At 40.8% G+C, this 130,507-nt stretch overlaps 3 protein-coding genes and 2 long non-coding RNA genes across 7 annotated transcripts; all 5 read left to right on the forward strand.

The window, feature by feature from the left end:
• Positions 1-1,396: 1,396 nt before the first annotated feature.
• On the forward strand, positions 1,397-32,994 carry mxi1 (max interactor 1, dimerization protein). Of its 2 annotated transcripts, none has more exons than XM_044345921.1 (6): positions 1,397-2,178; positions 4,731-4,833; positions 9,501-9,530; positions 28,183-28,297; positions 29,793-29,991; positions 30,645-32,994. In XM_044345921.1, exons 1-6 carry the CDS (start codon positions 1,950-1,952, stop codon positions 30,806-30,808), a joined length of 840 nt encoding a protein of 279 aa, XP_044201856.1. In that variant the 5' UTR covers positions 1,397-1,949; the 3' UTR covers positions 30,809-32,994. The 2 variants fall into 2 exon arrangements, with proteins under 2 accessions (XP_044201856.1, XP_044201857.1); XM_044345922.1 differs by lacking the exon at positions 1,397-2,178 and adding an exon at positions 3,895-4,432.
• Positions 32,995-44,800: 11,806 nt separating this feature from the next.
• Positions 44,801-47,914, forward strand: LOC122979000. 2 transcript variants are annotated; one of them, XR_006402783.1, is made up of 4 exons: positions 44,801-45,061; positions 45,524-45,615; positions 46,864-46,931; positions 47,069-47,914. It is a non-coding gene; the product is annotated as an uncharacterized LOC122979000 (long non-coding RNA). The 2 variants fall into 2 exon arrangements; XR_006402782.1 differs by having other exon boundaries at positions 46,864-47,914.
• Positions 47,915-82,981: 35,067 nt separating this feature from the next.
• On the forward strand, positions 82,982-88,232 carry dusp5 (dual specificity phosphatase 5). The gene is made up of 4 exons (XM_044346655.1): positions 82,982-83,455; positions 84,319-84,458; positions 85,155-85,374; positions 87,803-88,232. Exons 1-4 carry the CDS (start codon positions 83,092-83,094, stop codon positions 88,207-88,209), a joined length of 1,131 nt encoding a protein of 376 aa, XP_044202590.1. The 5' UTR covers positions 82,982-83,091; the 3' UTR covers positions 88,210-88,232.
• Positions 88,233-89,373: 1,141 nt separating this feature from the next.
• smc3 (structural maintenance of chromosomes 3) lies at positions 89,374-116,747 on the forward strand. Its single transcript, XM_044345924.1, has 29 exons — positions 89,374-89,574; positions 90,096-90,171; positions 90,695-90,733; positions 90,822-90,889; positions 91,129-91,200; positions 92,036-92,115; positions 92,222-92,300; positions 92,584-92,701; positions 93,048-93,223; positions 93,810-93,890; positions 94,438-94,602; positions 96,827-96,948; positions 97,360-97,573; positions 97,869-97,972; positions 99,123-99,222; positions 100,322-100,482; positions 102,293-102,434; positions 102,853-103,003; positions 103,319-103,471; positions 105,795-105,946; positions 106,083-106,241; positions 108,549-108,656; positions 108,905-109,013; positions 110,332-110,579; positions 113,224-113,436; positions 113,897-114,088; positions 114,176-114,353; positions 114,514-114,620; positions 115,574-116,747. The coding sequence occupies exons 1-29, from the start codon at positions 89,560-89,562 to the stop codon at positions 115,643-115,645; spliced, it is 3,654 nt and encodes a 1,217-aa protein (XP_044201859.1). The 5' UTR covers positions 89,374-89,559; the 3' UTR covers positions 115,646-116,747.
• A 5,232-nt stretch (positions 116,748-121,979) lies between these two features.
• On the forward strand, positions 121,980-125,909 carry LOC122978877. Its single transcript, XR_006402764.1, has 3 exons — positions 121,980-122,088; positions 122,327-122,406; positions 125,372-125,909. It is a non-coding gene; the product is annotated as an uncharacterized LOC122978877 (long non-coding RNA).
• Positions 125,910-130,507: the final 4,598 nt, after the last annotated feature.

Below are 130,507 nucleotides of genomic sequence, written 5' to 3' on the forward strand. Positions count from 1 at the left end.
TAAAATCCTAAAGAGGATGTGGCCGAGTGCTTTTTAAATCCACTTATTTTGTCAATGTGCTGGCGGTGGCACCTTTCAAACTCCAAACAGGACTGCCGCTCTCAAATGGGTTTCCTTCCTCTACAGCCACCCCTCACTGAGGGTGGAGAGGTGGAGCAGGGGCGGCAGGGACCTTCAGAGATTCCCCTGTGTGTTGGACTTGAAAGTTTCTGTCTCTGTGAACTTTACATCAAACGATCATGGGCTGTTGCTGGCTCTTTGAAGTGGCAGAGGAGGGGGGTATCAGAGCTGAGTACAGGCCTCTGCCTCGACATGTTCCGGTTGAAAACGGACTCAGCTGCAGTATAAAAACAGCTCAGCTAAAGGTCTACTGAGAATGGCACAAGATCAAGGCTAAGGACTTATCTCTAAGTTACCATTCCAGTCACATACAGGAGGATCTATAGATGCATGATAGTGTTTTACTACACACGGTTATGTACTGTACGTTCTTTCTGTCCTCCTGAATAGAGTTTTATAGAAAGTCATCTTGGGTTTCAGATCTCAAAGGCCTGAAATGTCAAAAAAACAAACACTCAACTACAACAACCAATGCTGCTACTTGAACAACTTGTATTGCCTTTACTGCTACTGCTGATATACTACAGCTACCACACCAATAATAATGCTATTACTGCCGAGTATAGAGGTTGAAGTATCATAAGCACTGTAAACAGGACAACTGTGAAAGGTATTCACAGTGAATGTTCAGTTAGTAATAAAGACTATCAGTGGCTTCACGACACTAATGTCATTTCTACATTTTCCACTTAAAACAATCTAGTTTGAATTCTGTCCACTCATCCCTCTGACATGATAGAGATCACATCATTTATTGTTACATTTTATTTCACTACTGCACTACTTCCTGTGAGCAGTTGGGATTATAATATATAGCCACACAATATACCATATCAATAAACAATAAAAAAAAATAAAAAATAAAAATTTTTTTTTCTAATGGGTAACATGAAAGCATTCACTCATTATTACATGTTACATTTCAAGGCAACCTTTGAGAATTTCTTTTAAATTTTAAAGCAGCTTTTGAGGGATATTTTAACGTTTTAAAGCTTCTTTGTGCAAGATTTTCTCATGTAGATTCTTACATAAGTAAAATAGCAGTACAGTATATTGAAAAAAATACTACTATAACAGCTAGTCAGAATCAGGACCAGGTTTATTGTCAAGTGGGTTTGCACATACAAGGAATTTGCCTTGGTGTTGTGGTGCATCACAGTCAAAACAAATATACACAAAACTGAGTAATCCTAAATTATATAAAAAGAGAAAGAAATTTACAATAAAACATATGTAAAATTAATCTAAGTGAGAAGAGCTGCTACATGTTTAAATTTTAAATTACAGAGAAATATAATGTAAAACATATTGACCAGGAATGAGCAAATGCACATAGTGTAAACAGTATATACAGTGTGCAGTTAATAGTAGCATTGACTAGCATCTCTACTACTGCTATGCTATTGTTATCTCTATTAGTAGTATACTTAGTAGTACATTACAACTGCTTACTTCTCATTATTTTGATTCTTCTGACTTGTACTAATCAGTCACGACAATATATAAAATAACACATTACATCCTGTGATTACAATGTAATGTTGACATGATATTGATACCGTATATCTCAATGGGCTAAGGAGCGGCAGGCACAAGGACCATGCGGAGCTCCTCAGACAGACAAGGGGGGGAAGGAGGGCGGGCTTTCGTTTTCGCACCACCATCCACTGACATTGGCCACTGCTCCACATTAAACACCCCGCATTCATAAAAAAGAAAAAAGAAAAGAGGAACCATCTGACAAGAGCAGCGTCCACTGGTAGTTCACTGCTCTCTGTTCCCTGCGCTCAGCACTTCCCCGGCAGAAGCCACGCAAACTGAGAGGAAAAATGGCCAAAAGTGAGAGGCAAAGAAGAAGTTTGAAGAGTGAGGAGTTCTTTTTTGATTCCGAGGCATCTCTCTTGGATCAGCAAGATTTCGAGATGTCTAGTTGCCCTTTCAATGACGTCTTCAACTCCAAAGACTCCCACATGGAGCAGATCAACACTTTTCTGAAAAATGTACAAGTTTTGCTGGAGGCTGCTAGGTTTCTTGAGAGCGCCGACAGGAAGGACGGAAGTGAGTTTATTTGTGCTGCGTTTGATCCTTTTTTCATTTGCCTCTGAATTTCAGGAAAACAGGACTTCATTGTCAACAGACTCAGACAACAAAGGACTGAGTTCATTCAACTAAGCACCACTGCCTGCTATAAGCACAGCCTATGCCTGGACACCAGACTAGTATGAGTGGTATAGTCAGTGCAGATATAGGAAAGTGTAAACATACATGCTTTCATCATATTGTGGATCATTTTCATCCGCATTATCTGCATGTGGGGCGCTTGTGCATCGCTTTGCGCCTGCACAACTCTCAACCCACGAATCTGCTATTTTTTCCCTTCAGTATAGATATAGATATAGCAATATGACATAATGATTGGGTGTGTGTGTGGGTGTGCATGCTGGCTACCACTCGGATAGGATAAATCTGACCATTGCAGCGCCCTCCAACTCAGTTTAGGATGATGTCATTGTGCCCCCGCAGACTCAGTCGAAAAAACGTAAAACTTTATAGATAAAACGCAGAGGACATACCTGAATGGACATTCGGACATTTTTAAATGAGGAATGTCTGGCCTGGCTGTTTTATATATTAGTTTATCATTTCTAGCCTTTAGGAAATCAAGCAACTAGACAGGGTTGATCGAAGGAAGCAGATCTCAAAGTGCGAGTGGTCTAAATCTTATTTCCTTGCAGGACATTTTTTTAAAAGATATATTAAAGCCGATTGGTTATTATTCTTGATGTCCTCTTCATTTTGTCAACTCATGATTAAAAGCGAGGCGAAAACCGCCTGTTTTCCGAGGCTTCCGTAAGCATCTGTCCGTGCAGGGCTGTTTAGTGCGACTACAATATATATTGGCTCATGCGCGTTGCAAAAGTCCTTCGAATATTATTATAATATGAGTAATATAGTAGGAATTTTTGCAGCAGTCGATCGCAGAGGCTCTCTCTCTTTCTCTCTCTCTCGATTGTTTGCTTCCTGCTATTTGTGGGCGTGCCGCAGAGGTTTCCACATGGCGCAGAGTCTCTCTGTGGTTGGTCAGGTGCGAGCTCAACCCTCGACGCCTGTCAAAGCCGCCTGCCAATCAGACTCCAGGTCGTTGGCGACGTCACGTGTTGCTGGGCCTGGCTTCAGCCGGCAAGTACACGCCCATGGTTCTGGTGAATCATGGGACTTGTAGGTTTTTTTCGCAAAGAGAGGAGGCTGTATTAGCAAGAATGACTGTGAGAGAAAATGATGACACGCTATGTGTATCTGTGTTTAATCAGTAACATATCAAATAACCACCACAATCGATGTATTTTATTGCAGACACAAATCAGTCAAGATTGGCTTTTTTGTTTTGGCAAAAGATGTCCTATTCTCATTCACTATTATAGGCTTGTGATCCAAAAAATAATGTTGAAAATCCCAATATTGTTACATATTTCAACACTTTTTCTTTATTGTCATCAGTAGCAGCAATCTCATCATTTATGAATATTTTGTGTAGACCTTCAGACTTGAATTCACATGAAATGTATATTTATCAAAATTTACTGATTTGTCATTATTACAGTTATTTCATAAAGTAGCCACAGAGTATGGTTTACTTGTTAAAACACAGTATAAGGCAGGTTTAACTGTGAGAATGATCAATTTTGTGCATGTTTTCATAAATGCACCAAGAGACTCAGTTTCCCAGAGTGCATCGCGCCAGATCAGACTCTCCCCCGTTGTGTGCCCGCCCCTCAGCTGTGCAGCTAGGTAAACAAACAGGAGAGCAGAGGAAACGAGCAGCAGCAGGCACTTTGCTGGCTCTGGGCTCACTCTGGGATATTTTATATTGTTTATATCCATTTTTGTAAAAACAAAAATTTAATATCGGGTTTCCTAGAAACTTTTATTACTTTCATACACTGGTTTTGAGATTTTATAACAACGAAACCTGGCAAGGATTGGCTGTAGCTTGCTAGCTTTGGAAACACTGGATTTTTTCCCCCCTTCTCCTATCGACAAAGGCTGTTAATGAGCCAGCGAAGACCTCGAGCAAGATAAATTATACGACGTTTTTTAAATATCGTACAGCGTAGTAATAGCCGATGCACTGTCTTCCCTGTGTTTTAAAGCGGCCGGCCGTTTCTGCTGTTTGCAAAGCTAACGTTAAACGCAGAAGAGAGCATAGCTAACGTTAACGGCAGCCAGCCTCAGGAAAGAATGACGGCTGTTCAGCTGATAAATATCCAACGGTTATTGGAAGCAGCGGAATACCTAGAAAGGAGAGAAAGAGGTAATTACTCTTGAGTCATCTGTTGAAATGTGTGTGGAGCTGAGAAACAACTCTTTCTCAATGAACAGCATTTAAAAAAAATCTGGCTTGTTGACTGCGTTTTGAAATAGGTAACGGTAATTGCTGTGTTTCACAAAACAAGACCAAAAAAGGACATGTTTATCCGCGTTCTGAAGAAGATTACAAAAGCGTTACCTGTATGTTTGCTGTAACCTACAGGATTGTGGCAAATAGTTGAGAGAAAGTGTCCAAACTCGCCTGTGGCTTACTGTTAACCACATATTTTTTCTTTCAACAGAGTGCGAACACGGATATGCTTCGACATTTCCGTCAAACCAGAACACAAACTACCAGAGGCAAAGAAAATTCCGAAATAAGAAATTCAGCAGTAACCACAATAGGTAAGAAACTGCTCTTTCATGTTGAAGTCCTCCGGGTCAATTGTGGTACTTTCCTTTTCCATGTGATGTGCTGGGAGGGAGGAACGTGTTGCAGGCAGCATGTGATTACACACTCGTTGCCAATGCTTTATATCGCAGTGTTTGGTAAACAGCGAGCTGTCACCAAAGGGTGAAGCGTCATTCACACGGTCCGGAGAGCACACTTTTTGTGTTAAAAAACAACTTTGCATGGATATTATTTTTAATTCTAAAACGTAGAGAAACGTGTTAAAGACATAGGTGCACATATGACCGTTGTTTTGCTGGCTTGGGGGGGAGGGGGAAGCACCAACGGCTCTGCTAGCTTTTCATCAGCTGATTGTCAAACAGGACTGCAGTGGCCGAGGTTAGGGATCATGGTGAAAGTGACGGCTTTAAAACGAAAAAGGTCTCCTGTCATGTTGAGTAGTCCTCCCACCCCTGATTGAATAAACTCATAATATCTTGCTTTATTTTAAATTTAGTTCTTTTTTGAAGTTTTTACAGAGTACATTTACTAATTTTTCCTCCATATTTAATGTTGTCTGCTCTGTGGGAGAGAAGATATTTTTTTCTTCTGCCCTGAAGGAGAAAAGCTGCTATTTATGGTTGGTGTTGTTTGCAGACGTGCAAAGGTGAATACGTGGAGCCTTTTTTATGATGTTTAGAAAAATCAGTAATATGTTGTAATATGATTCACCATTATGTAAAAATATTTCCTATAAAGAATATTGTGGGTGCACCGCTCATGTTTTACTTCTTGTAGTATGCATTAAAGCTGTTGATATATGAGGTTTAATCATTTATTCTATGTGTATAACACCGTCTCATCACATCATTTGCTGCCACAAAGATTAAGGTCCTTGTCAAGCTTAATACATTCACAGATGACAAAAACTTCCATTGGAGAAGAAGACAAGAATCTCCCAAATTAAGACCCATTGGCATTGTGTTCTCTCTTGGCGTTAGGCTGCTTACATTAATCTGTCCATTGACAGTCATACATCAAACGAAAGCCCCTCTCTCTCTCTCTCTCTCTCTCTCTCTCTCTCTCTCTCTCTCTCTCTCTCTCTCTCTCTCTCTCTCTCTCTCTCTCTCTCTCTCTCTCTCTCTTTCTTTCTCTCTCTCTCTCTCTCTCTCTCTCTGAGCCTTTTAATATTAATGTAAGAGCGGGCCACAAACAGGAACTGCGCATTACTCATCATGAGCGCCTAACGCTGCCTAGTTCTGCATGGCAACAGTCATGATCAGATATAGGTCTGAGGCCGTATTCATAAAGCTTCCTACGAGTTGGTCCTCACAGGCAAACTCTACAAGAATACTAATGATGTTGTGGAAGAATATTCTATTAAATATCAAATGAAATCCTAGGAAAGGTGAAAGATTTTTCACGAAGCATCTTAAGACGGCTCGAGTTTCAACTTTTGGAAATATTTTTACATGCAGGAAAGAAAAGAGAAGCAGAGAATGGAAATATTCTCTAAATGCTCAATAACGGGGGATAATCGCTACAGATTAGACTGTGCAGGAATGATGTTTGGTGTTGATCTTGCTCTCTACAGAAACATGTTCACAACTCACCTAGCGAGGTAACACCACCATTTAGCATTTGACACCATTTCTCAGCCTTGTATGGCGATGCAGTTTATCTGATTCCCAAGACACCTCGCAAACTGGTCAAACAGCATTATTTTGATATCTCAAGTGCTGCCACTGATGAAGCACATGTCTGTATCATTAGTGATCTACTTTCATTTAACAGTCCTCCTATGCTTGCAGGCAGAGGTGAGAAATTTTGGTAATTAGTCCAAGTTGTGTCGTTTTCACCACCTCGCAATATTAGTTCATGGTGTCCAGAGAAGTAGAGGCATCAGCTGGTGACATCTAAGCAAATGATCCAACCGTAACATCTGCAACTTCTAAATTTAAAGATGATGTAGTCTGATTTCATGTTTTCCTTCTGAATGTTAAAAAGAGCTGAGGATGTCATTATTGACTATTGACAGCATCAAAATGACAGCACCATGCCTCGACCTAATCACTCATTTAGATCTTCTTGCTCACTTAGAATCACCTAGAGGACTTTCCAAGTACAATGTTAAAGCAAGCTCTTAGAGATATTATTGTAATAACACATTTTCTTTAAATACAGTTTGCTTTCTGGCATCGGCTTGTTCCGACTACTTCCTCTGTGGTTGTGTTGAGGCTTAAAGTGATGGGCTTATCTTACTCTGTCCTCCATTGCGTACCGTTTATAGCAGGGTTGCTTTATCTCATTGACCCACTCTGTATGTGTATGTGTGTGCGTATGTACATATACACACACATACACATATGCATGCATCCCTACAGAAGTTGGCCTTGAGCCAGTTCATAATCTGTAGGGCATTGTTGTTGAGCTCCAGATGTGCAGATCTCTGATGCAGGATGCAGGGAGAGGGTGTTGTGGTGATAAAGGCCTATAGGAATTGCGAGCTGACATAGATTGATCTCTCTGAATGAAAGGCCATACAGATGTGTAGATTGTGTGTGCGTGTGTCACTCGATGATTGGTGCTTGGATTCGATTGGGTGTCTCGTTTTTATAGTATTAGACAGTGTAAGTCACATCAACATTGCCCAAAAATGGACTTCCAGTTGTAAAGTTGCCTCTTTTATGAGAAAAATAATTGGGATTTTTCACATAACTATCTGTATTTATCACTGCCCTTTAAACTCGGATGTTTCTGCAATCATTTATAATAACACTCGTCCTTTGATTTTCTGCAATCATTTTCAAGTTGAAGCAGTCGTTTCACAGAACACTTGAAACAGCCACCATTGAGACAGTCTCTCATAATTCATTTTTCATCATTCTTGAAGTGTGATAATCAGCCAGCAACTGACTGAACTCAATCAGACGACGGTGAAATGCTCAGTTTGTAAAAGATTACAAATTTGGATGAGGGTTTCTAAGAAACACTGACAGATTACAAGCACGGTGACAACTGATGACACAAACCGTGCACTCGAAAGTACTCTTCTTCTGTTAGCAAAACCACACTTACAGAAACCAGTGGACTCACTGCCATTAGAAAGTAAAAAAAAGCCTGCAGTGAACATAAGACTGTGACTATTCATTTTGCCAACAAATGAACCATTTTTGGATTTCTGCATGTCCCATTTTTTTAATGACATTTATGGGGATGATATTAGCTGAACAGGAGAGTTTAAGGAAGAGGAGGGGGATGCCTCACAAATAAAGCTGGTTTAGATTCATCAGTTTTTGATTTTTTTTTTTAAATGTATGTGGCTGATGCGGAGCACAGCCGTGCATGACCGCTACAGGGTTGTACAATATGTAAGTTGAAACCTCTCAAAAGCACTCGTGTTAGCACTTAGGCTCTTGCAGGTTTTCAGGAAATAGCCTTGGCCAACTTACATGTGAGCCCCGTGTTTTGCTGCGATAGCAGCTACTGATGCCGATGATTGCTTTAAGCTTCACAACATGTTCGTTTTTGCCCAAAATAAATAGCAGACTACTGATCTGTGAGTGCCGGTATTCTGTTTGTTTTGATAGCAGCTACTCAACCTGACCATAGACCATGTCATGTTAAATCAAATCTACTGCCACAGTTGACTTAACACCCAGCCTTGCATACTCAACTACATGAACAGTAATGTATTCTAATGGAGACATGTGGTGTTTTTATTGGTGTAAATAATTCATCTTAAAGAAATCATTTCCTCTGAGGCAGGGGGCTGATTTTAACAGACATAAAAGCGACCTCGGACAACTGGTGGTCCCGCTGTCTAAATCCTCTCCCCGTTCTTATATCCCGGTTCAGCCATATTTCATGCTTCCGTATTAACATGATAGCAGATTGTTCAGTTGAGCTCAGTATTAAATGCAAAAAGAGAGGAGAAGATGCATTGCAGTATTGATAGCCTACAATATAGAGCAGTGTCGTGTACATGACTCAGGAGGGGCTGCGTCCATCATCCTCCCCTAAAAACCTGGGCCTCCTGAAGCGAGCCGGAGTGCAGCTTGTGGGGAGGGAAACTCGGCCATTTAAGCATCAGGAGGAGGGATTGTCTCCCTTCAGTGTGTTGCCACACAAAGATACTCTCAGGGACCAGCTGATTCACTTTACATTATTAACAGAGCACTGAACCCTGGTCGCTGCATGCAGAGGCTATGTGTGTGTGTGTGTGTGTGTGTGTGTGTGTGTGTGTGTGTGTGCATGCTCACACTTGCCCAGCAGCACGCATACATGCACAGTGTGAACTTTAGAGAGCATGTGGCTGCAGTGTCACACACACACACACACACACACACACACATCCTCGCAGAGTTGTGTTGTGCATTATTAAGGAAGAGATGATAGTGCATGCCTGGCTGTCACTTTGACGTTTGTTGGTAGAAAGGCTCCGGTGTGCCTGGCCTAGAGTTGGTCTCGTTTGGGATTAATTAATAAATCCATAAATCAAATTCGACAAGCTAATTCGCTTTGCTTCTCACAGGCTCTGTTTGTCCATCTCATATACTTATTATCTTAATATTTCACCTTATCTCCCCATACTGAGTGCATTCCCTTTTCAGGAACAGATACTACATGTGTGTCTAAAATTTGCTCTATGTATGACAACTTCTGTTTTCTGTCCTTGCAGGTCCACACATAATGAGCTGGAGAAGAATAGGTGAGTTGGCATTAAAGTTCATTAAAACATTTCACCTTTTTAAATCATTGAACACAGCCTGCAGGCACACGCACACCCTGTCCTGACATGCGAATAAGTCCGTCATGTCGTTTTTGCCCTTCCTCAAGTAAGCATTTCCTCTTCAACAGGTCCTTTAAAAACAAAAGTAAGGGGTGACCCAGTTGTGTTCATTTAAGGACATTCCCTCCTCTCTTTTCCACCTCCCCTCTCTTAAACACACTCTTTGCAACCTTTTAGAGTTATGCAACAGTTTGGCTGCTAAGGGCTTTGAGTTACACGGGCAGGCAAGGGTGCATGCAGGCAGAGCTGGAATTCAAGTCAAAAGTTCAGTGCTTGTATTGATGCAGAGATGTTTTTTGTTTGGTACATAGCACCGGCAACAAAGTCAGACCTATAACTGAACAAAATGTCCTTTGAGTGGCTTTCTAGCCTGAACATGATTCTATACTGAGTTATATCTCTTCATTCAAGATAGTATCAACAGTGGAAGAAATGTGGTGTATTCAGAGACACCCTAGCTTGCGATGGTTTACCACATTGTCTTCTGAAGAGAGCAAGCACTGGTTTCTTAGAAGCCCTTATCAGATTCAGTCCACCACCCACATAGGGTGCTTGCTGGTGTTTATGCTCCATGACTTTGCAGGCTTCAAGAGTCAAGCTCTAAAGGGTTTTCTTCAACACCATAAATAAGAGCGGCTAGACTTGCAGGATTTATGGTAAATAGAAAAAAAAGCTTGCCTTCCATTTCATTATCTCTGAGGGTGTGGGTACAATGAAAGGATGTGGGAGGCTAGATCCATTCAGCGTAATTACATATCACCTCGGCCTGTTTTTCTCACCATTTTCCCTGGCAGCCTCTTCTAAAAGGATGGGAACATTGGAAGGAGAGGCATCCAGTGAGTTAAATATAGACAAGAGTTGATGTGTCATCTTGGTGCTCATATGCGTTGCCACACAAGGCCAGCCGTAGTCGGCTGAGTGGCCCCGGCAGATTGCGGCACCCATGCGGGATCGCATTTTTTTTAGCATTCCACCTACACAAATACATTTTCAAAAAAAAAGGTGCCAGCTCAGTTGTTTGTTCCTACAACACAGTGTGAAGGCTGTTTTGGTCACTCATTCCACATTCTTGCCACCGTGCTTTGTAGTATCGCCTGTTTCTACGGCCTGTAGTCATCTCTGCCAATCAGAGCCGACTAGCATAAAGCCTGTAGCTGGTTGAACAGAAGGAATCTGTGCTGGTTAGGCTCTAGATGGTGGCATATCACTGAATTATGGTTACTGCAGAGTTATGAACCATTAGATTATTTAATTAAGCAGTGAAATGAAATTCCATGCATAATAAAACAAGGGCTGCACCCGATTTTCCTAGTTAACTAATAGTCGTTAGGTCAAGCCATTAGTCGATTAGTTGTCACACGTTTAATGACAATATATATTTTTTATTTAGGCTATCTAACGTTAGCGTGGCCATGCTAAGTGGCTGACGTTAGGCTAACATTGAGGGGTTTCCGCAAGTGTATTGCAAGCATGGCGTCCTGCTGGGGCTAAGTTGACTCCTCTCTGGGCTCAAGCATCTAGGAAAAATGTTTTTAAACTAAAATGTGTGAAACAAGTAGGGTAGCTGAAGTGAAGGGGGTTAGCCTTGAAGTTAGCGACAACTTCAGCCCAGGCTCGCTTAAGGTGGACTGGCCTTTAAGGTGGACCACTTTCACTACATTTGACCACCAGGCATAATTTTGACAAGGTGTAGCTTGGAGTTCTTTTATTTCCTTTGACCAACCAATGAAAACTAGGTCGACTAAGACTCTTCTCATTGACTAACTTTTGGTCTACTATTTGGGGGAATCCCCAAAATAATACTCATGTAGCCAAATGTAAAAATAGACTACCAAGGTGATTTACCCACTAGTTTGTGAATTTGATAGCTTTAGTTTTGCATCAGTGTGTTTTCTTTCCTTGTCATGAGTACAAAACCCATTGGAACTTCCATCTGCCTCCTCTTTTTCCTGGCTCACCTTACTGGTTCGTGCAGACTCAGAGAGAGTTACAGCAGAGCAGAGCGGGCCGGGAACAGGCCATCCTGTACCATACCAAAAAATCCAGATACTCTGATATCATGTTTTATCCCCCTGCTCTTGTCTTCAGCTCGACACAGTGAACTCGGTGTTGTTCCTTAGTAGTTGAACAGGACAAGACAAATTCAAATTTCCATTAGCAAAGAAAGGGGGTAAAAAATTGAAATGGTAATCCATCTTTTTAGAAGCACACTTAAAGTCAGAATCATTCATAATCCCCCCCTTTTTTTGCCAGCACTTAATCCAATTCCCTTTAAGCACATGCCCCACTGTAAGCTATATGTATCAGGCATAGTTGTTCACCCAAGTGTGTCAGGCTTATACCATGATTCTACAACAGCAGCAGCTTTTGTTCCATCTCAGCAGACTTCCAAGTCCTGTAAATTGAAGCTCTTTTAAAGTCCAGACTGACTGAGACTTTTTTTTTTTTCCCCAACAACCCATATCTGCTGCCCGGCGAGACGCTTTGCCTTGCATGGATACCACAGGTCTTGATAACCCCTATGACGAGTAGACTCGTCGTGACAGCGGAGACCACAGGACGCGGATAAAAAGGCACCGAAAGAAAAAAAAAAAAAAAAAAACACATTCCAGATGCTCACACTGTGCGGTGAGACCTGATAACATGGTGGCTCTGCCGCTTTGATCATGTACCTCCTAACAGCCCTATTTCACTTCCACATGTCACTGCTAAATTACACTGCCTTAGTAGGGTTTAACAGTAAAAGGCTTGTATGCCTGCACATTGCAATTCCACTGCTTTGATCTCACTGCCTTCCGCCTATTAGTCTTTTTTCTTTTAAACATCTTAATAACAAATTCCTGAGCTCGGTTCAGTTGTTGCTTGATTGTAATGTAGAGAATGTGTTTTTCAGTACACAACCGAAGTAAACCACGACTCAGAGTTTAATCTGTTATTCAACCAGGTTTTTTTTTTTTCTTTTTGATGATGTCTCTGTTAATGGATAATCAATACAGCAGGCTTTTTACTCGCTACAATAAATGAGAACCGTCGCTTATCATTTACCCTCCTCCTCCTCCTCCACCACGACCTATTCATTTTAATATTGTTTATCCAGGCCAGGCTTATAATACACACAGCAAATTATATTTCCGCCACTGTCCAGGCAGTGGAGGCAATATTAGCTTTTCCGCCTGATTCTTTACGAGGGGAGTTGGGCAAACGGTGTGTTTTTTTTTAAACACCTTTCAGTGTGTGTGTGCCGGTGGAATATTAAAGAGACTCACTCAAGAGTCAGGAGCCTGTTGTCCTTGGGTGGCATGCAAGGAGCATCCGTGAGGTCTGCCCTCTTTCGGATTTGTTTTGGCTCAGTGGTATGTGAAATGGTAAATGAGGATAGTCACGCCTCATTTACAATCAGCTTTGGATCAGTGTGGGTGTTCTTGACTGTCAGTGTTTTTATTTGTGTGTGTGTGTGTGCGATGGTTTATTTCTCATGTGTATGAGCTTGTTGTGAGAACATGTTGTGAGATTATAGCATGTACTCCGCTTACTTTATGCTATTGAGTGCAGTGTTGGTCAAGTTACTGTAATTTGAAAATTGTAATTAATTACTGATTATATATTACTCATTGTAAAAGTACATTACTTATTACTCAGCAGCAAAAGTGAGGTGTTGTATTACTCGTTACTTTACTTTTGTTACTCAGCTCCGTCAAAGTTGTCTTTTTAAGGTGCAATATGTAAGAATTATGTAAGAATTTTAGTTAAAACATTCAAAAATTGACTAAAATTATCAACAGAATGTGAAGAATTAATACAATAAACCTTCCCTGACTTTCTCAGTTGCCTGTAACAGCTTGTGGACTGATTTCTGTATATAGTATTCAGATCCAAAGGATGTGATGATACACACTCCCAAGTGTCTCTCTCTCGTCCCCCTACAGCACCAACAGGTTGCAACACTAGCAATAATTAGCTCAGAAACAGAGTCAGCTAACATCTCACCCCAAGCTGGCTTTTTAGTTTTACTGGACAGGTAAACTAACATTACTACAAAGCATGTGAAATATATTGTGGTTTTAGCTGGCTGATGTTAGCGCCGCTGCTCACTCTTGCTGACAGTGTGAGAGCATACGTGCAACAAGATGCTGACTGCAGCTCACTTAATGGCTACTGGTGTTATTAATGAGAAGGAATTTCTGATTCTTACGTATTGCACCTTTTTTTTAAATGAGATGTTTGTGGTTTAACAAGCATGCGGGATACAGTTTGGAAAGATTTACTGATCCAACAGCTAGCGTTAGCGTAGCCTCAGTGACTGCACACAGCACTGCAGGAGTCCTGACCTCAGCTGCATGATCCTCACACCTTCCAAATCTTAACTAAACCAGCGTCAGGTGACTCCTGAATAAGGGATACCTGTGGCTACAACACAACATCATTACACTGAATATTACTAGAGTAGGTGTCACATTTTTCAAATGTTACATTTCATGTACCTTCAAGTATTTCTATTCTTTCTATCCAGTGGGCTACAAAGTCAGTATTGTTGTTCAAGGCCTTGGGGTTGGATGAGCAGTCAAACATGAATAAGCCTGGGCTGCATTTTCTCTGGCTGTGCTGATGCTCCTTGAAGAAAGCCAAACTGCTTCACCAGTCTTTCTGTTGTCTTCCCAGTGAGTGCAGCCTATTCTCAGGCTTTGCTGCAGGGCCTAAAACTGGGACCATTTGTTCTGACCAACGTGACGACTTGTAAGCTTTTCTTGGCTCAGAAAAGCAGCTTAAGGGACTTGATCTTTGGTCTGGTGAGCCCAGCTAGAGCATGCACACGTGCTGGGGCACGTCCCCCCCCTTCCCCTCGCAGGCCACCCGGTGCTAGTCTTTAATAGCCTAGCATGGCTTTGGCTTAGCTAACGATGGTGTCAGAGAGTGAGGAAGTTATTGACAGGCTGATGGGATGAGCGGAGGGATAGGTCACACACACCTGACTAAGGGAAGCGGCACGCAAGCCTGATCCATACTCTCACTGTGTCAGTGTGCGCACGGTGAGCATTTCTTCCCTGTAATTAACAGAGTAAGACATGACCCGATATCACCGCCACAAACAGTCAGATGGTGACAAATTGTTGCTGTGTGCTAGAAGTCTGCCTCTTCTACTAACCAGTGTGGCAGGTGCCCAGCTTTAATCAGGAAGTCATATTCTGTTTTTTTTAAAGTGTAATTGGCCCATAACATGGTGAAACTACTGTATATCTCGTTCAAGCTGTGTACTTTGGCACCACATCTACATAAAACAAGACACTTGCATTTTCAATTTTTTGTCATGTGGGTGTGTTGTGCTCTGAGTTGAGGCGTAGGAGGTGTGAATTACCCTCCATTGATTTACCTGCTCGCTGGGTTGCCAGGGTTGACGGTAGAAAGTTTTTGTATGTTGGCACTCTCAGCGGACCAGTCACATTCTTTTTAAGAAAGTCACTCGCCTTCAACACAGAAATGTAAGACTCCATAAGCCTAAACAGAAACAGTGAATATCAAATAGACCAGGTTTTCATTTTCTAATAAGCCAAATTGAAGGATTCTGTGGACATATCTCGGCATTCCTGCTGGCTTGCTGTCAGATGGTAGAAGACAGTGTAAAATCATAGGTCGCCACTGTTTTGCCTCACATCCTCAGAATCCATCCCCACACTGATTTTTCTGTAGACAGGTGTAAAGAAGGCCTCACACAGGGGATTGGTTGTCGGCACTTGAAGGCTCACACATCACTCTCTCTTCCCGTCTCGCTCTTCTGACCCTTGACTCATCTTATCTCGGCACCTTCTTGTTGTGCCCTCATCCTGCAAAAGTGCATCCGCACGGCATTCTGTGGAAGGACAGTGTAACCAAACGGAACAAGGCCGGACGGGCATACGGGCTTAGTCAGCAAGTTTAAGCCTGGAGCATCTGACTCTGAGCTTGTTTTCATTTTGAGGGACTGAAATTGGCACATTTTCAGCGGAATCAATTTGTTTTGTAGGTGTTCGAATCAATTAACTTGAGACGGGGACTGTATGTTCAGGCTGTACTGTAATATTCAGCAAAGTGTTCAGTTCCTCCCACACAGTATGTCGTTCAACCTGTGCCATTAACGGCATTGTGTCAGGCTCGTTGATAAGCTCACTTCGTGCCAAATGGTTGAGGCTGCTGTAGCACGCTGTTCCAGGAAGAAATATTCCTGTTTTCCTTCCTCCTTCCTGGAGCAGTTTGTCATGTTAGCTGCCGAGCAAACTTAATCTGTACCTTAAGGAGAGAGAGAGAGATGAAGATGGAAAGTGGGGAAAACAGGATGCTTGTTGAAGACACAAGACAGACTCAATTAGGCTAAATCTGACTATGGCTTCTATTTTTAGCCGTACAGCTGGGGAAAAAGGGGGAAAACACCACTGCCTTCTGACCAATCATAGAGGTTGGCGTTTCACCAATGAGAGCAGCGAGATGAGGAAGCAGGGAGAGAAGTCGCCACCCTTTTATTCCCATCGTAGCCACTTCACATCCTTACACATCATCGGAACATAGACTGAGTAGTCATTATTGCTGCACTGAAAAAATAAAGTCTAACCCCGGCGGAGCAGCCTACATGCCAACTGGGTTAAGTGACTTAGCAAGATAAGTATGTGAATTTAACCCACGATAGGTGAATGAGCAAGCAGCTGTATGCATCTGTGTGGTTGTGCGTTAAACCTCGATGTACAATATTTGGATTACACGCCTGCCCCCACCCTCTATTGTGTATTAAAACACATCCACAGCTGTAAATGTGGGCTGACAGTGCAACCCCCCCCCCCCTCCCTCCCTCCCCATCTCCCTCCCTCCCCATCTCCCTCCCCTCAAGTCACACAAAGCTAAAGGGGAAAAGTGTGGGTTGTGAGTGGATCTGTGTGAGGTTGGGTGGGATGTGGGAAGAGGACAGTAGGACGGATGGGGCATCCCGGTGGCCTCGGGGGTAGAAGATGCTGGCCTTGTAGTTGCAACGTCATCGGTTCGAGTCAGTTGTTCCGTGTCATCCCTCGCACAAACTAAAGTAAATCCCCCTCCTCCCTCGAAAAACAGTCTTACAGTTGGATGGAGATGTGGGTATTTTGTGTAAAGTGGATATCTAGTCACATGGTCTGTGTTAAAGGGATCTGGGGTATTTACTGGAGTCAAATGTATTGATAATATGCTTGTTTCCATTATAGTTGATTTTTGTCCAGTTCATCTAAAGGCTTGCTCCCTCTACTAACTCCATCCCGTTGCTTCCCTACCCCTCCCCTGTCTCTGTATCTATGACCGTCCCTTTCGTTAACTCCATCTCTTTGTCTCCCACCCTCTTTCTTTTTCTATTTCTCTCCCAACCTTTGTCAGTGGAGCAGATTAAAAGGCAGTGTGCACGTGTGAGCTAATCCGTGTGTTAGTGATGGGTTTCAGCCCCAGAGTCTCTTGGCTCTGCCGCGCAGCTAGCTACCCCCCCATCCCTCCCCATCCCTCCCCATCCCTCGCTCTCCTCTCTCTACTCCAGTGAACTTTGCACGTGTGTGTGTGTGTGTGTACATGTGTGTGAGCACGTGTTTATGTGTTGGTTGAAGAGGGCAAATTGCTGCACTATTCTTTTATCCCTTTTCTCTGAAATCCCCCCTTTTTTTTTTTTTTTTGCTTCATGTCTGTCTCCTCTGTTTCCACTTTTGTCAGTCTGTCCTCCATCCCTCCTCTGCGCTGTTGCTACGCATCACAACCGATGCTGTTTGCGGTATGGACTAGTTTCAGCAGGTTAGCGTGACAACAGCATCGGTCTGCCTGGTAATCAACTGCGTTTTACTTTATTTACAACTCGTGGCCTTTGGATTGGTTGAGCAGGGGCAGCGTGGGCTCCTGCAAGTCCACATAGATTTTTAAAGTCCCATTTGCATTTTATTTCCCCCAGTTTCCAGTCTGGTTTCAGCCCTGAATCCATATACGTTTTTTTTTTTTTTTTACAGTGAGCTTTACTGCTCATCAGAAAGATACTCTTCCACACACTGAATCTCCTTTTTAAGGATTGAGGTCACAACTGCCTGCATGTTCAGAAATATCAAAGTCCTATTCCCACCCACCCACCAACATGCAGCAATGAATTTCCACCCCTCTGCATTTCTTTTTTGTTCCCTGCCATCTAACCAGAATATAGGTCATCATCCGGCACAGTTCCCGTGGAATCCCAAGACTTGTTAATATTTGTTTAATTCCTAAGATGAGAAAAGGGGTAGCTGTGTCGGAGAGAGAGATGAGCATTCTCCTCATTCCTCAGCACTGTTTGTCAAATTTAACAATTGGTTGTTAGTTTGGACGGTGCAGTGAAACCCTCAGTGGATGATTGAACTGGTCAGGATGCTGGCCATCATACAGAAAGACACATCCGAGGAAGAACGTTTTCTTTTTTCTGAAGAGCATCCTAAGTGGAGCTTGTGGTGTTAATATGCAAAGTTCTGTTGTTCTCTTGCGATTTTTTTTTTGGATTCACCGCCGGGTGAAAGATGAAGATGAACCAAACTTTTCTACCACTTACACTCAAAGTAGCTTTTGGAGCACAAAGGGCAGTTCAGTTAGTCTTCTCTCCTTTTGTAGCTTCATGAGTAGAGCATGGCTCTTAATCTTCCAGAGTTAGAGGGTTAAATGTACACTGGTGTCACCCATGCATAAAATATATGCACTCGTGGCTCTTTGGATGGATGCGCATAACATATAGCATGCATGTTTTTATGTGTTTTCTTTAACATGAAAAGTTAAGTGGGAACTTGAAACAAACAGTATATTTTAGTTGTTTGCAATTGCAGTGGAGGTCCTGACAGACCGGCTCTCATTTGCGCCCATGGCTAGTTTCTGGGCAGATTACACAGGCAGAACACCCCCCCCTCCTTCCCCCCACTCTCTATATCTCTCACCCGCTCTATCTCGCTCCGACTCTCTCACTGCATCTATCCCATCTGTCCGTATTTCATAAAGGAGATGAGGGAAGCATCAGTCAGTCAGAAAAAGAGAGCCTACAGTGGCTGTAGGGCAAAGACCGCTCTAATCTTGTGTATGCGTGTGTATATAGAAAACGTGACGGACAAACTGACACATCAGCGGCGGACAGGATTCAACTTTCGCCACACTAGCCTCAGTGTACAGCTCTCCAGCTCCGCTAACAAGGATGTCATTTTAAATTCTTTAAAGAGGACCTATTATGCTCATTTCCAGTTCTATAATTTTATTCTGGGACTCCACTAGAGTAGCTTTGCATGATTCACAGTTTCAAAAAAATTCTTATTTATCTTATACTGGCCCTTTATGCAGCCCCTCAGTTCAGCCCCTGTCTCTAACAGGCAGTTTCAGCTCCTGTCTCTTTAAGGCCCCCTTTCCAATCAGCCCACTCTGTTCTGATTGGCCAGGTTCAGGAAGCCTAGTGAGGGGTAGCCGTATCAGAGTTATGTAAAGTTACTGTCAATAAAAATCAAATATTTCCTGCTTTACTGCTTCATATTAAAAGCTTTTTAATGACTAAATAACAGGAGATGTTTATTGTGAAGAATTTACAGGAAATGAAACGTGTTCTTCACTGAATCAACAGAGCTTTGATAGCCACAATAAAAAACGGTCACATATGGAGATATTTGGAGCTCTTTATTCAGCGGATCAGTTAGAAGTAATGCAGGGAAGAATAGTACAAGCAGAAACAGCCACAGTGATGATGATGTTTGATGAAGAGCTGCAGACGACCAGCACACCTCCAATAGATAAACAACTTATTTTACTTTGTGCTGCTGTGTAACGGAAAAACAGTCATAGCGTGCCAGTTCGACTTGTGTCATGGCTCAGCGAGACTACCCCACAGACAATGGAAAAATGCCATAATGTCAGTGGAGCGGAGCAGAGAACTCGATGACCATATAAAGAAATCCGTCACAAGCCGACGTGGGCTCAGTTTGAAAGTAGAAAAAACTGAGTGTTCAGAGCAGTCTGAAGCCGGTGCTTTTTGCTCACAAGGATTACCTCTACATACCTCGTTATTTGACACTTTGGCCACGTTTAATATGAACATCCGACATTGTAACATTTTATGTATGACAGGAAATAAGGAAAAGCATAATAGGTCCCCTTTAAGTCCAATAGGTTTCAAGAGTTGGTGGCATTGTCCAGTTGGTATCACTGTTATTATGGGTATTATGGGTAACACATCACGTGCCGTCTATGGGCTGATGCTAGAACCATCTGTCAAATCACAAATCACCAGCACAAAGTCTTCCACAAGAGTGGAAACCTAGAATAATGATTATGCCATCCAAATCCAGACCTATTCAACACAGAAGCTGGTCTCCATCTGCATTTGTCATTTCCTGAACTCGCCATTTATAGCTCAGATAATAAAGCTGTAGTTGGCTAAAGCACATATGGCCAGTTTTGCAGCCAGGCTGTTGGCTCTTTGATGACTGTTCCAGCAGTCAACCTAGTGAGTGGTAGTTTCCCTCTATTAAAAAACCCCATTCAGTCAGGTGCCACTGTCTGTATGGGTAAACATGTGACCTTGGGTGCAACTCGACAGCAGTCATGTGAGAGCAGGAGGGAGAGAATGATCCCCCCGCCCCTTCATGAAAGAGAGAATAAGAGAAAGACAGAGGGGGTGTAAAAAAAAAAAAAAAAAAAAAGCAGAGCATCCTAGAAGAGGCATCCTTAGCATAAAAAAACAACCCTGCTCATTGTGTTAACTCAGCTAGCCAGTAAACAAAGGTAGTGGGCAAACACAGAGAATGCTGTGTGTTCATGTAGTCGATTGTGTTTGTGTAACGTTATATCGCTCATGCGTATTGGCGTGATGTTAATGCACGTTTTAGGTGTATTTACATTATTCAATTCATTTGAAAATTAAGCTAAAAGTAACAGCTTCACTTCATTGTATTTCACAGCTAGTGAAACAAAATTAGCCGTACCTTTCCCCTCTGCATGTATATTGTATGTCACCATCTGCAGAGTATGGATCGGTGTGCCACATGCTCACATGCTCCTCCACTATGTATGATCTGAGAGAAAGAGCTTTACATGTGATTTGCCTAGGCGACCGGTCTGGACCATTTAAACAACCAGCAATCTCACGCTTGCTATTTTTAACCGTGAAATAATGGGGTTGGAATGTTTTGGAAAATAATGCTCTCAAAGCAGAAAAAGAAAGAAAAAAAAAAAAACATCTGTGCCCACATTTTCTGTGTTTGATTTAATTGCCTTTCTCTCCATAGTGAGATAATTTACCCATGATTCGATGTAGCGCTCAGTGGACGTGGCTTAGTCTGCTTTAAATGAGGCTTTGCATTACAAAATACTCTAATCATTCCTATAATCTTTGACATCACTGTGAATCATGATTTGCGGCCGCTTTAAATGAGCCTCGACACAGGAGAAGTAGTAAGGCAGAAGAGGAACAATAGAGCTCCCTCGCAAAGTCAAGTTCTTTTTTTTTTTCCCCCTTCTCTAAGAAGGCCTGTGTAATGATGTCTTAATTTCCTTTCGCATGTCAATTTAGGAGATTTACCGCTGAGACGGTCATTGCTGATGTGTAATTAGTGTAATAACTGGGTGAAGGGTCAGATTTCCTCTCCCTCCGCATGTATTAGAAGTAGGTCAAATCGTCAGTGTGTGTGTGTGTGTGTGTGTGTTAAATGGGTTTGAGGGAGTGGGGGATTTGCCAAAGAGAAGTGTATTGACTGGTATCTGGGCTGGAAATCTGACCCTCCCCTTTAAGAGCACGTCCAGTAATTATGTCAGACATCTTGGATGGCCTGAGAAGTTATCCATTATTTATGTATTCACAAGTTTGGAATCTAGGGCAGCCATACTTTTTTTTTTTTTTTCTCTCTCTCTCTGTCGCTCGAGCCTCGACTAACGGTGTTGGTTCCAGAGGACTTTGAATAAAAAATAAGCAGAAACTTGGGTTGCTTTGTCAGTGCTGTTTTGCAGCTGCTCTTGTTTTCTGAAAAGACAGAAAAAAGAAAAAAAAAAAAATACACAGTTCTGTCCGTGTCACTCTTCAGGCCCAGGTGTTCTTTTATTGCCATTTATTTCATTCACAGACAAAGAACACTTTCATGAATATGCATTTTTTCCTTTTTTTTCTACTAACTACAATTCCCTCTCAATACTCACTGCCTGCAGGAAACTTTCTGAATGACTGCCAGATTATCTACTTAGCCATAATGCTCTGTATTCAAATGACCTGAGACCTGAAATGCACCTGAGCAAGTAAAATGATGATTTGAGACCAAAATGGTTTCAGCAACTCCGGGACTTGTGGCATATTTCTGCGCTACCACAAAAATGTGGCAAATTACCGATAATGGATTAAAAATGTGACGGCTTAGTTTGAGACATAATAGTTGGTCATGAGACAAGTCCCGGTTTTGTTTTATTACTCGCTCTCGTTTAAATGTCAGTAATATTAAAAAAAAAGAAGTTCCTGTGTTTTTAAAAGGTCTAATATCCAGTTTATCACCTTAATAAACAAAGCAATCTCCATATTTTTTTATAGGCTGAGGATGTGTTCATGTCTTTACACAGCTGGGTTTTCCTTTCAGACTCCTGATCACAGTATCCTCACACTTCTCTCTCTCATATTATCCCTCCGGAGTCAGTGGAATATTTTCATACCACTAGATCGCTGATTGCTCTTGTCATCCCGATGATGTGGGAATTACAGCTTGTGGCTGAGGAACATTTAAAGGAGTATTTGTCTGTCGGTGCATATCTGACACTTGTTTTTGACTAGAGATGTCAGATATCTGAATATGTGTATGTACACACTGCGGTGTGTATGCCCTTCTCCTTCAGCCCACCCAAAGGGACATGCACTCTGCATATGTGTGCGTGCGCATGGAAGATACAAGGACGAGGGAGGTGAGTGCAGAGCTGTTGTTCTCTGCACTGACAAAAGAGATGTACATATGATGTGCGTAGGTTCTGTGAGAGCTGTGGTGGGCAGCTCTGCCATACCAATAGGGAGAGCTTCAAAGTGCTCCTTTAAAAAGGACTCTGCTTCAATCACGTTGGAGGCAGTTTTGACGCATTTCAAGACTAAGCGAGGCAGCTATAGTGGAAGGGAGAGCAGTGCAGCAGTGATGACAAATTTTGTTTTAATATAAATGCTCATCTATTTCTAATCATGATTTTACTTGGTTAATCACTTCTCTGTGTTTCAAATGTAATTACATACAGTATTGTAATCACATTTCAGGTGTTATTTGGCCTTAGGAATGAGCTTTGTATTTGAATAAAACTGAATTGAAGTAACGAAATAAGACCTTAAGTTGTAGGATTCAAGGGGGGGGGGCAGGGTGTTCACATGATTCACGGGGAGTCAGGATGAGGAGGAAAGGTGTGGTGCAGTGACCCGGGACTGGCTGGCTGCTCGCTCACATGTCAAAGCCAAAAGGCAGAGCTGCCTGCCTGTGTACCCATCTGGGGCCCATCAGGAACACAAGCCACGGGAACATACACACAAGCGTGAAGAGACACACATGCACACACACACACACACACTGTAGAGTGGAAGCGCCCCGTTGTCTCAGGGGGAAAGGGAAGGCCGGCTGTGTCCGTGGTGAGCCTGCAAGTCATGCGTTTGGGATACAATATGAGAGTGTGTGTACATGAGTGTGATGGAGGATTTTCTGTACCTGAATTCTGGCAATTGAAAAAAATCAATTTACTTTTTTTGTTCATTTGGGGCCCATTGCAACCAATTTTTATGACTCAAAGGTCCGGTGTGTAGGATTTAATGGCATCCAGCGGGACAGACTTGGCAGAAATGGAATATAATATTGAAAGGTATGTTTTAATTAGTGTATAATCCCATGAAAATAAGAGTGATTGTGTTTTACCTTAGAACGAGCCATTTATATCTACATAGGAAGCGAGTCCTCTTCCACAGAGCCTGCCATGTGGCACCGCCATTTTTCTCTAGTAGCCCAGAATAGACAAACCAAACACTGGCTCTAGAGAGAGACTTTTTTTTTTTCGTGAGTTTTCGTGACTACCATAGGTTCTTTTACACGCTTGTAAGGGGAGGGTGAGGGGAGGGCTATCTGCAACCTCAACGCTAGATGCAACTAAATCTTACATACAGCTCCTTTAATAATAAATGCAGTGTATGTGCTCAAACACATGCTAGGCTTTCAGTACGAACACTTGTTTTATTTAAAATTACGGGTGGACAATATAGACAAAGTTTATGATGACAAATGCTCAGAAGGCATATATAACTATCATGAATCACCTACAGATGCCCACAAGGGACAATAATCATGATGAACTGCAAAAAGGTGGACAGCTAATTTTCAGCAGGAGTGGAAAAAAATGACAATATACAAACAAATGAAGATTTAGTCGTGTTGCAGAAGTATTGCAGAATTGCACAATTTGTAATGACGGAACCAAACGATTGCTGTACAGTTATCTATGTTCATTAATGCACCTGTGCCCGGTATCCCTAAAACACATCATCCCTTGCTTTAAATTCCAAAATAAATTCATAATTGCTGAACCGAACCACCATTAATCGTGACCTCGGCGTGGAGGAGCAGCAGCAGCATCACTAACAAGTGAAAACTAAAAGCTCCTGTCCGTACAGCTCCTTTTATAAATGCTGTTACAAGCTGCACACATCTGCTCTGCAGGTTTCAGGTAACTCCCATCAACTGATGTGAGAACAGCAACTGCTTTAGATGCAGTTTCTTTTTGAATAGCCAGTTACATTATAAATCAAACTATATTAAGGCTCCTGTCCACACAAGCCTCACAACCAGAGGCTGCATGGGATTTCAAAAGCAGCTGTTTGCTAAGGTGTACCCACAAGACAGCAAACAACAAAAAAAACAAATGCTTTTATATTTGCTTACATTCCCAGGAATCTCCCTTCACTGAGTACAAGGAAAAACAAGGCTTTTCTGCCTGTGTTGTTCTTCTTGTCAGTGAGGGATTTGATATCCCTGCTGTGCGTGACAGTTTGGAGCACAGGTCCTGGTAGCAACTGGCCACGTGTTATGTAATCCGCCACAGATGGAGAGTTCCCTATTCTGGCAACCTACAGCTAGCCATGCCATTCATTACACACTGGAGATCTCTGAAATCTTATGTTTTTTTTGTAATGCTAATCAACTACTAAATTAACTATAAACAGGCTGAAAATCCGGTGATCACTCCTCTCAGTGGAGCAGTGTAACCCCTGATGAAACAGATCAGAGCCACATCAGCCCCTTTAACACTAACCTGCTCACACTGACTGTGAGCCAGTGACTCTGTCTTAACCAGTCCTTAGCTGTAGCAGCTGAGGACATACAGTTTTGTGCTGCGGAGTAAATCCATAGCTGTTTATATAACTAGCGCCAGTCTTTTCTAAGAACTCGGAGGGGGGGGGGGGGGGAAACATTAGGCACTGTTGCCGGTTGCTGCGTTACGTGGCTACAAGAGGGCGGAGGCAAAGAGAGATTCTGGCTGCAGCACGCAGGTATTTATGGTCACAAGCCGCCACTCATATTGTAAGCTGCAAATGGCTTAAACGCTTTGGCTGTGGGTCTACATGATAAACAAGCCTTTTCAGGGATTAGAGAGCTGTGTAGGGGGCATCATCGGTAGCCAGGAGCTCATGACCTTTAACCCCTCGGTAGACGTTTAGAGATAGTGCTGGCGGTAGAAACTACCATGATAAACCTGTCTCTGCCATTAATTTTGTCTCTCAGAATGATTTTTTTTGGAAATCTCCCTACTGAGAATAAGAGTTCTAGTTTGACTTGTCCAATGTGATGGCCATCAATTACACAACAGAACACACTCTCTCTTCTCCCTCCCTCTCACAGTCACACACTGTTCCTCCGTCCCTCCCTCCGGTGCTTTTTGTGGCTTCTTTGCTGACTGTAGTTATCATCGTGTTCCGCAGAAGAGCACGGCATGCAACCAGAGATTAGAGATGGACGCCACACAGACGTCTCACATCATGCCTGCCTATCAATATGAGGCACAGCGAGGGTGTTTGAAGGCAACATGCTGCCAACCAGCAGCTTGTGTTGCTATAACAAGAGATCACACCGTATATAAGGTAGCTGTGAACCAGGACTCAGGGCGCTGAAAGAGGTGACAGCAGGGCCAGACTCCATCTCCGCCTCCTCATCACAATCATATGGGTGTGGAAGGGTGTTTATGGTTTCACACTGACTTGGCAAAAAGTGGTGATTCAGCAGCCCGACAACAAGCGACGCCTCACACCGCACTCACTAATAGAAGTCTTAGTGTTAAGAACCATAATGTGATATTTTGGTTTTAGCCACCGCTAGAAGTGTGGTGATACTGTGTGCGGTCAGCGTACCCCCGCTTCCTCCTGGATCTGTCATGTCAGTGGGTCAGAGAGGAGGGAGGGTGGAAGAAGGACAGGAGTGGTTGTAAGTGAGGGTTATCTGGTTGTCTGCTGAGATAACCATTTCAATCTGGATGGGAGTGGAGGAGAGGAGACCTTGGTGTCTGGAGTTTGTGAAGTCGACGCCTCACAGGCCAGACAGACAGACGGACAGACAGACAAGTCCGTACATGATCGGTGTGTCCTGCTCTGCCCTCGCAGCCCTCTTCATCAGGCAGTCCATACCCATGTGTTGAAAAGTGTATTTGTGGCTGTGGAACAAGTGAAGTATGTGCTTGCACAATACTGCATGTATGTGTAGTATACAGTCGTAGTTTTAAGATCGCTCATGGGAAAGTAATGTGAAATCATATTTGTGTCAGCTACAGCTGCACAATCAATAATTTATCAGCATATCAGCAATGTTTAAACGTTCCATGTCATTTGCAGTAAAACACATGGAGTCCCTTGTTTCCACATCTTGATCTAGTAATAATTATGATTATAGTGTTGAACAAAATGTTCACAAGTGGAATCACTGAGACACTCTGTGTAGTATGTCCTAGACATCTCCCAGGTGGAGCTGCATGTATCTCCCCAGGCTGCTGTGAAAGAGAAGAATGAGATTAATTGCTATCTGATATCTGCTTACGTGTGTGGTGTGTGTGTGTGTGTGTGTGTGTGTGTGTGTGTGTGTGTGTGTGTGTGTGTGTGTGGGGGGGGTGAAGCGGTGTGGTTGGGGTTCACGTGAGACAGGTACAGATAGACATTTCACAGATAAAGAGCAAAGGTGAGCTCAGCTCAGTTCTCTGAATAGAACTCATTACATAGACAGATGACCTGAGCCAGACTGATAGTCATCATGCTAACCCCCCAGACTGAAAACGTGTGTGTGTGTGTGTCTTGTGACTTCCAAACTTTTAGCACCACAGATAGAATCAGGGCGCTTCCTCGTTCACTCGACAAGCACTCGCCTTAGTTTAAGCACACACTCACGCATACTGCACGGGTGTAATGGCTCGCTCTCGTGTTCTTATCAGCACTGTCCATGCATAGCTTAACCTCCCTTCCACACACACACACACACACACACACACACACACAGACAGACAGACAGATACACTCTAGCCAGCACTCACACGTCTCCACCAGTCTTAAAGCAGCAGAGCGTAGCAGAGAGCAGTCTTGCCCATCAAAGTTGTTGCTGTGAATTCCCACTCTGGTCCCCTGGGCTTGTCCTCTGGGTTCTCCCAGAGATAGTTCCTGAGCCCGGGTCGCTCCGTTGAGTCCACTGACTCTTAATGTCTCTCTACTGATCCCTTCAGGCTAGCTGAAAGGGCAGCTCCTGCTAATGGAGCGCTGATTGTGTTATAGCCATAATTATCTCTCTTTACCTCTCAACTCGGGGCCATTAGCAGGATAGATAGTACCCGGGGCCTGTCTCCAGTCACAGAATTAGGGACTGTCAGGATGATGGAATGTACGAGCTGAGCGGGGTCCAGGAAATGCCATTACACCTTTCCTCCCTGCTCCCCCACGCCTATCAGCTAAGACTTGTTGTTTGTAATGTAGTCAAGAGGGGTAACTAAAGCTGGGTGCAAGAAATACCAGCAAAGGATTACGTATCGTCTCGAGGCTTACATGAGACATGAACCATATGTAACCTGTTGTGGTACTTTGTCGAACTATAAGCCGGGGATTTACAACATATGAGCTCGGCCTGTAGCTGGTGGATTCTCACAAAGCAAGAAAACGGGTGTGTCTTACTGAGCATACAACCCAACATGACAGAATGCTGCTCTTAGCATGTTAGAAATCATCACAGTTGTAAATGAGTTGTTTTCAATGGACGGCAGGCGGAAAGTCATAAATAGCTTGACAGCCAGAAAAATGCCACCAGTTAACATAAAGAGGAAAAGAAACCTGAGGTGTGTTTAAAGCGTTTTAGGGAGAACTTCTCTAAAATTACACAAACTGGTTTGTGACTATTGTACTGGTTCAAATTACTACAGCAGTTGGACAAGTCTACTCTGAGTAACTTCCCATCAGCCTGTGCAACTTCCCAGGTGCTATTGAGCAAGACACTTAACTACCAGCGTGTGATGCATTTCACATTTTGCTGGCCAGGCCTCAGCCTTACCCTACCGTACACTGACTAATCATCCTGTTTCTCTCTTCCTTTTGCAGACGAGCTCACCTGCGGCTGTGTCTCGAGCGGTTGAAGGCCCTTATACCCCTGGGACCCGACTGCAACCGCCACACCACCCTGGGCCTGCTCAACAAAGCCAAAGCACACATAAAGGTAAAGATAACCAACCCGGACACACACATCAACCACAGGCAGGAAAAAGAATTCAAGTAGACCGGGGACGGCATGAGAAATTCATATGACCCCCCAAGAAATAAAAATGATAATGATGATACACACATGAAGTATCTTACAGCAACAAAACTCTGCAAAGAGAAAATCAAACAACAATCTTCTTCTTAAATGACAAGCGAAGGGGGTGACGTATTGATGCAGAAGCATTCAGATAAAATAAATCCCTGCTTTGTTTCGGCCTTTGACACTAGATTCACTCTTAATACGTAATTCATTTGTGCTGGAACATATGGAACATATGTTTCGGGATGAAACAGATTTCATCGACTGTGCACGTTCACATATACTTTGATCGACTCGCTGTTTTTATCACAACACCAGTAAGAATCCTGTGAGTTAATGAATGGAGCAACGTAAAGCAAAATCTGTTATTCTGGTCCAATAAGCTGCCTCTAATTTTTCAGTGGATACATGATTTGTAGAGTTTGCCCTTAATTTTATATTAAAAAAAATAATCCTCCATACATAAATCAATCTAAATGTTTGACAAAATTTGTTCTACATCATTATAAAAAAAATGGCTGATATAAAACAAACCTCAGCCAAAATGAACAAGCGTTCAGCTGGTCACTGGCGATCATTTCCCTGCCTGATAATCGAGGTTTGAGAAGCGTATAAAACGTTAAGACATCCCGCTTCACGCTTTTCCGTCCACTTTAAAAACAGGCATGTGACTGCCTGAGATTGAGCAGTCTGCATGTGAAAAGCCTGGCGTAGCGTGCATTCACATAACAGAGAGGAGAAGCATAAAGCCGATATTGTTGTTGTGCCCCCCCCCCATCCCCTCCCCCTCCCTCCCTCCCTCCCTTCTACTACCACCACCACCACTCTGCACTTCTGCTGCTGTCAACTTGAGTCTCTCCGTCGCTTATTGATGGCCTATTGTTTTTGTCCGTCGCCGGGAGTCACGCTCGTCACTGTCGGCGACCGTGACATAAGGCTACAAGGTTAGAGCACAAACACGGCTGTATCGGCCCCTGCCACGGCCCTCGCTTATATTGTAACGACACAGTGTGTAAACACAGGCAGCGAGTAAAGTAGTCGACACGCTTGTAAACAAGGCAGGTGAGAGAAGATTATTTAGGCGGTTCAGAGCTGGCAGGATGGAAAAATTCCAGGCACACGATAAGTTTAGTGTCTGAATGCTGCGCCTGGTGTGTTTTGTTTTGCGCGATTGTAATCTGACAGACTTTTTGATATGAGAGGAATTTCCTTACAGACTAACATCTATCTCCTCACCACTACATCATCTTTAGCACTGTTGTTCTTCCAGTTTTCCTTCCCTCACTCTCAGCTCTAATCTGCACCCAACCACTGCTCTCTTATCTATCGCATCTAGTTTTTCTCTACACCTAAGAATGTACACACAGTTAATTTTTTCCTCACCCTCTGTCTCTCTCTTTCCCCTGACTAGAAACTTGAAGATGCGGACAGGAAGAGCCAGTACCAGCTGGAGTCTCTGGAGCGCGAGCAGAGGCACCTCCAGCGCCAACTGGAGCTGCTAAGGGGAGGCAGTGGTGCTGCAGCCCAGAGCAGCCCAGGGGAGGGGGAGAGGATACGCATGGACAGCGTAGGTTCCACCCTCTGCTCCGATCGCTCCGACTCTGACCAAGGTGAGTTAGGCGACGGTCTTTAACCAGGATTTTAATTAAGGGACTACACGGTGATCAAACCTTGCAGCTGCTGTCTGGCCGGACATTGAGGTTGGACTGGTCAGTGCCCCTCTGGGACTGTATGTGAAGTTCGGTGTGGACAAAAATGATCATCATAGGTTTCCCAGATAGAAGATTTAAATGCAAATGTTTCCTAAAGGGCTTAAACGTAAACTTTGGTTACTTGAAGCAATCAGCAGCCAAATGTAAAGGCTAGTTTTTATCATGTCGGCCTGACTTTAATTTCATCTCCTTCCTACAGAATTGTTTACATAGACTGCTAAAAAATAAAAGCATAACGACTGATTATAGAACTAAATGGTTTGACGTTGAGACAACACATTATATGTTTAATCCATACCCCATATTACTCTGTCAATACTGTATTTTCCACAGAAGTCATGAAGGCAGTTGATGTACTAGGGCGCCACAAAGCAAATATTAAATTGAAATTCATCATTTTATTTGACCTACTGCCACAAATGTACTTAACACAATCTGTTTCTTAGTAGTCACAATAATAGAGATTCTTGTGAGAGAAAAATGTTTAATTCCCCTTTCTTCTCTTTCCTTTCACCCTCTCTCTCCGCCCGTCTCCGCGTGCTCGGCTGCAGAGGAGATTGAAGTGGACGTGGAAAGCACGGAGTTCTCCCATGGAGAGCTGGACAGTGTGAGCACGGCCAGCACCAGCGACCTGGACGACCACAGCAGCCTGCAGAGCATGGCCAGCGACGAGGGCTACTCCTCCTGCAGTGTCAAACTTGCCTTCTCCTCCTAGAGCCCCCTGCACCATCAACACCACCACGACCTCCCTGCCAAACCCACCCGCCCTCCTGTTTGTTTATCTGTTTCTCAGCCATGCCTACAGACGTACATCCACGCACCTCCACCGACGGCCACGCTCCCAGCTAACGGCGTTCCCGTCGCTCCTGCCTCTCAGCAGCGCCTCCTTCCCCTCCTCACCTCCACGCTGCTGTTGGAGGAACTCTGAGCAGAACTTTGAGCCGCCCCGACCAACCAACACTGACAGCAGGGACCCGAACACAGTGATGTCAGACTGCCAATTGGTTGTAATCTTCATTTAAAGGGAGATCAGAGATTTGGTTGATAAGAAAAATATGTATCATCTTGATTTTTAAACCCATACAACTGTGAAGGAAGGTGGTCACACACTTATAGCCACGATGCAAGAATAGTTTATTAAGTTACCGACATTTCGACATGACAGCCTTCTTCAGGTTTAGACTGTCACGTCAAAATGTTGGTAACTTAATAAACTATTCTTGCGTCGTGGCTACGTGTGTGCAGCTACCTTCCTTCATGCGTGTACTTTCATCGTGGTCAGCACCTCTCCAACACTCCTCTCCCATCTTGTAAAACCAAACAATTGAAATGAATGATTGATTTTACTTACTTTATTTCCCTGAACTGTCAGATATCTGAATTTTTAAAGATACACAACCCCAAATTTGACCCAAAATGCACTCAAATTCATATAATATCGAAATAATTTAGAGTTTCTGTTCAGTTCTCTCTTTTATGTGTGTGTATGTGTATGTGTGTGTGTGTGTGTGTGTGTGTGTGTGTGTGTGTGTGTGAGAGGGTCTTGAGCTGATCCTGCTGTGTATTCAGTTTTAACGTTCTGGTGTCGGGCCTGGATAAACAGGAGCACATCTAATCTGGACATCAATGAACACTTTGGGTGAACTTTGCCATATCATCTCAGCTCGGCCCTGATAAAAGTCCCCTCTGCCCCGAATTTAATCTCATCCTATTGTTTTTTCATTACCTCCGCTCGACACTGCAGAAGCTTGGACACTCGAACTGGTGCTATTGTGAAACAAACCAACGGGGAAGCAGATCAGATCCACCGCCACTACGCTTTTAAAGCAAACAAAGTGTGTCTGCCGTGGTTTCCAACCAAGCACAGAGGAAAAAAACAACCACAGAAATGGAGGGGAAAAAAACATTCCTGTCGAATGTGGGTGCTCAGTGCATTTAAAGAGTGGAAATTGTAACGTGTGTGTGTTTTGTTTTCTTTCCCGTCGACAAGCAGCTACAACAAGCTATCCTGCACTTGCCTACTTTAGAGCTGTCCATAGAAACAGCACAAAACAAGACATTAAAAAAAAAAACGATAACAGCAACAATGAAAACGTCCACAAACAACAAACTTTGGAATAGATGTCCATCCTCTTTCCAGCAGTAACAAGCAATAACTCTTGTAGTCATTTTTGTCTCGTCAGTTCTTCTCCCTAAACACACATGTGTGTGACCGTCCAAAAAAGCAAAATTTAACTTTTCTTGGGGTTTTTTTGTACATACAAATAGCTTAATAAATTTAAGTTAAAAAGGAGTTTAAAGGGGACCTATTATGCTCATTTCCAGCTCTATATTTTTATTCTGGGACTCCATTAGAGTAGGTTTGCATCATTAACAGTTCAAAAAACTCCTTGTTTATTTTGTACTGGCCCTTTATGCAGCCCCCTAGTTCAGCCTCTGTCTCTAACAGGCAGTCTTAGCTCCTGTCTCTTTAAGACCCCCACTCTGTTCTGATTGGCCAGCTTTCCAGAAGCCTGCTGAGGGGCAGCTGTATTGTGTTATGTTAAGTTACCAATGATGTAAACCCAACATTTCCTGCTTTATTGCTTCTAATTGAAAGCTTTTAAATTACTAAATAATGGGAGACTTTTATTGTGAAGAATTTACAGGAAATTAAACGTGTTTCTCACTGAATTAGCGGAGCTTAGTAAGCAGTGATAAAAACCCATCACATATGGAGATATTTGGAGCTCTTTGTTCAGCGGATCAGTTAGAAATAATGCAGGGAGGAATAGTACAAGCAGAAACAGCCACAGTGATGACGATGTTTGACGAAGAGCTACAGATAGCCAGCACACCTCCAATAGGCAAACTCCTTATTTTACTTTGTGTAAAGAAAAACGACTACCCCAAAAACAATGGGAAAAATGCCATAATGTTAGCAGAGCAGAGCAGTGAACTTGTGCACTTTGTGTGGAGCAGATGACCATATAAAGAAATCCGTCACAAACCGACATCGGCTCAGGCTGAAAGTAGAAAAAACTGTTGGAAACTGAGCGTTCAGAGCAGTCTAAAGCCGGTGCTTTTTGCTCACAGGGATTACTTTTACATACGTTTACCTCATTATTTGACACTTAGGCCATGTATAATATGAACATCTGATATTGTAACATTATATATGACAGAAAATAAGGAAAAGCATAATAGGTCCCCTTTTAAAAAAAGGTAGAGCTCATGGATAGAACTATTGAATCTGTTGCTGTTTGACCTGTGTTTATTGTGCATTTTAAATTCAATTTTTGGGAAACTTTTGTCACCTTCAGAGCGGCAGTGGATGTGGCATGGACACTGTTACTTTGTTCAGTTTGCTGGTTGAAAATTTTAAAAAGTTACTAATTCTGTTGCTGCCCTGAGAAGGAAAAGAAAAGTTATTCTTCAGTGTGATTTAAAAAAATGATAGAACAACATCCCACCTGGCTGCGGGGAAGCAACCCATTAGGACTTCTGTTGGAGATTATGGAGTTTGTTTGGCACTCTTTTTATTTATTACACATTCCACTAGCAGTCAGGTGAACTCTGGAGGACAAGTCTGAAGTGTGGCGAAAAGAAACGGGTTGTATGATGTCAATGTTAGCCATCCCAACTCCACTGGCATTAAGAATTGCACTTCAACCACAGTTCTCTTTATTTTATTTTATTTTATTTTTTCTTTTCCACTGTCATTTTCAGCTCTCAACATCGCCCTTTTAAATATTTATTTCTCAATCCCTCAAACAACACAAGTGACGGGGGGAAAAAAAGTTAACTTATTTTGGTTCTGTCTTATTTTACTTCTTCTTTTTGATGCTTATTCCTCATTCCTTATTTTAAGAAATTGTATATTTTATGGGTTATTGTTTTGTTTGTTTGTTTTTGAGGGGGGGGGGGGGGTGGGGGAAAAGAAAATGTAGCCATTTTTTGTTTTGATTTTTTCTGATGTTTTATTCAATGGACACTTGAAATGTAATTGGCCCCTAAGCTGCTCCTAGTGCTGAGCCTCGCCTGTTTAGAGTCACCAGCCTTGTCCGGAGCTAACCCCCCCCCCCTCCCCCCTCCAGCACCCGCTCCCACACTATGTCAGTGACGATAAATACAAATGTAAAACAACTGGATAGGCTGGTAAACAAAATGGCTGAACCGCCACTTCCCTCCATGCCCAGCCTGCTGATACAAGCCGAAACACTCGCAACATTCCAGTTGTTTTTGCGTCTGTGTCGAGGAAGGGGGGGGTGGTGGGGGGGTGGTTTGTCTCTGCACAAGGCTTATCGATAGCCAAGACTTTAATGGCAAATATTGAGCCGGCTACTACACACAAAAAAGGGGTCTAACACTCCACTTTTCTCTATTAGGAGGATTGTAGTCTCTATTAGACTTGTGTTTTAGATGACAAAATGTGTCTTACATTTGCAAGGCCTCCGACTGAGGATTTAAAGAAAAAAAAAAAAAAAAAAGAACAAATCCTTTTGGTTTCTATGAAGGACATCATTAAGGTGTAGAGTTTTGACATGTAAGCTCTTTAAGGAGCCCTGTTGAGGTTGTTGGACTTGGCACTGAATCAGAAAGTCACCACAGTGGTGCTCGATCATAAAAACAGAAATGCCAAAACCACCTCAGAACACCTCAGTGTCCTCTCGCTCTCTCTCTCTTTCTCTCTCTCTCTCTCTCGCTCTGAGGGACAGTTTACATTTATTCTGCCCCCGTTTAAGTTATTAACCTTCATCGTCTCTTTGTTTCTCTTTTTCTTCTTCTTCATATGTTGGTTTTATGAACCGGCATCGCCGATGAGAAAAAAAAGGTCCCATGTTTGACGACAAATAAATTTCACTCCTTGTTCAAACCTGGGTCAGACATTTCTAACCTTCTCGGAGTACAAAATATTTTGAGGTTGAACGCCTCGGGGCAATTTTTAAAGTGTGAATCACTGACTTTCCTTTTCTGAGAAATTCTCTGGCACAAATTGTATTGTCTCTGATCTTGTGTTCCAGGGAGGGATAAAACGAACTATAAGAACTGATTTTACTGAAGCCAGGTCTGTCCTTTCCTATGTGAGTGTATGTATGATGTGTGTGTGTGTGTGTGTGTGTGTGTGTGTGAGCGCTCCATGTTCGCACTAAGCCTGAGCTTTAGAAACGCTCCTGATCCATGACTAGTCTGCACCGATCTCAGTTTCCCACTCGCTCATTTACTTGGTAAATATCAGACGTCTGGAGAGTATTTGTCATAAAAAAAAGACACTGAAAGTTACCTGATCACAGCTTGTTGAACCAGAAGTGAGTTCAGTGCAGTCCAGATTTGGATCAGCCTAGGTTAGATGGGAGTTTCTGGCTATGCTGCAAATACAAAACATTATCATATCTTCATAAGCTGGTATTTACCTCTGTGTTTAAGGTTTAAACATACAATCTCGAGTGTGTGTGGTTAACTTTCTTGTTGAGTTCCAGTTTTGCAGCTTGGCCAGAAGTGTACCAGTCTGCAGGAAAGTGTAAGTTGCAGTGTTTTTGTAAACCACACTCCGCTCTGGTATCGGCCTCTCCAGGAGGTCGACTTGAGGAGAAACAGGTCCATGAGGTCAAGTTAACCCAACAAATCGAGCAGTCCCATGTAGGGAGTCCTCCTGTTGTTCTGAACCTGTGGCCATCCTTTGTAAAACATGCACTCTGATGAAGACTCTAGCCGTGTAAGTTGAAGAGGCAATACTTACAATAAAAACACCAAGATTTTCAAACCTGAACGACTAAACTGGCTTGTTTATACCGTGCGATGTCTCGGCGCTGAATGTACAATAAAGTAATGACTCACACTGATAAAGACATGAAGGTTATCAATGAAAAAGTACTTTGAGGTCAAGCTTTAATATTTGCTGTCATGTTATCTGTTATCCAAATGATGAGTTATAAAAAAAAATGTGTCAAACCAACAATGAATTAAGGTTTTCTTTCATGCTGCAAGAGTGATTTTTTCCTTTTTAAAAGTAAATATATAATAAAGCACCCCTTAAATAGATCAGAAGATGATTATAAGCAGTAGAGGGAAGAAAAGCAATTGTTTTTTTGTTTTTTTTTATGAAATACTAGAAATTTTTACCTCTTCAAGCTTATAAATATGACTCAAGTTAAGCAATGTGAGAAACAATAATGACAGTTTGAGCACATATGTAAACTGTGACGAGGGGTCACAAGTAAATAAGGCCGCATTTAAAAGGTCTCAAACCTAAAAAAGTTAGGAGCCAATCAATATGTATCACTGTACGGATGCAGTAGATGACTTTTTACTAAGAGCTGCTAAAGAATTTAGTTTGAATTCACCTGGAAAATGTTTCATAATGATCGAAATCTTTAGCATTCTTGATCTTGGAAAAAGTAGTTTGACTAAAGGAAAAAAATACTGACTCAAGTTCCACTAACTAGCTTTTTCCTGAACTTTCAACCACGTCACTGTCGTCATAAGCGGGAAATTGACCATTGATCATTTCCTTTTTCCAATAACAGCAACAGTAAAATAACCTAAAAATGTTTTAAGAATGTGATGTCAAATTTCAGGAAACTATGTGCAGTTTTCACTTATTTGAAAAATAAATCATCGTATTTGGATGGTGAACACCTCCTCTAAATAACTGCAACGATCCTCACTAATACTTTCATCACGTCAATCATTTCATCAAACAGACCATTTGTCAGAATTGTGTATCCAGCGTGTTAGAGTCTCTCCTGCAGTCTGCACGTGCCATAGATCTGTTGAAGATCACATGACATCTGTGTGATTAAAGCAGTCTTGTGGGGAGAGTTAGTTTTTTTTTTTTTTCTTTGACAGAGCACATGAGCGTTCACCACATGTAATATTCTTCTCAAGTGATCACAGCTCGTGAAAAATGGTTAAGAGGTTCGACCTCCCAAGTTGTACAAAACCACCGTGTTACACCGCATGATGTTCCCTTAGTGTCATAAAGAGTTTACTATAACCTCACTAAATATAATCTGCACACTGCAAAGATAAATAACCAAACAGTTAAGCAAACATTTCACATCCCAAAGTAAAAATTAATATGTGTTGAAATGGGCACAAAATTGTTAAGGGTGTTTTAGTAAATTAGTAAAAGACAGTCTCTTTATTTGCAGGTTCATGTCTTTGGTTTAATGATTTACATTATACGGGTAATTTAGATTATGACCTCAAATATAAAGACAAAGGTCATGCATCAAGCTTATGTTTATGTCCTGTTACTAAGAGACAGAACGTCCTTCCCTCTCTAGTCTCCAAAGCTGTTGGACTTTTATTGTCAGAGGGAACATCATTATAAAGCCATTTTGTTGACTGTGCATCAGCTGTGGGAGGCAGTCAGACTCCATGCTGGCTTGTTTATCACTGAGCATCATATGCAGTGAAATGCTGCCACCTAGAGGACAAAAACAGCTAGTGGTTGACCTGATAACTCAACTCGACCTTGTTATCACAGAAATCAGGTTTTAAAAACGTTTATTTTGTACTGAGTGTCATAATGTGATGCTAAATACCAGACTATAATTATTCTCATGTTCTCATTTTTAAATCTTCTTCTGCATCTCAGTAAAAGTAAAACATGCTCAACTTAGTTTGCTGTTTTAATGTGTTTAAATAAAACAAAATGAATAAACCCAACATTTAAAACAAATACTAAATACCTCTCTGAGGTGACATCACCACCTCCAAACTGTGTTACTGTGACAAAACACAGCACAAACCACTAGGAGGCACAAGACGCCTGGAAATGATCTCTGTCAGACTGTTTATAGTGCCTCCACTGTCTGTTCTGTCACCACTAACTGAGTGTGTTTATATGGTATCAGTATGCTGACAGAAATCTGCTGAACCATGTCTGCACGCTCTAATGTTGTTTTATTAAACCACCATGTCAATGATTTATCTTCTCTCTGAAATTCTTTCAGGCTTCGCAGGTGCAAAGATTTCCACTCAGTCAATCTTCACATACATGCAAATGAGATCAGATGTGATAATACAGAGTGTTTGTTATCCTTTGGCACTATGTTCACACTGCAGAGAACTGCAACCAGAACTTATTTTTTTCCTTCATACGTGATCATTTGTTTTGTTGTTTGTTTGAATGGCAGTGTAAAACAGAAACTAAACATGTTTAATTTTATATCGTAAATTTGATTTGGATCCATTTCATATGTGACCTCAGTCTGAACATTTCAAAAAGCCTACAGAGCATTACAGCATAACAAGAAGAGAAGAAGAGACCATAAGAGAACGTAGCTGCAATGTTCAACATAAAGAACATCCAAACTAAAGACTGAATGGCTGGAAAATGTGACCATTTTACAACATGTACATGTTCAAAAATCACTTGCACACCTGTGTAGTCTTTGTCACGGGTGCGTTGATGAAGTAGACACATACTAAAAAGAGGAAGGGACACGTGCACGCTGTCTTCACTCGCTCGGTCAACGACCTTCTTCTGGTGCATGATATACCAAGTTGATCTTTATTGAGCAAGTGAAGACAGTGTGTGGGTGTCCCTTCCTCTTTCTAATGAAAACTAATGAAAATAATGAATCATGGTGGTCTGACACTGAAAAACAAAAAGCAAAGAGTCTTTAACCTTATTAATGAAAGCTGGTGTGAAATAGTATCAAGATGCGCGAAAAGCCTTCTGACCGTCTGAATAACTGAACGCTACGAGTGGTCAGTCGTCTTGGTGTTTATTTTATTGCACCACTAGGCTGCACAAAAGCACTGCAGATCTTCAACATCCTGAATAAACCGTGACATCACAGAGCCTGTGTGTGTGAGAGTGAGAACAGCACGGCTTCAAATATTTTCAGTGATGAGCAGGACTGTGACGTTGTGTTTTTACAATCCTTGTGTCTGTTCTCTGAAAATCAGACCGAAGAACGAGGGTGACCGAAAGAATTCTCTTCGACATGAAACTATAAGTCAGGAAATAAGATGAAGCGTGAGTACAGCCATCAACACTAAAAAAGAGAAAGATCTGTGTTCTGTGTCACACGATTCACCTACACTTCACTCTGAAATATGAAAGGAATCCCAGTGAGCCTTGTCTGACTGTCATCATTCTTCAGAAGAAGAAAACCCACACAAACTTTTCCAAGGAGATACTGATCACTCCTGTCATAATGATGATTATTTCCCCGGAAAGTACTGTAAGAGACACATGGAGAGAAAGTCCATGTCTCATTGTTCATGAGTTCTCAGTAAATTGACGTAGGCAACGATAACATTCCAGAAAACACCCGTATAGGCTAGCAATCAACACACTAGATTAAAGCTACAGGGGACTCATACATTTGGAACTAATTATTGGTTAATTGTGTTTGTCATCTTGCCATCAGCTCTTAGAAACGTAATGATAATTGCTGTTTTTAGGAAACCGAGCTGTAGTATCAACAATAGCTATCTGTGTGGTTTTATTGTATAACACTGGACTCTCAGCCATGTAGAGAAGACTTTCACAGCTCACACAGTCTGTGCTGCACTTAAATCTACGCCGGACGCTAAAACGGCTCTAAATGGACGCTGCATCAGATTTCACAGACTCCCATCGTGTGACGCAGCAGGTGTTTTAGTGGCACTTTGTGGTGGAAACCGGCCATCCAGAGAGGAAATCATTATTTACATCTGGCTGAGACATCAGGTGAAAGCGGTGATCTGTTGTCGCTGATAGTGTAGCGAGGAAAAGGAACGAGAACAGATTCAGGTTTAACATTATATAAACATGCAGCAAATATACGAGAAACATAGATGTTGAACATCTAACAGCACTGAATTGTCCGCAGCATGTGTTTGTGAGTAAAAATAGAAATGTTGGGTTGTACTTCAGTCAAGGTCACCTATATCTCCTTGATGAGAGTAACACCAGAATTTGAGTCCTGTAGATAGTCTGAAAATGATTTTAGGCCAATTTGGACAGGCTTCTAAAAATACTGACCTGCTCCTCGTTGCTTGGCTTTAATTAAAGCTCATATAGAGCCACTGACAGATGAAGGTCCTTGGGATTCTTTTGGTCAGGTGTGTGTGTGTGTGAATCTCACCTAACTGAAATTGCTGCTTATGTGTGCAAACAGTGAAAGTAGACTATGCTGCCTAATTAAAATGTTTCTGGCATGTTTTTGGTTTCCTGAATTGAAATAAGAGAGACAGACTGTCGGCGGACTCTGTTGACTGTTGAGGAATGTCACATGAGGAGCTCTGCTCTGCTTTCACTCCCTTCGTGACTCATACTCTGGATCTCATCTCCATATAGTAGTTGTTGTTGTTTTTCAACCCCCTCTCCCTTCCCCTTGCAGAGAAGCAAATCCATGCAACCAATTACTGCGCTGATAGTCAGATGGTGGGAGTCCACGGGGGAATATGAGGAGGTAAAATGAAGCAGGCCAGTGGGGCTGAGTGTGCGGCGTGGGGTGGGGTTCCTCCAGTGATGCGCATGAGTCATCATCCCCACGGCGACTGAGCTTCTGACATCAGAGCAGCCTTATCAGAGGAGGAGAGCAATTCCCCGCAAATGTCCTTCACTCCTAATGGATGAGGGAGGCGTTTGGGGAAGGGGAGGGGGGCGGGGGGGGAGCACACAGCACAACAAATTATGCATCATGTCTCTGAGGAGACTGGCGGCATGTTGTCAAGACCTGAGGTGTGTTGTAATTCTAAAAGGAGGAGGCAGGTGTGTGTGTGTGTGTGTGTGTGTGTGTGTATCAGCGTGACGGACAGAGAGTGTAATTGTAGTTGCAGGGAGAAGGGCTGGTTTGGAGGCCGGTCGACGTCATGCGCTGACCAGGCTCCAGGGAACCCAGTCATAACAAACCCCCTCTCTCTCTCTCTCTGTCTCTCTCTGTCTGTCTCTCTGTCTCTCTGTCTGTGGGGTTAGTCACGCTGTTAGGATGAGAAGACCCAGCAGGCACATGGGTCCCTCCCTCACCTCACGTAGTCCAGTCTTTTCAGTCCTCAGCGAGGACAATATGAAAAGCCTGAATGGAAATTTTATCAAGAGGTTTCAGCACTTGCAGCACCTTGTTTGCCAGTTGCAGTTTCAAGTAGCTAATCCAGTCGAATGACAAGAGGTTTTGACACGTGTGTATTTGAATAGATTTCTCCAAAGCAGCTCAGAAGTAAGAGAAGACCATTTATCACTGAGACAGAAACCGCATACATTTGCAGCTGCTGTTAGGCTTCGACACACTTTTCTGCCCAGAAACTAATTCTGTGACCCAAAGTGTGACTGACACATGTTAATACTAATGTGCAGTAGACAGCAGACATGTCACTTATTTTTATTTTTTCTGCTGTTTTTGTTTTTTTTTATTTAGTCTACAGGAAGTAGTCCCTCTTCCTTATGTTCCACACAGTTTTTTCTGTCTCGTGTCGCTCGGACGGCCATCGTGTACAGACAGTGTTATCTGTATTTCTTGAATAAATGTGACTTCTGTAATTGGAGCATCTGTTAGAGTGTTTAGGGAGGTGAGGAGTGGCTTAATAACACTTGTTCCTGTATCCCATAAATATACTTCCTGTTGAGCAGGTGGAGAAGCCCGAGGAGACGGACTGGAGGCAGGTGGACTGTTAGTACGGCAAGCTGTTGTCTTACTTTGAAGGGAAGCTGGAGAGTATATACGGCACATAAATCATCTAGATGCAAATTCAGTGACATTTGGTGATAAAGCATGTGATTATAATGTATTACAACTATGAGAATTATAATACACTATGACCCTTGCCAAAAAAAATGTCAGCGAGTGACCAACAGTCATGTAGTATTATGATACTTGACCTTATGAGTCATTATAAAATGCTTTGTAATGTGTCATGATTATTGTTATAAAGCATTGCGAATATTTATGAGTGCTTATAACTATAATTATACAGTACTATAAGCAGATTATAACACATTATAAGTCATGGGTGTCATAGAAAGTGTTACCGCAAATTCCTTTTCCTGTTCCTCCAGTTTATTTGCACCTTCATACATTCACTAATCTCCTTTATTACAAGCACAGAAGCTCCAGGCCCTGGACTGTTAGCTCTGCTAATACCTTATTACTTTCAAGCCTGTGGAGTCATCCAGGCCTTGCAAGAAGCAGCTGTCACTTCTACTTGCAAGAAGTAGAAGTGACAGCTGCTTCCACGTTATCATTGAAAACCCATCTGAACCTCATTTCAACCGGGATTGTGGCTGGTGGGAAGAAAAAAAAAAATTGGATCACTCACCAATTTAATACCCCAACAGAAATGATCATACATCACTTCCTTGACACGGAGTCTTTATCAACACCAAGACTTGTAAGTGACTGTGAGAAGCACCATCACTAGGTTTCAGCACAGAAGGAGCATGTTGAATGTCTGAGATGCACTGCATGCTTTCAGCTGTGTAAACACACATTATTCACATGATTAAACTTCCTTCAAACCTTGCAGAGATACTGTTATTATGTTAGCTATGCTTACTGCCCTGGAAATGAAAGATTTTTTTTTTTAAGAGCAGGTTTTAAAAACTTTCAAACATGTTGGATTTTGATGTTCACTTGCATTCTTAGTAATGGAGAACTCTGTTTGTGTTTGTTTGTGCTTATTTTTCACCATTTTTGCCTTTTTTTATTTGACAGATGACCGTAGAGATTGAAAGGAAACACAGAGTGCAACAAAAGTCCCCAGCCTGAATTGAACCTGGGGCTTTGATATTACATGATACAGTCTGTGTCTTAGTCCTTTAGGTCACAGAGATTTCCCCCAAACTATCTCAGTTTCTGTGTGCGCTGCTTCTGACAGGAAGTAGGACGAATAAAGTGAAACACACAAAGAAATCCAGCAAATCCAGTAGTTACTGTAGCTTTACACACTTTGTAGCCTCACATGAATTTGCCTATTTGATACGATTCCCATGATGTTGAACTTAAACAAGAAAAATTCAAGCTACAATATGAGACTTTTCGACATTCAACTACATGAATATATCAGTATAAGTGTGTTTTAAGGTGTGGTGTTAGATGAGCCAGCATTACATTACATTACATAAACTTGAGGCCTCATATTGTGGTTAAAATGTGGTTTGAAAGCCTTTATTATTACATTATCTTTAAAAGCAAGTTACCACAGCTTCAGAACAGATGCTTATCAAGGAAAGTGACACATGGTGTGGCGAACACATGTCAGTAAGGAGGACAGGGCTCAATGTGAAAAGTTGCACTATAGTTTACCGCACAGTATGTTCTTTGTTTCATACATCTGGCCATCACGTCAAAGCCAGACTTTGAGTTTCTTCTTGTGAGATCTCCGTCTGTGTTTTACATGAGTTAAATGTGTGGACTTCTAATGCAAAGAAATGCAGCAGCAGCGTGTCAAGATGGTTACAGACGGAGACAAACAAGAGGTTCATATATGACTAATAACCAGCATGCGCTACCTCCCTGTCTGCCTCACAGCGTGACAGTTGGACAGTCATGACGAATCTCGTCCCTGTGTTGTTAAGTAGGAAGGTCTTTGTCTGCTTCCCCGCCACCCTCTCTCTGTTTTTTTGCTGAGCACCATCTCTTCAGATGTGTTTGCTGCAAAATGGGAAGTAGCACTTTGCTGATGGAGTGACATGTCATTTCCACTGTCCTTCTCTACACACACACACACACACACACGCGTTTACATACAGTTGAGAGCGACTACTGACACATGTAGGTGACACACATACACACACACACTTCCATTGCGCTGACTCGGTCACGATGTCACTCGCCACACAGACAGGCTGCCCTTGTTCAACACTCAAGGTTAGCTGTGAGTAATTCTCTCAAACTGTTGCTGGTGTTTTTCTTCACTTCTTTATCTTTTAACACCTTCTCTTCCTCTTCTCTTCACTCTTCACACAATCGTACACCCTGTTTCTCTTTCACTTGTCTCTGTCTCCGTGTCGTGCGGTGTGACTTGTCACTGTTCGTAGCCTCTGGAGAGGTGACGACTGCAAAGCTTTCGGAAGAAGGCTGCAGGGATCCATCCTCATGGTTTCACTTACCCTTGAATGTCTCTCCTCTCTTTTTATTGGTCCATCACCCTTCATCCACACAAAATGAAGCTGTGACAGTGAAGCACGATAACGGGCCATCATCTGTGTGTCTAACCAGTCTAGGAACCAGATCTAAGAGGTGTTTAGATGAGGATGCACAGCAGAAACTTTAGGTCTTTCCCGGAGAGGATATTTTAAATTGAAAAATACAGGTGTAACTAATAACATTAATTATGGCTAGTTAGGTGTTCTAGTTTCAGGGTTTTGCTGGTGTGCATACTGGTTCACTAGGATCTACTGGGACACTTAAATGAAACTGAGGCATCAGTCATGATGCACACACAGGAGCTGTGTCTCTACTGTTGAAAGAGTAGTAAACTGAGATTTTAAGACTTTATGAATCCTCATGTTGCACCATCATTGACAGATGTGGTCTAATGATGATTTATATGTCTCTCAAAGCATTGCATTGTGGGATTTTCAGCATGAAGTTGCGTAAATGTCACGTACACTACATTTTCTGTTGCATGGTGGGAATTTTTGAAGGCGCTATATATAATGTATAATGCATAACATTAGCCCTTATTGTTTGCACTCTCAAATATCTGGCAGAAAGTAAATAGCTTGAATTCAAACTGTTCATTTTCATTTCAAAGCTGCTCTATTATTTATTATGTAAGTTTAAAAGCTGGAGCTTAAAGGACAATTCCAACTGTGTTTTTTCCTGGGTTGTTCAAATGGAAACGCCCACTCAGTTAGCAAAAAGTAGTGACATTGGTTAGAGTGCAAAGCTAGCAACTAGCAACTAGTGAGCATTTAGCAGCTAACAAGCCAGATATTTCCCTCAGGAGTTGGTGGACACCAAAAGCAGAACTAAAAGACAGTGAATATTGCAGTGACGCCACTTTAAATTAATGTTAATTTTGCTCCATACCTGCTGTAGATACTGTAGGTACCTGTTTGCTAACACATTAGCCAACTTTAAAGGTGATGAAATGTCAATATTTTTGAGCTGACTTTACCACTGCTGCAAGCTGGCATTTCATCATGTTTGTACTTACCAACCTTTTTGTATTGCTGCTTCCTATGTGTCATCTCTTTAACGTTCTTCACAATCAAGTTGCCACAGACGCACTCATAGAACTGGAGTTACATCCAAGTAACGTCTGTTAATGCAATTTGTGCATTTTCATTTAACCTTCATCTACCCGTGAAGTCTCCTGAGATAGATTTTCTCTGTAACTTGCCAAAATGTCTGTCCTGTCTGTCTCTGTTCACATCTCCTTTGTGTGTAACTTTCAATGTGGGGATATCCTCTCACACATAGTTCAAGTTCTCTATAATAATACAAATCCAACTTCCTGTCTTTCTCTGTATGTGCGCGGCTTTTGTGTGTGTGCACTTTTTAAGTGTGCAGGAGTGGGATTGCTGAGGTGGAGGAAAGTCGGCAGGTAGAGGGGACTGAGCCAGTTGCAGCAGCTGCCCTGGAGATGTCTCAGATGGTAATCATCCACACTCATATTGTTGACTCAGACATTCAGGGCTTGGCCGGTGATGTCTGCAACCACAACTGTTTGGAGAGTGAACAGCAATCTCTCAAACACATCACATCGCTATTATTCCATCATGAAAGAACACGTAGGATATGTCTATAAAATTACAAGTAAAAGACAGCACAAATATAAATGAAATGATGGTACTTTTACAAAATATGGATGGATTCTTTACATCACTTTGTCTGTTCAGACATGGTGATTAATTTCTGCTAAATACCCCATTCATCTTCTGTTTATTTTCAACAGTAGAGAGGTTTTTTTTGAATGACCCATGTATATTAAATTGAACAAATGTCGACCTTCTGAACATGCAAACCTGGGGCAGCAACAGTGCGGCCTCGTCACACCTGGTTAAATGCTGAGACTGATTCACCGGTAGTGCACCTGGTCTGTTTTTATGAAAGCAGATTTATGAATGTAGCTCTGTGTTTGCGATACAAAGAGTGAGCGCACAATGGTCTGATTACATTGCATCATGGAAAGTCAGCAGCACATCTCTCCCTGTGGGAGGGGGTGAGGGGGGTGGGGTTGTTGAATCATGCAATTTGATGGCTAGAAAATATATTATTTATGCAATAAAATGAATGATAGGACCAGATTAATCTTGGCTGGTTTTCTGTCAACAGGTTGAAGCTCAAGTTTACTTTTATGTAGTGCGTATACTAAAAAAAATAACTAAGAATATTTTGTTGCAGCTCTGAGCTATTTGTGTTTCAGTTATGTCTTACAGGGTGTAGCTAACACGCAATCGGACTGAGGTGGGAAGTTTGAGGTGTGATCTGTGCAGAATTTTTTAGTTAACTCCCACGTAAAAACATGCTACTTTTATGCATGGGTTCTGTTCAGACATAAAGTGCTAATAAATGCAAATAAACTGCAGTGATGTACTGACCTACAAGCAACAGCATGCCTTTCCCTTTGTGTGTGCACTGAAACCTGAGTCAGCTAAAGTGTGATTATTACTATCTGGCCATTCAGATAGTTTCAGTCTTTAGTCCTGAAGTTTTCGCCTCAGAAATGTGCAGAGCCACCTCGATACAACTGAGCTAAATTAAATTTTTGTTTGTGCTTCTCAAAGCTCCGAAAATCACATTTGGAAAAAAATTCAATACCGACGTGTGAAGGCAAATAAAATCAACATTATCTGCATGGCAAGATGTCACTAAAATGTGTTTTTTGTTTGTTCCACTGCAGAACCAGCCCTTTAAATGTGACCTACATGCAGTTCTGTACATCATTAGATCAAGCTGCCATTACGAGAGGTGATGTTGCAGGTCTCATTCTGTGCCAAACCGCTTTGTCAGTTGCATCTTTCTTCACACACAGAGGAAGTTACAAGAATTCACCTGCTGTGGTGGCACCTTTTAAAAGTTTTTTCATCCACCATTGTCTCCCACAGCCCCTGTCAGTGAAGGTGTCTGCCTTTATCAGCTTTATCACAGCTCCCACCTCAATTACTGCATCTCCACAGCAGATGAACTGGTATGCAGATTGAGATGACGCTCATATAAGGATAATGACTAACTCCTCTTCTTCTTTGCCCTTAATCCTCTTGGATTGGCTATAATACTGGTGCGCGAGAGCGGTAATTGCTACGTCAACACCACCAGCAGCACTGCCCCCCTCCTTTCTTACAGTAGAGGATGATAAAGTGTGAGTGTGTTGTATTTATATGTACAATATTTGTGTGTGTGCAGGTGTATGTAATAGCTAGTTTGTAGCTGTTTTCTAAAAAATAGAGCTCATGCTTACAGTATATGTATTTTTGCAGCTGTGCTTGCTTGTGTGTTTGAGAGCAAGTTCAAATGAGACTGTACGTATCCTCCAACCGAGCCATGCTGCCCTCAACAACAACAACAACAACAACAACATGGGTAAAGCTGCCACCAGTCCAATTAAACGTGAGACTTTGACAGTGTAAGATCTGGTACGCCTGACACCCAGCGTCATTCACACCTTATCATATCACACACAGCCACTAATGAGAACTCGCCAGGGTGACGGTGTCCATGATGATGAAGGAGTCACGTTTTTTCGCCTGCTCTATCTGCCTCTGATCTGCAGTGGTCTGCTCTCTGTCCCTGCTGATCTGTGTGGTGCTTTGTGGCTCCCTGGATGTGGTCAACAGGAAATGAGGAGGGGTGAATCACACTGGGAACACTGCCGTGTCATCACCACATGTCTTAATAAAGCCTTTGTCTCAAGATTTGATGTGTTTTCTATGAAGTCTCCACCAGTACATATTAAACACTGTGGCTGGAGGAGAGACTTCTCATTATCTTTTTATGTTAGTTTGGTCAAAAACAAGAACTTGGTAATAAAGTGAAATGTGCATGTGTTATCATTATAGTACATGCTTACCATACATAAGAGGGCATTTAATGTCATATTTAACAGTAATATGTCATCATTCTGCAAAGACTAGAAAACAAGTTCACAAATTTTCAAGCCTGTCTTAAAACAACAGTCAGATACCCGAATGGACATTGACACATGTTTCTCTTGCTGTAATCATTCTTCCTGTTCATACTGACTGTTAGAAGATCAACTCCAAATATGCTTACAACGTAAGTGATGGGGGACAAACTCCACAGCCCTCCATCTGTGCAAAAATGTATTTAAAAGATAATTTGAAGCAAATATGAGGCTTCAGTTTTCCAAATTAGTCAAATCAAGTCAATATCTTTTTAGTCTTTTGGTATGATCCTTCCACTGCAGCTGAACAGGAAAACACTGTCAGAGGAAACACGCTACTTACTAAAAAGACTAACTGTGGAAAGACATCCGTTTGACTGACTCAGATGGCTGAAGCATCATTTTATCTTCAGATAAACTTTTAAATCCATTTTTGCTCAAAACAAGGGCTGTGAATTTTGTCCCCCATCACTTACATTGTAAAAACATTTAGAGTTGATCCTCTAACGGTCAGCATGAACATGAGGAATGATTATGGCAAGAAAAAACGTGTCAATGTTCATTTGGGCACCTGACTGTTGTTTTAACACAGACTTGAAAAATTGGGAATCCGTCCTTTAATGAGACTTCAACAGGATTCATGGAAATGGCAAAATGTATCCGTCTGTACATTTGGCCGTCACAACACCTCAGAGCAATAGATTTCACATTCAAAGTCACCTCTTTGTATCATCAAAATGTGAAGCATTAACTAATGATACCACCGAGGGTCATATTCAGATTGAACTTTCATATCATTCATGTGTGTGTGAAGTGAACACATTAGCAAGAGAAATGCTTCGGTGTAGATACTGAATATTGTGCTTTCAGCTTTCCATTGTTCACAGTAATACATAATTTACATGATGGAAATAGACCGAAACCAAAACTATACGTGACTAGTGTCACGTATTTCAATCATGCTTCAGAATGAAACAAAATATCATGTGAAAACCAGAATCATGACTACAACACAGCTCATAATTTTCAACAGCTTTCACGTTGGTTACAAGTAATAAAACCAAATCAATCTGACCAAATGAGCCAGTAAGGAATCAGTGACTATCTGTTCCCCTTCCAACCCCCACGTCAGGCACACTGACTGGGATGAAACCCGACACAACATTTTGCAAGGAGAACAGAAGACATACAAAAGTGAAATGGTGTTTGTAGCTCAGTGGATGAAAAGTTGTGATCTTGGAGGGTCAGCTGAGTGGGTCACATCCTGTTACATCAAGCCAATTTTAGGGTTGGTGGGTTACCCTGCTTATTCAAGTGTTTTGACAACTAAGCAAGTAAGTAACTTTATTTATATAGCACCTTTCAAAAACAGAGACGTCACAAAGCGTTTCACAGAGGAAATAAAGCACGAGTATGAGTCACCACTTGATTATATATTAACGCTTCTTCTTAGTGTGAGCTGCTTCTCTCTCATCTTCTGCCTTCTTTGCTCTGCTTGTGCCTGCAGAGTCTCTTTTTCTTCCTCCATCTGTCTCACTCTCTTGTTTTCTTTGTATGTTTGTGCCCAAAGGCTCCTGTCTCTTTCTGTGTGTGTGTGTGTGTGTGTGTGTGTTTGTGCCTGCAGGCCTCTGTGTGTTTCATGTGTCATGACTCAAGTGTGAGATGGAGAGCAGCCCATTATGACTTATTTCACATCACCAGATAGACCTTTCAAGACTGGCATGACATTAATCGTAAATGTAAAGTTTTACAGTCTTTATTCTGTATTATTCTAAAATGGTCCCATTTGAATCATATTTGCAGCCCTCATTCTCTATCCTGATTTGGCTCTGGGCAGAAACAATATCCTTTTGAATTTAATTTTAAATTTGCTTTTTTGTCTAGTTTAAAGAAAATATTTATAACCTGTTGAAACATTGATTTATCCAGTGTGCTCTGCAGTCCACCTTCCTCCAACACACACACACACACACACACACACACACACAAACACGATCGTCATGCTGCCTGACGTCAATAATCAGTTAAGACATATTTTAAGGCGACCAGTCGCAGACAAAATGCCTCTGGAATGAAATGAAGAGGTGGGGCTTTGGCGCCTTGCTGGACTTGTCATTACACTTGTTATACTGTGACGCCAGCAGGCAGGTGTCCTACAGTGATGTCACTGATGACTTTGTGTCAGGCAGACAAAGAGAGAGGTTGTGTTGTTTGATGCCGGATGCAGCCGCTAGTGGTTTGTGTTACGCTTTGACATCTTTGAAGTGTTTTCTATAAAGAGAAGAATATTTCTAGCATGGAAATCAGCCTTTTATGAGAATACTTTTGTTCATTTAATCGTTAATCATCAAACATTTAATATTTAATTTAATGCCAAGTCGTAACCTTTGACCTTGAATCTTCTGAGAAGTTTTTGCCTTCTTCTGTTTACCTCTGAAGGAAGATTCAAGATTCCTTTATAGTTATATCCCATTACACAAGTATAAGAGAGTAAAAGCAACAATAGCAATACAATAACAATAGCAGTAGCAGAAAAAATAGAACTACAAATACAATACAATAAGAATATCAATAATATAAATAATGTATGGTGTGTGTAAGCCTTGAGGCTGAGGTACTACTTGCCAGACAGCAGCAGCTGAAACACTCTGTGGTTGGGATGGTTGGGTCGGTCGGGGTCTTTGATAATCCTGCTGGCTTTACTGACACACCGTTCGTCGTAAACGGCCTGGATCTCACTAAATGTTTGATAGCCCGATATTCTAGTTGTAAATCCTCGGCTAATGAAGTGAGATTCTCTCACATTTTAGAAATGGATCACAGTAATTAGGAGAACTAATTAGTCTAATTAGTATTAAATTGCTGCCCACATCACCAACTTGTTTAGCAGTTCAAATAGGTCCGGTGCTATGCTTACTGACAGCTGCTTCCCCTGGTTTAGCACCCGCTTAGCATATTAGCTACTTAGATACCTAGCTACACACATGAAAAATAACAGAAATAGCAACAAGTGTGCATCAAAGCTGTACAGGTTATTGTAACTAAGCGCTTAAATTGACATAATTATTGTTGCTACTGATTGGTTAGAGCAAAACAAAACAAAAATAAAACCCCTCCCAAACAGAGGTTGGCTAACATGAACACCATGTCAGGCTACATAAGTGAAACAAAACAAGATGGCAATTCAGTCTGATTATCAAACTAAGAAATAATTCTTAAACCCCCAAAAATGTATAGAGTAAAGCATTCAAAGGTTGTTCTTTTTTTCTCTTATACTGTATCGCTGGGTTTAAGGTGCCATGTGTTGATATGTTTCCTTGATATGTCTTCCCAGACATCTCGACACATGTTTGTTTACAGCACATTCCCGTCAAGTTACTTTACCAGCCAATTACTATGGCATGTAATTGCACAACCGGTGTGTTGTTTGTGTGAGTGACGTATCTTGTGCAATGAATGAACACACTTTACATAACAGCAATAATTCAGTCTATTTTAATCTTTTTCATCTAATTTTTTTCAGTTTACGGCAGGTTCAACCACAAAATGACTTTTCTCTTACGTTTCCATGATTATTAAGAAAAATAATACACAAGATACAGCGTATTGGTTTCACAATTTGTAAAAGATCATATCTAGAGAAGCCGCCAAGGCTCCTCCTGAACCGAGTGGTGTCTGTTGTGATGTGCGTCATCCAAGAACCTTCTGAAGACTCACGCAGTTCATGTATTGACAGAGGCAGGAATCACACCCATATGTGTGCGCACGCACACACACACACACACAAACATACAAACACACACCCTCCTGCTTTCATGTCTCAGTATCTCCTTCACACGTTTTTTCATGCCCATATATGCAGGCTCTTTTTCCTTCCCGCTCTCTTACTCATTCTCTCACATATGCACACACATACATGCATACGGATGTAATGGTGCATAAAATTCACGGTTCAGTATGTACCTCAGTTTTGGGGTCATGGTTCGGTACAATTTCAGTACAGCAGAAAAAAAAGAAAGGAAGAAAATAACATTTTGATCCTTTATTTTCAAAAATGTAAACAACCAACAACGGCTCATTGGCTGTAACTATAACTGAAACACTTTAGTTATGTAGCAGTGAAAAAGGAAAACAACCTTTCTGTTTCCTGCAAGGAGTCAGGACACCTGCTGGCAGCTGTTTTATGTTGATTTATGGTCAAACTGTATACAAAGTAGTTGAAACTAGCTCCACCTCCAGCAGCTACAACAGTAACATGCTGCTCTAACACTGATGCTTCACTATTAATAATCTAATGATGTCATATATAATAACATATCAGTCAGAGGGACCAAACCACCACTTTTACTGCAATACTTTTTAACTACAGTTTTTGCTCTCAGAACTGGTTCTTACAACGTGCTGTCTGACCACGTCAGAAATCAAATGTTTTTATTGTGGTTCTGAACAGTTTCACTCAAAGGCAGAGTGAAAAACCGACTGTCACAGAGAGGGGAGGGGGAGACGCGATATCGTTTCACTATGACAACAGAGCATATTTTAATATTTTAACAGTGTTACACTCGTTATGGGTCTCTCGTTTGTCACTTTGACGGCAGCAACACTACAGGTTAACCAGCATAGACTGTAAAAAGAAATGGACGTAGCCGCCGTGACATCACCTATTGGTTTGCGGGCTCCCTTTTGAAGCCCGAGTTTGCATTTTGACTGTTACCATCTTAGATTTTGGAGCTGCTAGCTGCTAGCTCGGTTGGCACGGTGCATTTACGGTCTATGGTTAACTGTGATAGTGCTAATGCTAATGTTAATTTTCACTAGCGAAAAACGAAAAAACTTTTTTAGGTGACTGCATGCACCAAACCATAATATCCGTACCGTGATGGTTCAGGATGAATGCACGTACCGTTACACGCCTATGTGTAACAGTCTTAACCACAGACAGAGCAGCGAGTATACTTAATGGTTTATGACTCAGCCATCAATGCTAAAGAGCAATATGTGACTGTGAATATAACCTCTCAACCTTCTCTTTGTCCAACTCACACCACCAACATAAAGCTGCCTTAAATGAAAATAGACCTCGAAGCAAGAAGTTCAGAAAAACACCACGCCCTTATCTCCCACTATGGGGCCTAACTTCCCTCACTCCCCCCCCCCCCCGTAAAGGCTCCTGGGAGGTTGTAAAGCAGTGGTGGTGATTATTGTGGCCTTTACCGGCATGCTCCAAGGAGAAGCTGAGATAACAAAACCATGTCCCTCCAGATTTGAGTCATCGAGAGGCATGAGGGAGAAGGTTGGTACCTCAGGACGTCAAGGAAAGTTGTCAGTGTTGCCGAAGACGGCACTGAACAGGAATGGCATCGGAATCAGAGGGTGTGTATCTGACGCACAATGACTAGGTGCTTTTGGTTATTGTTTGAGCACAGTTATAATTATGACCTATTATAGACATCTCACATGTGGACAGGTGTTTGTTTAACTTGGTTTTGTGAGCCTGGAGATGAAAAGAAGGAATATTTATGTAAAAGGTTTTGAAAATGTCATATATCACCACATGAAAACATTTAGATGTTCTAGGGCATTTCTGTCTTAAATCAATAGCGTACAGCCAAGGAGTGGAAAGGACATGTGGGGAGAGAGAGAGAGGAGGAAAACATACAACAAAGGTTTCTGGTTGACACGAGGGTATGTAGTATGCATCTTAGCCTCCTAAGCCAACACAATGTCCCCGGGTCATTTTAGTTAGTTTGCTTTAACAAATTTGATTTTTGTATAAAGTTGTCTCGATTTAAACTATAACATTGACAATGACAAATAGCATTCATGGTAGGTCAACCTGATAAGATGACACAAATAGGTCAATAGGTAGACAATAGGTATCAAGTATTTGAACATAAAATGATGCTATATATGTGTTGATAGTTAAAACAAGGAACAAGATTTCTGACTGACTGATGAAAAAAAAAATGTTGCACCTCTCATGAAGGCGACTAACACTCACTCACACAAATAATACTCACATTCCTGAAAACGTGTAATGAGGCTTAAATGTTGACACTGGGTCTCATGATCTTTTGCAAAACAACATGTGCAGACTCAGGGAAGTATCATGTGACACATGACAAATCAAGTTTACCAAAAAACACAAACACAGGTGATTCACGAGGAAGGCATGCGCATATACAACTCCAGGGACGTATCCAGGTGAGTATGCAAACAAGGGGTGTGTCCAAAGAGTAACTCACCTTTGACACCTTTTACTCTTGTGTGTCAGGAAACTTGATTTGATGAAGTCTTGTGACTGAAAAGTCATCAACAAAGTATTCAGGTTTCATCTTTTCCTTTAGTGTACATCTAAGAATAAATGAATATTATGAAACATGGAATATGCGCATGTTTACAAGATTACTGTAAATGGCAGAACTATGACAAATACAAACCTAAAGATACTGATGTATAAATAATAATGAATGGTTTATTGGAATAGTCATGTAGTAACATGGTTATTTGTAGGAGTCATATTGATGGCGCAGAGCTGAGTCAGATCTCGGCCTCGCCTCTGAGCAGCACACCCTGTGTTGTTAATGAAATTGTCATCGTTCCTGCCTGCAGGGAATGAAAGTAAATGTCTCATGTGAAAGTAACCTGAATACATAGTTTAGTCCTCATTAAACTGGGGATGTTTGCCGAGCACAGTACTTTTTTGTCACCTTTTTGGCTATGAAATGACCAGGAAATAACTTTATAAAGCATTATGTGACAATTGTTATAAGGAATTTTGGGATATACATAGTTTAAATACAAGCATTAACTTCTTGCACTTTCTTTTTCAATTCAACTCAAAGCAATTACACACAGAAAAAAACTATAAAAATACAAATATGACAACGTGAGAAGTTGAAAAACACAAGGATTAGCGGCAGCAACAATATCCAACACCACAAAGGCACATACTATGTCATTTTTAGACAGTCTCTCCAGAAAGGCATTCATGGTGTTGAACATGGTGTTGAGCCTCTGTCCAAAGGTAACAAAACCTTCTTACCAGCCCCTCTAAAGCTCACCAGTTAACACGTTACATTTCATATGTTTAACCCATGCAAAAAAATGAAGGGTAAAAAAAGTCAGACGGTCAGACAATCAGTTTTATTGCCACATTATGTCTTGGTTAGGAACAGTGATAAGATAAGCTAAGTGGCTGTTAGCTACATATTTACCAGATGAATATGATAGAAGTTTTGATTTTATTATCTCACTCAAGTAAGTGAAAACGCATGTTGAACTATTGCTTTAAGGTCAGGGTGAGTTTGAGGTCATGGTGAAGCAACCAAAACCCAGAAAAGTGGCAGAAGATAAGTGGAGAAACGAAAGGACGGGACTCGAAGGTGCTTTCCACCTCGCTGTATCACTTTCGACCTTTGATCTGTCTTATTCACCTGTTTTCTGCCACAGTTTAACCACATCCTCTGTTTCTGTTGTCCACTCTGCTGTTAAATCCACGTTAATCTTCCAACTACAACCACAAATATAAAAACCATTTCCACTGGTGGGTCAACCAGCACGCCAACCATCTCTAACTCTAATCAGCACTTCCTCCCAGACGGGATCCCATTTGCTACTGTATATCAGCCTCGTCATCATCATCCTCACTGACACTAATCATTATTATCATCATCCTCTCAGATCACACCTAGGTTAACAGCCAGGTCGGCTGCGTGCGCACGCAGATCGCCGTCCTCCCGCTCGGCGGCTCTGCGTGACGTGTGTTGAGCTCTTGGCTCTGGGCTGAGGCATGCTGGGAGGAAGCAGAAGCCAGAGAAGTGGAGGAACAGATTGGGCAAGATTACTCACTGTTGTCTAACTCTGAGGCAGGGCTGTTTGTGCAGGATGTTGTTGGGTAAACAAGGGGAATCAGGGGCCTAGAGTGTTAGGCCCAGATACCCCCCACCCCGTCTGTTTCCTTCCCCCCAGGATCCAGACAGTTTGACAGGGAGTGTTCACCACAGGGTGAGAGATGCGAATCGAGTCATAAGCAGAAAGAAACAAGACAAACTTTTATGTACATTTCAGCTTGCACTGTTCTCCAGAACACTTTACAGTAACTCGACATAACTGTAAAATCAGTTTTAACTGTAGAATAAGATTTCACACAGAGGTATGTAGGCAAGTATTAACAACATTTTTCTCCTTCATTTCTCTTTTATTAAATTAATACTGTAGGAAGGCAGAGACTAAAACACCTGTGTGTTTAAGTAGTGAGTGTCAGCCTTAACTATTTGTGAATTCTATGAATCTTTGTTTCTGGATGATGGCACCCAAAGGACTTCAATAGATGTAATATAAAGTCAATGTGAAGAGCCTGGTGCTTCCTTCATTTTTCCGTCATTTTCAAGATTACCGTAAATGCTGTAAAACATTAGCACCCAAAATAACAGATGTATTTAGTGCACATATCAAATCGTCTTGCCTTATCTGGGCAATTTCAAAACAACTTTCAAACCAGGAAGTAAAAATTGTTTTCAACAGCAAATACATTGTAAAAGAAACTTAATGCTGCTTTGTTCTAAACATAATATAATATACTGTAACGTAAGTCTCAGAATGTCCATATTGAACGTTTCTGTAAAGAATTCACTGACAAATTATTCAATATGTTTTCCCTACAATATCTATTTATGGCAACTGAAGTATGATCAACGTTTTTATGGTTACATGAAGGCAACTGGTTATGGGAAAGGTTTAAAATGTTTACGGTCGAACGAGAAAGGTTGTGTTAGATTTTTCAATATTTAATTGAAACCACAATCCTTTCCAACCTTAACCAAAGTGTTATTGTAACCCAAACCTTACCACATGCAAGACGGTTGACACAAACCCAAACCTGTCTGGTGTCACAGTCCTGTGCTTTGTACACCACCATCCACCTTGACCACCTCCCTACTAACAAACTTACTGTGTGGTAAGACAGTAAATATGTTTCCTCAAATCCATTTACCAGCATATATACATATATATGATATATATCACTTTTAGGAGACAGAATAACTTTATGAAGCATTGAAAATCATTAAAACAGCTTTTTTATAATTATTGTTTAATTCCAGAAGTTTCAGATTCAAACAATTTAGCAGAAGTGGTTTCAGCTGTTTCAGCATGTTGCCATGGCTACACAGGATATAAATGTTGAGGCCTGGGCATTAACACAGTGATGAACTTGAACTGAACTACATGTGCATTAAAGGAGCCTCCACCAAGACCAGAACACGTGACAGAAAATAATGATTTGTAGTTTGGAATATTGATAACAAGTTATGTAGCCAGTTGTTGGTGGTTTCACTGTGGGAAAAACTCAGCAAAAGTACAATGACTGTTAACAAGCACAGGTCATGTGATGTTTAATATTTGTTCAAGGCTGCATCACTCATTCAGAAACTCTAACACAGACCCGTGTGACTACCTATGACTTTTTGGTCTCCATTGTTAGAATTTGCATATTAAAATAATTTTAACAGTCTACTGCGACTGAGCAAGAGTGCAATAGGAAGTGACACTACTTCCAATGAAACAGGATCCGCCACAGGAAACTAGTCTTTCCTGGTCATCGAACGACATATTTGTCTTTCACTGTAAGAGAAGAAAACGTGGGTGTAATACCAACAAAAGGCTGACAGATATTCCGGGAACATAAAGCAACAAACTCATGTATGCAATACATACAGTGATGTGCATAGCCTTTCTTGTTCATTTCCTAATCAGACTAGTTTCCTGTGTACACACCCCATCCTCACGCACACAAACAGAAGTTTTGTTGCCACAAACACCACAGTTTCAGTTGTGGTATGAACGAAGCATTCCCTCTTCAGAAACACCATTCATGCTGACAGGCCTCTGAGCCTGACATGATGACTCAAATACACCCTGTGGTGGTGAGATTCATCTGACCACATCCACTTAAACACATGTGCAGCAGCTTCTGTATCTCTTTCACTTTGACTTTATGTCCTCAGAAAAACCTACTTGAAACACTGACACATGAAAACACTTTATTTACCTTTGGCTTAACTTGATCTCATGTGACTCTAGGGATTTTCCTTTTAAACAACTGTCATGTATAAAGTGCATCTAATGATCTTCCTAAAGAATTCTCTTTCAACATCAACTGAGCATTTAACCTACGGTTACACACATTGTAGCAGGTCAGGCTAAAAGCTGAAGGCCCTTTGCAGTAGGAGTATTTTTGTCAATATGAAGTTGAAAAGCATAAGCAAAACCTTCCCTAAAATAAATGAAAGTCACTATAACATGCCAGTCATCCATGCATTCGGCTGCATATCTGCAAAGTTCACCACACAGCCTCAAACCTCCTGACAAAAGCGGGTCCATTTCCTGTTGCAGAGGAAATACATGGCTCGTTCTTTGTCATTTGCCCAACTGGGGACAGGAAGACTATGGGGGCCAACAGGAAACTGTTTCCTTCGGCATGCCAAACATTGTCCAGTGCAATATTTGGACGACCTTTCTAATCAGTGCCATTAGTGCTGAATCTACAGTTTTGTTTAAACACATGTTAGATCCTGAACAATCCTGGTTCAAGCTAACATGGAGACAATCTTGTATGCATCTATTTTCAGTGTATGGTAACAGTCACCTAATATATAAAGAGAGAGATACAGCAATTTATTATCATGTAACTTTTCTTCAATTGAGAGGAAAGTAAGCTTTCTGGAGGGTTTAGCCACAATTTATGCTGGGAAGTATGCAAACTATGTTTATTTAGAACTTTTGAATGACTGAATTAAAAAATACATGCAATTTGTCCATCTAGGACGACACATATATACAAGTCATCCAATTTACACGACCAAATATATTGTTTGACCATGAATTCCAGAACGACAATTGTTTTTTTCTCTTCTGGTGCCTCTATCAGCAGTAAGCGGCAGGACATTGTCTGTCTGTTCTTTCCAAAACTGTTACACATCACTGTTAAAATGTAATGATGTTTTATTATCCGACATCTCTGTGGTTAAGTTCTGGTTAGGTTTAAGGAAAGATCATGGTTTGGGTTGACTTTTGTTAAGGTTAGGAAAACATGTGGTGCAGATTAAAATTACTTGGTGACCTTCATCGTCATGGCTACAATAATAACCACGGGGTTAAGGTTAGGGGACAATTGTAGTTACGGTTTTTAAAAAACTGTCCCGAGTCGCAGTTGGAAACAGGAAACGAACAGCGGTCTCCTTTGACAAAGTCCACTGTTGGGTTATAACGCCCGTGCACCTCACCTCCTCTGAATGAGGAAATTTGTCGACATATACATCATGGTTCTGTCCCAGTTTGGCTCTATGTCCCTCCACCAGTCCACCAGATGCCCTCAGGCGTTTTCCCTGTTTGCTGAACTGGACTGAGTGGGAGCAGGACAGATAAGACAGGTTGCAGATTATATTTAAGGACCACTTGAGATACTATTGCTTGTCATATTGACTCTCATAGTGCGAAAGTGAACTGAAACTCAGAGCAACAGTTGTCTTTCAGTCCAGTTTATGTGACACGCAGCCTTAATATGCAGACCACTGGTTCTTATTTATGTCAACAGCAATTTATGTTTCTAGTCTTTTTCATAAAGGTTCCTTGATTTGCAATGACTTGAGTACTCATTTAAGTTATATGTATGTAATTCTGAGACAGTTTGATGAATGAGGTTTGTGCACGGTTGTATTGTGGACTTTTATTTGGCTCATGGATTAAGTTTTGTTTTTGAAGCGTCCTCAGCCCAGAGCAGCTGTTGCCTTTTGTGTTTTTCCTTGTTTTCCTCAGCCCGCTCTTCCCTCCACACCTGCCCTGCATTCAGTCTCGTTAGCCCCGCCCCGCCCCCTGTGTCGTCCCCAGCCAATCAGCTCCCAGCCTGCCCTTTTGTCTTGCCACATGTTCCTTGCTGTTTCATCAGCTCAGTTTGTATTAAAATCCTGGTTTTCAGTCTTGTTAGATCCTTTGTTCAAACTGCTCTGTTTGTTCAGTTTTGTTCTGTCCGGTTCAGTTTTGCTACATGTTGTTTTTGGGTGACTGACATTACAACCTATTGTGTTGTTTTTCTTGGGAGGACAGTCTTGATTATGACAATGCTATGGTTAAGGTTTGACTGTAAATCTTTGATGTAAATTTACAGTGAAATCTGAAGAGTACTCTGCTGGATTAATGTCATACTGTAAACTGCAATGCAATCTGGGAAAAAAAACATGATTGTAGCACTTTAAGAGAATGTCATCATTTATAGAAATTTACTGTAAACTTAACAATACGACATAAACTTAACAGCTGAGCATCTTGGGAAGGTAGGATCTAAAATTTAAAAATTAACCGACGTAACAAGATCTTTTTATTTCCTTGTACAAGTTTGTTTTTGCAGCTTGCATTTTATTTTTGTCGATTTCAACTTTAGAGTACATCTGTCGGCCAGTTTCTGTTGCCACAAACACACAGCCGCGCTACAACCTGCTCAGCCATTTGTCACAGATTACCTGCATTGGGTAACACTGAGTCGCCATTTTTATTCTGCCTTAAAGCATCAAAATCTTAGGAAACGGCATACCATTATCCTCGTCAAGGAAGTAAAACAAACGATTGTTAGTCTTTCTCCAGTTGAATTTTCTGCCATGAACAGCGTTATAACAAAGCTGTTATAGCTCTAGCTAGCTAAAATTAGCACATGTCAGCATTTTGTCTCAGTTTATGTAAACCTTAAAACAACACTGTTGCTATGGCTGCAAGATATTTTAACTATACTAATGTAGTGAGGTAATAAGTCTAACCTGGTGCTTGGTGTTTTCCACGTTGGCAAAAAGTACCATACAAGGCTTTACTAGAACCTAATCTAATCTGTAATCTTTTTCTCAGGTCCAATGACACAGATAAACCAGCGATGGAGGATGAGCATAGAAAAAGAAGTGCTGTGTGAAAGAAAGTCCTTTGTGCTTGTGCTTGCCGTAGTCTTCTCCTCCTCCTCCTTCAATTTCAACCTTCAGTATCAACATGATGCAGCGTGCATGCTGGAATTCATTCAGACGTAGGAGCTTTTTCACACATACTCTACCACACAGCTTGACTTTCCTTCACACATCACCATTGTCCAGTAACCTAGTGATAACCGCTGCTGCCTCTGACACCAGAACAGCAACTACAAACTTAACCACTGCCTCTATTAATATTGTTATGGCTGATTTTTCGTTTCCGTCACATTCTTCCTTTTAACTTGATCATTGGTGTGAAATGATGCATACCTGCTTAGTGAAATGTGACGATCATACGGTTCAATATTCTGCACCACTACTTTGTACTGAAAGAAGAATATTTTTGTTGTTCTACATTTTTTTTTTAGATCTATTAATACTGAGAGGAGCACAAAAGCAAACCATGAGAAGGTGCAGAGCAAGAAGAGCAGGATGATGGTCAAAAAGAGGATCAGTGAATCCACATGTCTGGACACAAGTGGTACTTTGTCTGATCTTTCATTCACACCCACCCACCCACACACACACACACACCCAGTCACTCATTCAAATATGCATTCAATATCTCACTTACTCACTTTCTCAGTCACTAAAACCACAGTGTCTTTTCTTATTCGAACTGTTGGAACTCATGTTCTTCAGAAACAGTTGTATAATTGTTTTGTGTTCACTTTACACTCACGCAAAATAGACTGTTGCTGTTCTGCAGCAGGTTAATTAAAAGCAGTTTCCTTTCCTTTCTCACAAAAACAAAATAGTCAGAATGAGATACCAAACATTGTATGCACTGTATGCATTTCAGATATTTTTTAAGATCTTCATTTCAATAATACACAACTATTACCAATATATTTAAAAACAAGGTATTTTTGACTGCAAATATTAAATGTAATTTCAGTTTTCAGATTAGCTGATTTTACAGAATTACAGAAAGATATTTTACAGTGTAATGTGAGTATAAAGTGTGAATTACTTATATTAAACTATGACCAAAAACCTCTGTCAGACTGTTGAACCAGACCACCAGAGTTGCTAATCTGTTATCTTCACATACACTCAGTTCCTGTTTTTGCTCCTACATTATCTCATGGAGGAATTTAATCAAATTAATAATTAAATTCCATTTCAGAGTTCATGCTCATTTCATGGGAATTTCACAAGTCGTTTACCGTAATTCGCTGGTCAGAAATTATAAGAATTCTTTCAAGGTCAAACTTTTTTTTTACCTCAAATCTTACAACATTTTTGATGACCAAAGCAGTTGTGAAAACAGAAGTGTGGTAAAATATAACAGTTACATAAATTATCCTCAACGGTCATCCTCTCCCTTTTTAAAAGTTGACAGACATGTTTGCATCTGTTTTCTCTTCAGGGGAATTCACCGCACAAACAGGAAGTACCACCTCGTTTTACAAGGAAAGGAAAGCAGCGTAGACCGCAGTATTGTTCAAGTACACAGGAACTGAGTGATGTCAGTTTTCTGTCATGTCACGATGGTAATTATCTAAGTAATGTAATGAATAGTTAATATACATTGTAGTTTTTATTGGGTTTATTTATTAATTTATTGTTGCTGGCATTCAGTTTTTAGTTTGAGTTTACCCTTTAGTCAGTTTCAAGGTTGAAGGAAGCAGATATTCAGAAAGCAGTTTGTATGTCCCTCCACAGTATAAACTGTGTACTGTGTATAAACAATACTGTGTACTTTGAATGATACACCATACAATTATAATTTCATTACCATTTCTAAGTTAAATTAAAGAGGTTGTATGATTATGTTACAGTGATGTCATCAGGGGGTCATTTCAACTTTTTAACAAAAGCCTGTGTTACAAATTGAGGTTGTGGACTTCAAAGACGTGACCTTTACCATGTTCGGGTGGAGGAGTCTAACAGAAAAAAAACAGTTGGGTTGCATTATGGGAAATGTATGATCTGGTCTTTTTGGGGTCTAACAGTCAGAATATTTTTACCTCTGCTGCGTTAAGTTTAACAATCCTGGATCATGATCTGATCACTGGAGTTCCCCTTTAAAATGTATCTCGCGATGCAGAATAAAAAGACTTGACAGTCATCTGACTTTACACGAATTAATCAAAACCAAGTCAGAACATTTCCACAAAACCCTCCCAACTCATCACATATCGAAGCTCGGTCAGGACCCCGTGGCGTCACTTTACCAGGTAACCCTTTAGCGTCATTTTTTAACGTGCAGGGTAATCCGATAGACTTCTGTTGAGCTCCCACAACATCTGAAATAGACGCCATGAGACCGATGACGTCTAAATAAGGTGACAAATTTCAGCCTGGTCGCCAGAATAAAATGTTGGCAGCAAACCACAGATACGTTGAATATGTACATTTCTACACCTGTAATACGGAGCATATTAATATTTCAACAATATCATATCATCATATCAAGATTTCTGAAGTGACATACTTCACATGACATCTATATAAGCTGACTTACTACCTTAGTAGGAGGTGGAGGGGTCGGTGGGTGGCTTGCAATGTTTTTGGCAGGAAGTTGGAAATCAGCAAAGTCAGCAGAGAGCACAGTTCGACACCTTGCCGTTTTTATTTTATTTTTTATTTTAACCCAAACCATGATCTCTCCCTAACCCTAACCAAGTGTTTTTTGTGCCTAAACCTAACCAGACCTTAACCACTGCGTTGTCACACCATAAAATATACGTGATACTGCACGTTGAAAATGACACCAGGGCGTCCTGACCGAGCTTCGATATGTGACGAGTTGAGAGTGAGAACGTGTTGGAAATAACACCTCTAAAAATTCCTAGAAACTCCGGATCTCAAACAAGAAAAATTAAAAAAACGTAAACAGGTGCACTAAGAAGAAAACAACAGATGGCAACAAATAGTGCACATAACCACAAACTGTGAAAAGTGCAAACATATTTATGCTTCCTGTTTGTCTCTGGAAGTCCGCGTAGGGATGACAGTTTGAGACAAAGTTCTCATCACAGGTTTAATTTTAGTTCATGATGTTCACAGATGCTTAAACCAGATGTACCACATTAAGGAAGAACCACTTTAATCTTCTGCGTCTCATCCATTCGCACGCTGTTGCCACATTCTCACACAGCCCCTCCCCGTCGACACTGAAATCACACTAAAAACACAGCAATCAGCTCAGTGGAAGCTCAACGTGACCTCAGACAGTCATCACCGCTGAGGTCAGCAGCATCATTACCACACTGATGATGGCAGCTGCTGATAAGAGTATAAATGCGGACAGGCGGGCAGGCGGCGTGATGGTGACTCATTGGGTGATGCCCGACCCCTGCTGCCAGACAAAATGGATGCTAGCTAAAGGAAAAGCTGGATGTGTGTTTGCATGCAGTGAAGGAAGGAGAAGGTTGCTTACACGGGTGCAGTCACAGCAGAGAGAGATAGTCAATTAGCTTTTTGACATCAGGTAGAGTTGGCGAGGCACAAACGAGGCGGAGCGCACAGCAGGTGAAGTTGACTTGAGAGGGGGAAGCGAGAGGGGTCGTGAGTGAAGAGCGAAGGCTATTTGAGTTGGCATTTTTCAGGTTTTCAGCGGTGGGTGAAACAAAGTGTAAGTTGGGAGGATGAGTCAAGAGGAAAGGTAATTACCATCGAATGGAATCAAATAAGCTTTTAAGGCATCAGCTGTCGCTGAGCAAGAGTGTTGGTGGAGTGGGGGTGGTCACTGCTCTGTCTGACTCATTCATTTTGTTCATAAAGATCTTTCACCCGTGCGACTGTTTGTGTTTGTGGAGGATTTTTTCTTCTAATCGTCTCCTTCACATATTAGTCAACCTGAAATTCGCATTAGTCTTTTTGGGTGTGCGTGAGGGTATTTGTGAGTGGGTATGACGGTATGGTTCAACCTTGTCTCCTACAAAATACATCAATATACCTTAATGCTGCGTTAGCGTGTTATGTTCAATAGTAACCATCAGTTCCAAAACAGGAAGTAGTGTGACGTTCATATATTGCAGAGAAAAATAACGGTGGGAAGGTTCAGGAGGTGGATTCCTCTAAATAGAACAACAAAATAGGGTTGTCATTCGCTTCACTTCATTTCATTTATTTTATTTTTAGTAGGAAAAACAGCGGAGCAATGCAAAATATCACATTTTTATGATTCCTGCTGTCACACAGTGAGGACAAAAGCATTAAAATAGTATAAAAACAAGACGAGCAGAGAATAAAAGTTGACAAGTTAGAAAAAAACATTCTTCATATAAATGGGCTAAAAAATATATACTTATTACACCAGAGATAGATACATTTACAACAAAACAATGTAGCATGTGGCAAAAAAATGGCATGAAAGAATAAACTAATTTTAAATGTATAAAGACAGGTTACTACTTGACATTCAGTTACCATTCAATCAATGGGACAAATGACCATGAACCATATGAACAACAAATGGACAACAACATAGGCAGTCAATACACAGGTCAAACTAAAACTGTAAACAGGATGTACTGAGTTAAAAGTAGATTACAAAGAGTGCTGGAATAAATATTGTATGAGTAATGTAACAAATGATTTTATATACATACAATAGGTAGGTATTCAATAATGCAATAATTGATATAATTAAAGTGTTTAAGGTCAGGAGGTTAGAATTAGGGAAGTATTGGTGAATTACTTATGAGCACACTTACGGGAAACGTGTGTGCATCTGTGAGTGTGTGCATCTCTGTGTGTGTGTGTGTGTGTGTGTGTAGAAATGTCTGTGAAACTAGACGGCTGTTCAAACCCTGACAGGTGTTCCTTGTTCTTTGAACACTCAGTGCAAAATAAAGTTTCTGTTTACACACTGAACATAAAAAGCTGAAGAGACGTTCCTGTTCTTTGTTTTGTGTTTTATACCTCACATAGAAAAATATTTCGCTGACTTTGTGTTTTTACCAGATTACATTACAGATTGCAATCTTTATGAGTTAACTGTGCAGATATCCATTTTATATATTATTTTGGTGTCAGATTTGTTTTCCATCCCGTGTTTAGAAAATCATTAAACTAATTGACTTGATACTGAATTCTGGGATATCGCTGATCTTGGTTTCCTGCTCCTAGATCCTCTCTAGGAATTCCATTTGTACGGAAAATGCCTCGCTAGCATCCAGCCCCACCCAACTCCTCTCAGCTTGGAGACGTCTGCCTGCCTCGTCCCCTTTCATCAATGCCAGAGGTACTTCATGATAACAGGCTTTAGCTCCGTCACTGATTGAATTCAGGTAGAAGGGCTCATTTCCAGGGCATTGATCGCTTCCTTAATGAACAGACGCCACGGAGCCTTTTGTATCAAGACTCCTACGTTTACATTTAGGGCAGTAAAACTCAAACAAACAAAGAGCAGAGATAACCTGGCTTTGAGTGTATGTACCTCCACTTATATCAAGGGAGGAATTGTAGCAAAATGCTCCATCAGTAGCAGAGCTACAGAAGATTAAATGCCCATTAGTTTACGTCAGAGCCTTGACTTTCAGGAGACAGGAAATTACCTTGTGATCTTTTCTTTCTCCAAATTGATTTTTACAATATGAAAACAAACACAAGATGATGATTTGCTAGCTGCTCGAGTGGCTGGTAGAGCAGAAAAACAAATTATCCAAGCAACAATTTACCAGTAATTCACAGATCAAAGCTGACCAGTCACCACTCTGTTGAGTTGCCAGTTAGATGCTATTCTCTGATCCAACCAATCCAACAGTATATGAGTCAGAATGAGACACTTCAGTAATTTTCTCATTTAGACCTTTATGTGATGTGTGTCAGAGGGAGATGAGCCGAGGAAAATAGTTGAATGTGGAGGAGGAAAACAAACAATACTGGAAATTACTGGGAGAAGGAAGCAATGTTCTGAGTAATAATTAGGGGAAAAATGTGTCCTTGGATGCTCATTTTCCTTTAGTCATCATCACCTTTGGCATACTCCATCTATCTTGGCATACTCCATCTATCTTGGCATACTCCATCTAAGTTTCTTTTTTAGTGTGTTTTCTTTGCATCAACTTGCCTCATTTTTTTCTGCTTCCGTCAGTGATTTCATACCTTCCTGGGAATGATCAGAAACTTTCAGAGAACGTGTCTGAACTTGTTCAGGCTGTGTAGGCGGGGTGGTAACCAGCAATAGGCATCCTAAGATCAAGATTATTACTGACGTGACGCTGAACACATGACGCTGTGACGTGTTAGGGCTGCATTCCACCGGTCGAATGAGGCTGTAAAAGATTGTAAAAGTAGTATTTCTGCCTTTTTTTACCCATTTTGTTCTGTTTGAAAGTCGGATGTTGCTGCAAAATGGGGAATCTAAGCCATTTCAGTCGAAGTCAAAGCCTTTTTTATTCTGCAGGACTAACACCTTCACCTCAAACCAGGAAGCTGGGCAATTAATTGAGAGCTACTTCACCCAGAGCAGATTTTTAATGGTGTCACTGTGTGTTAAGAAGGACTTTCCCTCCCGTGTCTGAACTTTTTGTGCTGCTGATGCCCTCTCTTTGCCTCGATATCAAAGGGAACAGAGTGACCACCGTCCTTCTGCAGGAACGGAAATGACTCTGTGAGGGTATTCCCTGAAGATATGTCTGTCTGATTATCTCCTCTGTACTGTATATTTCTGAGTGTGTATGTCTGTGTGGGCCCTCTATCCATGGGTTGTGATGGACTTTTGTTGCTCATCATTTCTTTCTCAGTGACTCAAGAATGAGATTTATTTTCCACCATGCTGAGTCATCCAGGACATTTTGATCACCTTCTCAGTCACTGTTATATACTACTGGTCGGATGAAAAACTCAGTGTTTCTTTCTGACAGCCGTCCTCTATATGTTCCCGCTCTCATTGCTCATTTTAACAGCTTCACACTCAAATTGAGCAATTTTTCATGCAATGGTTAATCTAAGGACCTTGCAGTGGACAGAGAAGATAAATGACTTATTGATTAGTGTGACCAGATCAATTATGGTGGATTGATGGATTGACCAATTGATTGTTTCTTTGATCAGGACTCTGTTTCCAACATGCATACTCTATACTTGTTGTAATCATGGAAAAACTACTAGCACGCACTTGTATCGCTAATTTTTGAGTGTGTTGTTGGTGGACTCCATTACCCACAATGCAACACTTAACAGAAACTGAAAAAAAAAACTGAAAAAAAAGTTGTGCAATGGCAAAAAAAACAGGTAACAGATCCTTTTAGGCAAGTTTTCAGTTTTGGATTCTGTTTGTGTGTTTTAAAATAGCAGTTTGTTTCACATTCATTATCACACTTTTTGTCTCATTTCTTATAAGAACAAAACCAGTTCACTCAGTTAAGACACATCAATGAATGAACTACTTATAGCAAACAGTTGTACAGTTTGATGTTGCAGGGATTTTGCTAAGAACAAACAACTAATCCTCCATTAATAAACATAAATGAACATTAACAAACAAGTTTGGGTGGTGGAGGAAGCTGCAGAAGTAAAGGACGTTGGCATGACGGTACCAGCAGGCTAGTAATGAGCAGTGTCAGTGTTATAATGGCTGTGCTCTACACCTGCATGAATATGGTTGGATGTTACTCAGCTGCTGGACCAAGCAGCTTACTGTAAGTGAGCCAGTGATTGTGAATCATGAATGAAACAGCTGAATCCAAACCACTTATGCAAGCGTGACTGCAGTGGTCTGCCTGATGCAACAGTATGCTCCATTACATTAATGTCTTGTATACAAACTGCCAATATAGTACAGTGTCATCATTTATATACACGTATAGAGTTAATTTATATACTGCATATATTCTCAAATAATAGGTTATAGAGGCTGTAGAAATCTTTTTTTTGAGCTGTACTGAAAACTTTTTCATATAACAGAAGAAAAAGACTAAACACCTGCGATCTAACCATTGATAGATCTTTCCACACTCAAGTAGACATTCATGGGGTGCCCATGGTCTAAAGGGTTAAGGTGCTGATCGCAAATTGCAATGTCCCCGGCTTGCATCCACCCGCCCGGGGGACTTTTGTTCCTCTCTCTCCCTTCGTTTCCTGTTATCTCTCAACTGACAGCTATCCAATACAGGCGTAAACAGGCACTCTCACACACACACACACACACACACACACACACACACACACACACACACACACACACACACACACAGAGTCCACGCTTCTTCAGCTCCAACATCTTTGACCCACTCTCTGCCCCTGCAGGATTCTGGAGGATTAATGTCTTTTTCTCATTGATGACAGCATAGCAGCTTAATGCCAATCTGCCTCTGCACACAAACATCCTCACATAACCCCCCCCTGCCACCTTACAAACACACAAACAAACACACACACACACACACACACTGATCTCCGTATTCCCCCGTCGCCTTCACCCAGTTTAACAAATCAATAAGTCATTACTGTAAGTAAAGATGGACATGATCCCAGTCAGTCATTTTCAGGTTTGTTTATATCATGAACAAAAATATACTTCCCAGCAGTGCAAAATAACCTACATATATAAATATGATTTCTACAGTGTATCTTCTGAAATGAATAAGCATGTTGGTCAGTACATGTGACTCAACATTTACAGGACTTTCGCCACAAACCAAGATTTCCCTTTCAACAGAACTGCATTAAATCAGGCCAAAACTTGCAATACCTGTCAGGGCAGACACACTATCAGCTCAGTATCAACGTTGTGAGAAATCAGCCCAGATGTTATTTGGGTTGGACATTGTCCACTGCCCACGCAGACCGCTCCATCACCTGTGACTCATTCGTTCATGGGTATTACTGAATAATTTCTACTTTTGCATAATTTTATATTTATATGCATAATTTCAAACTAAGACGTGTTGGTTCTGCTCTCAAGGTTGTATGCAGCAAAAAGCTTTGCATCTCTTTGTGAAATGTGAACAAAACTTTGTAAACAATCATTTAATGTCTGTCCACCATGAATGATTTCAACTGTATACTGTACACACTACTGTCATATGACTGATCTTTCCTCTTTGTCCAAGCAGTTTGTCTGTGTTTGGTTTATGTTGATTTATTGATGATTTTCCAGACTATGTTCCTTGATATAGTGCATAATTTTTGCTACTACAACAAAATATGGGCACCAATAATTTGGCCTTTTTAGCCTCTGTCTCATTTTCTTGAGAAAGTATTGTCTGACAGATCACTTTTATTGCTGATAAATGCTACTAATTAGCAGCCAAACTGAAACGCTCTTTCTTTATAGATATTTACATAATTTTATATAGGCCTACCCTCTGTTTTTGGTGACATATGAGCACATTATCATGGTCAGTTGACCTAATTACCAGTACTGTATCTGTATTGTAGTACTGTAACTGTCACCTTACTGTGATGGATAAAGGGTAGAGGACAGATGTGACTGCCCTCCAAAGAAAAAGCATCAGTTGTTTCAGCAAATTCCCCAAAACATTATGTTTACTTTCAAGTGACAAAGCCCTCTGGAGGCCGTAGTGACTCTTGTCTGTTGGTCTCTTTAACAAAAGACCGCTGTTCATTTCCTGTTTCCTACAGAGAGTCGACTGACCACTAACCATAACCAAGTGGTTACTATTGTCTTGAACACGACATGACATATTATCTATCACCTTTTGTGCTTGAGTTAGCAGACAGTTGCTTATTTACACATCCAGCAGTTACGTTGCAACATTATCATTCATTTGGAGACATGTTTATGTCATAAGGCCGACATTCATTCTCCTTTAGCTCTTTAGCTCTCTACCAACTCCTGAAAGAAATATCTGGCTCTTTAGCTGCTAAATGCTCCACTATGTTCACCAGCTAGTCCCTAACTGTGTCTGTTTGCTGTATGCTGCTCAGCAGGTAGTGGTTTTTAGTCAGTTTTCAGCTTTTTCTCTGAAAACAGCTGCCTGCTGCGGCCACAAATGACACCATGAGGGCACTGAGAGTGAACCAGAACAGTAAACAATGAGCTGAAACTCCCTATAAAGCTCTGTAAAGCCAAGGGGAGCTGCAGTGTCGGGTGATAATTCTCTTTAGAATTAGAGCCACTTTAACCAAACTGTTGCTTAAACCTAACCAAACCTTGAGATGTCAATGGTTGTGTTGAAAAAGAAAAAGCTTACATGTGTCACTCTGGAGAACCTGGACAAACAAACAATGTGTTTTTTTTTATTAGTTTGGAGGACTTGTTGAAATAAATACATAAGTGAACAGGGGAACTCACCAGACTGCTCTCTCTCTCTTTAGTTTTGGTTTGTCAGTGCAATCATAGCATGTCGTGTTTGCCCCCCCCTCATCCAACCGATTCTAGTGTCGTTTATCTTTCCTCCTCTGCCCCTCTTTCTACACCGCTACAAGCCTCCCACCCCACCCACACACAGCCTTATCAAGACGCAGCGGTTCCTCGTAATCAAGGCAGTGGGTTATCCAGTTAAAATTAGTCTCTCGCTCTATCTGATAGCTCTGTGGGGAGGAAGGAAGGGGTGAGAGGGAGTGGGGGAGGAATGCCTACAGCAGTAAAGAGTATGTAACCTTTGTGTCTTCTCAATCAAGCCCGCCGAACTCTCCTCCCTGAGTCACTTGGTTGAGGTGGCAGCCTGGGGAGTTACAACCAGTATGAGGAGAAAAAAAAAAAAAGAAATTGAGAGTCAAACCTCCCACATCCTTCCCTCCTTCCATCCCAGATTGGGGGAGGTTAGATGGAAACAGACGACGTATGAGTCACCAGCCCGTCCCCTACCTCAGCCCCTCTGAAAGATTATTGGTGTAGAAAGAGGAAATGTCAAAACCCAGCATTCACGATAAACCCACGACCATCCTCCAGTGTGCTACATGACATCTTTAAAACTCAGCTCAAATGCGACCACACGAACCACTTTGGTCACAAGAAGAATGGCTTACATTTGTACAAAAACCACCAGGGCATGGTCCGCCTTGACAGTGAAATTACACAGGACCTGTGTGTACCCACTGATAATCTGTCATTGTGCGTTATGTAATACGGTGTCATTGTTTGACTGTGAGTTGTTCCTTCTCATGACGAATGTTTCATCAGTCAAACACAGCAGGTCATAAGAGTCAAGTCTCACTGATTTTTAATCCAGTCAGACACAAAATTTTGTACTCATACTTTATATATTTATTATTTATATCTTAAAGTTTTCAGATGTTAATTCTTGTCATGGTGTCATTTCTGTATATTTAAGTCTGTATGTGTAAGTCTTGCTGCAGGTGGTCCACAAACTGTCCTTTACCCTCTTAAAGGAAAAATCCACCCTAAAATGTGATGTAACTTCCAACTTTATTTACTTTTTGTTTTTTGATGGTGTGTGTCCTTTATTTGGAAGTAGTCATCGTCAGGTTTTTGGACTAGTACGTACTAGTATCAACATTAAAGAGGTGGGGCTTTTTTTCTGGAACAGCTGTTTTACCAACCCTGTCTCCTAGGAATTTAGAAATTACATTCATATACAACTAAATGGCAAAAGCAGATATGTTTCGGAGGAATTGTATTGTGGTTACGATACAAATGAGGAAGCGTTTCAAAAGAAAACAATGCCTATGAACATTATCCAGGCAGCAATCAGGTGTCTTACCACATACTGTAACTGGGAAAACACATTTCCAGGAAACAGGGTTGCATTTGTCACTGATGATCAATGATAGAGAGAGAAAATCATCATAGAGAGGTGAGTGATGCCATTTTATCTACTGACTCTGAGCTTCAGTATGCAAATGTAACCACAGCACATATTACATAATCACAGACACCACTGAGTGTTTGAAAACAAGTCGGCATTTAGCATTCAAATGTCTAAAATATAGACTGTAAAGTCAGATTCTTTGCCACTCCGAGGAGAAAAGCAGGCGATCAAACTCTGTCCATCAACATCCACACTGTATCATCACACTGACATCAAAGCCTAGTAGATAGTTTTCCAATCAACAGAGCAATAACCTCCTAAAGGACCAGCAGCACATTTATTTGAGGGCCTGAATTTAGCAATTGAGACCATAATGACTTGTTGAAAAAAATGATGGACTTAAGATTTCTAGAAAGCCAGCGTGTAGCCGCTGTCGGCAGCAGATACTTCCTCCTTCCGGGAAATTGAGGAGATCATAAACTAACATATAATGTACTGTATGTAAGTAAATCCAGTGAGGTGCTGAACATAAAAGTGTAACAGTGTCGTAATTATAATTGTCCTTTAAACAGCGGAGTAGCAGAGCCACAGCTGTCACCAACAGGCCAGTGGTGTTGTGTGTATTACCAAGCTATCATCTCTGTTTTTTCCTCTTTCTCTGACACACTGGCACCTGCCCCCAATGATAACAGTGTATGTGTGTATTTGTATTGTATATACCATGTGTGTGTGTGTGTGCCTACTTCCTATGACGTGGGCGCTCCCCAGTCGCCAGCCTCTCCCAGCGCTCCTATCTATTACATCTTTCCATCCCTGCCTCTGTCTTTCCAGCTGCTGAGTGGGAGAGCTTCTGTGTCAGTGTGCGTGATCATATGAGTTAGTGTGCAGGTGTGTGTGTGTGTGTTTAAAGTGGAGCAGCGTAATCTGTAAGGTCCCAGTGAGTTTAATTCCAGCTGAGTGGATTTGGCTTTGTGCCTCCCACACAGGTGATGAGAGGGGATGAAGTGGAGGAGGGGAAACCGTCTGGATGATAGGGGGATGAGAGAAGAGAGTGGAAGTGAAACAGAGAGAGAGGGAGGCAGACAGACAGAGGGTGACTCTTAAGTTCCGGTTTTCAATAATATTAAAAAATCTGTTATCTCGGTGCATCTGTGCAGGGGAGGATTTCTGACACGGCTTCCCATGAAGGTCACATATTTGTTTCCATGATAAGCCACAGTGCTATTGTCAACTCCACCATGTTTAGATAGTAAAATAAAACCCTGTTGTGAGGTAAAACTGCTTTGAAACACTAACTCCTGTCTGTAAATGTGAATAAAAACAATTCTCATTTACATGTCTTTCTTATTTTGAAGATGCTGTATATTTACCTGTTTGCTGTTTTGTCTTAGTTTTGTATTATCATCTCTGTATTCAGTTTTTTTGGTTAACAAGTTACTTTAATTCTCCCTATTTAGCATTTATGAGCTCATGAATGAGCTGTTCATGAATTACAGTATTCATCAGCGATTATCACTTCTCCTGTGAAGACACATTTTATATCATTACATCTGTGTTTTATTATAAATGTCATTCCTTATCATTGCCTGTTTACACACCAGCCTCCACTTATGGGTGTCTGAGTTATAGTAATAAACAAATACATTAAGCTACATTATAGTGCATTATGTGTTTTAAGCCTGTTTTTTTTTTTAAATTATAATTATTGTCTACTGCTGTTTCTCTGCTCTCACCGCAGGGTCCGATGTGAGGATTTCCCTGTGTCGGACTTTTCAGATGGCGAGCCACATTAATGTCTGAAATACAAACACATCAGCCTTATTTACTGTCAACTGTCAGGAAGTCGTGGCACTGTACAATGACATTTATTGTACTGTGCTTTGCTGAATCAGGTTTTTTAATGATTGTGAAAACATGTTTTGTCATTTCAGGTAGATCACAAGCCAAATGATTTTTAAAATTGCTCGCACAGTTTTTGAAACATACTTGAAACATACACACACACACACACACACACACACACACACAGGGCTGCATATGAAAACATTCAATTGTCTGCAGGAATGTTTTTCGAGCTTGCAAGAGAACGTACTTCCTTGAACAATAAAGGCCGGGTTTGCCGGGCATCAGGAAATGCTCAGTACAAGCTGGAGGCTGCATCGCCTGTAAATCAGTTCAATATTTTCCTGAGGTTTTGTTAGGTGAGAGTGCCAACAAAGATGTAGAAGAAGGAAATACTGCACCTGAATGTTGACAGGTACTCTTTCTGAAAACTTGAAACTAGTTCTCCGACGATGTGGCTCATTGAAAGTCCCCAACTTTAGTTTTTTGTTGTGTTTCCTGTGTCCTGTATCGGCTTATTTTATTACTGTGTATTTCATAATTTTATGCAGGAATAAAAGTGAACAGCGACTGTGACAGGAATGAGTTCTTCACAGTGGCCACGATATTAAAGGCTTTCATACTTCCCCCCTCCTGATTTCATACAACCCAGATTATTTTTTCTTCATGCACACAAGTCTGATGTACAGGGTGCATGTTAGGATACATTCTGCAGGGCTCTGAAGTTCATGATCCAATGGCTGACTCACTGCCAAAGGCTTTAAGTGATATTTATTGCCTCCTGAAAGAAACATTAACACCCTCAGAGAGGCAAACACATACACATACTGTATGTATTCAGCGCCGCTTCTGTGTTTATTTATCCTCTGCTTCCTTCCTCGTCCTCTTCTGTGACCCACTGTCCTCAGCGGAAGTGAAGACAAATAACAATATAGTGACATATATGTATATTTATAGACATAAAACGAGTGTAAAGGTGCAGGGGCAGGTACAGTTTTGCAGAGGCATTGTTATATATGTTGCTGAGGATGTGTTAGAATAGTGCAGAGCAGGCAGACAGAAGGGCGACTGTATGACGACACTCTGAGTCTGTGTTCATACTCTCAGCTTGATTCATTACTGAGGTTGTGTGGCTTCGTTGAAGTTGCATTTCTGCTCAGATGTTCGACTTCAACGTCCCGTCGAAACGAGAAGAGGCCGTGTGAACTGATTCCAGCGCCGTGATGTCTGCGGCTGGAGAACGTGGAGATACGAAACATACAGCAAAGATCTGTTTTCTTCTAAAAAATTAATTGACCAGTTGTGAGATGCAGGAATATTTCTATAAAAGTTAATCTCACAAAACTGTTGGCTATACAAGAATTAAAGCTTAATTTTCAATTTGTCTTCATTTGGTAAATTTAAAGGTCCAATGATTACCTTTGTAGGAAAGCTCCCAAAACTTAAATGTGCTGAAAAAAGCCCAAAAAAGGTCGAAACATTGCTTTTTTTGAGTATAATAAACTTTTGTGAGCTTTAGATGTAGAAACTTTTCCTATGTTGAATATTTTATCCTGCACTTGGCCTAAAAATGAAATAACATGTGCACAACCCAACCTATTTGCATCTAAGATTTTCTACCTTCCCCTAACACAACATTACCAATAATATACAGTACAGCGTGTACTGTAACAGGGTTGTTGACTGATACCAATGATGATGATTCTGTCATAACTCTCTTGACTGCTTGTACTGTACTGGAACAAATATTACTCATCAGTTAGCATTTAAAGACGCTTAAAATTCTTGTAACCCTGTTCTCAAGAGGAATAGAGCACAGTGCTGCCAATAAATACTGGTAGTATTCGTGGTATGAGTACCGCAACACGTTTTATGTGCTAAATGCTAATTAGCCCTCTTGACAAGCCAAAACAGGAAATGACTGCACTATCTTATGTGGTGATGTATTACTCCTTCACCACATGTTTCTGCTCAGATCTCTGCTGTAAATAACTTACTCATTTCTGGGTAAGGAGCTGGATTAAAGACTACAGATTTCTTAAGGCTCCTTTAATGATATAATGGGGTTATGAGCAGTTCTGATGGGAAACGGTACCGCAAGCAGCTCAGATATGAATGACTGTGAAGCAGGTGAAGAGCATACAGTCATCATTCCTGGATTGTCATCTGCTGTGGTGATTTTCACAGATCTGCATGTGCACTTGTGTTATTTTAAGAAGTGTGATGGGCTCCTGAATGAAACACATCTTCAATAATAGGTCACACGGCGGTGATTCATACAGTACAGTGTGAAATTCTGCTGTACAGCATCCTGACAACCAGAGATGCCGCCTGTTTTATGTAACATCTAGACACAAAACAACAACATGGGTAAAAAAAAAAAAAAAAAAAGATCAGGTGGGTTTGTGTTTTTTTATGTTTATCACGTCATAGAGCAGCACAACAGTCCCACAGTACTCTGGTCCCCACCTGAGGCCTCAACTATTTTTACGCAATGGAAATTACACCCAGAGACCCGGAGTGACTTTTCTTTCAAACAGTGACTGAGGGCAGGAAGAGAGTGAGCTGCCCTTCTGTTGAATCTGTCTCTCTCTCTCTCTCTCTCTCTCTCTTTTTTCTCCCTTTCTCTCTCTCTTCAACCGTCTTGCCTAAGAGATTGGCTCGCCCCGAGGAGTCTTGACATGACGGTGGGCAGTGGGTGGGACAGAGGGGGGTGAGTCAAGACTTTGAAGCGTGCATGTGTGTGTATGTGTGTGCTCAGCATGTGTCATCTGCGGCATCATACTGTATCACACAACGTGAACTCAAGAATACCAAACATTCCTGTTTTATATTGAATCTGGCAGGCTCAGGTTGGCCGGTGCAATGGATGTGATATTATATGAGTGTTTGGTTACTCACTGACTAAACACTGACATTTGTTGTTGCTGTCTCTGTTCAGTGCATAAGCAAGAACAGACATGTGACAACATGTCATCAGCATTTCCTGAAATACTTACTAATCATATTATTGAGAAACCCATAATGGTCATAATCATCCTTGCTAACAACACTTTTGACCACCTACGTTATGATGTTTGATATTTACTTAGTACATTATGTACTTAATTCACTTAATGGTGTAAGATTGTTTCTCAACACTGTAAATGTATCACTGCTACTTCTCTCTATTCTGTGTATGTGACACATATACATGTTTGAAATGGAAGCTCTCTGCTGCTTTTCAAGAGGTTATTACTTTTATTAAAGTTGTTCCTCATCTAAATCATAGGATAGAGGTTGTCCTATGTTGTACAGACTGAATAGCTGTCTGAAACTAATATGTGATTTCAAATAAAATAAATTTAAAATAAAACTGAGTAAATTCCACTGTTTCAACAGTGTTATAGATTTTATTTGTATGACCTTATTGTGGCATTTACTGCTGTCTTCCAACAACAAAATGTGTGCTCACCTCCTTCTGTATCATCATTCTCTCCTCCTATTTAATAAGATGCCAGAACTCAACTATACTTATTAATTTATTGTGATGATTTTCTTCTTAACTCTGCTGGGGACGCACCAGTAATGCCAACAAATGTAAGAACTATTTATGGTGTTTTTACACCAAAACCCTTTTTTTGAGTCATTTTTTTGCTACCCAAGTGGAATTCCAGTCTGCTGTACTCAGTGGTCAGCTGAGGTGATCGAAATGAGTAATGTGGGCTTTATTGGGAAACAGCATCATCATCTGGAGGCTCCGTCAGCAAGCCAGGATGCACCTGTGCAGCCGAGGGGAGAGGGAGGGGGAGCGGGGGTACATGTCCCTGCGAAGGCGCCCTATTGTGTTTGGGTGCTTTTTATAAGTCACATGGAAAACGGGACATTCTGCACAGGAAGTGACTTGACGTACTCACATACCGTACTAATGCGGTCTGGCCAGAAGTTATTGTCTGGTGTAAATAGAAAGTCTACTGACAGGAGTTGCATGCAGCATGAAAACAGATACATAGAGCTGGCTGCAATATGAAATTCAGCCAACAAAACAAGCAAAAACATGCAAGGAAATAAATGTTTGTTAGTTTAGACATACATATAGTACTGGCATTGTATTTTGCCATCTTGTGCAAAGTACAGTGGGCATTTACCTCTGCGGGCATTTATTTTCAGCTTTTTTCAGCTTTTTGTGCTGTTGTTATTCTTGCAAACAACTGGGCAAATGTAGATTGTGTGATTTTATATCAAAATCCAAGAAAGGTCCAGTGAAGTAAACCTCAGTGCTGGACGTTTCCTTTAAAATAAAAGACAAAGCGGTTCTTTCGAGGGCCAGAATTTGGTTCAGTATAAAAACAGCAAGAAGTCCGTCATAGAACTGTTTTTTTTTCACCGGCAGCAGCCTGAAAGAATGCAGAAAGCATTGCAAAACATATGACTTCTGTGAGTCAAAGTTGCAGGGGTAATTCTTGGAAGCACAGGAAATTGTTAAACTACTTACTTAGAAGTGGGCTAGGGCAAGAGGCCGGTCGGTGGAAAGCAGGTGCACCAAAAAGTAAACTTTAAAATGTCATTATAACAAAGCTCCTACAATGTACTGAACATCACAGGTTATTGACGTCTAAAGAGTTTAATTTGTCCTCCATTCATCTCTGAACATTGTCAAACACGAGGCTATTGTGGGGGAAGTAATAACTCATCTCATGTCACATTTATGACTGCAGTGGTAAAGTTTGAAACAACAAGGCATGATGTTATGAATCAGGAGACTTCATTATGTAAGATCAGTATTACGGACAATGTAATCACATGACACGTTCACACATAATTCATAGTTAAGACCGCATGATTCTCATTTTACAAATATGCAAACCAAGTTTGTCAATTGTCACAGCACTTTCAGATTTCTATCAGATGATATACGCTTCTGTTGTTGATAATGTAAATCACTAAAAATACTTGGCAGTGGTTTTTAAGGATGAGTTGACTTGAATCCTGTGATAAATCATTTGAAACCACGTCTTTATAGCTTGAGCCAATTTAAAATTGTTCATGCTGAAACACTGAGGATGTTATATATGACTGTTGTGTGTGTGCATGACAGCTGGGCTGACAGCGGACTCAGTCAACTGTGATGTTACGGAAGATGAGTCCTTCTCGGGTCAACTGAGTACACTGGTCTGTCAAACTCAAAGGTATTTACCCCCTTTAGTGCTGCAACTACAACAATTACTCACAGTATTGAATAATCTATTAGTTGTTTGGTCTATAGAACGTCAGCAAATAGCCCATCAGCCCCCAGAGCCCATAGTGATGTCTTAAAGTGTTGCTTGTCTCACCGACACTCCGAAACCCAAAGATATTCAATTTATTCATCTAAGAAAAGCAAAGAATATTCATATCTGAGAAGCTGAAACCTATGAATTTTTCATGTTTGTTCCTGCTTTACTTTTTTGAGGAGGATATGTTCGTCTATGTGAAACTGAAACTTGAAGAATAAATATAAAAATCCCAGAAATTTGAAACTGACCCCTTGCACTTCTGACCCAATGACATCACCACGCAGATGACACACTTTGTGGAAATATGGTGTCATAAACACAGTCACGGTAGACACAACGCAGTCCTAATAGCTGACCGGCTGACTACGGGGTTCTGTGAGAGCAGGATTGAGGCTGGCTTTAAAATTGCCTGCCTGCTTCCTAAATGCATTAGCTATACTACAGAGCCACTGATATACTGAAGCAATCCTGTTAGAGAGATACATACGGGCTCAGAACACTAATGTGAGAGGGAGGGAGGGAGGGAGGGAGGGGAATTGGGGTGAAGGGATATACGGAGTAGTGAGAGGCAAGTGGCATACACATCTTGTTTATCTGGCTTGTCTGGGTCCACTGTTGTTATTTACAGCTGACACTAACAAACCCCATAATCAAATGAGGGCTCGGAAACGGATGGTGGGCCTCCCTGCTCATCAGCCATGATGTCACAAGCCCAGATTAGACTGGACCATATGGCACGCTGCCTGCTGTCCCTCTAATCCTCAGCCGCCATCCAGGAAACTCTCCATCCAACCTCAACCCATCTGAGCCACAGTACATCTATCTATCTATCTATCTATCTATCTATCTATCTATCTATCTATTTATCCATCTATATATCTATATATATATATCTATCAGCACTCATTCATTCATCAATTCAACTCCCTCTCTTTTTCAGCCAATCACAGACAGGCAGCCAGCCGGATGCAACACCACATGCACATGAGCCCTCTCTCCACAACTGAACTTTCATGGCCGAGAAGACTATCTATTGTTTTTTTTTTTTTGTTCGTTTGTTACTGTTTTGTTTTGTCTTTTTTGTCCAGTGTCTGTCACTGTGTCTGTCCATTTGTCAGATTTCTGTTTTTTTCACTACTACTCTCTTTCTCTCTCTCTCTCTGTGTTTTGCTCTTGTTACCATTCCCACGCATTCATGCAGCAGACACAACATGATGTAACACATATTTGCTGCATTCATTGTCCAAAGAGGCTTGTTTACGCTGTGTGTACATTTGAAGCATCGCTTAGGAGGAAAACTATGAGTGCATATGTGCACTATATGTATGTAATGTCAGATTAACCATTAACAGTCCAAGAAGCAACTGTAATGACTGCTTAATTTAACATGGACACTCATTAAGATGCCAAATATATTAACCAAAAATATGATTCTTGCCAGATTAATGAGAATCTTGTTCTTACATATGCTTTTTGATTGACAAATGCTGTATACAGGTATGCATATAGTAGGATTTATAGTAGGAAAAGCACAGGTGTTACTACAGTAACAACATTAACGACGACTGCTCTATTCAAATGTCCCAGTAAATCATAAAAGTGTGACAGTTAGCCAACAGTCACAACACCAGGACCTTGAAACTGAAGCAGCTAAGTGTAACTCAGCCGTCATTCATTTTATTATTTACACCTGTGCTTTTTCTACTGTGACGTGTAAAAATGTCCGCTGTGCAAAAAGGCCTGTTATTCATCTCCCATAGTTTCAGTTGGATGAAAGGCTCCAGTCAGTGTAGGTTACATATTTCAATCCAAACACACACATATGCAGAACAAAACCCAAACACCGTCCCGAGCTGCGTGTTAGGATTGATTGCACGTCATGTGAGTGCACGCAGTGTGACGTTTAAACCCATTAATTCATTTGGGGGATTAGGTTTACATGCCGAAGGATATAAGGCAGGTTCACCGGGCTATACATGGGACTAAGCAGAGGTGGTTAGAGGTTTGCTTTTGTTAACTACTCAGCTCTACCTGAAAGTACTGAGTACTACATGGAAGATTATTCATAGACAGCCTTGCCAAAAACAAAATCACCTTTGGAGATTTAAAGTGTGTGTGTGTTACTCACTGATGAGTTTATACTATGTGAGCATGTGGTGTTATATGGCATTTTCCATAGAACTGCAATGTTTGATGTGCATATGTTGTTAATAATTTCCTATGATATAATATCTAATAATCTAATAATTTAATATTCCCCATAAGTGTGTGTGTGTGTGTGTGTGTGTGTGTGTGTGTGTGTGTGTGTGTGTGTGTGTGTGACTGACAGATAATTAATGAGCAACCAATAATTCATTATTTGTTTATATCATTCTTTAAGCAAAAAAATGCCAAACATTCCCACCTTTGGTGTTGGAGTGGTGCTCAGACAAAACAAGACATTTGAAGATATGAAATTGTTAGGGGCATTTCTCAGAGAGAACGAATAATCGATCAGTTGAGAGAATAATGTAAAGATTAGGTTAATAGGTTATGAAAATAATCATCAGTTACAGCTTTATTTCATATATAGGCCTATTGTATGGTATGATATTCCTTCATTTGGATTTAAGTGTGTCTGTGCATATATGTGAGTGTTTTCTTCATCATTCATCATATAGTATCTGTATTGCTGTATTTTTACTACAGAAATGTATCATTCTGGCTGCGTTTTATAGGTCAGCATCTTTCCAAAACATATTGCACGCGGGGTTTTTTTTGTTTGTTTGTTTATTGTGGGTCAGGGGGATTTACAACATTGTTACTGTAACTATGAGTGTTTTCAATCGAATGCAGTCATCCTTCTCCAAACGGTGTTTTTTTTTTTTATGTCCAGCTGCTGTACAAATAGCGGTAGCTGAGAATGAGTGGACAGGTGTAGGTGCCGGTGGAGGACACCGCGTGAGTAATAGTTGAATCAAACACGCTGCAGTAGTGGGATTTTTATGTGCAAAAACCGGGGGCGGAGTCATCACAGTGACAGTCACAGTCCAGTCATATTCATGGGCTGGTTTTCGTGCTGCGATCACACCTCGCCGGTGTCCATATATGGTTCGTGACGTCACGCGCCGGAGGTCCCATTCACATAAAACTGATCGGCCGGAATCCCCTTGGAGGAAATGTAGGCACAGACGCGAGCGGGGCTCATCTCTTGCCCGTATCCGTCGTTTAGGAATAAACCAGTTTAATTCTTTAGGCAATAATAATAAACAACTTCCAGGTGTCAAAATGAAAGTCTCCAACATAGACTGCCGGCGTCTGAGGAAGATCATCAGGAAGGAGTACGCGAGCTGCCTTATTGTGGATTGCCGACCTTATTTCTCATTCACGAACTCCAACATCAAAGACTCTGTCAATGTCAATCTTAACTCAGTGGTGGTCCGGAGGTCTCGAGGAGGGCCGGTGCCACTGCAGTTTGTCATCCCAGATGAGAGAGCCCTTCACAGGCTTCGAGAGGGGAGCATATCGGCTATCGTAGCTCTGGATGACCGGACGTCCCACTGGCAAAAACTGAAAAAGGACAGTGTAGCACAAATAGTAATAAACACCCTCTCACATCTTGCGAGCGGGGCAAACATCTGTTTCCTGAAAGGTGAGAGCTTTGGAAAATTAAACTGTTTTATCAGTTTGTTAAGTTGTTTCAGAAATAGACCCTCCTGCCTTTAATGTTATGTTTTAAGAAAGCCAGCAGGACGATTTACTAGTCTTTACTTCTCTAGTTCTCATTTTAGAAAACTTTGAAGTGTCATTTTTTATTCAAAAGATTGAAAACATGATTTGAAATTGAAACAGATTTTGTCTCGTTTGTGGTTTCATGGCTGTCCCACAAACTGAAAAACTGTCAGGCTTTTTTATTATTCTCCCTAGAGCGCGAATGTAAATATACTTCATAACCTTCATACTTTTTAAATGTATTTTTTCTTTTCCTAATAATCCAGATATATTTAAACCGAAACCATCTTTCTCCCATGACCCTTCTTAACTATGTTAAGAGCAGTCTACATTTTTCTCTCACTTCTTGGAGAGATAAATGTCCTGCGTGCGTCAACGGAGCGGATGAGTCAGTGCGGCAGAGACGCAGGCAAATTGGTAGTGCAACGACTTTCATTGATAAAAAAGAAAGAAAGAAAATTAAATCTCTCTTCTTTTTTTTAGCCAAAAATAAATCCTCGGGGTTGTGATAATGTGTTGAAACACTTCCATTTCCGTCTATCACCTTTGCATCCACAGGATGTTGGCCTAAAAGGATTACCGGTCCTTCACCCGCGGGCTCCTGTAATTAATTACGCGCTTATAATCAGGTTATAAAAGTTATAATCCGGGGCTAAGGCTGTTTCATAAACGCTGGTATTTCACAAGATTGTGTGTTTGTGTGTTTGGGGTAAAGGCAGAATTATTCGAAGCTTATTTCTTAGAATATGTGCTCATGTTTTTTCTCCCCCTCTCTTCTCTCAGGAGGATACGAGAACTTCCACTCTCAATATCCTGAACTTTGCACTGAGGTGAAAACCATCGACCAGAGCGGAACTGAAACCGAGAAAAGAGTCAACAGCCACAGCGAGAAGCTTTCTCACCACAAACCAGATTATGATCAGGTATGGAAACACCCTTACAATACAGTATACACGCCCTCTCCCTCCCACACAGGGTACACATCCACTGTCAGTTTTTATTCTTAACCTCATTCAGAAAGAGAGAGAGAGAGAGAGAGAGAGAGAGAGAAAGCAAAGCCCTGCTGACATCAGAGTGATTTATATTTGGCATCAACAGTTTCTCAACATACATAGCTGTGATATTCTCTGACCTTCACTGCTCCCCAGACATCACATATTTGGCTCATAAAGGGAAAAGCAACTCAATGCTGCCCAGCTGACATCAGGACGCCCCATAGAGAAAAACACTCTTTCATCTCTGACCTTTCCTCTATCTCCTCAACTGCCCAAATAGAAAGCATGTGGCTGCCCGTTTCACATCTAAAAGAGCACTCTATTGTGTCTGCGGCTGACATATTGTGGATTATTTCACTTAAACAGTTAATATAACAGGGGGGGGGGAATCCATCCCTTTAGCTGCAAGAAAGCGTTGTGTGTTTTGTCTGCAGATGAACATAATGTTCTAGCTGGCAGGTGCTTCGATGTTACGGCCTGTACGGGGGGCAAAAAGGGCATTTTCTCAGGGATGTATTATGTATGGGTTAAGGCAAATGCTTTAAGGTTTAGGGTCCAGTATTATGTTTTGTGTTATCTACTTGTCTCATGTATCTTTTTTCTCTCTCCTCCTCTCCTTCTCAGGGTAAACCTGTAGAGATCCTGCCTTTCCTCTACCTCGGTAGTGCCTACCACGCCTCCAGACAGGACTATCTCAGCGACCTTCACATCACGGCCTTGCTCAATGTGTCGCGCAGAGACCTGCAGCCGGCCAAGGGCCACTACGACTACAAGTGGATCCCAGTGGAGGATAGCCACATGGCCGACATCAGCTCTCACTTCCAGGAGGCCATAGAATTTATTGGTAAGTTGAACACTGTGTCTTCTCCTTTTATGGGGGATGATTCTTGGACAACTTATGATGTACAGGCGAGGCATTCAGAGGGTTATGTCTGAATCAGAATTTTTGTTTTGTTATTTTATGAAGAAGCTGATTCACTCGGCTCAATGTACCAAAAATAGCTCACTCACCCAAACAAGCTAGGGGAGGGAAATAAATACACTGCCACCAAGTCTTTTCCTGGAAATAACATCAACTTTAGCGTTTGTATATTTATAGTGCAACATCCCCCCCAAAGAAGCCTCACAAAAATACCCGGGCTGAGTTAGGTGATGGAGAGAGAGCCACCTATACATAGGTGTGTTTATTTTTGAAATGCGTCTTCATGTTCAAATAAGCCCCCTTTATCACTGCCTCTTGCTTGCTGCCAAGGAACCCGGCTGTAATCAGTTTAACTTGATCGCCTGCCTTCAATCCCCCACCAACATATCCAGCCTGTCTGCTTTCATTCAGGATTTGCTCACTCCCCCCCCCCCCCCCCCCCCCCCCCGACCTCCCTCCCTTCCTCCCTCCCTCCTTCCCCTCCTGCCCCCGTCTTAACTTGAAAAAGACGCTCCCATGCCGTCATCGCCTCCCAGGCCTAATCTCAGTGGCTTATTCTTCCGGGTGTGGCCAGTCAGTGTGACAAGTGAGTGAGCTGTCCGTGTTTAGTAATGGCTGAGTGGAGGAGGTTGGGGGGGGTGACTGTGACAAACACACACACACACAAACACACACACAGAGTTGTTTATGAGGGTTGGGTGGAAGATAAAAGCAAGCTGACTGACACACTACGAGAAAGCACAGTTGTTGGTTTGCTCGCAGGTGGGAATCATTGATGTACCTGAGGGCAGCAGGGCAGTGAGTGTGTTACAGCAGAAGAGAGAGTGTGTGGGAGAGGAGAGAGCTGCCGGGATAATAACAGCAGCAGCAAAAGATGTGCACAGTGTGCTGGTGGCTATTTATAGCCAAGCATAACCAAGGACAAAGCTCACCCACGAACAGCTTGGCTGACCAGTATTGGGGTGGCTGCTATTGTTGGTATTGTGGATTGTTTGGGGGATGCAGCCTACATTTACGGTGTCTTTGTGTAAGCCTGTCCATTACATAAGGCTGCAAATTGTTCCAGGGAAAGGTTTAGCCTACATTTAGGGAGGGCCTCCAAAATTCATCAGCCATGCCAAGTGATTAGAAATTCGTTGCACACAAATCCTCACTGTGCCCAAACAAAAAATCAATCAGAGAACCTTTCTGACCTGAGAAGTGATTTACAGTCACGGAGGAGATAATAGATATTATTGACCACCTGGATGAAAACAGCTGCTGAAGCGTGCCATGACATCTCCAACCAACGGGGGCACATCGCTCGAGGACGGTCATTAAAACACCCACTACTGCTGTCACTCCTTTTTTTTTCCCAGCTCTTTTCCCTCTTTCGTTGCATCCTCCACTCCAGATGGGATGTTCATGATTCATTCATGTGGTGTATCGAGGATCAGAGCTGTTCTCCCTGCAGTGGCCTCTCAGGACCAGATAGAAGTGGCCCTCAATGTTTCTATTTAATAGAGAGACACATGTGTAGGTGTCTGCAGTTGATCAAACTTACACACGAGACAGGCAGAAAAGGAGACCCGTAGGTGTTTGCAGTAGCTCTATGAGTAAAATCTTGAAATATGTCAGGAGCGACTCTAATACAGATGACAGAAAACAAATTTTTTGTGTAGGCATTAGAACCTACAGATATGCGTGTAGGTGTGCGTCAGCTCTAAATCAGAACACACATCTCTGTGCCACAGTGAACTCTGTAGCCGTACCCAGCACCCCCACAGCAGTGTAGGAGAAAGGTCTCATGTACAGCTGTGACTCAGACAAGTCTCACGAGTGTATGCATGTGCACAACTCAAACTGGTAGAGGATATGTACACATTTCTGCCCAAATGAGAAGTTCTGACAAGGGTGATGTTCATGTTTGTCCGTATTGTGCTGCTGCTGCTGTGAGTGTATGTGTGTGTGTGTATGAAAAAGAAACTAAATAGGATGTGTAAACAAGTGTCCACATTAATTAGTGAGTGGGAGTAAGGAGTATGCAATGATTAGCTGCAGAGTTCAAATGTAATCCCTCAGGATTCATTACAACCTCTCCACCACCTTAACTTGACTTTTTAAAAATATCAATTACAGATATACACAAAAAAATAAAAAAAGACATCATGCCTCTGCTTTGAAATTGACAAACTGTGAATATGAATATGTACAGTATTCATTACTATTTTCTAATGGAATTAAAATATTAAAAATACACTGTTAAAATAATTAAATCACTGCAATATTTACCTGATATTGTGCAACAATTCAAATCATGCTCATCACAGATCATTAACATTGGTTTGTCCCTTTCTTCTCTTTTTTCCAGATCACGTGAAACAATCAGGGGGAAAGGTCCTGGTCCACTGTGAAGCAGGCATCTCCCGCTCCCCTACCATCTGCATGGCATACATCATGAGGACCCAGCAGCTCAGACTGGATGCTGCCTTCGACATCATCAAGCAGCGCCGGGCAGTCATTTCACCCAACTTTAGTTTCATGGGTCAGCTGCTGCAGTTTGAGTCAGAGGTCCTCTCCACAGCCCCGGTTTATGCTGCCACACCTGAACCAGCCACACCCTGCGCCCCGGAGTCTGCCTCCTTTTTTGCCAACGACTTCGCCACCACCTTCAACACCAAAAACTTTGAGCCATCCGTGTTCGCCCTCCCTACCTCTTGCCTGCAGTCCCCGGTCCACCACCAGTTCAAACTGAGCCCAATAACTGCACTGCCTTAAAATGAACTGTGACTGCTTGTAGTCTTACTTGAAAAAAAAAAATAAAAATAAAAATTTAGTGCGCTCTGTGTGCCTGGTGTTGAAACCAGCAGAGCAGATAGACTGGAGATCAGCAACAGAAGAGTTGTAGTATTCATTTCATGGGACTTTGAGGTCAATGAAATATGTGGGCCTCACATCGATGCTGTTTTCCTGTCGTCTGAACTGCAGTGATGAAACAACACAGCACAGTGATAAACTGCAATATACATGCCTTAGGTTGATATTGTGATTTATTTGCCTATTCACAAATACAGTCAGGCATTTAAACCTAATTTATTTGAAAATTACAGTCTGTCTGATTTTTTTCAATAATGTGGATGTTAATATGTGTTTAATAAATGTTTTCACCTCCAAAATAAAGTTGTTGTCATGCAATCATTTGACTCATGTGCATAGTATAACTGAAAAATCAAATGGGGTCTTCGAGTGGACAAGCCAATATCACAAACATCAATATAAATTTGAAAAAAAAACTTTGTATTTATTAGAGTTTAATTTCTGGCAGGACAGGACAACATAAAGAAGACGCAACAGTGACACCTACAGTGACTTTGAGTTGGCCTTTGGTGACAGGGAGCAGATTTAGATAAGCAGAGCATTGCTTATATTATGTATCATAGTTATAGGTCATTTTATAGGCAATCTAGGTCATCAAGTTATTGTGACCCAGTGCAACCATTAAAGAAATTAAGACAAAATGCCTACTTGAAACAAAGTGATAATTTGTATCGGACACGGCATAGGAAAATCATATACATTAATTATTATTAATATTGACATGTGGCAGTTTTAATTCATTCAGAAGTTTAGTTGATACTTTATAATTCAGTCAACATGGCATAACGCTGTTGACGCTCTTTTCGGTCTTTTCGGTCTTTGGCGCCCAGAAGACAGACAGATAGACTGTACCAACTGTAGAAATAGGGAGGCATGTAAACAGCAAATGTGCCAAACCTGATGTTCACGCACAAAACACAATTAAAAAAGATTTAACATATCGTTCTTAAATACACGGTATAGTTTCCTTCTCAAATGCCATCTAATTTCTATTACAACCATACATTATCTAGTATCTGCTTATTTCTACCACCCTGTTTTCACATCATGGTATGATCCATTACATCCCGCCCCCGCCGCCATTTTCCATGTTATTCTCTGTTTTGCCGCACAGTGTTTCACCAATTTTGAATGCAAAGATTTCTGATATTTTCTGATAAGTTTGGGTTATTAACTTCCTGGCTTCTCCAGTTTAGTGGAGGGGGAGTTTATCTCCAAATTCAGCCAAGGAGACGGCCTACTTAGACAGCCATGTACATCAAACAGGTAAGCGAGCGACACCGTAGTTACTTACAGACTGGCCTAATGAGGCTAGCTTAACGTGATAATTGTGCTCACAATACACAGTTTCAGCACGGAATATAGCTTTAATTGAATCGCAGAGTTAAGTAAGATCATGCATAAGTTAAATATATAGCTTACTAACGCTAACTAGCGCTACGTGGATTAATCTTGAATTGAATTGCCCGTCCCCCTTTTTAAGAGGCTAGGCTAATGCTACAAGCTAACGTGAGGTTAACGTTAGCTGATTTAGTCGTTTCTGTGTCAATATTGCACCGGCATCATGTAGTTAACTTGCTTTCTCGTATTTAAAGATACGCTCAGACGTTATTGTGGCTGTCTAACTAATGGTTTATGTGTATGAAATGGTCCCCAAACGGTGGCCGCCAGTCAAGGCCCTGTGTCTGTGTAGGAGAGTAGTGGTAGTAACATATAAACTCGTGTGTGGTTATGACGGTGTTACGGACTGTGTATGTATTCACGGTGCTCTCCGGGGTCCTGTGCAGGTCATCATCCAGGGGTTCAGAAGTTACAGGGACCAAACTGTGGTGGACCCGTTCAGTCCAAAGCACAATGTCATCGGTGAGTATCATCTTTTCCTCACATAGTTATTGCTTATGTTACTTGCTTATCGTTTACCTGTAACTTACCCCAGAATAAGATCCACTCACTTTGGTTTTATATAGAAGGGAAACTTTCTGTAAATAGTGCAAAGAAGTGAAGAATGCAAGGTGCGCTGAGATAAATAATAAATGGTAAAAAAAAATAAATAAAAAATACATGTTACTTTATATACATATAGTAGGTTTATGTATATTTAAACTCTGCTTTTTAATAATTTTATGATGTTGATCAATTGTTTTTTATGCTGATGCTAAGTGCCTTGAACTGCCACTGTGCATGCTAAACATGCTATATGTGCTATACAAATTAAATGGACTTGACTATGTGTTATAGCGTTCATGTGCTTGGGTGTGCACTTTGGATGAAGACACCTACATAAGCTGCCAGAAAAAGATAGTGAGCCAAAGTTTCATGTGCGTGGCTGTGAAGATATTCTATGTCGTCATGTCCTCATTTTCTGTTTTTTTTTTCCCCGTTACAGTTGGAAGAAATGGGTCAGGAAAAAGTAACTTTTTCTATGGTAAGTGAGCCTTAATGACAGCAGTCAAACATCGTCTTCTCTTGTAAAGTTCATTGTCTAAAATCATGACTCCTGTCTGTTTCCTTAGCCATCCAGTTTGTGCTCAGTGATGAGTTCAGCCACCTTCGACCCGAACAGCGCCTGGCCTTGCTCCATGTAAGTACAGGCAAATGACAGACACGCAACAGATTTGGCTACTGTTATGAAAATGGCTTTCTGACACATTGGTTGTAAATAACTGAACTTTTTGCTCATGTAACCTGTGTAAATTCCTAATAACTGATGGATTACAACAGTCTTAATTGCATTAGTTACATACTGTATCTGTTATTAACATATATCTTCATATTCATTATCTTAACATGTACATGAATTTCACTTCCCTGTCACTGTAGGAGGGAACTGGTCCTCGTGTCATTTCGGCTTTTGTGGAGATTATATTTGACAACTCTGACAACCGGCTGCCGGTAGGAATGACAAAAATTTCATTCTGATCCTATTACTGTAATGTCTGACAAAAGGATTGACCCCTGCCCCTTTGGTGTTGTTGAAACCTTTCAATAAGCCTCTCAAATAATACTCTGTCTCCTGTGTTAGCAGGAGGCTTTCCTGCCTGTGTATGTGATAAATACTTGGTTGTTTTATTTTTGCTGTCATTATAAACTCAGGCTGGAAGTGCACTGGTGTATTTGGCATGCCATCTGGCCTGTAATCTTAAAAGTTCATGGTGTTGTCTGTCCAATATAATTTTATACTGCTGATGCCTGGCTCTGGTACAACACCTACAAATGCCAAATTAACAACATGATAATAAGTGGACTTAACACCTAACAAACCTACCAAATTATCCACAGGGGAAAAACTTTTAAGAGAGGCCTTTAGCATAGCCCATTTTACAACTGCATTTATACCAAGACTCTCATAACAGTACACATCAGTACAGTCAATATATGTGGCAAAGTACCAGACATTCGTATTGCCTTCACAACTGGTTTTATGTGCATCCTTAGCCGAGGCTACCCGCTGACGCAGCACAGTATTACACATGTCATGTTGAACTGTCCTGAACCTAAATTGCTGACAGCGGTTCTGACCTCTGAATACGGTCAGCCTGCTTCAGTGCATGCTGTGCTTATTATTTTGACAGGCAGGATGTTTGTTCTACTCTAGAAATCCAAAGATTGGTTATAACTAGGTGTGAAACTGTAATCATGCAGCTGACTAACACTGTGACATAACCAGCCAATTCTGCCGCAGTGTGTGATTCTCCTCCTGACCACTAATAAATGTCTCTCCCTCCAGATCGACAAAGAAGAAGTCTCCCTTCGTCGTGTCATCGGTGCAAAGAAGGACCAGTACTTTTTAGACAAGAAGATGGTGACGTAAGTATTGCTGTGGACCGACTGTCCATGTCCCTGTAATCACAGGAAATGACAACTCTGTGAATCCATGTAATCACTTGTTTGATGGCGTCTGTGATTGTTGCAGTAAGAATGATGTCATGAACCTTCTGGAGAGTGCCGGCTTCTCCCGCAGTAACCCCTACTACATTGTCAAGCAAGGAAAGGTGAGAAAGGAGTGGTTGCATAACCTCACAGTTGTTTAACACACCATTTTTTTTTGTTTGTGCCTCGTAATATGCAAGCAGGGCTTAGGACCAGAGTGCTGGATGTCTTTAGCTGGCCTGTCCTGTTAAAATCACATCAGTACAACATCAGCTGATAGAAGGATTGGTGTTAATTTGTAAAATCAGAAATGAACATCCACTAAATGTGAAGTGTATTGTGTCAAGTAGGGAACCCGAACAGCAAGGTATTCTGTCTCACTCGTTATTGCGATGGTTCATGTAGATCAACCAAATGGCTACAGCGCCCGACTCCCAGCGTCTGAAGCTGCTGAGAGAGGTGGCAGGAACACGAGTGTATGATGAGCGCAAAGAGGAGAGTATTTCGCTCATGAAGGAGACAGGTAAGAGCTTTCTACTTGAAAAATACTGTCTACTTGATTTTGACTAAACTGGAGTGTTCGTGAAAAAGTTTCACGCTGTTTTTCTATATTTACTCAGTAAGTTTCATGAGCTGCAGGCTTAGTAAGTACAGTATAAATAGTGCACACTGCACAGTAACAAAAAGCACCTGAGGTGGTTAATTTGAAAAATAATGTCATTTAAAAACAAGTCTTAATGATGTTATTGTCTTTATTATTCCATCTTCAGTGTACCTGATAGTGAACAACACACAATTACATACAGCTGTTAAATCATCTCTTGTTTACATTTGGAAAAACAACCCAACCTGTTGTGTATGTTTGGCAGAGGGGAAGAGAGAGAAGATCAATGAGCTGTTGAAGTACATTGAAGAGCGTCTGCACACCCTGGAGGATGAGAAGGAGGAGTTGGCTCAGTACCAGAAGTGGGACAAGATGAGAAGAGCCCTGGAGTACACCATCTACAACCAGGAGCTGAACGAAACCCGCGCCAAGCTAGATGAGGTAAAAGAGTCCTACAAAAATCTGAATTTATCCACTTCAGTAGCATTTTGATCACAGGTGTTATAGAAATCTTGAGCATGTAAATTCAGAAACTCGAGGAGATACAGATGTTTTATGCAAAAAGATTTATTGACAAACACAAAGTTGATCAACTGAGGAGTTAGTCATAATTCAAAGTGCCACAACAAATCTTAAAAAAAAAGAGTTGAACCACTCTGTTATTCAGGCAGCGTCCAGGTGACCTCGTCCATAGTCACAACATTGCTTTAAGATTGTTTACTTGAGCGCTGTCCCTATGGCAACGATCATAAAGACGGGTGGGCTTGACTGTCTGCTTGTCTAATGAGCATTTCATACATGGCACACATATGTAAATAGGAGCATTTTCATATGAGACATTTAAAAACTGTCAGAAGAAATGAGTGAATCTTGTTCAGTTATGAATGAAAGTGAGAATTAAGTCACTGCGGCCTGTGCACTGAGCATTTAGGTACCTCTTCTGTTGCATACAGCTTTAAAACCAAGCCTTTTGTATTTTATGTGTGTGTGTGTGTGTGTGTGTGTTTTTTTTTTTTTTTTTCCCCAGCTGTCCTCCAAAAGAGAGACCTGCGGAGACAAATCCAGACAGCTGCGTGATGCTCAGCAAGATGCCCGAGACAAAGTCGAGGTAAAGAAACCCATCACAGATGTAAAGCTGTGATTAGGGGTGCATGAAAACAAACATTCACAAAATGATAATCACAGCATCATCCTCTAACAAGGTGTTACAATATGCACTGAAATACAGTATGTAAAATCATATAGTAAAATGTCGCATTTATGCCGCAGAATTTAGTAGTTTTTTCAAATCCTGATTATTCTGAATATCTCACACTGTGACTGTGATCATAGTAAGACTTAATGTACTCATTACGCAAGCAGTGAATCACAAAATGTCAGGCATGAGAAAACAGAAATAGAATACAGAAGCTACTTGAGTGATATTAAATTTGCATAGTGTCATCGAGATCTTTGTTAATATTTCTTGTAGTGAGCATTGAAAACGAAAACAATTAAAACATTTTGAGACCGCTAATGTTCCCAACCGCTCTGACATGTCGTGGATCTGAATATAAACAAACGGATAGTCATTTATTCACTGACGTGGAAATAAGTTGTCGTAGTTTGAATTAAATCTCACGGCCTGTTTCTCCCTTTTGGCTCTTGTTCCGTAGGAGACGGAGCGTGTTGTGCGGGAGCTGAAGTCCAAGATCTCCGCCATGAAGGAGGAGAGAGAGCAGCTGTCGGCCGAGCGCCAGGAGCAGATCAAGCAGAGGACCAAGCTCGAGTTGAAGGCCAAGGACCTGCAGGATGAGCTGGCAGGCAACAGCGAGCAGAGGGTACGGAAGCCTCCCATCTGCGTCACTCTGCACTCGTGATGCTGCACCAACAACACTCCCCCTTCCCCTTACAGCACTGTACATAGAGGGACGGTAGTCGTTTTCTCTTTGCACCCATCCGCTCAAATACGTACGAAAGTTTGGTACATGTTGCCAATTATTCACTTTTCAAATAACTCAGCAAGAATAATATATAGTAGAGTCTTCTGTAGCCCCTCATTGTTAGTCTTTGTAGTAAAAAAAATAAATAAATAAAAGAAAACAAATGACCAGAGCCCAAAGGGATGGCTTAAAATAGTTTTCTCTGACTGAACGGTAAATAAAATCCAAGGTATTCAGTTTACAGTAATATAAAAACACAGAATGTCAGGAAAATCCTAAAATTTATGACAGCAAATGTTTATTTATTTCATTTAAAAAAGTGTCACTGATTAATTTTTTGTTGATTGTCTCAGTAGATTCACCGTCTAATCAAAAAGCACAGATCCTAAAAGCTGTGTGGGGTTTTTTTGTCTCATTCCCCTCTAAAACAAGAAGTATGGCCAAATGTACTTAACAGTTTTAGTGCTGAATTTTTAAGTAGAACCATTTGCTGGTCCAATACTGGGATGACGAACCAAAACAGAGGAAGCACCAGCCTGCGTATCAGGCTCTTGCCAGCAGTCCCACTATACATCACTCCTGGCATGAGCTCGTGTGTACAGAGCTGGCACGGCTCACTGTCCGTATGGCCTCGTGTTCAGTGTGTGTTTGTGTGCACGTGTGAGTATGAATAATCATACAGAACAGCTTTATTGGCTCAGTCTGTGTGAGGACCATGATGGGTCCAAGGCAGCATGCTGGCTGCTGGTTGGATTAAGTCCACCTGGCTGAAACTGGAACAGCATCAACCAAAAGTTATTGGAGCAAAATGAAAAGCAAGGAAAGCAGAAGTGCGTCACTATCTGCTGATAGTAGTTTGATCAGGTTCGAGGCGGCCTTGACTGTCACAGTCTGTCGCCGGTGGGCAGCTCTGCTGTTGAGGTGATCTCTGTTGGTGTCTATAACGATGTACTTAACTAATGAAGATCACGAGAAGGGTTAAAAAATATCTTTTAAAATCTTGAGACAAAGTAGGCATGAATGTTTCATAATGGGTGAATTCTACACAGTGAAAGTGACACTCCTCCTCCCAGTTTGTTATTAACATACAGGCAGGAGACCAGATTCATTAATTAATTAATTAATGCAGTTTACTTTTTAAAATGAAAAGGCTCCTAACTGTTTATCTTAACTGCCAGTTATGTTTCATATTGTGGACCAAGGAGACCAGTGAATGGTTTGGTGCACAGTACACTGGAGCAACAGACTTAAAATATTGCCCCCTTTTTTAATTTATTATATGTAGAATTGGTTTTGACTTGATTCTGAATCAATTCAGACACCGAGAATCGGAATTGAAATGAATCGCGAGATTCCCAAATTTGCACCCCTGTTACTTTTGCTTACACTCTGCTATAGCCATATTTTTCCTTGATTCACAGCCTGTTATTATTAAGTGAGTGAGTGTTGCACTCATCCCAAATAGATTGTAGGTTCCTAATGGCTTAACAGTGTAATCAGCATCAGTTGTAGGGACTGGAATTTTGAGTTCATTGTTACATATTATGCTTTATTTATATATATATATATATATATATATATATATATATGACGTATATTAGTGAATCTCCACACTATCCTTTTTTCCTGAATGTATATGTAGCCTGCACCGTTCAGTACCCTGAGATTTTATGGGATGTGCTCTCAACTTTAGTTTAATTAAGGTTTAAACTGATTGACATCTGAGCAGTGCAGGACATGTCCACCGTATTTCCAATAATAATTTCGTTTCAAGATTATTTGTAGCCCACACATTGTACAGAAACTCAACCTTTTACATTTCACTATCAAGTAGAGTCAGATAAGGTAGCGTGAGCAAATGTAATGAATAGATGTGGGTATAAACTACAAATAAATATAGGTAACACTGTACAAAGGTGATTAGAGCACCTTACATCTTTTGACAGTGAGTTTTGTTCAAAAGTCTTTTTAGCACTTGCCCTCCTCGATACCTTCTGTCTTGACATAACCTACTTTGTTTCATCTTCACTTTCTGTTTCTCTGCTTTTCTTGCCCTCCTTATCTCTTTTAAGTTCTACATTTTGAAGATGTGCCGTAAAATTGCCTGTTTTCACTCCTCCAGAAACGCCTGCTGAAGGAGCGTCAGAAGCTGCTGGAGAAAATCGAGGAGAAGCAAAAGGAGCTGCAGGAGACGGAGCCCAAATTCAACATGGTGAAAGAAAAAGAGGAGCGGGGCATCTCCAGGTAGGGATGACTCACTCACAGCTACGGTCCCTTGAGCAGCTGGTGACTAGCGATAACTTGATGAGTCAGTCATCACATTATGAATACATTCTGATAGTGAGAGATCAAGAGGTGAATGCACATAAGATATTTATGGGTTTTCTTAAAGTACTTTGGTGCAGATGTGCTACAAACATTTTGAAGCCTGATTTGCAAGGAGGGGACACTGAGTTCCTTTTGAAGCATGCAGATTCGTCAAAATCACGGAAATATAACTGTTGGCTGACGAGATTTAACCGTGCACATATTCAGAGGCGTAATTTCTCAGGAAATGAATAGAAAAAAAGGTGACTTATTGATGTGGTTTCCTGTGTGAACTTGCGGTTTAGTTCACAAAATCTTCACTCTTTCTTTGTTGCCATCTACTTTCAGACTGGCCCAGGCTACGCAGGAGAGAACAGACCTGTACGCCAAGCAGGGTCGCGGCAGTCAGTTCACTTCCAAAGAGGAAAGAGACAAGTGGATCAAGAAGGAGCTGAAGTCTCTGGACCAGGCCATCAATGATAAAAAGAGACAGATCGCAGCCATCCACAAAGACCTGGAGGACACAGAGACCAACAAGGAGAAGAACCTGGAGCAGTACAATGTAAGAGGAGGAACCACAGCACTTGTTCTCCACTGTTCAGTTTAATACTTGGATGATTTGTAGATTGGGGGATTAGTTTGGTTAAAGTAGGTATTTTTTGTAGCTATTACTTTCATTATTACTGCTGCTAGTAAGTGCTATCAAAATGACACGAGGTTGCTGTTGTGGGTTGTAAAAACTGGACTTTGAAATGCTGTGATGTTTTGTGTTTTTCATGCAATCACTGTAAAAGCTTTCTGCTGTTTTGATTTAACCCCTGAGCGTGTCTGACCCACTTTCAACTTGTCTCTTTTAGAAACTCGATCAAGATCTAAACGAGGTCAAGACCCGCGTCGAGGAGCTGGACAAAAAGTACTATGAAGTGAAGAACAGGAAAGATGAGCTGCAGAGCGAAAGAAAGTAAGACTCTTTGACTTAATTACATTTAAATTTCAACCTTTGCTCATGCCTTTTTTTTTTTTTTTTTTTTTTTTACTAGCTCCATAGTATAGCATCACTTGATTTATATCTCTAGGTGAGTCATGCCGGCATCTTGCATTAAGCTGAAAGGTTAAATTGTCCACCCTCCCTTTAAGTCAATATGCCATGTCTGCCTAGCAACCTTTATTTACATACCACAGTATTGTCTGCTGTGAATGTCACCGGACTTTCCATGTCCACTCAAACAGTGAGGTGTATTTATATAATGCAGAGGAGGAGGATGCCTCGGGCCTCTGCTGCCGGACACTTTTTTGCTTTTAAAACGTCTTCCAGGTTAGTCGTGAAATGACAGTCAAGAGAGATGCTTCTCTGCTTCTTGAAACACGACTAACGGAGCATTTCTATTCAGGTCTGTCCGAGTATTATATGAGGTAACACACTCGAGGGAAAATGTGTGTTTTCATTTTAGTATAAAAAAGAGGTCATGATCTTTTTTTAAAAACTGAATTCCATTAAATTCAATGAAAAAACACTCATTATCATCACTAAGTAAAACTAATTCAGTGAGTGATTTTCATGAATATGTTATATGATTGTCTGCAGCCTCCACTGTGATCCATTGTTTGGGTGTAGTGGGTGAAAAGGCAGCATAATGACGGCTTTAATAGATGGAACACAACATGCAGACACCACAGCTGCAAGCTGTTAGTAATGTATCATCTAAAATTATGAAGAAATTACCCTAATTGAAACAAGAGGGAGGCTGCTTTGGCAGTTTAATTGTTGCAATTATTTAAATTTGATTATTTAACAAGAATTAAGATATTTAGTTTTTATTTGTGAGGATAAAAGCTGGTTGTCTCAATATTGGTCAAAAAATCAACATGATGTTAAATGTTGTGCAAATCAAATTTCATATCAACCTGAGATTTTCATTCTTTTCTTTTTTGTTTGTATTTATTTATTCATTCATTGTTTACATCAAAATATTCAAGGAGGATGTTTTTTTTTTTTGTTTTTTTTTAATCACTGACTGACTCCTGTTCCTGTCAGTATCATGGCTGCAGTTGACTTTTTGTGTTTCGGGTGACATAAGTGTAACAGTGTGTGACTGTCCGTGTCTGTCCAGCTACCTGTGGCGTGAGGAGAACGCAGAGCAGCAGGCCCTGGCAGCCAAACGAGAGGACCTGGAGAAGAAACAGCAGCTCCTTCGAGCGGCCACCGGCAAGGTCCGTGTCTTTGTGCATGATTGCATAATTATTGACTTGCATAACGGAACTACGGGATACCTAACCCTTCCGTCTGCAGTATTTGTCTTTGTATGTGTGCACAGACACATAAATTCCCTTTTTTTTTTGTCGATGATGATGGTTGAAAGCTGTGATAAATGATTGGTAACTCACTAATCCTTTTACTAGCACGCTCATGTATACATACTCACCAGCCTTTTCTGTGGATGGCACTCAGAAGTAGCCTGTCATGCTACCCGTCTATTAAACCTTCATACATGCACTTAACTTGCTGAAATACTGTGAGACAGGAAATAGGCAGGAAATGAAGATAAATCAAACCCGCCGAGTGAAAAAGTGCCTCACTCTCTCTGAGCCCACCTGAATACTGCGAAAGACTCACTTTGTGACTCAGCCAGTTGTCAGGATAGGTATATCAAATGGAATCATTCATCTGCCTCGCTACTGGCACCTTATCATAGCTGGCTAAATTTACATATGACTCACTCCTCACTGCCCCATCCAGTAACTGCCAGTCGTTTCTTCTGGGCAGATGCATCAATCAAATATCACTTCTGAATAATTTCTGCTGAGATGAAAGGCTGCTGTTTGTGGCTTCATGGACAAATGTCCCGCATTTATTTTTCTTTCATTGGTCCCAGCTGACTCATCCTGTCTCCAGCCTTTGATGGGCTCTGTCTGCCCTCTCTCATATTTTAAATTCATAGTGTACAGTTTATAGTGTTGCACAATATTGTCAAAATAGAAAAAGATTTCTCTCTCTCTGTATTTGTCCAATGCCTCTCAATAGGAAGTACCATAAAAGGCAGCAAGTGGAAAAACTATTTCCCGCTGTAGCAGCGTTCTGCTTTAGAAGAAGTCGTGACTGTTTATGTGAAAAAAATCTGAATAACATTAAAACACAATTATGTTAGTTGATAAAATGCTGTAGTGCATTTTGAGATTTTCACAGTTGCAGTTTCAGTTATATAAACTTCATGTCAGTAAATAAATAAGATCAAGTGTAGGTGCTTTTTAGTTTTTTGTTTGTTTGTTTGTTTTTTAAATAAAGCGCTCAGTATTCCTCCTCTTCCTCCAGGCCATTCTGAACGGTATCGACAGCATCAACAAAGTCCTCGAGCATTTCCGTCGGAAGGGCATCAACCAGCATGTCATCAACGGTTACCACGGCATCGTCATGAATAACTTTGAGTGCGAGCCCGCCTTTTACACCTGTGTGGAGGTGACCGCTGGTACCAGGTGAGGACTGATTTCTTTTTTTGTTTTTGTTGTTGTTGTTTTCAATAAAAATGTGACTAACAAACATTTGTGGTGGGTGTGAACATTTTGCACCAAAACACAAGTAGTTTTACTACTTTTAGTACTGCTCACATGCTGCACGGTAAAGCAAAGGTGTCCTATGTCAACCTTTACTTAAACAGAAAGGACCATTGAGAGCAAGCTCTCTTTTACAAGGACGCCATGAATACAGTACATATAAAGGAACACGAAAGTTACAGTATCATCATCAACATATAAGAACGATAGAGGCAATAAAAATGCATATTAAAACAATAAAAGCACACAAAAAATTATAGCATCATTAGATTGTACAACAAACAGTTCAAAGACATCAACATAAGGGACATCAATCATTTGCATTCACACTGCTCTATGCTGAACTGTAAGTTCACAGACCGGTTTGAATGTACTTGCATATAGAGCTGCTGCGGTTACCACATTACCACGGTAACACAATCACATCACGCCCACCACAGAGTCTAGCTGATCACCGCTGAGTGAGCGGCTCAAGAGATAGGACATTAATTATCCTCTCAGGCTTGACATAAAGAATGATGTGCTAAGACATAAAGACAGACATTTAGACTGCAGAGGCTATGAAGAAAAGACTGCTACAGGAATAAATGCATCTGAAAAGTTAACAATATTGGTCTGAACATAAGGGTTTTTTTTCCTGGAAATACGTTCGACAACAACCTTTTTTTCCATGACTAAGACGAGATGATGACGAGTATCAATATGCAGTATTGTTGATGAAAAAGGACGAGACTAAATTGCTGCTTAAAAAAATAAAAACTTAACCAAAGCTTCTCTTTATTTTCATTGACAAAATAAAATAGACTCCCAGGAGGTGTTAACAGAGCAGCAGTAGCAGTAATGAGTGCTCTGTGTGTTTACACCGGAGGCGTTCAGGTGCAGTGTGGAGTGTAGGTCATCTATGTTTACGGAGGAAAATAGACTTCAGGTCACGTTTACGTGTATATAGTCCAAGTGAAACGCGAGCCATTACATGGTCTCTGTGGACAGCTGTATTGATAAAAATAGCAGTGTATAACATTACCTTTCCTTATCATGGTTGTTGTTGTTGTTATTCTAGCAAACCATGCCATGTAAACTAGCTTGCTAGACAGCAGTTTTGTTTGTTGTTTTGTTATTAAGTCCATGGGGCACATTTTTTTTCTTTTCTTATTTCCTGTCAATTTTATTATGCTAACTACTTTTATTTCTGTTGTTCAGAACAGGAAGGTAAGTTTGTAAATCAAAATGTTTTGTTTTATGTACAGCTCTCATTGTTTTATAGTAGTTTTAAAGAGAGTATTTGGCCCCAGTTGTTGAATCGTATCGGTTCAAAATAAATATGCAAATCAGAACGTGTTCCATGTCTGGATGTATTGTTCCTTAAATTGATACCATCCGACCAGCCGCACACTCAATCATTCAATCATTTTCATCAGATAATGATAAGATAAAATCTTGTGTGAAATAAGTTTGACTAAAATGACAGAAAAATATATTGGTTTTGGTTCGACCAGATTGACTGAAATGTTCCATATAATCTGATGGCTAAAAAGACTAAAATGTCCAGACTTTCAGTCAACTAAACTTGACTAGAAAAAACAGGATGAGGTTGACTAAATATGATTAAAAACTAACAAGAATATTTGACAGAGGACTAAGACTAAATTAAAAAGAATAGCTGACAAAATTAACACTGTGGCAAACCCATCCATTCTTTATTTTCATGACCTTCATGATGATGTTTTTCCAGACTCTTCTACCACATTGTGGAGACTGACGAAGTCAGCACCAAAATCCTGATGGAGTTCAACAAAATGAACCTCCCTGGAGAAGTCACATTCCTGCCCCTCAGCAAGCTGGACGTCAGAGACACCGCCTACCCTGAGACCAATGTGAGGACTTAGTACACATAACATCATTTGCATAGTTCAGAATATTAGAGAGCATTTTGAGGCATAGATATAAGGTTTAATATAAATGTATTTATACCGGATATAACTCAATTCGGTGCTATAAATGTTACATTTTCAACAGTTACCAGCTGCTCTGGCTGGTGACCCTCTCTGGCTTATCTGTTAGGGACTAAATTTATTTGCATTTACTACTTGATAGGTGCTATTTTACACCAAACCTTTGCTGCACTCATTACACTTTAAAACATACAGATGAGTAACAATCATGCAAACTTAATTTTCATCATCACAACATACATAAATTCCACTTTTCCCCGTTCTACTACAGCTAGTTCTTGTTTGACAATACAGTGTGTAGTATTTGACTCATATCAACCTGTTTTTGCCCCCCCCTAAGGACGCCATTCCCATGATCAGCAAGCTGCGCTACAGCCCCAACTTTGACAAAGCCTTCAAGCACGTGTTTGGTAAAACCCTGATTTGTCGCAGCATGGAGGTTTCCACCCAGCTGGCCAGAGCGTTCACCATGGATTGTATAACCCTGGAGGGTAAGCCCACCTGAAATACACACTACAGTATACATACCACTGAAAAATAAAATGAGCAACAGGGGGGAGGAGGGACAGTCCTTGTCACAAAAAATATGGATAAACAAAACTATTTATGAAAAGATATCTGTTACTAGTTATTTGCATCTTAAGAGTTGTCACTCGATTGAGGTTTTGTGTTTCTTGCCTTTGTAACACTGAACTTTCTGCATCTTTGTGCCTTTTCTACATAGCACAGGTTTTATTTTTAGGACTGTATGTAATGCTAGTGTTTATCTCTTACATATGCTACATTGTGTGTGTGTGAACTTTTAGGTGACCAGGTGAGCCACCGTGGAGCTCTGACAGGAGGCTATTACGATACCAGAAAGTCTCGTCTGGAGCTGCAGAAGGACATGAGGAAGGCCGAGGAGGAGCTGGGTGAGCTGGAGGCCAAACTCAACGAGAATCTGCGCAGGAACATCGAACATATCCTGTCTGCTATAAGATGCTGTATAATGGGTTTGTTGATTAAGTGTTAAATGTTGGTTCCACAAGCTCTCCGTTGAGAGGTCAGAGCATCAGAGTTAAGATAAGTTTCTGTATGGATAACTGTGCTGCCGACACTCCGTATGTTACTCACATTTACTTCTCAGGGAAAAGCTAAGGGGGGCAATAAAAACGTTATCTTTTTTTTTTTTACCTGTTATCCAGCAGGTTGCATCTTCAAAGGTATTTGAAAAGCATCCCTGAGATGAGAACATCTTTCCTCAGGGTGCAACTAATGTTTAAATTCAGGATATCCACAGACTGCGTAGCTCAGTACAGCGGAGCCGCGTTTGTAGTGCTGTTGATGAAAAGGTCTGTGGAAATACTGGATTCAAATGTTTGTTTTGCCTCGAGGAAAGATGTTCTCATCCCGCGCAGACAGTAAACACCTTTTTAGATCACAAGAATATTTTGTAGATGCAAACCGCTCCCAGACAACAGGTAGAAAAAAATGATGTTTGTATTTCTCCCCTAAGTTTTGCACTGAGAAGTCTGAGTCACGGTGTAATGTAGGGAGCGCAGAGGTCAGACGTGGGGCTACGTGTTGATTATAACGAAATGGGTTGAGTCACATATGAAAACCAGACAGTTAGTAAATAAGAAAGTCTCTTTGGTTTTGTTAGTGTTCACCTCACGGGGTATACAGGAAGAAGGACATTGATGGAAATGTTTCAACATTTAAGAAAGGAAGAATTCACCATATGAAATATTGACATTAATTTTGTAAAAATGCTTGTGCAACAGCTCCAGGAAGGCGTTTCTTCCCTTGGAGAGATGGAGGAGGAAACATCATGTATATGCACGATCAATATCGTATAGAAAAACCCTTCAGACATCCTCTTCTGTTGGTAGAAATATGTTTTAATTCACACACCACCCTGCAGTTCATAGCAGCGTTTTCTCCATCTAGGAACTCTGTTTGAACAGTTGAAACGCCCTTGAGTGCTGCCCTCACTCAATTACAGGGTGATGTCACATGGCTGAGTCTGTATTTTAGAGATGGATTAAACACATCTGGGTTATGTAGCTACCTCAAAGCCGGCAGGAGGCTGACTCGGTTGCTATGAGAGGGTGTTAGCAGGTCAAGAAGGATTAGAGGATGTCGGGTCATATTGGACAGAGCCATGACTCACATGTGTCAGAGCAGGACAGCCCACAAAGGAAGAACAGGGGGGGGGGGGGATGAGAGAGGATTTGTGCTTGCATGTACTGCATGTTTATAGATACGGTCACTTCCGGTATGATTATCTGTGTTTGCATACCTGTGTGATTGTGTGTGCACTTCTCACAGCAGGTACTGTGTGTGCGGGTGAATATGTGCACCTGGCGATTACGTACATGTGTGAGTAGGCAAGGGAAACGGATGACTGAGCCGATGACACGGCGCTCGTCCTTCACTCCTGCAGCAATGAGTCACAGAACAGATCAATTATTTAAAAGCCTCTTGTTTTTCACTCTCTACCTTTTGCCCCTGTCGATAAGCATGAGATTACGCTGATGCACCTCAACCCATCCTTTCTATTTTAAGTCGCCATCTTCATTTTGCCACCAGCACCACAGTGTTGAGGTAATGCAGTAAGTGCACTTGTGCTGTGATTGCTCATAACTGCCACGACTCTTATCGACTTGGTTATGTGTAATGCATCTGTTTTTATATTTTATTCATAGGAGTTAAAGTGGTCATCTATTTTTAAAAAATCATTTAAGTCAGGGGAAACGGGTAACCTGATGTCAGCCGCTCCCATTCAAGAAAAACGATCAGAAGGTCTCGAATCTTCTATTTTCTCAGTCTGCTCCGGACGTAGCAGGGCAGTCCTCTGACTTTCGGTGGCCCCTTTTTTAAATCGATAAAACCACCAGCGGATTGATTTGCCTCAGTGTTTATTGAGTCCCTGTTAAACCTCAAAGGGGCCAGAGGAGAGTTGCAGTCCTAGAGGATCAATAAACCTGTCTGTTAAATTAGCTTAATGATGAGTATGTGCAGCCCTCCTTAATCCTCCGCCTTGATATCAGTGATGACACAGACTTCCCCTGGAAACCCAGTCACATCACTGAAGCCCTTTTGTTTTCACTTCTAACAAAAAAAGCCTATGACTTTTTATTTGTTAATGGGAAAAGCCTCAACAAAAGCCAGTCTCTGTTGCTTCTGTTTTTGTTTGTTGGTGTGTAATGCTATTTTGTTGTGGTCTATACTCGGCATGATTTACAATATGCACAATTTCAGCTATATGAGATGATTAATTTCCTTAACGGCTGCCTCTACGTATTAACAATGAGATCGACCAACTGATGAACCAGATGCAGCAGATCGAGACACAACAGAGGAAGTTTAAGGCGTCCCGAGACAGTATTCTGTCAGAGATGAAGATGCTGAAGGAGAAGAGGCAGCAGTCGGAGAAGACGTTCATGCCCAAGGTGATCATGCGCCGATATTATCACAATATCCTAATTTGTATTTATTTGCGTGATCTAATATCGAGTTGTTTCTAGCTCACCTCCTCTCTGCTATCCACTGACCGTCTTATCTTCTCTCCCTCCTCTTCCTCTCCAGCAACGCAGTCTCCAAAGTCTGGAGGCCAGCCTTCACGCCATGGAGTCCACCAGGGAGTCGCTGAAGGCCGAGCTGGGTACAGATCTGCTCTCTCAGCTCAGCCTGGAGGACCAGAGGCGTGTGGACGACCTCAACGATGAGATCCGTCAGCTCCAGCAGGTCAGGAGGAGGAGGAGGAGGAGGAGGAGGAGGAGGAAGGGGCAGAGACATATGATCTGTGTCTGTTAAACACAGGATTTGTGGCACAGTTTATACTAACTGATCAATATAAGCTGCTGCATTTGGAATGATTTTTTATTATCTAGTTTCTCTATTAAGGAGAGGTGCTACATACGTATGTTTAGATTTTATTTTCATCAAGGCGCATGTATTTAAATGTAACTGTAGATAGTAACTTTCAGATTTCTTTGTAGCTAGCGAGCAGTGGGCTGAAATGACAAAAGATCAGCAGCAGCCAATAAACGTTCGCTCTGTGACTCGATCGAATAACAAAATCCAATTTAGCTGTATCACATTACAGTTTGTTGGAGGGACGATAAAATATAATGTTCAGTGTGGGACATGATTGATGGATGTGTCCTTTCTGTTTGTTCCTTCTTTCATTACACACGGTATCTCAGACACCACAGATCGGATCAGAAACCTTTTTAGAAAACACAGTGTTGAGCTGAAATAGTTGGTGCGTACACATCCCTCCACATGCTCATATGTAGTTCAGAGAATGCGGCTTTTACCTACATTGTGTTGTTTCTGTTTGACCCCCACCCCCCACCCCCCACCCCCCGCCTCTTGCTAGTGTATTCAAATGACTTGACTGAGGTGAGAGTAGCAGGCAGCAGCTGTGTGTGGGATGTTCCTGTGATCCAGCGTTGCCCCCTCTTTCTCTTTCACTGCCAGCTGCTCTCAGCTCTCACCTCAATGAACTCTCAGCTATTCCCGCTATGGTTGCACAACAACTCCGCCCCCACAACATGGAGCCTTTCATGTATGGTTCTGCAGTGCTGGCAGTTGTTGAATTTTTATGTCGCTCGCAACATAACACTTGGTTTTGTGTTTATGAGTTAGGCTCTGTTCACACTTGGCATTCACATATGTGTGTGTGTGTTGGGTCAAGTGGACAGCTCTAAGTACAGGTGTGAATGAGCTTCCCTTCTACCGATCGTCTGGGGATTTCTAAATGCAAGGTAGTTGCTTAAAGGGCAGTGAGAACGGCCGCTAACAAACCTACATCCCTCACGTTTTGTCAAGGACACGCCTAACAGGAAATGATGCTCTCCACCCATTCTCCTCCGTAGTGAACTGCATGTCGCCGCCCTAAAGGCTTTGGATTGGTTCTCTAATGCTGAGTTGTTGTTTTGTTTTTGTTTTTTTAAGTCTCGAATTGTTTCCACCCAGTTTTAACACTGAGTCTAGTGTGAACACACTCAAGACATATTGAGGAAGCATTGAGATCTGATCACTCAGACCTCATTCGGAGGTAGTCTAGGCAGCGTATGGCCACATTCTTTTAGCAGTGTATACGTGAATGTGTTCTGGGCCACACTGAAAGACTGCCTACTGGACTGATGTCCTATGTGTAAGTGGAAGTACGTACGTATTCACGTGCCGATGGCGTTATATTAAAGTGTGAAGCAACAAGAAGAAGGTCAACAACACGCAAATTGGATTCTCGTGGATGGAGTAGACACGAAACATGTGTCTGGTTTCCATTGAGGCCGAAGAGTTTCGATTTTGCCCGCGTGCCAAAGTCTTTGCAAACTTCTTCTTTAAATTTCCAGCAGACTCGGCACCGGAAGTGCATTGCTGCCTCCTGCTGGTTAAAAACTCATTTGCAAATAAAAATGATGTCTGTGTTTATTTGCTTATAGAGCAGGAAGTGAGATCCAATCACAAGTGGTCACTCGAGACACATGTGGAGATGCATTCTAATGCCAGGTGTGAACTGACGTACTGTCCTCTTGTGATCAGATCACTCAGGACGCATGTGAATGCAAGGTGTGAACAGGGCCTTATTGCCTTATTGTTATTGTGGCATTTGCCAGGACAAGTGTGAATGCACACACAGGGGATTTTTGTGTACCATGTTTGGGCAAAGACAGCATTACAGTGAATAATTACAGATGTATCAGATATTAATTAAAGTAATTATAATTCTTAGTAGCTGTTTGATTCCATGTAGAGCAGAAGGTGGATGTTTTTGTCACACTAGGGCAGTCCAGATGTTGTCTGGTGGTATCAATGGAAGAAACATTATTCAAAATTGGCTTTTAATATTTCCTTATTAACATTTGAAATTCTCTATCACTCTGCCATCGTCATTCTGCGTGGCAGGTTCTTCCCTCTGATACACAGCGAATAAGAAAACTGTCAAGAGCTTGTAAATACTGAGTAGCTGTAAAATGTACTAGTGTGTTACATGAGCTGATGGTTTTTGTGTTTTATGTTGACCCCGTTATCCACCCACAGGACAACAGACAGCTGCTGAATGAGAGGATCAAGCTGGAGGGCATCATGACCAGAGTGGAGACGTATCTCAATGAGAACTTAAGGAAGCGTCTTGACCAAGTGGAGCAGGTACGCTGTCCCTTTAAACTCCCTAGAAATACGTTTTTTTTTTATAATCTACTGAAAGAATCGTGTAGAATCTTGCACTTTGTTTGAATTCTCAAACTGATTCAACGAAAAAAAAAAACATTGTAATGTGTTGACATTGTGTACTGTGGGTGTTTTGATTCATGCATGTCACGAAGGGGGTGTTTGCATTTGCATGACCCTCTTTATTTATTTTTTTTTGTGATGTGACCTAATTTGCATTAACGCAGGAGCTAAACGAGCTGCGAGAGACTGAAGGAGGCACAGTGCTCACAGCCACAACATCTGAGCTGGACGGCATCAACAAACGTGTCAAAGATACTTTGTCTCGATCAGAAGGTACGCATTAGACAAAACAGTGAGGTGGTGGTTACCTAAAGTTTAGGAAAACACACACACACACACTTTCATGGTTGGTGGTAGCTCATAGTCTTAAGTGTATGTCTAAGTTAAATGCAAATGCGTCATGAATTAGTCAAAAATCAGCAAGCTGTAACAAGAGAGTGAGTCAACACCAAACATATTTGGAGTTGTTTATTCATACTCTTAAGTAATCACACTTTCAGTTTGGTTTGTTTTGCAGATCAAATAAATACAGTTTGATTTTTGGGTCAACACACTGACATCACCAAAAACCTGAAAAACTATTTGGAGTACATATGATTTTTGTTTTCAAGCTCTGGTTGAACCTAATATGTATCAGTCACTTTTCAGCTTTCACAGATCAGTCACTGCATTCTACCCATAATGCATTAGGTTCATCTTTGGCAAAATGAGTACAAGCTCAGTAACTTGTGATTTATACTAATACTTACATGAAGGCTGGGAAAAACAATCAAAATGTGTTGAACAGAGGCAAATATAATGATTTTTGGATTGTATGTAGCAGCCTTTGAAGTACCTGTTAATACCACATTATTAGGTAACTTTTCAGGAAACTAACAAAACAAAGCTTAACAATTTTGTCTGTAATCTTTAATAATATCTGTCGGAGCCCAAAACTTACCGTAAGTCGATAATCTCAATCAACAAAAGTGCAGACTGCCTCTTTAGGTCGGTACGTCCAGCAGATGGTGAGAATCGCTGAGATGCGTTTGACTCACGGTTTGTATAATATGTTCTTCTAGAGACAGCCTGGCCGCACAGTTGTATAAATGTTCTAGCTGTGACTCAGACGAGGCGGACAGAATGCAGTTGTCAGCAAGCACTTGTTCCTGAATAGAATTAATTTGCATGGATTCATATTTGATCATTCTCACTAACTTATTAATGACACATTCACAGCATGACCTTCTTAAGTGAATATTATATTCAGTCCTTTTGTTGGAAACTCTTTGCATGTCATTTTCATATATGATTCAGAAAATCAGCAGATTTTCTTTTGTCTCTCTCTTTTAACAAAGTGGGAGAAATAGCCTCCGTATTAGTAGACGAAGGAGTAATTGCGGCTCCTCGACGAAGATGAAACCCACACCGTTTTATAAGTAGCATTGACTGTTTTTTTGCAGCCTACTTCGGAAAAGTTTATTTCAGTAACTTTTAAGACTATGATGGGCTTTTTCTGAACCAGGGACTAAGCCACAATATGTATGCAATAATATCTCATTTGGACTGAAACATCTCATCAATCACCTCCTCTTCTAATGTCTATCCCCAGATCTAGATTCTATGATCGACAAGACAGAGGCGGAGATCAAGGACCACATAAAGAGCATGGAGCGCTGGAAGAATATCGAGAAGGAGCAGAATGATGCGATCAACCACGACACTAAAGAGCTGGAGAAGATGACCAACAGGCAGGGCATGCTGCTCAAGAAGAAGGAGGAGTGTATGAAGAAGATCAGAGAGTTGGGCTCTCTGCCTCAGGAGGCCTTTGAGAAGTACCAGACCCTCACACTCAAACAGGTACACACAGGAACAAACACACACAGCCTCATATACTAACATCTCATACTATAGACCTTCAATCCATCCTCATATAGACGACAAAATATCACGCGCTTAAAGCAGCAATAAGTAAATTGTTGTTTTGTTTTTAGACACTTGGGGGCAGCAGGACAAGTTTAAACACAACCCTGAACACAGTATTTACACATCCAGCAGACACAGAGCAGCAGTTCAAATGAAGTCCAGTATTCACTTTGCTTTTGGCTCTGTTTTGGTCTCCAGAAACTCCTGAGATCTTCAGCAGCACCAGCTAGTTACTAACTTACTAACTCTGCTAGTTACTAGCAGACTTGTCTGCTGTAGGGATGGGTTCTGATAGCCGGTTCCATCGTGGATCTCATTCCCGATGAGCAAAACATTACAACATATTAAACCCTAGATGCTGGTGAATCTCTTGTGGAACATTTTATCTTTCCTCATTCTTCTTTAGAAGTAAAGAGCAAAAGAAAACATTTAGGTAGCTGGTTTTTCATTTTCAGCTGACTGTTGCTGTCACTGGTTAAAATAACAACAATCACTAACAGCAGATTAGATCAACTGTTGTTAATACTGTAACAGCCAAAATATGAAGCTTGGCTGCTCTCTGTAACACCACCTGCACGAGCGTGAGTGGATTGTGTGTTTGTGTAGTTTCACACCGAGGCGACTCTTCTCTTGAGAAACGTCTTCCAGTTAAACTTTGATTCATATCAAATGAACATTTTAATCTGATCAGCTTAATAGTACAGCTGTTAATTGGATGTGTCAGATCCATATAATTAACACCTCCTTTAATATGCTTCTCATCTAATTCTCAGGTTGTAGATGCAGGTTATGAACATTAATTAGGCTGCTTCTAAACACTTTAGCATTCAGCTGCCTTTGACATCTTTGAGTTGGAGTTATTTTAGCCTTTAGTTACTTGCAAATGTTGAAAGTTTAAACCTAATAAGATGCAGTAAGGGATTCAAAAGGATTCAGTTTTGATAAGTGGATTTGAATTTGATAAATGCTGTCAAACCCCATCCCAAAACTGTAGAGCAGCAGCTTGAGAATATCTGCTGGTTAATAGACAGAAACAGAAACATGTGTAAATGTTAAGAAAACTACTATATTATTAATTAGTCTGTATTATTAAACACAGCATAGGTGATCCCAGAGATCCACAGAGGACTGAACAGTCACAGTCCGCTGTGTGGCAGTGAAGTAAAGAAGACAACTTCCTGCCATCTAACTCTGTCTGTTATCATTTTAAATGTCGTTACAGCCGATCACACAGCTGTTTTGTCAGGGCTGTTTGTCCCGTTCCTCACAGATGTCGGCTGTGATTTGCAGTTTTGTCGTTGGCCGACTGAAAGGAAAACGCAGAAGAAGAGATTTTAGCCGCCTTTTATTGTTCAGGTGTTTCTCTGTGGACAGAGACTGCTTAGTGTGGACGTAGTCTGAGTCACACCCATGAGTGTGCACACATACACACACACAGATAGACGTAGCGTCCCTAAGGAATAAGGCTTGAGCCCATCACATCCCACCCACTCACCAGTGACTCAGACACTGGTTAGTGCTCTGTCTCTGATTTTTTAGCCAGCTGCCACTGGGAGCTCAGACTGAGAGTTGAGTGGACCTGGCTGCATCTTTCATAAGTGTCTGAGCATGTACTGTGTGTGTACACCCCCCCCCCCCCCCCCCCCACTTCCCCTCCCCCTTGACAATGCTGAAAATAGCCTCACACTTTCTCATAAACACTCTACATAGTTAATCTTTCTCCGCGGGACACTGCTCGGGGGCAAGATGGTGCCATTGATTGCAGAAGTGGATGAGAGGGCCGAGTAATAATGGCACTTGCTCATGTTCCTGTGGTCATTAGTGATTCAGATGGACGAGTTTATAGTTCAAGAGTTTGTAGAGTGCATGTCACTTTTGAGCCAGACTAAGCTGTTTCCTAATTAATCAGGTCATGTCATCTTCAGATATTATAGAATCCGGAAAGACGCTTTGAAATACAGAATATATCTTAATTTAGTCAATAAGTGGTATCAATACACATTTCATATATTAGCAGCTTTAAGGAAAGTCTTCAGCACTGCAGAGCTCCAGTCTGTTGAGATGACGACGATGATGATGATGATGAGGTTCATGTTGCATATTTTGCTGGAAGATTTTCTCACTTAGTACAAAATAAACATGCATGCATGCAGACCTCTTTCCTACGTAGTCATGCCGCTCCTTGTGTCTACCTTAAAGAATTTAATAGTTGATTTATTGACAAATCTTACAGTGGAGCTGGGTCACATGGTCTTCCTAAGCAGATGATTGTAGATGTTTAACTTTTCTGAGCACTTAAAGGACTTCCCGTCCATGTTTTAAAGATTGAGATTGCAAGTTAATCTTAGTTTTTAGAGTATATTATTGAAACAGACAAAATTGTCATATGAATATAGATAACAATGAAAGAAATAAATAATTATCACAAAAAAACGTAAAAAGCAGATTTTAGACAAGGCTCAGAACAGTAGTTTGCTTAAGATAAAGAAGTAAAGATATTTATGGACTGCCTGACTAACAATGATTTAATCTTTCCTGTTTTGTTTTGTCTCCCCTCCCACCCACCTCTGCGCTACAGTTGTTCCGTAAACTGGAGCAGTGCAACACGGAGCTGAAGAAGTACAGTCATGTCAACAAGAAAGCTCTGGACCAGTTTGTCAACTTTTCCGAGCAGAAGGAAAAGCTCATCAAGCGTCAGGATGAGTTGGACCGTGGCTACAAATCCATCATGGAGCTCATGAATGTCCTGGAGCTGCGCAAGTACGAGGCCATTCAGCTCACCTTCAAACAGGTACGTTACACCTGAGACTCAAGGGAACGTCCAGTTTCACTGACTTAACCAGTGTTGGATGTATCAGCCAGCTGATGGGTGTTACAGACAGGCCGAGTTTTGAAGGACCATAAGTGCAGCTTGTTACCTGTAGTTGATATTTTGAAGGCACAGCAGTGTTTTTCCAGTCGGTACCAGATGTCCTGTTCATGACTGAGTTCCCAAAAGTGCTTCTGTCTCAATCTAATAATATAACAGAAATATAACATTACAGCAAGTTGAAGCTTCTTCTCTAAATATTTTACTAGACGCCTGCTGATATGCAACATTTTATTTACCCTTTTTGAAGTTTTAGATGATCAGATTTTTGTATTTCAGCTTTTTTTATATACTTAATGATTATTAAATACATAAATCTGTAGACGCTCCCTTAATGAACATCTGAGTAACGTCACTCTTGCCGTATTTTCTCACCTCCCAGGTGTCGAAGAACTTCAGCGAGGTTTTCCAGAAGCTGGTGCCCGGAGGCAAAGCAACGTTGGTGATGAAAAAGGGCGACGCTGAAGGCAGCCAGTCCCAGGATGAGGGTGAGGGCGGTGCAGACAGCGAGAGGGGCTCCGGCTCACAGAGCAGCGTTCCTTCCGTGGACCAGTTCACTGGAGTCGGCATCAGGGTAAGAGTTTGTTGTAACTGAACTTGATGGATGTGTCCAGACGCTTCTGCCTCAGGTCTAATACTCGACCTCCTCTGTTCTGTGTAGGTGTCGTTCACAGGGAAGCAGGGTGAGATGAGAGAGATGCAGCAGCTGTCTGGAGGTCAGAAATCTCTGGTGGCTCTGGCTCTGATATTTGCCATCCAGAAATGTGACCCTGCCCCTTTCTACCTGTTTGATGAGATCGACCAGGCCCTCGACGCCCAGCACAGGAAGGCTGTCTCGGGTAAAAGCGTTAGCATAAATACATAACATACATTAATACATTGAACTGAGTGATGAGGCTCAACATGACGGGGTCTGTTGACATTGTGTCAGTGAGGTCATCTTGGCAGAAAATTGTGATTTCAGTTCTTCATCTTCATGTCGCTTCATGTCCATTTCAGACATGATTGTTGAGCTGGCAGGACACGCCCAGTTCATCACCACCACCTTCAGGCCTGAGCTGCTCGAGTCAGCTGACAAGTTCTACGGTGTCAAATTCAGAAACAAGGTGAGGCTGTCCCTTTAAGTCTTCCAGTTCTGTTAAAGGCTCACTCAAGTTTGATCTTATCTGAGGTTTTTCTCACACACAGGCTGTGGGAGGATTTTAACGGTGCTGTGATGTTTCTCAAAAATGAAATGCTCTTTTTTTTTTTCTACACATTTTGCAGATAGCGCTGATGTTTCTTAACAAACAGAATAAGTTTAACAGTGCATATGCTGCACAAAATATCCAACTGAACATGAAAATCTCACAGCACACAAGGAGGTTGAGACTGTTTGCTTCACTTTAGGTTTTATGAGAGCAATATGTAGTTTATTCTGTATAAAACCATCAACTTTTGGGGGCAACAGGATGTCATCGTGAGTTGTGCGAGTGTCATTATAGAGAAAGAAAACTAAAAACTAAAGCCATATTGTTGCATTCGCTGACATTCTGCATAACACATTCCTGAGCATTACATCTGCTCGACCCACCACTTCTCTCCAGAGATGCAGTCGCAGATTTTGTTTAAAAATAAACTACACAGCATTATTCAACACGAACCAAACCCAAACACAGTCATGAGACATCGAGTGAAAGGGAACGAAGATCTTTAGTCATAACAATGTTTGCTTGATATGACTGTGAAACCCGAAATAGAACAGTCCAGGTTCTGCTCAGATTTCTGCCCATGCATTGTCATCCTCGTCCTTCTGGAGAAGTGTGAAAAAAAATAAATCAGGATTTACGTCAGAGTCCGTTTTTTTTTCCATCTCTTTCTGTAAATATTGAACAATTCTGTTATTGATTTGTTATCTAAGAGACCACCGTGCTCACAGGAAACTGATTACTTCTTGTAAATCAAGCTTTTGAGGTTTCATAAGCAACCGTGATTACTGCTTAGTCAGAATGGCTTAAGTGGAGGCATTGATTGGTCACATAACTGTGTGTGTGTGTGTGTGTGTTTTTTTTTTTTTTAGGTGAGTCACATCGACGTGATCACAGCGGAGCAGGCCAAAGACTTTGTGGAGGATGACACCACCCATGGTTAATAGTCTTTGCCCCCATCCCCCCCCCTCTACAGTGCACTGCGTAGCTCAAAGCCTTTTGCCACAGAGCCCAAAGACAGAAACGTCTCCCTCAGTCCGTCAGCCTCTTCAAGTCGTCCTGTTACACATAAACAGGGCAGCGACTTGAAGCTTCTTGGACTATCTCTGAATTGGACATGTTCTAGTAAAAACAGACAACCCCCCCCCCCCTCGTTCAAAATCACTGATATTTACAGTTTACTTCTGACATCATTTCATGGTTTCATAAGAAGAGACGAATTTATTATGTCACCCTTCCTGTGTAACCATGCCTCTGTATGTATCAATGGCACCGGATTTGGTAAAACTAACACAGGTGTAGGTCTTTTTACACAGACAGAAACTCATTTTGTCTGAAGAGAGCACTCATTTCCTTTTGTGTTATTGTGAGGAATTTTTTCATTTGAGACAAGAAGTGCCAGAGGCGCTCTTAAAGGCAACGAACCGTCAGAAAGCACCTCATCCTGTGTACAGTTCAGACTGTTTTGATATGACTTACATGAAGATTGTTAAAGTGAAACCTTAAAGCTCTGTGGAGATGAGAGTCTTCAACTGATCTGGATTTTTGTTGTTTTGGAAAAGGAGTGTGTTCACTCTGAGGTTTCTGTAATGTAAACTCTTTGTACTGAGAAAACAATGCTAACTTGTATCAGTCATAACCAGCCATATGGTTTAAAATGTTTAAAGGTTGTGGTTCCTTTTTATGGTTGTTACTGTATTGTGTAATTCCCTGTTTTAGGTCATTTAAATATATGAAAGTTTTAATTCCAAAACACATTATCTATTTTGGAAATCAACAATTCCAACATTTAAAAAAAAAAGAGAGAACTGTGGTGGAAATCCATATCTATTAGGGTCCTGAAGTGACTCGATAGTTAAACCATGTAGTGCTTTTTCTTCAAGTTGTAATTTATCATTTGTTCATTTCTTCAGTGGATATGTTGTTTGGAATGAAACTCATCATATCTTGTACCTAGTTTCAAATCTGCAACGCTTTTTACATGTTTTTGTTCCTTTTTATGTAATTAGAAAACTCCAAAAAATAATAAAGGATTTTAAAATAAAAGACCACTAGGTGGTGCTGCGCTACTGATGTTCGTCTCACACGGTTAAAGCAGCATTTAATACAGAGAAATAACAGTCAGGTGGCACAAAACGATGCATTTTTCAAAAAGGATCACAGTTACACATGTTTGGAGTATTTTAACTGCTTCAACATGTCTTGCAAACATTACATTTATGAAAATAGGATGCAAAGATTATAATGTAGTTACTCCTATTATTCTGAACATTAATATCTGTATAGCTGAATATACAATTATACATTTTCATTCATACATGTTTAAAATTATTCCTCACTGGCTCAGTAATATCTCTTCTTGATAAGGAAGGAGACTGTAGATTGAGTGTTGGGTCACAGTGGACATGAGCAACTGTCTGGGATCAAGGTAGGAATCTGCCACACATTACTCAGCCCTTACACCTGTGTTATATTCTGTTTGTTCTATCAGTGATCCTGTTGAATTGCAGTCTGCCAGGGGAGATCCCGCGTGTCACACATGCGTAGTTACCATTCTAGTGTAACATCACCATGCACTGGCAGTGGATCTGAAAGGTCGTGACCTCCTGAGATGGATTCGTGGACCCCTGTTGTAATACCGCAGACTTCCCGAGTATCTCACTCCACAGCAGTCGCCAGGACTCGCATGGTCCTGTACGTCAGAGGTTTTTAACTTCTGAGAACAGGATGCCCACAACAGCGATTTTGTAGTCATAGCGCTGTTGTTAGACATGATCTAAAGCAGAAATACGTCTCTGGCGGACCGCTGGGAGGCAAATAACTGATCAAAGTGAAATCTTAAAAGAGAAAACATACTGTATTTTGTCATTTTAGTTGTCAGCTTCTGCGAGATGAGGCAAAACAATTTGATATTTTGCTGAAGACTCCCTGTTTCGACTGTATCTTGAGACTCACAGCTTAACATCACAAACTCTCCGGTGTACTGCTCTCCTACAGCGTCTTTCACTACTCACACTTATTAACACTTCTGGGGTGAAAAATAGAAATAACAACCCCACACACCGTTTCACTCCTAAGCTTTTATTTCTCAGATTTTTTTTTCTCTACTGTGCGTCTAATTTAAAGAACATTCATTTTCATTTCTTAAACTCCAGGCTGTGAAAAACACTCACTTAGATATTTATATGGCTCCTTTCCCTTCTAGTTTATTGGTGTAGAGAGACACCAGAAGGACTGAGAGAGAGGCAAAGCAAGTGTATTTACACAGCACCTTTCAATAACGAGTCAATTCAGAGTGCTTTTACAGAACATGTAAAACGACGTGAAGTGAAGATATATATATAAAAGTAGCACGAGGCAGTGTAAAAATGACTTTAAAAGAATTCAAATTAAAGTAGAGAAAGAAAAGGGGATGAATTGAACAAAACAAACCCGAGACCAGTAGGCCTGTATGATAGTGAGCACCAGTAACCAGTTAATGATATTACTGCAATGCAAGAGCTTCCAGTTCAAAGAGAGACTTTAGCTGTGGAAATAGATTCAAATCATTTTTTCTTACGCTAAAAACTGCGTACACTTTAGCAAGATCATTTGTACACAGTAGAGCGAGAAGAAGGTGGTTTTACAAGACGTGTCAGAATCTAACGAAGGCCGAGTGAATATTAGTATCCATTTTTGAACTTAATCTTTGAGCAAAAAAAGATTAAAACATGAACTCAAGAAAGGAGATAATGATATACAGGATGTACTTGGCTACACAAACGTTTGTTGAAAAAAATCCGTTTTTTCCTCCTTTTCCTACAGCTGAATGTTTGAGCTTCACTGTGCAAAAATGACGTCTGAAGACCGTTTTCACATTTATCTGCTTGAAAGGGGAAAGTTTTTCTGTGTTCACCTTAAATCTGAGTTTAAGGCGAGTACTTACGAGCACGATTCGTGACATCACAACAATCGTGGTCCAGTATGTGTGGTGTGGAAACGTGAGGCCTCCAGCACACAAACACTGAGAGTGAACAGTGATTTAAGGTAAGAGGAGGAGTTTTCATCAAACTTTTGAAATTAACAATATTTGTAGATTCTGTGTATTTAATGAGGGAGAAGGAGAAGATGTTATTTAAAGGATTTTATGAATCTTTAAGTCGTCCTCACACACTGTTTAGCTGTTCTTGTACTTTGTATACGAGAACGTTCTGTAACAACCAAGTTTTTACATTCTGCACCTCATGTTTTTGACTCTGTCGCCACATGTGAACCGTGCTGACCTCGACGTCCATTGGTCAGAAAGCAGAAGCCGACATGTCAGTGAGCCCGGTGTGACATTGACAGCACACCTCACCTCTCTGTGCCAGGGCCTGCCGCTAGAGAGCAGATCTGTGGCTCCGCTTGCCAGATTTTAACAACCCTGCACCCTATCTGTCGCCAAGTCAGCTGACAGATGATGAGGAGGATCAGGAAGGCCTACGCTTCATATTGCCGTCTGTCTGGTCATGCCATCATCCCCAAACTCATCTCCTGTAGATTTCAATTTCCTTCCATCCACGTCTCGTCTCCTCTCGTCTCGTCTCGTCTCCTCTCGTCTCGTCTCCTCTCGTCTCGTCTACTCTCAGCTCCTGTCTCCTTTGCTCGCCCCTCCTCTAACCTTAAATCTATTTATTTTTTAATTTTAACCATGGCTCCACTGTACAAAGTGTCCTATAAGTCATGACAGTGTGACAGTGAGCCAGTGCACAAACTACCAGCCACTACTCATTTTATTACTTACATGAAAAAGGTCTATTCAAGGTTATTTAGAAACAAATTGGTCTTAACAATCCTGAGGGAATTATGGCCGCACTTACAGGAAATTTGCCCCACCGTTGCCATATATTTATTTTATTTTATTTATTTTTTCAAGTGCCGCTGTAGTAAATAACTTTAAAGATTAAGACAACTGTTGCAGCTATTGTAGAGGTTAAAAGCTAAATTGGTTTTTATCAATCAGCTGTTACATGAAGACAATGAGGTCAATAAAATAAGGTTAATGTAGGATGATCAAGCAAATAAAAAGCATACATCAGGGCATCATTCAGGACTATGTTTCCGTTAAGCTTGATTTTTATTGGAAATCTGTTCATGTTAGAGGTTTTGTACGTTGTGGTTTTGAATAATGATGCCTTCTGTTCTCTCGTCAATACCGATTCCTCCTCTACCTAATCCACCACTCTCTCCTGCTTGCTTTCACTCCTGGTATTCTTCTCTCCATGTTCAGACAATAAACACCCTATCTTTTCAACCGTCCGTCCTGCCCTCTGGTATAAGGACGTGGGGCACGGTAATGAACAGATAATACCAGCACCCATAAGCTCCTTATCATAAAAACAGGCATAAAGCTGTCCTGGTTTTTACAGTCAACAAGTTAATTTGTTGTCTAACAGGTGCTTATTAACTGCGGTGGAGGGTAGGAGGAGGAGGAGGAGGAGGAGGACGAGGAGGAGGAGGAGGAGGAGGAGGAGGAGTGAGCCCTGTGAACAGATTGGCTGTGTCCTTGCACTTCATGGTGGTCCATCTGCCATGCAGGCCTGACGGACGGAGTGACTGGCTCTCTCTCCCTCCCTCTCTGCTGTTCCAAAGTCATCTCCATATCCGTCTGTTTTATCTGTTTGTCAGATGATCAGTCTGTCCGTCATCTGTCGACGCTTGACTCTCTGACTTTTCCCTATCACAGACATGTGATTCTAGGTTGTGTTAGGGTTCCCTATGCTATATAAACATGTTACTGTCCGAAAGCCTGCGCTGAAGCCCGAAAGTGGTGAGAGATGAGTTGCAGCCTGCCAAACAAAGGACCACTGATGGGAGTTATGGTTTTACAAGCATGTTGTGCTCTGGGGAGAAATAATCTGACTCATTAAGTTAGGAGTTTAGGGTTTGCAGTGTTCGTGTGTGTATGTGTGTTGAGCAGATGGGGATGACATAAGAGAACAGCCCCGCCCTCCCCCCCCAAATCATCACCAAGGGGGAAATTAGTTTTTAAAGTTTTTTTTTTTTTCTTTTTGTTGTTTGATCACCATATGTTCGTTAGTTTTCCTTGCATTATCATCTAATGATCTCCCTCATCCACAGTAACTTGTGGTAATGTGGTAGAGTTGCCGGGTTAGATAAATTCAATGATTAGTGTGAATTTTTTGAGAACTTGGTGAAAAGTGAATGTGATGATGATGTGAGGGAAGTATGACCATTTGGGATGAAAGACGAGGAGGGTGAGCTGTGGGGGAGTTATAATCCATCACCAAATCTTTCTTGAATTAAAAAGAAGTAAATCAAATGTAAGTGCAAAGCATTAACATTTTTTTTTTCATATTCCAGAAACAGTAGCCTATAGCCAACCAGTAGCTGCATTTTTTAGTCAGATATATCACGTTAGCTCACACTTCAGTTTTATTGTCAGTCGTGCTAACTTTAACCTCGATGTCGAGCCTTATTTACCCAGCGAAAGTGAGATGCTGCATTCAAAGGACCACGGACATTTGTGTTTCTCATGTAAACAAAATTTTATTATTACATATTTTATCATACAGCATGACACTGCATAAGGACATAAATAATCTTCTAAATAATCTAAATAATCTTTAAATAATATTTAATAATCTTTGCAAGTTACTGTCCCTCTCTTTCTTGCAGTTTTATTTTTGGGTTTATGTTTATGTTTAATGTTCATGTTTATTGCACTTTCTGTTGACATATGGACCACATTTAATTCCCTGTAATTGCTACAAGGCGGATAAATCTGATTCTTCTGATTCTGAAGTCATCTAAAGTCAGTTATTAACAAACCTCTAATATTATCTGGAGACACACACACACACACACACACACACACACACACTCACACACACTCACACACATATATATATATTTACTTTAATATATATGTTTACTTCTTTAACATATATATATTTTTTTATTTTACTTACATATTTATTTATTTAATTTATAAAACTTTAGATTACAGATTACTTTAGATTCAGGAGAATCAGATTTATTCATCAAGTAGCAATTACAGGGAATTAAATGTGGTCCATATGTCAACAGAAAGTGCAATAAACATGAACATTAAGCAATAAACACAAACACAAAAAATAACACTGTAAGAAAGAGAGGGACAGTAATTGACAGAGATATTTCAAGATAATTTATAAGATTATTTATGCTCTATGTCCTTACACAGTGTCAAGCTGTATGATAAAATACGTGGTAAAATATGTTGTTACATGAGAAACACAAACGACCGTGGTCCTGTGAATGCAGCATCTCACTTTCAACGGCTAAATAACGTCTCGACATCGACGTTAAAATTTTTACTATTGACAAGAAAACTGAAGTCTCTACTTATTATATTCAAATAACTTCGGTGAGTATATCTGCCATAAAGCCCCAATTAGTTCTTCTCGTTCAGGTTAACATTTTTATTCACAGCACCTCTGCTAATAGAGATAGTTAGCTAACGTTAGCTAACTTGTTGCTAATATCACGTTACCATGGCAGATGGCTAGCTTATCAACAAATGTGAGCTAACGTGATATCTCTGACTAACAAATGCAGCTAATGGTTGACCATAAAAAATGTTGTTACTATTTTTGACTCTGCAGCCTCAAATAATCTTAATAAGTCATCAAGTGAAGTGTTTGCTTCCCAAAGAAGAGACTCAAGAAGGAATCCATGCTCAGCAGTAAGTTACAAGATTTCAATAACAACAGTCAAACTCACATTTAATATCCCTCCAGCAGTGGTGGAAAGTAACTAAGTACATTTAGTAGTACTGTACTTGAGGTATTTGTACTTTACTTGAGTATTTCCTTTTTATGCGACTTTATCTTTCCACTCCACTACATTTCAGAGGGAAATATTGTACTTTCTACTCCACTACATTTATTTGACAGTTTTAGTTACTTTTCAGATGAAGATTTGACACAATGGATAATATAACAAGCTTTTAAAATACAACACATTTTTCAAGATGAAACCAGTGGTTTCCAACCTTTTCGGCTTTTGACGTCTAAACTTCTGATATGGTTTCCTTTCAATAAATGTTCAAATGATCAAATATTTCATCAAACATAAATTATCAGAGAAAAAGTCCAAAAACTGAAAACAGATTTGTGCATCAGAACTTTGTTTTTTCTTCTTTCCTCTCCCATTAGATTTATGTGGTGACCCTTTGGAGGGGCCCGACCCCTAGGTTGAGAACCACTGGACTAAACTAGCTAAATGTACATAAAGTAGATCAAACTAGCTCCACCTCCAGCAGCCTCAACTGTAACATGCTGCTGAAACACTGATGCTTCACTATTAATAATCTGATGATGTCGCATATACTGATACATCAGTCAGAGGGACCAAACCACCACTTTCCATATAAAGCAAGGTATATCTATCTGTCTGTCTGTCTGTATGTCTGTATGTATATATCTATGTATGTTTGTCCTTTGCATATCTCTTGAACCGTTCATCCGATCTACTTCACACTTGGCGGGTGCATTGCTAGGGACGCAGGGGAGTGCAGTGTTGAGTTTGGTGCAATTGGGACATGCGATACGTTCAATATTAATAAACTTGGAATAAGCAAGCAGTCAGCGAGCTGCTCTGCTCTGCAGCAGCGGTCCGGGGCTTCTGGGCTCTGCCTGCACTCGATGATCAAAGCTGTACAAGCCTGCCATGAGAGTTATGGGGATAACACACGTTTAATATGTATAAACTTAGAATGAACAAGCAAACAGCAAGCAGCTCAGCTTTGTGTCTCAGTGCAGCGTGGGTTGTTTGATATAAACACCGTCACATCACAGCAATTTAATTTACTAAATCCATATCATTTTAATTCATATAATTGTTAGTAGGTACATATATATGCGGTTGCCTCTATGGTTTAACCTCAGTTTAGTCTCACTGGTGAAGTTTCTGCCTGGATTAAAACCATTTAATTTATTAAATCTGTATCATTTTAATTGATACACATATATATATATGTAGCTCTCGAGAAATAATAAGCTGCACTAGTTTACTTTAATGCTACATTTTGCTGCTAATATTTATGTACTTTTACTTAAGCATGATTTTTTCATGCTGGACATATTTCAAAGCATATACAAATACTCTGCCTTGAATAATATTTTGTATCTGATAGGGTTTTTCCACAAAAAAGTTTGATTACCTAGTTATAGGTAGCTATATTCTTAAAATTACATCTAGATTACTCATTCTCCCTCATTGAAAAATCCAGAATCTATGAACATGCAAAAATATATAATTTCCTAATCTGAGAATTACATTGAATAGGACAAATTTCACCTCTTTCTCCCTCTCTCCCTTGCTTTTATTCAGCGATTTGGTTAAATGACGTTTAAATGTTGGTATCATCGAAATGATTTCCTTCCTGATAGCAATGCCAGGTCATGAAAGCCCAGCCAGCGTCTGAGGAGGGTCGTTAGATGCAGGTTTATTTGATCTCAGCTGATCCAAGACCATGAAGTGCTTTAAGATAAAGTATTCAATAATCAATACGAAAACTGAAAGACAACCAATGTAAAGATTTTAGAATAGATAGTTTTCTCTCCTTGGTCTGCATCAGCACTCAGGCCGCAGAGTTCTGTAGCTGCACAAATAGCTATTATAGGCTATTAAAGGCCTTATTTATAGCATTTTGACATGTCAAAGTAGAAAAAGCACAGGTGTTACTAATAATGTTAACAATGTCTCCCTTCTATTAAGCCATGGCAGAGTGACAGTGAGCCAACACGCACAATACCAGGACCTTGAAACCAAAGCAGTAAAATGGAATTCAGCCATGAGTTATTTCATTATTTATGCCTGTGCTTTTCCTACTGTGATGGGTCAGTAATTTATTTATGGAAAAATGCCTCTAATTGTTGCAACTAGCTTGCTAACATGAGCAAAAACAACAAATTTAAGAGTTTGTGATGGTTCAAAAGTTTCTTCTGAGGAGGTAGGAGAGATAAATTTTCATTATTTCCAATATTTAAATATTTGACTTTCAGTCAAACAGGTCTTTGTTATTTTTGTATAACACGTTTTTTTCTGTAAGGTACATTAGCTGACCTAGTTAGCATAGATAGATTGGGGTAGTGAGTTATCTTCTAGCCAAACTACCCTACAACTGTTTTGGTACTTAGCTAGTCACTAGCTAGCTAGCTAGCCTTACAAGATTACGCTGTTTAGGATTTCTGGATAGCCACATTGTTTCTTAAATTCTTGCTGTTCGGCTCTCAGCTCTCAGTACTTTTGTAGCTTCAAACCCAACTGAATCTCTCTGGTTTTGAATGTAGTGTCACTAATAATCTAGTTAAGTATTTAGCAAGCCTTATGACCCTTTCAAGGTTATGATGGCTAGTAAGTTAGCTAGTTAGCCACACTAGCCATGTGAGCCTATATGTTCAGTTAAATTATTGAGTTAGACTTCTGACCTTCCAAGATTATGCTGATTTCTTAGCATTTTGTCAAAAATAGCATGAAACGTAACTTCAATTATAAATGTGAATATACATATAATTAATATGGACAAATACTGAGTAGGCTTTTGTTAAAAAATAAGTTAACAAGAGATCCCTTTCTTTATAAGTTAGTTTTGCCCACAGTCTTCTCAGTAATGTTTATTTAGCTGACGCTAATCTGCCTGACAGGCAGACGGACTTTAACCCCTGCTGGCCTGCTGTTGAGCCACTGGAGCCCTGCAGGAGGCCCTGGCTCAGACTCTGTGGAACCAAAGGTCACCAGCCAATCTGGCCCCAGATTTCACTACATGACCCAAGCTGCTGGCTTGTGGAAAAGTGTGATATACTTGAGATGGGTCAGTTTTGTTTTAATAGCTTATTCTGTGATTTGCCCTGCTTGTGTTAAAATGTCTGTAATGTTCTCTTAATCGCTGTAAAATTAGCAGGGCTTCTTTTGACAAAAAAAACATAACTGAATGTATAACAGGAATGTTTTAAAGTGGTAATCTCTAAGATTCAGCTGTTACTTGTTATTATTTTCTGGTGCCAATCAGTAATTGTTATGGTGTATTTGTACTTCACAGTCAAACAACATGGGCAGCATCTGTTATCAGTTTTCAAATATTTGAGATTCAAAATGTGGGGCTCTCTGTTCAGTGATGGTGTCTGTTGATGCCTGTAACTAATTAAGGTCTGTGATCATCACTGATAATGTAATTTGAAATGAAAAATAGGCTGAACCTCCTGAACGTCACAGGACTTTTCGAAAGAGAGACCTACCCAATACCAGGTAATTTGAATTAATTTATTTAAGTTTTAATTTCACTGAAAGAAGTTATTCTTTGCTAATAATGCTTGTGCGGTTTATAAGTAAAAGTAAACAATTAGAAGTAGTGTTGTTGTAACTGAGAGGCATTTCACTACTACTGTAGTGCATTCTAAAATCAGAATTTCTACTCTCCCTTGCCTCTAAGTAGATTTTTGATTTAAATATTTTACAGAATAATGTAAAGGTGAAAATTACAGAGTAGCCAGTTATGCTTTTACAGTTGTGTCAGTTGTGTTAATATCTTTTCCATAACACTGCAATATTAAGATAGTTCTTAGAAAGAAGAGAAAAGATGCTCATCACTTTGGAGAGCGTCTCTGAGTTAGTAAGGGATGGTTGATTTCATAAAAATCACATGTAACTAAGTAACTGAAAGCAGCCTTTAGCAGAGCTACTTTGTTAACCAAATAGCTTTTAATACTAATTATGTTATTTCTGCTTGATTAATATTTAAGTCAAGTAATAGTACTTCTATTTCATAACATTCTGACACTCTTCATCCTTGACAGGAACTTCAACTGAGTAAGCTGTCTATACTCACTTTTGCCCATCAACAGATTAATATGGCAATTTAAGGTAAGTGTGAGGTTGCCAATTTACAATTTAATTTGTAATTACCTGTGGAAGGTAGATTACCAATTTAATTATAAGAAACGGTACTGTTTTGAAGTTCTGAAACATTTAAACACAAGTACACCTTTGATTTTTTTACAAGACTTGGTGGTTATTTAATTGCTTGTTGTTGTTGGGGCTGTTCAAGTCTATAAAATGTGAATGTGTTAACACTCTCTTCCCTAATCTCACCTGTTTAAAGCTTCTCAAGTGTGGGAGTAAATCCATTTACACAGGATATGGAGCAGATCCCACTCTTGGTGTTAGAGTCGTTCAGGTCTATAAAACGTCAAGTAAATAAATATATAAACTTGCCTCTCGTTATGTCTATTTAAAACATACCTTTTTCTGTTTCACCTCCATAAAAGTCAGCAACATGATGGGACGATAGTGGTTATGTATGCTGTGGCATGGCTGTATGTCACTGTTTAATTTTAGTTCAATAAAAAATACAACTGCTGTCCTGTCATGAACAATGGAATTTACAGGCTGTTGTTGTCAGTGATTGCTGGAGCCTCATTCCTTTTTTAAGCTTGTTTTTATGAGGTCATATGTTCTCTGGATCCTTGGCCAAATGCTGATGGCTGGTCATAACCTCTCTGAAGTCTGGGTTAGCCACAGGGGCACCAATGTCAAGCTAGCGTTGCTAAATTTTTATCTAGTGATTTTAGATGAACATTTTTCACTGGATGTAAATGTACCTGTATGCATGTGCTTCAGTTGGACACGTGTAAGTTTACCAATATATGAGGGTTTTTATTATCAATAGAATATTGGCCCACTTATGATATGAGAGAAGTGAAGATATGTTTTAAGTCAACCAGCTTTAGGAAACCTGTGATTAAATCTGCACGCCCTTCCTGAATTTTCCAGGCATGGATTAATTGAGAACTTTTGTTTTCTGTAATTGTGAAAATGCTGCGTCAGAGGCTTTTCTATCCTGCAAATCATACACTTGTGGGGGATTTTTTTAATCTATTGAAACTATTGTTCTATTTGACATAAAAATGAATCATTTAAAAATATGAAATTAATTTAAACAGCTTCAACTAAAACCAGATAAATGACACTATTGTATACTTGTGTATGTCACTGGTGCTAGCTGGTGTGTCCGTACAAGTGTGCACATAACAAAAGAGGCCTGCTGAAATAGATACCTTCTTCTCATGCAATGGCCATAACCACATTTGACCTTCAGTGCATATGTGTGTGTATGTAAATGTGTCACATGTGTTCATGAATGTATTTGTGAGCTTTGGCTTCTCACATACTGTAGCCTGCTCAGCTCTCAACATAGAGGTCCTGCTATTATGAGGCTAAGGGTAGAATATTAGAATGGTTTTAATTAACACACTAAGCCTGTTTAATAACTTCACACATGTCAGCTTAAATCCTCTGCAAAATAAACATTCCCCTCTTCATGGGAATGCTCAGCAGCGGAGCGGCATTCTCAGCTGCACCAGGAGCATTTTGTGGAAAACTGATCACCTGGAAAGAGAGTTTGCCAAATGCCGAAGTAAGCACCGTCTTACTTTGGCATTTGGCAAATGGAATGGATTGTTATGGTTGTCTTTGTTTCAGTGAATTATTGTGTCACAAGATGTAATGGTGATACTGATATGGAGAAGTTGTGGTGCCATTACATTTTTCCTCCAACAAGATAAGCACAAAGGATAATCCATCTCCCTGTTCCTTTATCCCTGTAAAACTAGAGACACTCTAAATGCCTCTTAATTTCCTTATAATGACTGCATGCATGGTAAGATATACTGTGCTACTCAAATCCAAAGATGCCAATGCGGACACAGACACTGTAAGCTTAAGCACACACACACACACACACACACACACACAAAGTTCTGGCTTCATATCTTTACAGTCTTTTAAAAGTCTGTCATGGTTACATGCTAAAATATATCAAAACTATTTTTCCATTCAGACATTCACAATATTCCACGCGGGGAAAATGTAATCCTATTTTCAGACCACACAGGCAACTTCTTCCATTATACAAAGCCTCCAGGTCTAGCTAGTAGGGCTGTGCATTCCTAATTTTGTATCACTGGTGCAAGAGAGGTTGGACGTTTTGTAGCATGCACAAATATTCTGTAGCACTGACATAAAATCTTTTGAAATTACGTCTTAAAAATATGAATCCCTAACATTTAGTATTTTATAATTTCAACCGTCAACAACACAATGCAACAAAAGTAAAAGGTTTAAACGTTTTTATTATATCAATGTACACACTATTAAGTGAAAAATTGAAACAACTCTTCACATAGAACAGCAGTCAGTGTGGCGTAAACTGTGGATTACTTTGCATTGCTTTGGCACAAAATGCAAATTTCAAATTTCATGAATTGTTTTCTCACTCAGATTACCACCTCAGTGTATTTTACTGTCTATCTGGCCCATTTACACACTGTTTTAAAAACTTGTACATTTACGTTAAACACTGCAGGGAAGAGAGACAAAGTAAACAAACTTTCACTGTAGCTACAGTTCATTAGTGCACAGTATGTTTGCAGTGATTTTGAAGTGATTTTGCAGCATTTGGAGGTACATTTACGCGCTGCAGCTGAGCTGCAAAATCATCTAGCCAGAACCCTGTGAATGTTTGTTTGGTCGCTCGTTCAACAAGCTAACGTGCATGACAAGATGTATGTTCCTGCTTATAAGTTATGAGAAGCAGACTTTAGCAGGCTGCTACGAAGCTCATTGTGACTGTCTGCCTATGATAGAGCAGTGAGTGCATTTCTGAAAGAGAGTTCTGCAGTTCTGAAAAAGTCAACGTATTGAGCAGAGGTGTAGACTCGAGTCAAATGACATGAATGTGGTGACTTTAGACTCGACAAAATCATAAGACTTGCAACTTGACCTGGACTTTAACACCAGTGACTCATGACTTCACTTGGATTTCAGCCTTTTGACGCAAATGACTTGATATCCTTCCTAAGTGCAAACATTAAAATATAAATATTAAATAAGTTATAAAAAAGTGACAGTGAATATAACAAATCAATTCAACAGCAGCCAATCATGCTGCACAAGCTGGAAGGAAAGGAGTTTGTTTTTTTTTATCTATTGCCAGTTTAAATGAAAACTTATGTATTATGTTAAGTTATATAAAATACTGTAAAATGCATTTACAAACTAATTGTTGAGTAGTAAATATGTTCAGTGATGAATTTGATTCTGTAAAAAGAGAGATCTCCTAGTTGTCCAAGTAGTAAAGGACAACTATTTGTTTGCACCTTTAGGGAATTACTTTTACAACTGAGAACTGTATGTGTAAGACCTGGCCTTCTCTGACTGCTGGGAAGACGTGACTTGGACCTGTACACTTTGTCACTGGTTAGTTCTTTGCATAGGCCTCTTGCTGCCACTCTCAATCATCAAAAATGACTTTTCATCACTAGGCTTTTCAACCACAGCTGTCTACACTCAATATGACAGATCACTTCTCCGTGTCTTTTCAGTTCACACAGCACAATGTGCTAATCTTAAATGGCACAGCTGCATTGGTGAATAATGGGAAATGTGGCTTGAGGGCACACTTTAAGAGTAGTGAGAACGCTTTACTGATATTCTGATCGACTACAACTACCATAAACATCAGGACAAGACAGCATTTTTTCCACAGACAGCACATACAGACAGATGCATAACTGTGAAGGTCAGGGGTGTTACTGATCATTTTGTTAAGGATGGATTAGCAGCAGTGGTGTGTGTCCGAGGTCTGTGTGTGCAAGTGTTAGTTTTTAAAAACATTTTTTCCATACCCAAATTGCTGCAGCTGCATCCTTGTGGCTTGTATTTTTTAGTTTCAAAGAGGACAGTGTACAGTATGTGATAACGTATGACTGTGTGATGCACTTTTT

Source organism: Thunnus albacares, chromosome 3, assembly GCF_914725855.1.
Source record: "Thunnus albacares chromosome 3, fThuAlb1.1, whole genome shotgun sequence".
Taxonomy (NCBI): Eukaryota; Metazoa; Chordata; class Actinopteri; order Scombriformes; family Scombridae; genus Thunnus; species Thunnus albacares.

Bases quoted from the DNA above. Each gene is read 5' to 3' on its own strand.
- mxi1 (XM_044345921.1), top strand. From the start codon at position 1,950: ATGGCCAAAAGTGAGAGGCAAAGAAGAAGTTTGAAGAGTGAGGAGTTC. The intron at 2,179-4,730 runs GTGAGTTTATTT...TTCTTTCAACAG, and splicing joins CGCCGACAGGAAGGACGGAA to AGTGCGAACACGGATATGCT. The intron at 28,298-29,792 runs GTAAAGATAACC...TCCCCTGACTAG, and splicing joins AAGCCAAAGCACACATAAAG to AAACTTGAAGATGCGGACAG.
- dusp5 (XM_044346655.1), top strand. From the start codon at position 83,092: ATGAAAGTCTCCAACATAGACTGCCGGCGTCTGAGGAAGATCATCAGG. The intron at 83,456-84,318 runs GTGAGAGCTTTG...CTCTTCTCTCAG, and splicing joins AAACATCTGTTTCCTGAAAG to GAGGATACGAGAACTTCCAC. The intron at 84,459-85,154 runs GTATGGAAACAC...TCTCCTTCTCAG, and splicing joins ACAAACCAGATTATGATCAG to GGTAAACCTGTAGAGATCCT.
- smc3 (XM_044345924.1), top strand. The intron at 108,657-108,904 runs GTACGCTGTCCC...GCATTAACGCAG, and splicing joins GTCTTGACCAAGTGGAGCAG to GAGCTAAACGAGCTGCGAGA. The intron at 110,580-113,223 runs GTACACACAGGA...TCTGCGCTACAG, and splicing joins AGACCCTCACACTCAAACAG to TTGTTCCGTAAACTGGAGCA.